This window comes from Trichomycterus rosablanca, chromosome 26 (assembly GCF_030014385.1).
Source record: "Trichomycterus rosablanca isolate fTriRos1 chromosome 26, fTriRos1.hap1, whole genome shotgun sequence".
Lineage (NCBI taxonomy): Eukaryota > Metazoa > Chordata > Actinopteri > Siluriformes > Trichomycteridae > Trichomycterus > Trichomycterus rosablanca.
The window spans coordinates 13878309-14022487 of NC_086013.1; the positions used below are offsets into that span (position 1 = coordinate 13878309).

Here is a 144179-nt window from a genome sequence, read left to right on the forward strand (position 1 = left end):
AATCAATCTGAGATGAGTGCAGACCGTAACAGATACACAGACAGGACACAAAGTAGACTCTCTGTTAATACCCATGGGTTCGGATGTGATTTTTGGGTGCACCCACACTTCCAGGCATGTAGTGTATCTCCCTGTCAGACCAGCTTGGTTAATTGATAGAAAGAGACGATCCCGGAGACCCTGTACTGACTGCTTTCTGTTCTCCTCTAACTGCTTCATGCATCATCTTGGCCACGCATCAGTTTATTTTTCCACTAATCCCTCAATGTACTGTACATCTCCTTATTTTCCACTGGCAGCCTGGTGCAAAAACATTTCCTTCAGAAAATGTTTGATCTGAATGTTCCACTTCGGATGTGATGGATTGATCACTGCATTCCTCCCGTTTATAAAGACCGGCCTTAGTCAAGCTGGAATGGTGAATATTAATGTTAATATTAATTTCTTTAGGGGTGATTAAACTGAATAAAAGGGACAGGGGGCAGACTTTCCCGTAATCCCATGTGTTGCTTTGTGATAAACTGAGGTCCTGTACTATCAGTGTTTGTTCTGCCCAGTGCCCAGTGGTTCAGACTTGATTAGGATCACATTTCTAATCAGAATACTGTCAAATTAAACAGTGTTTAGTGCTTCTGTTATTGCATATTTGTAAGAGTAGATGGTATCGGACTACACAAAGTATGTAAGTAAAAACATGCATACTGTTTAAAATAAAGAGGTCAGTAAGTTAAACAGTATTCAATAATAATTCGATAATCCCAACAACACAACACACACTACTAAATGGGGTATGAGGAGTTGCCAAAGTAATTGTACACCCTCAAAGTTAATCTGTATGGTTTTATGAGTGTAGGCACCAGATAGGTGTTCCTAATAAAGTGCTCAGTGAGTGTATGTCTCTACACATTTACACTAAAAATACTAGGATGTACAAAAACAGATAAAAAATGGTAAACACCCTCTACGTCATAACATGATTGTTCTGTTAGATATAAAAATGCACAAACCAGCATTACAGCCAGTTTATAGCTGATGTAAGCTGGTCATTACTGCTTTAATGCTTGATTAGTTGGTAGATGAGCAGTTATGCAGGATAATTATGGTCCTAAAACACTAACAATTTAGGCTAGATGGCTAATTAGGATAATTAAAACAATAATATAGCTTTACGCAGAGGCAGAATTTCTGCTGTGGAAGAAAAACAGCATAGACCAGCAGACCTGTCGTGAAAAGCATTTGTCATGTTCTAAACCTAAAAATGATGTGTTATTGGTCATCATCCAGCATTTTCTGTGTTTAAACATGTGTAAGCCTTTTTGCTGTTTTCTGTAACACAGATTAGCTTTGACCAAGAGTATTTGGCAGCAGAAACTAGCTCTACAGGTCTGTGCTGCGTTTAACACAAGGGACTGGTTTGCTAAGTGCTAATGAACTAAACTGGCTAGCACCTGCCATGAGTGCAGATTTATATAACAGTAGCCAATTCTGTCAAATACAGTTAGATTTGTTGCAAACTATTTTATCCAGAGCAAAAGAAATGCTTTAAATGAACATGTGGTCTCAAATCTCACAGTAATGCACAAAATAGTGTGTCAAATAAATGTAGCAAAGCATTAATTAGCTGGCCTGTTATTATTACATTAGGGCATTTCCAGCTGCATGTTCTTGAATAACTGTAGATCTTGGCTGCAGATGTTTTCCAAATATGATTCAGTTTAACACACCTGGGAAACTTAATTACATTTTAGCTAAAAGAGAAGCCCAAAGTACTGCACAGACCACACCTTCACGTCATATCTGCTTCTCCTAATATCTTAACATACATGTCAGGGGTTCACCAGGTGGAGGCCGTGCCCCCTACAGGTGTGTTCAAGCACAGAGAATATTGTGACATTCAGCATTACAGCCCACATTCCTCCTCCATCTTTAATGCTCGTGTTGACAGTTTGGAGAGAAAGGAATCACCTACCTACGTTCCAAAAACAAACTCCCCGCTGTACAGGACAAAAATGCCCAGGTGTGCTGCAGATATTAAGTGCGTTTCTTATAGAGAGACGTGGAGATGAGGTTCCAGTTCAGAGAACAGGGCAGTCTGATGATGTGTTGTGTTGATAGGCTGTCAAAAAGCAAACGCAGAGTCAGTATCCAAAAAGTGTGAATATTCTGTCAGAATAGCAAAACGTGATGTGGGACTTTGATTTACATCCAAGCAATATTAATTAATAAAAAAAAAACACTAAATAAGAGCAAAACACACAAGCCTTGCATGTTTCCATTTACTGAAAAAAGAAACATGGTTATCTTAACATGTACCTTTTAATGGTCTTGGTGAATTTGTAAATAAACGTAGGGAAAGGGAATGAGGTGACTAATGCACTTCAAGAAAATGTAGCTTTTCTGCACAATAAAATACATTTTATCTTACATCTGCATTTTCTAGTGTTTGCAAAAAGTATTTGTAAAATTTGTTTGGCAGGAAATAGCTGCCATATAAATTAAAATTTGCCCAATCAATTATCAAGATTTGTATTCATCCTCAATCTCTTCTGCAAGCTTCATTGCATGTACAGAGGAATTTGTTAGCTAGGATCCAAAGTTTCTGGGCTTCCACTAACGTTTTCCCAAACAAGGAGTCTTTCAAGAGCTGTGAAGTGGTAAGGGAGGAGGCGTCTCCAGTTTTACAGAGCCCTGCCTGTATTTTCATAAAATCCTTACCCATGGTGGTCCATCTACCCCATTTAAATTCAGAGAGCTTAATATTCTAATAAAAAAACATATTTGATAAACATGATGTGTAAATGTAAGTTCAGGATTAATGTTTCGTACAACGGCTCTGGATTTTCAAAATAATCTCTTTCTAATACAAGGATTTGTAGATTTTATGAAGATTCAAACATTCCATTCTTTACCACGAATGAAAGTGAAAGCAGTGGCTTTAAAGAAAAGTGTAAAATGCAGAATTTTGCATAAACAATGTTGTAAACATAGGCCTTAAAAGCAAACAGAAATTAGGACATAAACTAGAAACACACATGGGAACCTTGCAGTGACTCTTATTAAGAGTCTCATGTAAGACTGCTCACACTTGATGCCTTGATGTTTCTCTCTACAGCAGTAGCTTGTTTCACTAGTTTGCTTCATTCTCTGGTTGGGAAAAACGATGCTTTGAATTATAATACAATTAAGCTTTTAAAAAAGTGAATTAAGGCGGTGGTGTGGAAAACTGTCTGGCTTCAATTGCTAGCCTCCACACTCCTTAATAAGTAGTGTTGTGCAATAGAATTAGCTGATGGATGAAAACTGCTAACCATCAAGTTAGGAACAAGTGGGGCAAAACTCATAGTATATTATTTATTTGGTAAAATATGAGGTCTTTGTCCAATATGCTTGTGTTTTTGACCAAATCTCTGTTTTCATTCTCCACTGCTGATATTTGTAACACTGACTTCAATCCAGCAAATCTCCCACTTATAATAAAAAAATCATAACGGACTCTAGATGATTTTAGCTTTCCAGCATTTTTTTTGGAAATTTCCATAAATCTGAAACACTGTTCCAAACAATGACCTGAGCGATTAATAGGGTGGACCCAGCCCATACAGTTCCATCAGTTTTATTATAAATGTGTATACATTTTCCAGATTAAATGGATTAAACAGATGACAGGATGGGCGTTTATTGTGGAATCCTGACACATTCTCATTTAACCATGACTCGATGCTTTGATTATAAATTTCATTAAAAAGGTGGCGGCTGCGTATATGTTCACCAGTGAATTAGCTATATTGAAAGATGCATATTTGGGTGTTGAAAGATGGATTTGGACATTGGACATTCACAGTTACGAGTAATGCTTTGGTATTAACAAAAAAAGTTACACAATTTCTGCTTACTTCAAATGTAATTCATCATTGATGACATGTTTGAAGTTCAGTTTTTGCTTTAAATTTTATTGATAAAGCTAATGTTGCTAGCAAGTAATAATTTTTTTCATAGTCATTTTTAATCAGGGTTGCAGTGGGTCCAGAGTGTTATTTAAAAAGCTTCTCTGTAAATGCAGCATATTGCTGTCTTTCACTTAACTCCTATTAACACCGTTTACAGCTTCAGCTAATTAACTGCTATCAAGCTAAAAATGAGAAAACATGGATGCCTTCACTAAAGCTTGTCTTTTCACTTGCCTTTGGTCCAAGAACCATAAGCTCATGGATATAGTAATGGTCCACAAGTTATAGATGTAGCCAACTCCATGTAAGTATGCTGATTGACCAGCCAGCAAAGGCCCCAACTGCGGCAGTGATTAGGGACCCACTTGATTATTCCCTCCCTCAAACACTGCCAGTCGTGTTTTATTCTGTGCTAGATGACAAAAGTCTGAGTATTATGTACTGTGCTGGCAAAAAGATTAGTTGGCAATCATGTTTCCACTAGAAACTTTTTTAACACAGATAAACCCCAGCATTTTCATTCAAATGTGGAATTGCAGTTTTACTTATTTACTTATTAGGATTTTAATCTCATGTTTTACACACTTTGGTTCCATTCATGACAGGACAGATAGTTACTGGTTACACAAGATTCATCAGTTCAAGTCTTTTATTGTCAAACACAGTCGTGGACAATTTTGTATCTCCGATTCACCTCATTTGCATGTTTTTGGACTGTGGGAGAAGACCAGAGCTCCCGGAGAAAACCCACGTGGACACGGGGAGAACATGCAAACTCCACATGGAAAGGACCAGGAAATCGAACCCAGGACTTTCTTGCCGTAAGGGCGACAGTGCTACCCATCGAGCCAGAGTGCCATCCTGGAATTAAAGTAAAGGGCTGGAAGCTGAAATATGATAATACACTGATTGTCCAAAACACCCCAAAATATGTTTAGCAATGCCGATTCCAAAACAATAGTATGTTACAGTCGGGGATGTGTTAAATGTTGGGATAATTGCATAATCTTTTGTAAATACATGCTCATTTAAGGTACTTAACACTGCAGCTTCTTGTGTATGGCAATGTCAAGCTCAATAAACTGTGGACAGTGTCTCTAATGTTTCTGATATATAGCAAATATGTGGCAAACCCATGTTTGTAATTCGTAGCCGACCTGTTTTGGTGGTTTTTGGCTTACATCTGACCATACTGGCAAAATTCCTCCAAGCATAACTTGGCAGTTTGGGTTTTCTTCTCAAACTAGGCAAACAACCACTGTACCATGTACTTTTAAAAGGGTGAAGTCAAACCAACCTTTTTTATGAGCACAAAAATTACCAGCTACAGTCAATCATGGTACATGTCAAGGAATTATAAGAGGAAGCCACAGAGGTTGTAAAAATTATGACATAACTCAAATTCTCAATTTCTTCTGCCAAAAAAGATTATGGTCCAAATGTTTGGACATAGGACGGGAACGTCTTAATTTCCAAAACCACTGTGACATATTTATCTGAACTTCTAACCTCGACTGTATTTCAAGTAGGCCATTTATGTAGTGCACGTTGCTTATCTCTGACACCGTAACAACACCAGACCGTTTACTGCTGCACCGCTGCTGTGCAACCTGCTCTCATGACCACTTTAGTCCACTCTGAACATATGTTCTATACAGCACATTTTTATGCTCTCAATTACAGAAACATTTGGCTTTCGTCAGTTACATTAATCTCTGAAGTGTACCCATAAATTACTCCCTGTGGATCCTGTACCCTACTCCCTTCTTTATGTGCCAACTCAAACAAGCATAACCAATATTTATATATTTAATGATTTAATAGCAATAATGTGGAAATGATCTCCAAGCCTGAGTTCAGCTGACATAAACCAATCACCCGGAGGAGTCGTAATTTGTGTTGTTGGTTTGTTTATGAAGCTCTCGGTTGACGAGGCCCGTTGCTATGGAGGTCACACACTTGCTCCGCACGAAACGGGACAAAGGGAAACAAGTTGAGAAACATGAAGTAGAAATCACAAGCAGATATTATTTTTAAATCCGAGCAACTTGAGCTACATTGCCAAAAGTATCTAGATACCCTTTATAACTCTGGATATAGCATCCGGGAACAAAGGGTGACAGCAGAATGTCCTTAGTCACTTTTAACCCAGAACTGCCATACAAGGCCATGTTGTCAGTTTATGTTCAGTTCTAAGTGCTGTTATGGTGATAATAAAATGTGAAATCAGAGACCACATAAGCTCACTGGAACTGGTGGAGTGTGTAGTGCAGTTAATAGCCTGTCCTTGTTTGCTACACTAGAACAAAATGTCAGCACAAGAACCTGTAAGGAGCTTTTCAGTTGCTGATTTTTCTTTAAATCAGGATGTAGATCTAGATAGAAAATCTGCTTCTACTAGAGCTCTGTAAAGTCTATTTATTTATTTATTAGGATTTTGACGTCACGTTTAACACACTTTGGTTACATTCATGACAGGACAGGTAATTACTGATTACACAAGTTTAATGTCACACAGTCATGGACAATTTCATATCTCCAATTCACCTCACTTGCATGTCTTTGGACTGTGGGAGGAAACCGGAGCTCCCGGAGGGAACCCACACAGACACGAGGAGAACATGCAAACTTCACACAGAAAGTACCTGGACCACTCCACCTGGAAATTCAAACAGAAAGTACCCGGACCTTCTTGCTGTGAGGTAACAGTGCTAGCCACCGTGCCGCCCGTCTGTCAAGTCTATTAAATTAAGTGTGATTTTTGGACAAACCTTTATTTTAGGGACAGTAACAGAACGATTGTTTGGGATATGAAAAACGTTTAGATGTTTATTACTGTGCCTGCAGACAGTATCATTACTGACACCTGGTGTTTCCACAGTAAACGTTGCACAACTCATGTTAGCATTTACCAAAATAAAAGTAGGAATGCGTCCATTTTAGATGTACATGTCTTTTGGTAAATAAAAAGTACATATTTATAAGCATAAACCAAGATGTGTGACACTAAATTTAAGGCTCAAGTTGCTGTACGGCACCCACTCTACCAGCTTTTCCTGCTATTTTACTTATTTTTGTTTGATTTAATTATTTCAAAATGATTTATATCACATTGCATGATAACTTTTTGCCTCATGCACGGCATTAATGCTGGCCAATGAAAACTGCAGACCAGCACACGCCCCTGTCTTCTTTTCACCAACCAGCAGTGGACTCCTACATAAAACCAGACAGTAAATGTCAGTTTCGATACCCCATCCAGCCTACCCTCCCTTAGACACAGCTTATTCCATCTGTAGAGTGCCCAGGGGCTGGTGTCACTGCAGAGACGTAAAAACAAGTTTTAGCAATGATATGTTGGCATGATGAACTGCTGTGCCACCCAAGCAACTCATTTAACAATCACTCAAAAAAATTAATTCTGTTTTTCAGTCGGGTCATTTGGGTTCATGTGAACGACTCACGTTTTCTCAGTAATGCACAGTTTGTGAACCCATGATAGCAAGGAAAATGCTACACTGAGTGCAGTACTGAGTTCTCCAGCTTTCAAACTACCTAGTTATACATTTATATGGAGTTATTTTAGACATAAGGTCATTTTAATGAAAATAACAGATGAACGATGAACAATAAATTTTATTTTTGCTACATACTGAGTACAGATTTTCCTACCTCATAGCAACGCTTAAAAACCACAAAATCATAAAAGCAATTTTAAGCAATCTCATGTCTCAGATCCTGCTAACATTTAAAGGGCTGCTTTAATTTCTCAGGCTCATAAACTGCCCTTAAAAGGGTGGAAAATGTTAATTGCGCTCTGAGCTAATATATCAAACCAACCTCAACATTTAGATGATAGGAATTAAAACAAAGGGAAAATGACCCCAAAATGATTGTGGAAATTCTTTGCTGTTAGCCACAATCAAATGTGACTCAACATTACACGCCAGCTGTTTTAAAGTGTTGATGGAGCGAATGTGCCACTCCCTGCATGAGAGTTTTAGCTGATTAAACGGCCTGTGAAAAATCTAAATGTGATGTAATGTAGTCATGCGGTTTAGTGCAAGACCACACATGTAACCGAGGTTTTTATTTTAATCAAATTACGCCTCTGTGTCTTTGTGTACATAGAGATGCTCGTAAACTGACAAATAATCCTGATGATCTTACTCTATGGGTGTGTTCGAAAAGCTAGTGTGCTGTCTACATAGGCAGCATTTTACATCATCCTGTGCGCGCTCCCGAGAATGAGGCTGTTCGAAATCCTAGATGCCTTAAAATCCTCACTTCTGAGGCATTTTAATATTTCAATGTTATTTTGGCTCAAGAACGAGTGAGCATCCGACGCTGCCTTAGTGATCAAGGCAATCCCAGAATTCATTGCGGGTCGGGTGCTCTTCTCTCACAGAAAAATAAACATGGCTGACGGGGCGGAGAAACGAATGGAGTTATTTTCAAACGTAAATAAAATATTACTGATTTTTAACTTGTATAAACTTGTACCGAGTGTTTTTATTTGCAAGTTCGGGCTTGTCAGGAAATGTAACCGTTATCGGTACATGAAGGAAGATGTTATATGTTGACGTTAGCAAGCTATGCTACCTCAGTTTATTGGTTTTAATGGCAAGATGCTAAATGCTAAACGCGAAATGCGAAACCCGATGGAATCGCTGTCTAAGTAGTGCGTTCGAATAACCTGCCTTATAAGTCACTGACTTATTAGAATCCTCTCTACTAAGGCAGCTGCCTATATAGACAGTAAGACAGCAAAGCAGCTCCCTAGGTTTTCGAACACACCCTATGTGGCCAAAACTATGTGGACAGCCAACCTTCACATCTAACTATACAACGAGGGTTCTTCAAAAAGTTTCAGCACTTTTTTGTACTGTATTTATTAAGAATTTGAAAAACAAATTAATCACTTCTCTACATCGTCACCTTTCGATGCATTTTCCAGCGTCGTACCAACTTTTTAAATGCATTTTCTCCTCATTTTCCTCCCGATTTAGCGCACTCATTTTTTGTCTTTCGCTGCTGAGAGATACCAGATTGCATCCGAGGAGAGCACGTCGCTGTACACGCCTCTTCCGACACGTGTACAGCCCTCCTCTTCTCGCCCCTGCATTCTGCACAGGAGTCTCTTCCGCCAATCAGGGTCCTTACACAGCGTATGAAGTCCCACCCACCCACACATAGTCCGGTACCCACCCTGCAGATATGGTGGCCGATTAGTATCTGCTGCAGGCACTGCCAATTATGCCCACAGATGGCGCCCAGCCGACTGGTGGCAACACCGAGTTTCAAATCGAGGAGTTCAGAAACACCCTCACAGTATCCAACCAAAATATAAAAGTGCGGAAACTTTTTGAAGATCCCTCGTAGCTGTTGGTAAATTAACAAATCCCAGTAAACTCAGTATCTGCAAATCTTCCATAGTAAAATGTTCATACTCTTCTCCTGCTGGTCCACATGACCAAAGAGGGACAATTTGTCCTTCATTTTTCTTCTCATGTCAACACACACACTTATCTAGACAATACTTCCTGCAAAAAACATCTTTAGGTTTAATCCTTAATGAGCATTCCTTTAATGTTTGTTTAGCCATGAAATTGTTGGGCCCAACTGGAAATTCACATTAAAGTGTGTTGAAATGCTACGTGACTACCGTGAGCTCACCGAACAGATGTGCCAACACACAATTAAATCTATCACAGCTTTCCATGTACTACCAACAATGATAACAGCTTTAATGACATGCTTGCTATGCAGGAAACCCATTTTTAAAAGCCTTGCCCAGTTTCAGCACACAACATTTAACACAAGATTGAGATAAACACGACAAATGATTCAAAACTGGAGAAAGATCCAAAAAATACAGCTAAATGGAACTCCCAGCATTCTGCAGGTTTTATCAGCCTGTGCTATTTGTTGGTTTGTTATCTGTGATTTTTAAAAACAGAAAATGTGAACAAACAAGATCCTCGATTCTCCTAGTAATGTGTAATGTGGTCTCTTCTTTTTAGTTTACACCAAAAAGTAGGCCAGGGGAGTGGGATGGTCATGGTGTTTGTGTGTTTTTTAGACCATTTTCATGCTAGAATATTCAAACAAACCCAATTGTAACCTGCTGACAGATACAGAAAGATTTGCTTTGAAAATAACCTGGTACTTTATGGAGACCATGAAGCCATGTTTTCTAACAATCTTCTTTGGGCCTTTGGAAGAGAACAGACCCACAGATCCTTCACTATACTTAACCATTGTGATTAGGTTCCTCTGTGTTTAAATATCCTTTTATTCCATTAGTGATGGGTAAATTTCAGGGAATGCATATTTTGGGTACCGAGAACAGGTGAATTAGGTGAGAAATTTTCATTTTAGTGTAGGAAATAATTAGTAACAAAATTTGAATGTGCTAAAATGGAATGTGTTACTGTTCTGTTCACCACCAAACTACTGTTAATTATTATTGTTAGTATGATTTATGTCACTTGAACTAAAGGGGTATAACATTAATTCACACCCAATTATTTTTAGTTATAAAAGAATACGGACATTGTAACTAATGTCATTTAAATTATTCTCCAGGCCACCCAAGGAGGATGGGTCCCTGCTAAGTCTGGTTCCTCTCAAGGTTTCTTCCTGTTATTTCTGTCACCCTCTGCTTGCTCAACAGGGGTTTTTGGTCTGTCGGTTCATCAGTTCACAAGGTTATATTGAACACAGTCTTGGACAATTTAGTGTCTCCAAATAACCTGACTGCATGTTTTTGGACTGTGGGAGAAAACCGGAGGAAACCCACGCAGACACGGGGAGAACGTGCAAACTCCACACAGAAAGGACCCGGACCACCCCACCTGGGGATCGAACCCAGGACCTTCTTGCTGTGAGGTGATAGTGCTACCCACTTAGCCACCACCCACTTATCTGAAGCGAATTACAGCACTGTGACAGTATATTGTCTAAGCAATTGAGGGTTAAGGGCCTTGCTCAAGGGCCCAACAGTGACAACCAGTGACCTTTTGTTTACTAGTCCAGTACCTTAACCACTAGGCTACAACTGCCCTTTTGAGAACCATTAGTTTGAGAACCATTCATCTAAACATCACCTAAAAGAGCTTCAAGTATTACCAGTTTGACAACAACTGATCTAAAGCACCAGATAATAATAATAATAATAATAATAATAATAATAATAATAATAATAAATAATAATAATAATAATACATGATAAAAATAAATAAATAATAATAATACATGATTAATAATAATAATAACAATACATGATTATTATTAATAATAATAATAATAATAATAATAATAATACATGATTAATAATAATAATAATAATAATAATAATGATAATAATAATAATAATAATAATGATAATAATAACAATGATAATAATAATAATAACAATAACAACGGTAATAAATAATAATAATAATAATAATAATAAATAATAATAATAATAACAACAACAACATAATAACAACAATAATAATGATAATAATGATGATATAATAATAATAATAATAACAACAACAATAATAATAATGATAATAATGATGATGATAATAATAATAATAATAATAATAATAATAATAAACGTTACTCGCCGTCTATTGGCTGGTTTGAGTGACGTCATGTGTGAGGTGGAAGTGAAAGGTGAAACTCGTGGGTTTGGATGTTGAAGCTTCAAAACAAACCGGACTAGGAATTGAATTCATGTGATGTTTATTAGAACTGTATAAAATATTCATGTTTGGTTAGAAATATTGTATATGTGGGATTGTGGAACTCACCCGGTGCAGGTGTTCAGTTTACTTCCAGTTGGTGTAGTTTGCTGGTAAGCTAACGGCTAATCGGTAGCCTGTTTTCGCGGGTTGATGTAGTTGGTTGCTCACACTGACCTGCACTTTAATGTTACATCCACCGCGCTCGGTTTAATACATTTATTCACTTTTAATCACATTAACACACCGAGCAGAACTAAACTTTAAACATACAGACTCGTTAAAGCTACGTAAAGTTTCTGGTTAGTTTAGCTTTAGCTTATTTAGCTGACTCAGTTGGGTGGAGAGATGGCTGAGAGACCGGAGGATCTGAATCTACCCAACGCTGTCATCACCCGCATCATCAAAGAGGCTGTAAGTGTAAACTCCTATTTATTCGATCATGTTGTGCTTATTTTATAGTAGAATTTAATATGCAAATCACAATGCTTTATGCTTTTATTTAACGTTCGCATCCCAAATGGCTTTATATTCCCTGTGTAGGCGCACTACTTTCTCTTTACAGTAACACTACGTACACTTCTTCTAGTGCACTACTGGAACTGCATTGATTGATTTGGGATTTGAATGATTCATTGTGTCACTTTAGCCATCAAGTTCATATTTTTGTGACTTGCAATGACACATTTTCTCTGATTTTATTGTTTCAGCTACCAGATGGGGTAAACGTATCTAAAGAAGCAAGAAAGGCAATTTCTCAAGCAGCAAGTGTGTTCGTCCTGTATGCAACATCATGGTATGTCTGTGTGCTATATATATTTTTTTGAATCTCTTTTTTTATTACACAATTCTTTAACTGAATGTCCGACTAATACCATTACTCTCTAACCAGTGCCAACAGTTTTGCCATGAAAGCCAAAAGGAAGACCCTGAATGCTGGGGATGTGATGTCAGCCATGGAGGAGATGGAGTTTGAGCGTTTCCTACCACCCCTGCGTGAGGCTCTCGAGGGTAAACAATAATAATCCCGTTCTTAAAACATACAAATAATCTGTTTGCAACATTTTTGTATTATCCATGTAGATTTGAAATGTCTTTGGATGCAAATACACACTTGTGTATTTTTCTCTTTGTTCTGTTCAAGATTTTGTGTTTAGTGTGTTTCTGGTATAAATGTACAGCTTGATAAAGGTTAAAATGTTTGTTTTGCCATAAAAGACCAGGCATAAATACTCTCGCGCTAATTGCAGAACAGAAACAAATGCCACAGTGGCACTTCTTCCAATGCAGCTTGTATTTTCATTATGTTATGAAACTGCAGTCTGAAACTCAAGAATGCAACGACACAATCATTCTCATATTTGCTTTTAGTTAGTTCTCAGCCAAATGAAGTGACCAATCAAATTTGTATAGTGAGTTTGTGTCATGTGACATGTCTGTCTAGCCTCCTTACTGAAACATGAAGCCCAGTGCAGTCCAGCTTACTTTGTGTAAAAAAATAAGCATCAATCTACAGGAGATCGAAATCTCACATAAAACTCAAGACCTCTAGTGGCTATTACATTGGCCAGTACACTGTATAAACAGTGTATACAGAATAACAGCTGTGTACTTAACGACATGCCTTTAATTAGCTCTGCTATAAATACAATTATTAAACTATGCCGTTACCGAGACATTCAGAGCTAAAGAAAGCTGATAATGCTGATTTGATTTCGACCTTTTGTATCCTTCTGACGAACAGTACTGCAGGGAACTGTATTTTGAACTTGGAAACAGTTATCGCAGACTCAGCCAAGCCCAATTTCTCACAGCTGCCCCATCAAATTAAAGCTTTTAGATTTCTAACACAGTTTAAGTCCAGTTAACAAGGCACACTGAGGTAATTTAGTATTGAAATCTGCAGCTTCAGCAGTACAGTTCACATAATGACCTGCGAGTGTTTTACTCATCGTTTAAGTTGCCATCTGTTTCTTATCAGCCTACAAGAAAGGGCAGAAGGGCAAAAAGGAGGCATCGGAACAAAAACGAAAGGACAAAGAGAAGAAGAACTGCACTGAGGAGAATGACAAGAGCAGAGAAGAAGAGGAGGAGGATGAAGAACACATGGAGGAAGAGCAGGATGGAGAGAACGAAGGAGACGAGGAGGATGTTGAGAACTGAGCAGAAATAGCTGAAGTTTAGCAATATTTTTCTACCTGTCCTGGTGTGTGAAAGACTTTGAAACTTAATGGTTCAACTTTGCTGAGGGAAAAATGGGGAAAGAAAATCCCACAACCAACCAGCACTTGGTCTGTACATTATTTAAGCACAGACAAATAAAGGTACCCGATCACTAGTAACACTGAACTTGAAGCTGCCTTTGGATGTGGTCTCCATTTCTACCTTCTTTATAGCAGGGAGGTTTGATTTAACTGTTCAGTCAGAGTAACAGATTTAATACAATTCACTTCATTTGATTCACATTCATATAAAAATAACTTGAAGTGTTGGAAACCTGGCAGCACTTAGTGGGAAATAGTTCATGATTTTGAGAATAAAATCGGACAAAAATGAAATCGGATTCTTCTCAGGAGGCGATGGTTCTAACACTGGGACTTTAAATGTGTTTGTACTTTTATAGAAATGAATTTGCATGTTTTGACTTCTTTTCATATTAAAGGTGTTTGAATTTCTATGTGGCCGTGGGTTTTATTTTACCAATCAAAACAGGGAAACTTTCTCAAGTATGTAAGGCTTTAAAATAGTATCAGAAAATTACACATGTAGCATCGGTTCAATCCTAGTTTAAGAGCTCTGCTTCAGTCTCTCTCAAAACAAATGTAATAACTTTAAATTGCAACATTGGTGCTTTAATTAAATGTTTATTACAACTAGGTTCAGTATAACTACGTAGATTCATTCTGTGTGGCCAGAAGTCCAAGAAGTATCATTACATTTAAGGGACCAAGTTTTGGATGGGTAGCACTTCATAATTTACCAGAGTATTTATGCTGGCTCAAATAAATCATTTCCACTTTGATGCCAATGCACATAAACACAATTTTGATTACTAAATTCTAAGTTTGCACAGAATGAAAACAATTTTTATACACTTAGGGAAATAAAATGTAATAAAAGCTGTACAAGTCTGTTCTATTAATATTTACTAAGCTACTGTAATTAGGAACATGTTCATTTACCATCAGTCTCTAATTTTTAGTCTTTTTATTCCTACAATATATTATTAGTAAATGCATGTTGGCCAGGGTTCCAACAGCATCCAGAACATGTTCCCAAAGCACTGGTAGTTTGTAAAGTAAAACTAATCACAAAGTATTTAGTTTAAGTAGTGGTGGGCTGGGGCAGATGCAGCAACAGTAAATGTTTGCAAATAATTGACTGGCTGTTTAGAAACACTACATTTGGCAATGCAGGAAGCATGTTTGGTTTATATGAACATATAGAACTGCGCAAAATTCAGTTTGATCCCTGGATCAAACGTTACACTAACTTCACCAACAAGAAGTTATGCATTGAAATGAAGATCTGTCCTTTTGAAACATTTACTCACATCATTACATTTGATTCAGTGCATCTACTGCAACATGAAGTAACTCACTATATGGACAAAAAAATGGACAGACATCCCATTCCAAAACCATGGTCCAGTGTTCCTCCCCTCCAAACTCTTATAGTCTCCTTGCTTATGAAGACATTCCACAAGATTTTCTGAGAATGTGTTACTATTCAGATAAGTGTGTCTCTAATCTATGCAATGCTGTTGGACGAGCAGCGATGGTTCACAACCAAGGGTTGATTTTATCCCAAAGGCACATGAAAGGGTTTGACGTCAAGGCTTTTTGCAGGCCAGTAGATTTCCTCCACCCCAGACTGGTCACACCTCGTCTCTGTGGACCCCATTTCGTGCACAGGAATAATCGTACTGAAAGCAGCCAAAAGCTGTTACAAAGCCAGAATATTTTATTATTCATGATTAATTTTATACATGTTAGTAATGGGTGTGTTTGAAAACAGAAAAAGACCAAGACCAGGAATTCATTTTTCACAAGTTTATTTGCATTTCTTTGCCAATCCAATCTTAATCCTGCAAGAAAAAACACAGATGTAGTTTAATACCAAACTGTACACAACACAGACATGATTTACTGACTACATCAGTCATACTTACAGAAGGGCATTCTACTTTGCCGCTGTTGATGTCATCGATGACGTCGTGGGGTAGGCGTCCATCGATGGTGCAGCCCACAGACTGAGCTGTACCCAGAATCTCCTTGATGGTTCCTGAGAAAGAAAAACATGAAGTTCAGCCTTAACTCTTTGGGTCAGGATTTATCATGATGTACTGTGATTGATGTTCCAGGCCTTTCGGCACAGAGCTGACCACATTACTGGGCAGCCCTGCTTCCTAGAGCTGGGTCACTTTTAGCCTCCACTGGACTAGAACAAGTCACACATACAGACCAGACCAGTGGCGGGAGGCTGACCTACAGTTCTTATCATTGTTTTAAATGCATACGTACCAGAGAGCTCTCTGGCGATGGATCGTGGCCTCATGACACGAGCGATGTTGACAATGTCATCGAAGGGAACGCTGCCAGAGTGCTTAACTGCAGGGAGAGACAGTTAGGAGTAGTAAACACCTCCAGTCCTAATCATTTTGCCCATTCGCACAGGCAAATCATAAAGCATGTTTGGTTTTTAACTCCTTGTTTAATGAGCTACTTTCAAAGCAGAAAGGGTCATAAACAGGACTGTGTAAAGTATTAAGTCTTCCTGATACATTGATGGCACTTAGAACCATTTAAAAGCAAGAGCTTGGAAAAATCTGAGCTCCAAATTCAAGACTTGAGATTCTACACAGAACGCTACAATCTCAACCGCTAACAGTAAAGTTTCTATAGTATAAAGTAATTCATAACTGCCATCGGGACCAATGGTTAAAAATTGATTGACTATAGTTTATTTTTTAATACACACATGATTATTACAATAAATGCTTGGTACATCCCAACAACCCAATGTTAGTGTCAACTCCAAGCTGAAGGACAGTAAAGACTTAAGTTGGTAAAATAATTAACAAATCTGCAGCTTGTACCAGGTCTTTCGGCACAGAGTTACCCATCGGATTGGGCAGCCCTGCTTCCTAGAGCTGGGTCACTCTCAGCCTCCACTGGACTATAACAAGTCACTTTCACAGACTGGCACAGTGGCGGGAGACTAAGGTCAAGTGGACAGGTGAGGAAGATGAGTCTAAAACTGCATAGGTAGAAATTCTACTCACTGTTCTTGACCTTCTTCCTGTCACGGGGAGGCTCCTTCAGGGCCTTGATGATGAGGGCGGAGGCAGAGGGCACCACCTCGATCTAGAGGAGAAGAAAAATTGTTTAAAAACTGATGACGGTACTTTAATTTAGCCAGAGAAAATCAGTGGTCAGCACAGACCCTGGTCATCTTTAAAAGGTTAGAAGATAATTCTATTTAGTGTACTGCACTACTGATGTCAGAGGACTTACCGCAGCCTGCCTGTTCTGGATGGTCAACTTGACTGTGATCCTCAGGCCCTTCCAGTCACCGGTAGCCTTGGCAATGTCATCACCCACTTTTTTGGGAGACTATAACAAAAACACTAAATGAGCAGCTGGCATTATAATGATTATCCTGAACAGACTACCGAAATTTACGTAAGCCAACAGATGTTCATCATCTGATAAAGAGATACGTTTGTTCCAGACCTTTCGGCACAGAGTTACCCATTATGTTGGGCAGCCCTGCTTCCTAGAGCTGGGTCACTCTCAGCCTCCACTGGACTATAACAAGTCACACACAGACCAGAACAGTGGCGGGAGGCTGCTCAATGAAATAGACAAATCCTACTTACCAGACCCAGAGGTCCGATTTTGGGGGCCAAAGAGGAAGTAGCACCAACCTCTCCACCTGTGCACCTCATGTACACTGAAAAACAGAACAGCGTTGTAAGTAGGCAGTCTGAACCTACATTAAATATAACGAATACGCTCACATTTGCGACTTGTTCCAGACCTTTCGGCACAGAGTTACCCATTAGATTGGGCAGCCCTGCTTCCTAGAGCTGGGTCTCTCTCAGCCTCCACTGGACTATAACAAGTCACTTTCACAGACTAGCACAGTGGCGGGAAGCTGATCTCAAACTTGCATTTAACAGTACACAATTTAACTGACAGGGTTATTCACATAAATTTGCAATACTGTTTTATTTGAAACTTTATTTTAGCCATTGCACCCCTTTATATATTGTACTTTTAGCAAACATATCTGGCTACATCACACATTCACCGAATTACCCACTTTTATAAAGTGCTTGAACACAGTTTATGACAGCAAATATCCATCATGTATCAAATACAAGTAATTTATACAATTTCCAAAAGAAATTTAGGAATTCCAATTTAAGTAATTAGAAAATTAGTTTCACAGCTACCTGTAAGAGTAAGTTCTCATGAACCTTTAGTCACCCAAAATCGATTTCTGGCTGGCCAGCCCCCAACCTAAAAACTTTTAGGTCATTTTTATGGTTTAATTATAAGGTCTGTATAATAATAACAACACTTATTGGTAGATGTAAATGCAGAATTTGTGTCAGTTCTGCACCCAAAACATCTTACAAAGCAAGTCTAATCTACTTTTGTCATTTTTAAAAGCATGTAAATGATGATTCACTAAACTAACTTTGTTTTGGCACTTTAATGCAACAATTAATTTCGCATTCACTTACTTTGTGTTAATCAATAAATTCTGTCTGAAATACCCGTCAAGCAATTGAGCTGTGATTTAGATATTACACAGAAATGGCAAAACCTGAACCACTAGGAAAACTGATGCCATTTGTTACTAATACAGCAACGTCTTCTAGTCATGTCCAGCAGTTATGTTTTGGATGCAAGTGTAACAGTTTACATCATTAATTATGTACAATTACACTAAGAAGGTAGAAGTTAACTTGTAATGCTAGGTTTTTGTGACCATTCAAAATACTTCTAATAATTAGTGAAACCAGAATATGAGTTTGTCAAGTAACACAGATGTTACTGATGCAGAGGTTTTTGCCACAAAACATCACAACAGATATAAATCAACAAACTGCACAGTGCACACCTGACTTGTTAAAGTCTTTCCCTGTGGGAGGAACCCGGAGCTCCCAGAGGAAACCCCGGCAGACACGGGGAGAACATGCAAACTCCACACAGTAAGGACCCAGACCGCACCACCTGGGGATCGAACCCAGGACCTTTCTGCTGTGAGGTGACCGTGTTACCAATTGAGCCACCCTGTCAAATATGAAACCCCTACTTTATACACATCGCCATGGTGCCACCAATTACATGAAGTTACTTTGCCAATCCACCCCTTGCCAAATCAAACTTTAAACCCAGTGCAGGTGCCACCCTGCCAAGTGTTCTCTTATTTGAAAACCAAAATATGGCCACCCTGTTAAAGTTAAACCGTAATTATTGCAAGATTATCTCATGGAAAATTTTAGTTTTCCAGTTTAATTTAATTGTACAACAATATAAAGAACTTACTATTAGCAACATCAGTTAAGATTTTTTTTTTATAAATCATGTCTCATATCGAGCCATATAAATTCACCTGCTTAATAAAACTGAAGAGACACTTCACTTCTGTCCTGTGACAATACTGTAATATTTAGTTCAGAATTTTTATATCTATTTTAATTTCAGAGCCTTGGCTAAGACAGAAAGTCGCTTGGTGCTTTCATGCATAGCGACTCTACAAACCACGTGGTCTACCTTATCGTCGAAACTCGCAAAATTATTAACTTTTAAAAAAGTAGAAAGCACCAAAACAATTATATATACATATATATGGTTGCAGTTAAACCAGATGTCCTGCATCAAACTGCAGTTACGCTAAATTATTGTAGCAAGCATGCTAATTATGCTAACTACTAGCACGCTCGGCCCTCAATTACCCTATTTTTAAATAAACTAAATGTTTTCTACAATAAGCTTATGACCGGTTAACCACTTACCTTCTAAAAAAAAACACACTTATTACATACCCACACGTAAAATAACCAGATCATAAAGAGGCCCGCTAACAAAACAAACCTCACAGGGAAGCTGGGACAAAAGCCCACCTCAACCGTTTTGTAAACATACCGACTTTAATCTCGGTGGGGTCGAATTTAGGAGGCATTGTGTCGCTGGTGAAGCTGAGCTCAGGTCGGCTTGATTTGGTGAGGGTGTCGGATGAACCCGAATTCGGGACGACCGATTACTGTTGCACCTTCACCACCCAAAGTGAGAAAGGAAAAGGACCGAGCGGCTGGTGGAGTCAGTTTATATATAAACACAAACTCTCGCGATACTTCAAAACACCGCGACACTTTACATGGGCAGAGAAACGACCTGTGTTGCCAGGTCTGCCGCTTTCAAACTAGTGAGGTCATCACCTGTATTTGGACTCATTATACTGTAGAAGCCTTTCTGCTGTAGGAATCTGACAGGTTCATTACACGCCATAAAATTCATCCTCTAAACATTTGCAAGTAAAACTTAGAAGAAAAGAATAAGAAAAATTTAGTAGACGCTTTAATACATTATTTTATCAATATTATAAATATTATCCCTCTAATGCACAGTGGTCACTACAGTGGACAGCTTTTCAATAGCTGTTTTTTCTTACAAGCACAGGTTTTCATGCTTTAAATGCATGCATATCAACCCCCACAGTGGCCACTGCATCACTCTATAGGATTCTACCCAGTGGTCAGGACTGGTTATCATAATTCATGCACCACAGGGTTAATACGTATTAAGTTAAAAACGTATTACATATTAAGAAATATATATTAAGGCTTGTTTTAATGATCACTGTAAAAGTAAGGTTATAAGATTACATATTGTTTTGAATATACAGTGCAGTACTGTCTTAACTAAGGATGTCAGGACTTCGAGTGGTTAGAGAATGAGTTTACAGGATCTGGCAACCCTCGGAACGCCAGTCAAAACATTGTATTGATGTTGAGATAATGTGCTTAGCCTTTTAGCTCGATGGTTTGGCAGCTTTCTTTTAAACTGGAGCTACTTGGATAAACTGACAGTCTGAAAAGAAAACATCCTACAAGGTATTCTGTATTAGAAACACTATATTTTACTTTAATTATTTTTCTTATGTTGGTTCTAAAGTAGTGGGGCGTAGCTAGCCTGCTAACGGTAGGTAACCTGCTGGTTATTCGTTCAGCATATCTAGCTATAAGCTATTATCAAATTACCTTGTCATTAAGGGGAACGTTGACTACTTGTAATATCAGAAAAGTCTGTATAATACCATAACAAATGGCATTATTTTGTCTTAAAACCATCAATAGAGAAAAAGCCAAAGATAACTGGGTCATAAAGTACACTGTGATCAACAGTGTGGAAGTATTGTAATAAATCAGAAAGCTTTGCCAGGAGAAATGGGCTAACACTAATATATCATATAGATTTTCATGACAGAGCACCACAATTGTATTACAGGTAAACCAAACAACATAAAATATTAGACAGATGAATTAAATGTAGGCTGGGAAGTGTTTTGTGCAATAATAGATGCTGTAACTGTAACTGGATTAAGGATGTTATCTTCTGAACTGTGTCCCTCTTGTTCTGTTCCACAGTAAACTCTGATTCATATGGAATAGGTCATTTAATACTGAGTGACCTAACCATGCCTCTGTTCTTCAAGAAGAAAAAGCCGAGCGAGGAGTCGAAAAAACGTCTGGAGTATCAGCTTACCCTGGTGAGTATGAGTGTTTATTTTAATGTACTTTATACTGTTAGTGGAGAGCAAGGACAAATAAATTGCATTTTACTGTGTATTTGCTACATACATCCCCAAAGGTATAGACACAAATAATCACCATAGAACTAAGTAGGTACTATTTTAAGCAACTTCTAGCCAGAACGAGAATCAGTAACAAAATATTCAGAAATCTGTTACAGTAAAGCCCAGTGTACAAAGACATAAATTGGCAAATAAGACGTCTACTGCTTACTGTCATGTTTGTTTGTTTGTTTATTAGGATTTTAACATCATGTTTTCACTTTGGTTACATTCATGACAGACACGGTTATTCAGTACACAAGGTTCATCACTTGACAAGGTTATATCAAACTTAGTCATGGACAATTTAGTGTCTCCAATTCACCTTACTTGCGTCTTTGGACTGGGAGGAAACCGGCGCACCCGGGGGAAACCCACGTGGACATAGGGAGAACATGCAAACTCCACACAGAAAGGATTCGGACCACCCCACCTGGGGATCGAACCCAGGACCTTCTTGCTGTGAGGAGACAGTGCTACCCACTTAGCCTCAGTGCCGCCCGCTTACTGTGTGGGAATTTAAAATGGTATGCACAACCATCTAGTGGTAATCCTTGGATTTAGTGATAGCTTTGAATGGTCTAATAACATGCAACAGATATGACACAATTTAACAGGACTATGTTCACCCCGTGGTGCACACACCTTTTCCTGATGATGCTCTTATATTCCAGAATGAGAATACAAAAGGCTTTGATGAGCAATAATGTGAATTCAGGCTTCTCTCACGACTCCCTAGTTAACCTTTATGGAAAGTTCAGAAGCACAGGATGCAAAGTGGATCTCCACTTCCTGTATAATTCAGAAAACTGGATTTTTATGCAGCAGATTAACTAAGAAAGACAGAGATCATGACAATAATAACACAACATTTTGCAACTATAGTTTACTGGAATGTAAATGGAGAAAATACAATATACCTGTTTGCTTCTGTTTTTGTTTGTTTCAGTCTAAAGAAGCTGGTGCAGATGACATATTGGACATTTCAAACTGTGAGCTTTCTGAGGTAAGTGACTAGGAACATGCTGAATTACGAATCACTATATTTTAGGACTGATCCTTTTATCCTGGCTATGGACATTCAGATACAAGTTTAGTTGTGGCAGAGAGAAAGGTCATTTCACAGTTGCAATCACTGTCTGTCATTTATAGGTTCCATCAAATGCTTTCTCTATCTGCAAGGTGCTCCAAAAGAAGGTGAGAATATCATCTGCCGCCACACGTCCTAATCTGAGCTAAAACAAAACAAAAGGCTTCTCTTACATTTTCACTCGTTTCTTACTTTTACTGCAGGTGTTCATTCTACATGGAAATGAACTGAGGTCACTGCTGCCCAAAGGCTGCTCCATCAGCTCTTTAGAAACTATAAAGGTGAACATCCGGACAGAACAGATTTCATTATTATAATTTTACAACCATGCCTTATGTAAAATCCTTTTAACTATTCTATTTTCACAGGTTCTGGACCTGCATGAAAACAAGCTCACCTCACTGCCAGACGATATTGGACAGCTATCCTCTCTACAGGTAACGTGGTTCTTTATGGTTTTAACTGTATTTGCATTGTCAGTACAGTTTATTGCTGTTTAAAGCAAATAATGAATATAACGATTCTACCTAGGTTTTAAATGCAGAAAATAATCAGATCAAGGCACTTCCTGAGTCTATAGGGGATCTTCGAAATCTACAGACTCTTAATGTAAAAGGTATGTGCTTGTATTTTGCATTAGAAATGTCTATGAGTCCACAACATATAGCTTGATTAACCATCTTATGGCTGATTTCTTTTGCATGATCAGTCTATAGATAATTTCCAGTTAGGGTTGGCTTAGGGGTGGTGGTTTGTAAGATTGTTTTGTAAGATGTAATACATCCAGCGAAGCATGAGAATCTGCTGCTAGTTGCAATGTCTGTAAGCTGTCCATTATTTTAAATAGACATGTATTGCCTGTGTAGTGTATCTCGTGCTCCAAAACAGTAATATTGCAGATCTTGAAGTTGAATCAACCTTTTTCATTAGCACATCACACCACGGTTGATATTAGTACATGCTATTAGTTGTGGCACAAATGAATGTGGATGGTTAAATAATTTAAATATGTACATATATATTGGGACAAAATCATGTTCTGTGAAGGAAACTGTCTCAGTGAGCTGCCCTCATCAGTGACACGTATGTGCAGTCTGCGCACACTGGACCTGAGTGAGAACAACATCAGAGAGCTGCCCAAGGAACTGGCCAATGCCCGCACCCTGGAGGTCAGAGTCTTTATTAAGAGATTATGCGCTTTCATAAGATGTTTTCCGTCTACATTTTAAGTAAAACACGAGTGGAATGTTGTTGTTCTGTTGTGTGTGCACATGTAGAGTTTAACTCTGGATTCATGTGTTATGAACTACCCACCTGCTTCAGTCTGTACTGCAGGCACAGAGGAAATTCAACGCTTCCTCTGCTCAGGTAAATGATCTAGTTCTTTATATGCTGCAGACAGACTCGACAGACTTACAAAACATTCTTAATAAGCATTTATTTTATTAAAAGGTAAACTTTAGCCATATTCTCTTTTGGTGGAGTATGTCTGTTATATGACTAACTAAATAATGGTGTTCTTTGCAGAGCTGGGGCTGGAATACTGTCCTCCTTCTCAGTACCTGCTGCCTGTTTTGGAGAACAACAGCTGCAAGCAGAGCACAGATGTTGTGGATGGCGAGGCTTTAGCCTGGCAGGTAAGGGATCTATCAAAAAAGTATCTGTAGCTTTGGGTAATTGTTTTAAAAAGACCACTGGCCATAGATACTTACATTGTTGTCTTGTATTTGAGTTAATACTCGATCTCTCACGTTCCAGAGCAAATTCATGGACTATGAGAAGAAAAAGGTACAATAGATTGTTTTCCTTGGTTTATCTTGATACATTAAAGTGCTGTTAACATTAAAGTGCTCTCTTTTTTTGGCTGTATCAGGAGCAGAAGCAGCTTGAAAAGCTGAACTTTGAGAAAGAGCTTGAGGAGAAACAGCGAGAGCAGGCACAGTTCCTCCTCTTTAATAACTCACGCAAAAAGGACATGCTGCTCTCCGTCAAACTGGTACTTTTAGGGTTTTACACATTTAGTTTTACTAAGCCCTGTATTTAAAATGTAAATAGCTGTGAATCTGTTTCCTAGAAAGCAGTACCAGCTCCTAGTGTTTTATAGTCTTTTTTTTAACGAACCTCAGCTGTGCAAGCAGAAGGTTTTCATATGTATGTGGGTTCTGTGGTTTTAGGAGCAGGAGCGATTGGAACAGGGTGTCTGCCAGCAGCAGAGGATCCAGGAAGCTGAAAGGCAGAAGCTGCTGGAGAAAGTTCGGCTTGCTGAAGCTAGCATTTCCACACGTATCACTAACCTGCTGCTGGACAACAAACGGTATGAGGACAAACTAGTCAAATTTTAAAAATCCACAATAAAAGTCTTTTTGTATAAATAACTGAAAGTAAACCTGTTTGCAACTTTTAATAGAGAAATTGTACAGTTCAGGCTACAATTCAGTTGTAGCCTAGCGGTTAAGGTGTTGGATTAGTAAAGGTCGCTGGTTCAAGCCCCACCACTGACAGGTTGTCACTGCTGGGCCCTTGAGCAAGGCCCTAACCCTCAATTGCTTAGACAATATACTGTCGCAGTACTGTAAGCTGCTTTGGATAAAAGCGTCTGCTAAATGCCTAAAATGTAAATGTTTAAATCCTTTTGTTTTGTTCTAATTTCTGCAAATTTCTGAACCTGCAGACAAGCGAAGAGTGCAGAGATTCTTCAGGCACTGGAGGAGGACCGGTAAGTGTCTGCAGCTCATTGATCCAGCTGATAAAGCATAGACCTTCAAACAGACGCTCTTACTGTGGTTATGAAAAACCTTAAGAGTGCATTAAGCCATTACAGCTAATCCAGTCATAGAGCCCAGAGTTCTCAGATCTATTTTTAGGTCTATTGATTATGGCTGACAGGGTTTATATTTTTTTATAACTGAGGTAACCACAGAGACTGTTGTGTCATGCTATTTTGTTTGTAGATCTGAGATAGTGCCGTCACTTTTTCTTAAACAAATTTTAAACTAAATTCTGTATCCTGTGCATAAATAAGTCATTTATTTCTGAAGTTTGCTGGATTAAGTATAATTTCTTTGTCATTACCTATACCTTTGTTCTGACACAACATGTTCTACTGCATAGATGATAAATGGGACCGGACCTGCTATGACTCCGATAAATGAAAATAAAAATGACTTTCCCAGCATTATACTTACTTGATTTACTTTAGATTCTAGATCCTGAATTCATAGGAAACTACTGATTGAAATGTAAGATAGAGTTATGTAGAGCATCACCTTCTTCAGTATGTTTAGTTGCTATTTTGTCACGTTTTTGTTTATCCGAAGGATCCGTATGGAGCAGCTTACCGCCATTACACAGGAAGAAGCCAACTCTCTAAGGAAGAGAGAAGTAGCAGGTGAGTATGCACCATCAAAGCTCTCAAAAATAATTCCAAAATAAAGTTACTTTCAAATCTTTAAACACTTTTTTTTTCAATTTCAGCTTTGTAGCCCTCTTTATCCTGGTTAGGGTTGTGGCACCACCTAGATACACTGGGCTGAGCACCAGTCTAGTGCTTTGAAACACACATTTAGGAAATGTTATCCAGAGATAGGGAAAAACCAGAGAAGACAAATACATACATGGGGAGAACATACACAACTCCGTACAGTGACCAGAGACTATTATCAAATACAGGTCCTTGTAGATCAGTTAACATTACACATATGTGCTCAAGGTATGTAAACATCAGAACATTCAGGTGTTTCAGCCACATCCATTATTAACAGGTGAATAAAATCAATTATATAAAATAAGTAATATGCTTTGAACATTGTGGCAACAGTTTGGGGAAAGCCCTTTGCTTCTATAAAATTTGGCGATGCATCCCCCCTTAGACCTAGCCAGTCAAGTCTGTGTAGATGCCCAACTGGTCAATAGAATCTCTGAGATTTGATCCCTGGTTCTTGGCAGCAGTGGGGTAGCGCGTTTTACTTCTGCTTCACCTGAGCAAGTTTGTGTTCACTGTAAAAATACTGCTGGATGGACTTTAAAACATCTGTCACTAAACCATGTGTGGCATTTCTCTCAACTCCCAACGTCCCTCTTTGTGTGTAGTTGCTATGCAGACCATGTTATCAGAGAGCTACTCGCTGAGGCTATTGCAGGAGGCCAGTGAGACCAGGAGACAGAACATGGTGTCTGAAGCCTGCAAGAGGTACTATGATTTCTACAGTTAGATTTTCACACCTTCTCTTAACTCATCAAAATCAAATATTTCTCATTTCTCTTTCTCCTCAGTATGGAGAGCTTGGATAAGAAGTTCGAGCAGGTGTTGGCTTTGCAGCAGCTAGACAAAAGCAAAGCCATTTGTCAGATTCTTCAGGAGGTAAACCTCCGTCCTGTTCTTGCAGTAGATGTGCTGCTCCAGGATCAGATTTCCTGTCTGCTAAAGTGATTGTTAAAGTACTTGGTGAGAATATAAGTGTTGACTCGATGTTGCTATGTGCTGCAGGAGGAGATGCAAAAGGCGGCTTTTGAGGCCCTGCAGCTCCAAAAGGACAGTGTACACGGCTACATCCGCAGTCAGGTACATCATATCTTAAGGGTTAGATTAGGGATGGGCATGATTGTGAGAATAATGGCTGTCAGTTATAGGTTTTAAGAAAGGCCCTACCTCATTCACAGATGTGAAAATCACATCACGGACTGTGAAATGTGCCTTTTTCCCATGAAATATGCAATTTGCTCACGTTTGCTGGTTAATTTGCACTATGAGGCAGTCCTCAACCAATTCTGTCAATTGTGGGGGGGTTCCTATTTGGCTCTGTGTTTAAGGTTTATCATTTAACTTGTGATTGTAATTTACTGACTGCTGTAAAATGTGGCACTTTTCTTTAAAAATCAGAGAAATCTATGATTTTTGAAAAACAAATATCAGTGAAATTAAACAAATTTTCCTGTAAATTTAGTAGGGCTCTAATGATAAGAATTTAAAATGTTCTCATATTTAAAATATTTGCATCCCTATAATAAATAATTGTTCATTTTATATTATAGAATGGTTCATGTGAACTTTTGTCTAACCAGCATCTATATAATAATATCTATATCATTCCTGATCACAGGGCAGAGGTTATTCAGGTGCAGCCCTCCATCGCAAAATTTTATTTTTCTCCTCTTTTTTGTTGCTGTTTCTTACTTTTTTAAATCGACACTTTTGCTCACATATCACCAGCAACGTCACCAAATACAGTGCTCATTTTGCTAACACATTAATTGCTTTTATGAGTCATTTTCTCATTGTTTTAGTTTTTGGTTCCACCCTCACCTTATCTCTATGTCTCTAGATAAAGCTAATTGAGGCAGAGTTAATGCAGCTGACAAAGCTGGAGATTAAAAGAAGGAATCTGGATGCAGAGAACTTGCAGGTATGTGAGGACGGCTGATACTCAAAATACAGGGGAAGACAAAGTGATGGAAACCTGTAATGAGATATTACATGACGGTGGTAATAATACATAGCCCCTTGATTTAACTGGCTTATTTTTTTATTACTATAAAAAACTGACATTTTTTGTTTGCTTGGGTTTCATGATTTCCTTCTTTTGTTTAATCATTCACTTCTCAGCTTCAGATGTCACCCCATCCCACTCAGTGTAGCTACAGGATCCACTACAAAAGTGTTTTTGGTTGCTTAGTAACTTTCATTTCTTTATATGGTCACTTGTGAGTGTGTGCTGTGTTTGGTTTTGGTAGGAGGCTCTGGCTGAACACAGAACAGCTCTGACTGACATGCTGCAACAGTTACTGAAGCAGAAGGACCAGAGAGAGAAGGAACTCAAGCAGGTCTTGGTAAGGTCCACTTCACCACAGCCCCAGCCTCTGTAAGATTTACAGTTAGAAATTTACTCTACAGAGTTGTCAGATCAGCAGTTGTCCAAGTACTGGCCCCAAGCCAAAATAAAAAATAATGGTGTACAAAACTGTGGATCAGAATAATCCACTCTAATTTTTTGACCAGACTTTTTTTTTATTAAAGTGAGACTTCATTGCAGAATGAATTTATATCTGATTATTTTTTAGATGGAATTGGAGTTGAAGAGTGACTCCACTCAGCAAAACTACTGGATGATTCAGTATCAGAGGCTGCTGGATGCCAAGCCGCTGTCGCTACGCATGCAGGTTAGTTTAGGTTCATGTTTACTTGCGTTTACCATCAAACCTGTTCATCAGAGTTCAGTCTGAGTCACAACGTTACATCGACACCCCTGTATTATCTTAAAGGAAACTGGTGTGGATAAAGACTTGGTGAATTTGCTGTATAAGCTTTCAGCTCAACACTACCTGCCAATCATAGCGCATCATCGAATCACACCTGAGGCTCTGCGTCACATGACCAACAAAGAACTCAGCAAGGTCTGCTTTTGTTTTTTATATTGTTTACAAATTTTGACAGATTATTTTCTGATTAATTCTGCTTAAAATTTTGTATACATAATGAATGTATTATTTTAAAAGTCGGTGAGAATAACTTAAAGAAGATACATTTCACATTTATGGCTTTTAGCAAGCACTTTTATCCAAAGCGATTTAAAAATTGTGACCAGATACAATACAGGCTATTAAGGGTTATATGCCTTACTCAGGGGTCCAACAGTGGCAACCTGGCAGTGGTGCAACTTAAACCAGTGACCTTCCAATTACTAGTCCAGTACCTTAACCTCCTGAGACATTTTGGCTTCGTTATGCCTTATACCTTGTTGTGCTTAACTTTGACCTGTTGTCCCCATCTAGTGGTAGCAAAAGTACTAGCCAATAAATAAGGTAAAAACAATATGAAGAAGGCATAAAAAAAATCAAAGCTCTAAATTTGAGTAATTCTTTATGACTTACATTTAAGTGTGCACTCCACTGTGCCTAATCACATTTTCATTTACTTCTAATGTCTTCTGTTTGGCTTCAGCTGGGAATCAGCGAGGTGGGAATACGGAAATCTCTCCTGCTCTGGGCCAGAGAGCAACCCGGTAAGAACACTTTACAAAACTACATGTGTAAGAGAGGAAGTGACATCTAAAAATCATTTGCATGAAAAATCACGTGTGGTTTAAATGTTTTACAACTCAGGTACTCCTAAAAAGCTGAAAGAGGAACAGGAAGCTGGCCTGTCTTTACCACACCAGCTGACCCCCCCACTGACCCCTAGGACTCCACGTACACCAGTGACCCCTAGCACCCCTTTAACTCCGACAGCCTGTAGCCCAGGAGACACACCCTCTACATATGAGTGTGTAGTGTGCATGGAGGCAGAGGTAAGACTGAAAGCAAAAAATATTTAGATCTGAGCCACTGACCGTGAAAACCTAGTAAGCTCTCTACATAGATGCATTTTACGTTTTTAGGCTGTCCGAATACTTAGATTCCTTAAAATGCTGCCTACTAAGATGCCTTAATTTGAAGCAATAAACTGGCTAAATATAGAGGGAGAATCCATGCTTTCCTAGCGGTGAAGGCAATCAACTCACTAGGTTTTCAGACAGACCCACTGTCTACAATTCTCTCATTTTCTGTACTTGTTCTCATATCTTTTTCAGTCCCAGATGGTTTTCTTGCCGTGTGGTCATGTGTGCTGTTGCCATGTCTGCAGCGAGGCCCTGCATTCTTGCCCACTGTGCCGTGGTGCCATCTCTCAGCGCGTCCGCCTTTACCACGGATAAATCTGGAAACCCTCTCTTCTTCACTGCCTGGTCTGCGCCGATACCCGAAACCCTGTGACATATCCATTTACTACTCATGCTTAGAATTTTGGGCTATCAGTCGTCACACATTTGGAATTGAATGCCTTTGCTGCTTTATCAGTCAACAGAACAGGAGTGTTTGTAGAGAAAAGGACGTTACTAGGATAGACGAGAGTAATTTTATCTGTTTATCTGTATATTTAATGTATGTTAGTGTCCTGAACTTAATATCATTGTTTAAAATATTTTTGGTTACTTAATGCTGGCTGCATTGGTGTATATTTGCACTACTTTAGTACTTGTGCCTTTTTGTATCTGATGTCTTTCCCCGTATTTAATATATTAGCATAACAATCTATACATCTATACATCTATACATGAACTTAAAGCCAAAGCTAGATTATTACTTAATCCTCTTACTTTTGGTTATGTTTGGGTGTGATTTAAAGGGATACAGTGTAAATGCAGTTATAATTCATAGTTTCACACATTTTATCCAAAACATAATTGTGGTTTCTTGAAGGGTCTACATCACTACTATGCACTAGGCATTAACACCATACACGATTTTACAGATCTTTTCCAAATAGTCCCGTCCTGGTTTAGTCTTCTCTACTGCATGATAGATACCGACCTGGGGACTATGGGCTCTTGCTTTCTCTTAGACACATCAAGCAGCCATTGCATGTTTTAATACTGCAACCATACAGGATCACGGGAATGAACTGCACAAAATGTCGTTGTACACAAGTATAATGACAATAAAGGTTCTTCTTCCTATCATCCCTCTCTCCCCGGGTAAGGCTAATTATGGTCTATTTGTAATTCTGACCATGGCATGGGCAAGGTTCAAACTCACCAAGTTCTAAAACTCTTTTGTGTTAGTTATGTTTGATTTGATTTTCAAGCAAACTACATCTTCAGTAATCGCTTTATCCTTATCAGGGTTTGCATGTACACACACACACACACACGGGCAATTTAGAGCAGCCACTATGTCCTCTGCATCTTATGATGAGTACTTTGAGTACCCAGAGGAAATAATTTCGGCCGTTGGGAAATCATGCCAGTTTCGTCACTGGCTGTGACTGCAGGCAGGGATCAAACTAAGGTTCCCAGCACCCAGACTACATACTGTACCACTTTGCTGCCCTAACAAAATCAAATGTTTGATTTAATTGTTTTTGTCCATTATGTCCATTATCTTGTGCGGCCCTTGTGATGCATAACATTTTATTTCTGTATTAAAGATGGCACATCTGAGAGCAATGCTAGGTGTGTGCTTTCCAGTTATCTAGGTATTTATTTAAACTGGTTATCTAAGGGATTATTAAAATACTATATTATACTGTGTTAAAGACAGTTAAAGCGTGCTTAGTTACAAATCATAGAGTAAATGACATCTAGCATGACTGTGTATAAAATATTGGAAAATTAAACAAATATTAAAAATTTAATTATCAGTGCCCAGTGCAAAAGTCTTAGACCATCTCATGATTGATTAATAATCTGACCACTAGTATATCAGAATTGATCTAGGGCCACATACCTTTAGCACACTTGGTGTTTGTCTTGGACTTGTGTAAATTTCAACCAATTATATATGGGAACAGATCAAATATTATAATTTTATGAATTTGGATGGCTAATGAATGTGAACGTTTTAACTCATTAACTGTTGACTTGCAAGACCTCAGATTCAGTCGCAACCTAAACACACCAACCTGTTGTTAGGTCTTTAACAGTGGCATCTAAATGTTTCTGTGAGGCATTTTCAGAGTGCAAAAAGCTTGTGGTGCAGGAACAGTATGAAGGATTGGGGGTGTTGCTATCCAGATAAACATGGTTTTAATTAGAAGACTTGCACTGTGTATTTGCTCTTCCTATAAACATATTTGTCCATTGCTTAGTGTTGCTTAGTCTGATGTGTTTACCCTTATGCCTACATCTCTTTACACCATTTACATTATTGTGAATGTTACTACTGTATTCAATATAAACGTTTACCTAGAGCAGTGTAATTATACTATAGACTAGTATGAAAGACAATGACTTGTGAAGCAAAACCAAAAACTTGTTATACACCATTCTTCTAATTTATCTAAACTGAAGTCGAATAGTTATTCATTAGCATGTAATATTTATATGAAAGCCTTCCCACCTACATAACACACAAACCTGGTGCACATTAAACGTAAAGCCTTAAATGTGAAGCAGTTATTATGTCTGTGTGTTTTGCATTAATACTGTACTAATCCCTCAAATGTATACCTCCTTCTCCAGTGCAAGAAAATCCCACTGTAGGTTTTATGCAGTATAAATTGTGCTTATATATAATATTTGTTTGGATTCTGTACATTAGTGACATGATGTTTCTACATTTACAAATAAATGTAGCAACAATACTTGGTTGGAGCCTCAGTTTATCACTGTTCTTCTCTTTCACACTCATAAAATGATCTGTTATTCATCATTTTGTTTAAAATATTGGAATATGCATGGATTGCTATAGAGGACCGTGAAGATGTGCAGCATCAAGACAAGGATTTACAACTTAATGAACATACAATATTGCAAATTTGAGCAGAGCAAATTCCATAAACCTTTTATCAGTCGTCTCTCTCTCTCTTACACACACACATAAATGTACACTGTTGGCCATATACTATATGTGGCAATTTAATGCAGTTTTTATTGATGAAAATAATAAATCTCAAAATTGTTCTAAATATAATTAAGAAACTATATTAATGTTTGCAGGAATTTTGGAAGACAGTTTAATCACACAATTTAACAATCAAAAATGAGCAGCCATACTATTACAGTACAAATCAGAACATAAGTGCGTATGTTAAACTACAAGCGTTAAATACTATTTACAGTAAACATCTGTACAAATCGCTGCGTGTAACTCAAGAGTATTAGTTGTCTTGCCTTAATTGTACTATTACTTTATTAAACACACAGAGAGTAAAGCAGCACTATGAGAACAGATTACATAACGTACTACTCTGAGTCATTTGTTCTTGTATTCTGCACCAATTCGATGGGTACCAATATTAGAGTTAAATTAGTCTAAAATAGGGCTGTAAATGAAGGGAACTGTCAGTTGTGAAACATTATATTTATATTTTTTTTACATTAAATTTCCTGATTTTATTTTTCAGCATTTAATAATAATTCTAACAATAATACACTTGTTTACAGCAGTAAATGTGATCAGCTACAACTAAATTAAGAACATGGTAATATCAACCTAAGATCTAGTACTAGATCTAGTAAAAGTACTAAATATCTAGTACAGTGTTTTTTTGTCTGAATAGAGGTTATTCAGGATGCTTCTTATCTGGAACCATCTTATCTGTTGCTGTGGTGACGTTACTTTTAATGAAAGGAGGTGGGTGACAGGATTTGTAACATGCTAAACACAGTGATGCAACAATTTTTTATGTGGTTACCATGAATAAAAGGAAAACATCCAAACTATTACAGCCCTAGTTTTATACTCTTAAACCTACATCCATATTTGATCTGATGTGTTTCAGTTCAATCCACTTGTACGTTTTATGCCAGAAGTAAGTTTAATGTTGACTGACACAATAAACACTCGACATAAAGTGCCTGAATGCATGCAGTCATTAAAGGCTGGATTATACAAGCAAATGTTTATGCACGTTCGCTGCTGTGTTTTTTATTCACATTCAATATTTAAAGACAGTTATTTCATCAGCACCAGGCTCTCTAAGGTCAACTCTCCCAAATCCATACTTATTCAATAATATAAGTATCATTGATTATTGATTGTATCATGCACTATAAAACTGAAATTTGATTTCTGTGTACAAGTGTCCTGAATCTTTTATACAGTATTAGAGTGTAATAAATCATTTAAGGTGAAAACTACTGTATGTAAGACACAACTCTTTGCAAAGATTAATGGACAGAAGTGTAAAAGATACGATTCTGTATGTTTGTATGAATCCACATGTGTGAAAACCTGAACCACACAGTGTGTACTAAAATGGTTCATCCCAAATGGAAATGACACTATTGCTCAGGCACTATCTGTATTTAAGATGTTTTAGGATCATGGAGACTGTTTGTCCTTGCAGATAATAGAGAGATTTTAGAGCTGTTTTGCTACTTAGTGAATACATCTGTAAATTCTTCCAGCAGACAGAAGAAACACATGCTGGTACTGCTCACATTTAAGCTGTAAACGCCACAAGTATAGTCACACAGCAAAAGTAATCATAACATTAACTGGCATTAAAGGCTTACCATACCTACGAGAATGTCAGTAATGTTTTTTTTCAGTATTGTCTAATGCCCAGAGAGAAAACAGAACTAGTGCATCCATATGTTGTAATAAAATTACAAGTTACAGCTTTTAGATAAGTGCTATTAAAATAGATAATTACATGAATTTACAGAAAGACATAAAGGCATAAACGGGTCTTACTGAATTTGAACACAATTTGACTTGACTTCATAAATATAACTGAACACAGTTTGAACAATTAAGGGGTTAGGTGCCTTTCTCTGGAGTCTAACAGTAGCAATCTAGCTGTGATGGGGCTTTACAACCTTCTGATTAGTAATTCACTACCTTAACCACCTTAAACTGACTGTACTGGCCAAAAAGGACTTCTCATTTTAATGGATCTTAATTAGCAGTTCTGTAAAGCAGAATCAAAAGTCTCATGATTTTGGTGTGAAGACCAAAGAACAGCATTTAGCAAAGTGATTTACATTCATAACCAATCTAACACCAGGTTACTGGATCCAAACCTCACATTGGACCTAATATCATCTAAAGCACTTCAGGGCAGGATCAGCTGCATACAGTGATGAGAAGAGTCCTCACAGCTTGGCTTTGGGTGTCTGCTCGAGCAGGTTCTTCATATCCAGCAGAGCGTCCTCCAGAGCATGGGCCAACTGGCTGGTGTTGGTATCCGCACAGCTGTTAAAAGCAGAAACAGCGAAGTTGATGTGCCCCTCCATGGGATTATAGCAGACACCATAGCCGTCTGGCACAACAGGGCCGAAACACATAACGCAGTCTGTCTTAGCAGGGACCTGGAATGTGAAAGATGAAGAAAAGAAGGAGGTGGGATGAGAAAGTTAGTAAATAGGGCGAAATTGACTAGGGAGTTCAGCACAGCAGGTATGAAGAGTGGTTGCTTGTACCTGGCTAGTTGAGAGGTTGTAATGGTTGGCTTTAGAGTATGACTTGTCCATGAAGATGTCTGGCACTGCTGGCAAGTCTTCAACAGCTTGCAGCTTCAAGCCGAGCAAATGCCTGTCTAAAGCTTGCCCTCGGATCGCCTACACAAAAAGAAAAAAGCACAGTTGGTGCTTCTTATGATAATGTTTGGTGTTCTGTGAACACAGTGACTGATTAGATGTGTTCACACAAAAAACACAAATCGTTACTAAAACAATACAGCAAATTCAAAAAAAATGACACCGATTGATTTTGCTGTGGAACTGTAAACTTTGTAAAAGTGCCTAATGAGTGTTTTATGGGTAAAGATTTAATCTGTGTCTAATTAAACCAACAAGCATTTAATTAATTTGAATGACACAGTAGCAGAAATGGAACAAAGAGATGCCACTTACCATGTCTGTGTACGCTCTATGTGCCTTTACTGCTTTCTGCAGTAAGGTCACCTTCTCCAAATTCTGTAAATCAAAACATCACAGTCACTATATGTCTATATAGACAAAAAGTATTTATGAGTTTGTTGGGTGTCCCATTTCAAAAACTAATGGTATTAAAATAGAGAGACCTCTGTGTGATCTTTTTAGCTATAACTTGTACGTGAATGCCCCCTTGTGGAGGCTTTATGTTAAATCTTATAGAGACAGTAAGATGCATTGTGTTACCTGGGTCACAGAAAAAAAATCATGGACAAAATGTGGGTCGCTGCACTATAGGACAATCCAAACATAAGAAGCTTGAAGGACCCACTGTGAATGCCCTGGTACCAAATGCCTCCAGATATCACATGGGGTCCATGGCTCGGCAGGTTGGAGCTGGTTTTGGCTCATCGTTGGAAAAGACTGTTTTGAATAATCTGACTTTTCTCAGATCTATCCTGGTACAAGGAGGGTTAAGAGCCTTGCTCAAGGGCCCAACAGCAGCAACCTGGCAGTGGTGGGGCTTGAACCAGCAACCTTCTGGTTACTAGTCCAGTAGCTTAACCACTAGGCTACGGCTTGATCATATATAAACACACCTGTTTGGCGGGGTCATCCATGGCTCGAACAAAGTTGGCTGAGTCGATAGATGCTGAGCGAATGGTGTCGGTTCTACCCAGTTTGAACATGCGCAGAGAGGCGCTCTCATAGGTGGAACAACAACGCTTGTACATTCTGAGTAGTTCACAAGGACACAAAGGGAAAAAAAACATGACATTTTTTATATGCGTAGTTACTGACCCGTTGTACACACACTATATGGACACACTATATGGACAAAAGTATTAGGACACCCCTTTTGTAAATAATGTGTTTCAATCACAACAATTGCTAACAAGTAATAAATCAGTTATAAATAGGAAATTATATGCTTACTTGTAATAAGCTAACTGTAGAGCAACCTGAATAAAAGCATCCGGGCTCATCTTAAAAGACTTCGGCACATTTTTACCAAAATGGGAAAACACAATGACCTTCACATCCAAGTCGTGAACCATTCTGTAAAAAAATAATCCCATCAGGTGATTTAAAATGCACATTTGTATTATTTAAACATCAGTAGTTTCACTAAGATGCCTCTACAGATCGACTGGATTGACTCAATGGGACTTTACACAGACAGTAAACAGAGTCGAGAAATGAGGCAGTGAGCTGTGCAGCACCAGCACTACCAACTGCACAATCTTACCACCCTGTAAACTTTACATGCAGTTTTCACTTTATCTACTTATTACACATGTCAGGGGGGAACATGTTAATCTGCGTCTTATATCGGCCAGCGGAACTGTGGTGCATGTGGCAAAGGAATAGGAAATAAATGAAATCTACAATTTTGCCAGACCACCACATAAAGCGAAGTTGAATATAATCCTTCAGGTTCTCACGTGTTTATGTTCTGCTTGGCCTCCTCGATGTCACTCTTAATCTCCGGTGTGATGTTAAAACTCAGTTTCTGAGGCGTGGGCAGTGGGACCATGGGAGTACGACCCGTCTCGGTCTTCTTCCTAATGCAGGTGTTAAATGAGAAGACGTCTCAATCATCAGCAGCGCTAATAATCCGATCAATTTTAAACCCGGCATCTTTAAAAATACACGTCCATAAAATATTGTGAACTATATTCATACTTACGTGTACTCCACCACATGGTCAATTAGTGCTACGATTGGTGGACCTTCTGCAGGGGCGTGTTCATAGATCACACCGCATGTCCCGTCCTCACCGATAATAAACTACAGAAAAAAACAGCTATCAGAATTAGAAGCTCAGGCTCATACATGGATTTAAAGTTTAAAAGCATTAGATGACTTTCAACACAAACACATTTTCCACAATGGTTCTTTATAGGTGGAACACAGGTGGTGCAGGGGTAAACTGCCCTAACCCACTAAAACTGGGATTCAGGGTTTGAATCCCAGTGGTCCTATCGACTGGTCAGGAGTCTTCATACTGACATGAGTGGCTACATCTGAAATGGGGGGATGGCCATAACCATGCAACCTATCAGAGGTGTGTCACTACATTGCACCTAGTGATTTCAGGGGAAACTGGACCCACCTCAACATTGGCCAGGATAAAGCAGTGATAAAACATAGAAATGATGATTTTGAGGGTTCTTTATATGACAATAAAAAATAAGAATTAAACCCACGTTTTTTGTTACATTAAATAAAAAGGGAATCCCATTTCAAACACTGTTGATTCAATATTTTTCGTTTAGTTTTTAAAATAATCAAAATTTCTACATGTGTTTACCATGTTTAATACTTCACACTAACCTGAAGTGTTTTGTCGAACCAGCGGTTTCCGCTATTCCATCGGCTGCCTCCTCCATGCAACATCTGCACAGCTGCTTGAGAACGGTACATCTCGTCTGAGACTTGAGGCATTGGAGCGTCCAGACACACAGCGAAAATGCTCTTTTGAATGGCCTGTACTGACTCCTTGTTTGTTTTGTCTGAAAGAGGGAAACATATAGTCAGGTTCAAACTCACAACATGGCCAAAGTGCAAATAAAAAGAGACAGCTGTGATTTGTAAACTCTTGTAATGTAATACATTTAAACACTTTTATAGTTAGGTATAAATATAATATAGAAGTTATTGCATAAAAATCTTAACATGCCTGCCTGTTACACTCTTCTCTGACCTTTAATAAGGTTGGTGTAAGCTTTGGCCCAGCTGTTTCGGTGGTTGGAAGTAAGAATGCCGATCGGCTCCTCGCTGTTTTGCAGGGAGGAGTTCAAGATTTTCTCCAGCTGAACACAGAGCTGATCCACGGTCAGTGGTGAGCCATCACTGTTGTACACGTCCAGCATGAAGAACTAGAAGAAGCGGGGAAAACTGTTATTTAAACAGACTTCCAAACAGAATGGGACAGAAAAGCTAAAAATATATATGCTGGCTTTTAGGGTTTTTCCACTTTCACCTAGGAATCACTTTTTTCTACCCAAAACAATTTTTCTGTCCAGTTGTGCTTCCATTTTCCAACCTCTGGTCCGTCTAAAAACAGAGTTTTGTGTTTCAAGTTGAATTGAGTGCAGGTTGCACTAGGTGTGAAATCCATCTGCTCTCATTACAAGAAAGAGATAAATGTCATTTTAAACGTCCAGTTACTTTTCTTTCCAGTTTTACAATAGCAGGGAACAGGATGCTGTGACCATTAGATCAAACACAGACTACATTTACCATACAAACTTTCTAACCTATTAATACTGAATAATTTCTGATACATAAAAAACAACAAAGAAATGAACACTTCAACTTACAATTTTGTATTTAACCCAGCAGCAGGCATTACCCAAATAGATCATCACAAAGGTAGAACATATATTAATAAAATATTGCAATAATAAAATGGTTTTCTTTCTGTCTCCCCTTGTGCAATAATTATATGCACAATTATAGGCACAACAACAACCTGTTAAAGAGATGCAGAACTGTGTTTATGTGAGCAAAATCCTGCAAAAATAACGTCATTTTCCAAATAAGCACAAAATCAATCCAGAGTAAAGACTCAAACAAAGGCACACACAGGCTAGCGTGCAAAATGACAGTATCTGGTTTCTTATAAAAGTATACACAGTATGAATGTGCTGTGCCCTGTGAGCCTGCACTCTCTTAATAGCTCAGCACAACACCCCAGGTTACTGTGTACAAAGGTCACCACTGCTGCCCTACTGCTTACCTGGAAGTTGTGCACCACAGTGATGTGAGTAGGAGGCGTCTTGCTCAAAGCGTGATTAACCACAGAGTCTCTCGGGGCTCCTGGTATGCGACATGAAGACAGGACCCGGTAATACTGGTTCATACACAGTGCTTTTCCACCCAGGTACTCCACTGGCAATGTCTCACTGCAGGACAGAATGTGATGGGTTATGTTTATGCATTGGGAATGTATTACATCAGCAGATGTAAAAGGCAACGTAATTACTCACTGGTCAATCATGGTCTTAAAATCCAGAACTCCAGCTATCAATTTAGCAGCATGCCTATGAGAAACAAATACCAAGTCAGGTAACACTGTAGCCATAAATGTGGTCACAAGACCAAACTCATGATTGTACAAACCTGTATCATGTAAAGTTTTTAAATGCTGCCACTACAACAATGCCACATCAAACAAGAAATAGGACTTACATATAAGCAATAGCAACAAATAGCATAAACCTAATTCAATTAAATGCAGTCATCTTCAATAACCGCTTTATTCTGATCAGGGTCAGGGTGGGACCTTTGCAACTTAGAAACACTGGAGACAAAGCAGAACACCTTAAATAGGACACTATTGCAGTGCATCGCACACTTGGCTATTCACTCATACCTCAAGGCAATTTGGAATGGTCAATCCAAGCTTTGCAGGTCAGTGTGAGGTGGGAAGAAATTGGACTACCCAAAAGACACAGGTATCATAGAAACCTTACAAACAGTAACCAGGGGTGAGGTTCAATCCTAGGTTACCAGTTTCTGCTTTATCTTGCCACCCAGGTTCATAACAACAAAGAATAATATTTTCAACTTATGCATTTTTGTACAATTTAATTTTCTCCAAATGCTTTATCTTGATCAGGGTCTCGGCGGGTCCAGTTCGACTGGGAAACACTGGCCGCAAGGCAGGAAAACCCTGAACAGGGTGTTAATTTTAGGAAGATTTTAGGAAGTAAATCTTGTTCTTATTTTCACTTCCTGTTTAAGCACATGCAGTGAGGGGTAAATAACAAAGTTCACCACACTGGGTTACTGTGTACAAAGGTCATCACTGCTGTCTCACTTATTATTAGAACTGGAACCATGGAACTGATCCTAAATACTGACATAACAACTCATTTATTATATAATGTATTAACATTTGATTTAAGTTTGATATAATACAGCTGAAGTCAAAAGTAAAGGACATGTATGACATTTTGTTTAGTAGTCGCTTTTACCCAAAGCAATAAGGACAACCTTCTGGTCAAATACCTTTACCACTTTACTACCTTTATATTCAACCCTTTGATTTGCACAATACTCAGTGATCTGACCTTATTTGACCCTGGCGGTCACTGAATTCTAAGCGAGGAAGGACGACTCCGGGACTCGAGTGTACAACCACAGGCATTCGATAATCCAGATAGGCCACTTTCAACCACCAGTCCGAGAGCTATGGACAGAATTTGGTAAGAAAGAAAAGAAAACCATTATGAGTAGTAATTAAGGGTATTATTTTTAGGTTTATGAAACACCTTTATATTATTTTATCATCTAACAAGTCCATTAAAAGTCAACATCCCCACACGTAGTATTTTCCATTAAACATGACAAAAGAAAAGCAACCCGCTTCATGCCTGTTCTCTAACTTAGACACAAGTGCACAGACTAAGGTATACTTTAGAAGACCTGTCAAATTAACATAACCAAATATATCATTATTCATTTATTTCATTTACAAGATTTTCACCGTTTTCTCCTGGTCAACACTGTGGTGCATATGGCCACCTCACCTCATTACTTATTCCAATATACATTTTTTAATAAGACACTGATCCTAATCAGTGGTAAACAATCCTGCACAAGACTTTACAACATCTGCCTTAGTACATTACCCAGTTCTCCAGCTTGCTTGCCCGGTGTTCCAGACTCTTCTGCAGTCTCTCGCCCACTCCTCCAGGCAGCTGGAACTCCTCCACAAGCTGTCGTGTATGGTTTAAGTCTTCAGCACCCACAATGGGCTCTAGTGCAGCCAAATATCGATCGCATGTCTGATTCAGTGGTGGCACTGGAAGCTTCGGCAGAGACTCCTGATGGGCGAGGTAACGGCCGGGGATCCAATTCAAGGAAACCGGCTTCACCAGACAGGACGGCTTCACCATACCTGCCTTAGTCTGCAAAATTACAGATGTCGCATCATGTCACGTGAACCTTATAGAGTCTTAGTGTCTGTGTTAATGTCAGTGAGAGAGAGGGTACAGCCACAAAACTGTATGCAAGCAGATATTTGGAACATCATTGTGTACAGCATTGTAGCGGGTAGATTTCCCGTTTACAGGAACTAAGAGGTTACACAAAACAGTGGAGAACCATCAAAATAAAATGGCCATCAAATAGACCTCGAGAATGCATGATTCAGAGTCCAACAGCAGTATTCTTTTTTTCCCCCCCCTTTTTCTCCCCCTTTAGCGCATCCAATTGTTCAATTTGCATCGTGCTTCCTCTCCGTCTATGCCGAACCCCGCCCTGACAGAGGAGATCGAAGCTAACCCGTATCCCCTCCGAAACATGAGCAGCAGCCGGATGCATTTTTGCCACCCTCACATTGATGAGTTTGGCGCCACCTAGCGTTGCATGCGGAGAGACACACCCTAAGGGCACTCTTCCTCATCTCTTGTGCAGGCGCCTCTAATCAGCCGGCAGAGGTCGTAATCGCATTCTGACAGAGAGAGACCCACATCCGGTTCTTTGTCCCGCCCCCCCAACTGAGCAACCGGCCAATCGTTGCTCATACAGCCGCCCAGCCTCGAACCGGGGAGGCAGAGCTGGATTCGATACGAGGTACTCAGAATCCAGCTCTGGTTGCAGCGTGTCTTTTTACCGCTGCGCCACCTGAGCGGCCCTAACAGCAGTATTCTTTACATCACTTTAGCAAGAAGGTCCTGGGTTCGATCCCCAGGTGGGGCGGTCCAGGTCCTTTCTGTGTGGAGTTTGCATGTTCTCCCTGTATCTGCGTGGGTTTCCTCCGGGTGCTCCGGTTTCCTCCCACAGTCCAAAGACATGCAAGTGAGTGTTCGATATAACCTTGAGAAGTGATTAATCTTGTGTAACGAGTAACTACCGTTCCTGTCAGGAATATAACCAAAGTGTAAAACATGACATTAAAATCCTAATAAACAAACAAACATCACTTTAGCCAATGCACCTGTTCCAACTTTTTGGAACGTGTTTAGGCATTAAATTTGAAATTATATGAAACTTTAAATAAATAAAAAACCAGGTTAAACATCATCTGCTGTATTTGTAGTGTTAATTAAATAACAATGAAAGTGTCGATTATGATCATTCTGAGAATTATAATAGTACTGCGTTTTTGAGGATCAGAATCAAAGATCTGAAATATCTAACATATAAAATAATAAGACTAAAACAGTGTGTAATCACAGTTGAATATTTTATTTCTATAAATACTAGGTTGATAGCTATTTTTAAAACTCTTACCTGGCTATATCCTGTGTAGATAGCTCGAAGTAAACCCGGTTGTTGGTTAACCTACTTGGTTTTAACCACTATAATGACTATATTGTAGTTAATAAATGGTAGTCTAGACTCTATGGCAGGTTAGGTATGATATGTTATAAGTGGACTTGTATAGGCAGGTATTTAGACTGTGTAGTAAATGCAGCTTTATCATTTTCACTGCAGTTCCAAAGGTTATCTTATTAACCGGATTACTTCATCTTGACCGTTAACCATTCAGCCCCAGTCACTGGATTGCTACTGTTAGCTGCTAAGATGCTAAGCTACAGAACTTACTGATCATAATCAGACTGCTAACAGTTGTCCGTACTGTTTGCTAACAAACTGCCGTTGCTCACATTAGCGCGTACGTGGCTGTTTACAGGAATACCTGTTATACTGTGGTAATTAACATTCTTCCTACTTACCACAGTCCGGGTCAGAAAACCCAGCATAGTCATAGTGGAAGTAATTTAACTGAAACGCCCCCTAGAAAACAGCACCAGCCGTCCTGAAGAACCAGGAGTTTCTCCCCAACTAGCACCAGCACGGGCGACTCTACTACACTGCTGCCCGTAACGGCTACAGGCTGGGTTGCCAGGTCTGCCTAAAATCAAACATTTACATTTACAAACGTCGGCATTCAGCAGACGCTGTTATCCAGAGCGACGTACAGAAGAGCTTCCATAGTGAACATTACCTTACTCTAGTTTAAGTTTGTTTGTTTTGTTTGTTTATTAGGATTTTAACGTCATGTTTTACACTTTGGTTACATTCATGACAGGAACGGTAGTTACTCATTACACAAGATTCATCAGCACATCGAACACAGTCTTGGACAATTTAGTGTCTCCAATTCACCTCACTTCAGAATCAGAACCAGGCTTTATTGGCCAAGTATGCTCACACATACAAGGAATTTGTTTTTGGTTACACAGATGCTTGCAGTGCACGAAAAATACAATACAGACAATCTTATTCACACAGCTCACTCTCTCCTTAAACACACACATTCATATCTGTAAACATAGAAAACATTGTAAACATCAGCATGTGCAATTCACATTGTGGGTTTAAGAAGGTGCAGTTTTGTGCAATATAAAAACTATAGAAAATAGAAAAATATATAAATGAGAAATGAAAGTGAATGTGAAAAATCCTGTGTATGCCATTACATAAATGAAATAGGTAGTTTTTGATGTGCAAGTGTCCCGAGCATTAACAGTACAGTAGTGTTCAATTGTTCATGAGCATAATGGAGTTTGGAAAAAAGCTTCTTTGTTGCCTGGTCGTTCGGGTCTTCATGTGGCTGAAGCGTCGGCCTGATGGAAGGCGCCGAAACAGGTGGTGGCCAGGGTGAGACGGGTCAGTGATGATTTTCTCTGCACGCTTCCTGGTTCTGGAGGCATGCAGATCCAGCAGTGCATGTCTCACTTGCATGTCTTTGTACTGTGGGAGGAAACCGGAGCACCCGGAGGGAACCCACGCGGACACAGGGAGGACATGCAAACCGGACCGCCCCATCTGGGGATCGAACCCAGGACCTTCTTGCTGTGAGGCGACAGTGCTTCCCACTTAGCCACCGTGCCGCCCACTCTAGTTTAAGTAAACAACAGTCCAAGAACACAAATCTGCTAAAACCCTGTTAGAACCCCCCTTTTGTTTTTTGCAAGAAATGAATTAGTATTAGTGAGTGTTAGTAAGTAAGTACAAGTCAGCTTAAGTGTTTAGTAAAGAGGTGATGAAGGTTTTTAATCATTTTTAAAGACAGCAAGAGACTCGTTCGGACAGACAGAGGAAGTTTGTTCCACCACTTGGGTGCCAATACAGAGAAGAGCCTTGATGCTTGTCTTCTTTGAGTTCTGGGAGGAGGATCAAGTCGAGCGAGACTAGTGGCTTGGAGCTTGCGAGGTACAGAGCGGGGTTTGATTAAATGGCTGGTCCATTTTTGGCTTTGTAGGCGAGCATCAGTGTTCAAACCTGTCAACGAATAAGCCACCAATAAATGATATGTATCAGTCATTTATCGATTTATTGAAATATTAGTGTTTAGTTACAGCTTCATTATAAAACAAGGATAGCAAGCCAGAAATATAATCTGGACGCCAGAATCTATTGCACACGTACTAACAAATTTACACCTTCTATACACTTAGTATTTGGACCCCTGACCATAAGCTTGGGCACGTCACTTCAAAAACAAATGATATTAACATAGAGTGACCTCTATGTGATCATTTTAGCTATAACAACATCCACTGTTCTAAAACTTCTCACAAGGCTATGAGGTATGTCTGTGAGAATTTGCGCCTATTCAGTCTAAAGAGCATTTGTTTGGCTAAGCACTGATGTTAGTCAAGAAAGTCTTGAATTGATTTATTACACCTGTTAGCAATTGCTGTGGCTGAAACACATAAAATACGTACTTAGGATGCACAATTAATAGAAAAAGTTACTAACAATTAAGTACACTCTTAAAGGTACGTTAAAATCTCGGTCTTGTGGAGGAACGTCCACCGGCTAAACACAGGTGACAGATGAATGTTTTACATCTAATAAGAGCAAACATTAAGTATTAAAAAGTGTCACAAACAAACAAGTGCCAGTGATAGCTCAGTGGTTAAGGTACTGGACTAGTAAACAGAAGGTTGCCGGTTCAAGCCCCGCCACCACAAAGTTACCACTGTTGGGTCCCTGAGCAAGGCCCTTAACCCTCAATTGCTCATCGTGTTCCGCTCATTGTGTGAGTCGCTTTGGATAAAAGCGTCTGCTAAATGCTGAAAATGTAAATGTAAATGAAATCAACCTGTGGTACATTATTGTACACTAATTTCAAGAATGAATTGGATGTTTTGCATTGACCCCTCAAAGATGACATGAAATTACAACAATAACTGAGTCAGCGGTTCTCAGACTTTTTACAGCCAAGGGTCCCTCCCATTTGTGTGCATAAATTAATTACAGTATTGAAAAATGAAATAAATTAATCAAATAAGTAATATATTTATTTAATAAAAATATGCATATATTAGGGACATTGCACATTGTTTCTTCTTTTTATTATTATTATTTACATTTATTAAATTTATATTTAAGGTCCACAGGGATTTCTTGAGCACAATTTTAATGCACTTTGCAGCATTAACAGTGTCCAACAATTTTTTAAATTATGTGAACTTTCAATTTAAATTCGTTTTATTTAAGTAACCATTAATTTAAATGTTTTTCAATGCACAGTTATAAGAAAACATTTTCACTGTGACAGTTTTAGATATTTCTCAAGTTTTAATAAGTGGTATGTGTACTATAGAAAGTCACAGCCTATATCATGTATACACTTGTTTATTTTATCATTTAATCTGGATTAGGAAAAAAAACCCATTTCTGTTAACAGTACATAACAAACCCCCTTGGATCCCCAGATCCCATTTACAGAATCACCTCCCTGTGTAGTGCACTATTTAGTTGGTTGGTTTTGTACGTACAGCTTTTTTTTTCCTATTACAACTCGAGAAGTTCATTCTATTTGGTTGCGTCTCAAACCGCACACTATGCACTGAATAGTTTAGAAATAACTGTCAACAAGACTGAATGTAGTGCACTATTATTAGAACTATTAAGTACAATAGTTTGCGATTTGGGACACGATCAGTGTTGCCACATTTGCCATCGTCAAACATGGCGGAAACTGAGCAGCAGGCAGGTAAATTTATTGAAATAGCATCTGCATTATGATAGACTATCTAATTAAAATATTCTAGAACAATCGTATACGCTGGATGATCAGACATATCAGATTCGTATGAAGTTGACGCGTTTTAAAGTTTTTACCGTCTCATTCAGTTTGAGCTAGCCAAACATAAATTGCGTTTACTTCTTTGTGTACCTGTATTGCGACAGGACCCGCCTTCTGCTCTGGGATTGGCTATTAACGCGCTGTGGAAAATATTCGGCCAATGAAAGTGTAGAACGTTGTGCCGCTATTGGCAGAATCATATCAGCCAATAATATTTTATGCGAACAGGCTTTTTGAAAACGGGTGGAATCAGGCTAGCTAACGTATTGTTAAGCTTGAATAATGCAGACATAAAAACAGTTATTAGGAATATTTTCAAGTATAGTTTGGACAGACTTTACAGTTTATAACTGTCACCAAGCTGCTGTATGAGCATCCTTTTGTGTAGATTGCATGCTTTTTTATTTTAAACTCTGAAGAAATGCAGCCTAGCTACACAATGAGCACAAAGTGCATCATCAAATAACTGCAATAAATCATACAATGGCAGATTAAATTTCATTAAATGGGAAGAAAGTTATGCAATATCATTTAACGTGGTAGCATGGTCTCCTGATATCCTGTTTATGATTATGATTGACCTTGGTTAATCATAATGTAAATAAGAGACTGTTGAGACTAACATTAGTGAAACCTGGAAAGCAGCATTTTAAATCTTAACTGGGGCTTTACTGTTTATTGCTGGTATTGTATTCAGTCCCAATTGTTACACGCCTTGAATAACACTGGTAGCCTAGTGGGTAAAGCCTAGGAGTATCAATTAAAAGGTTGAGCGTTCGAATCCCAGCTCTGTTCTTCAACCACAGTTGGGCCCTTGACCCTGTCTGCTCCAGGGGTGCTGTACAATGGCTGACCCTTGCGCTCTGACCCCAGCTTCTAAATAAGCTGGGATATGCGAAGGAACGGATTTAATTGTACTGTACACCTGTATATGTATATATGACAAATGAAGACATTCTATTCTATCTTTCTATAAAAGCGTCTGCAAAATGCCATGAATGAACATTACCTCCCTGCTGGAATTAGTATTGTATCACCTGTTTAGAGCTTTTCTATTAGTATTATGAATGATTTTGATTTGCTGTTTGCCCAGGTTCCTCTCCTGAAGATGACAGGCCTCCTATACCCACCAACTTTATGGTACCAAAGAAGGAGATCAGCATGGTACCTGATATGGGCAAGTGGAAGAGATCTCAGGTGGGCATCAGTGTATATACTGACATACATGTATATCAAATGTATATGTGTGACTTCTGTTGTGTTCAGGACAGTATTTATTTGCATTTATGGATGCAGCAATAAGAAAAAAATTAATATCTTAAATATCTGTTACATTCTCTGCTTCTGCTCATTACAAAAAGTTAAAAAATATAGTAATCCAATCCCTTGGATATTTCATTACTATTTTTTTGAGAGTAGACACAAAAATGCCTAATGAAAAATCAATCAGCTTTTTTGATGTATTGAGGCAAAATGATTTCAGATTAACTTAACTGTAAGCCCGTTGATCTGATTCTAAATAAAATACTTTGTACTGGCTAAGATTGTATTTCAGGTTTGTTTTTGTTTTTTTCGTATGCAGGCATATGCAGACTACATGGGATTCGTTCTGACTCTTAATGAGGGGGTGAAAGGAAAGAAACTGATGTGTGAATTTCCAGTTTCTGAGGTATGGGTGCAGTCGTTGATCACGCCTGATCTTACTTTGAATGACAAAAGACAGAGTGGCATTGGCTGAATTTGCAGACTGATGTGTTGATGGGGCTGTTAATTGGGGCTGTTGGATGAAACCAGTGTGTATTTTCTATTTTTGTTTACTGCCTCCATTCATCTGGTGTCTCTGTCCTTACTTGCTTCTATTTTTTATTCCCTTTTTCCATATCAGACAGTGAAGAAGCTGCTGTCTTTGTTAGATACTTTAGATCACTGGATAGATGAGACACCACCTGTGGACCAACCTTCACGCTTTGGCAATAAGGCTTATCGTACCTGGTATGCCAAACTAGACCAGGTATGAACACTGTGTGTGTATTAGTACAATTTTTGACTGTTCAAATAAGCTTTGTTCCTTATGATCTAATCTTACACCCCTTTTCATTAACATGGTTTTTATAAGATCCTCTTTACCTTTCCACATAAATATAGCAGTACCACATAAATCTCAAATAATCACAGACCTTTGTTGTTGAAATATTTTTTTTTTTCATTTCAACTTTGTTAAAATGTATTTATTTTTGAGTTTGTGTGTGTGTGTGTGTGTGTGTGTGTAGGAGGCTGAAGCTTTGGTCTCTGCTGTTCTACCTGCTGACCGTGCTGCTGCCGTTCCAGAGATTGCTGTGTACTTAAAAGAGGCAGTGGGCAACTCCACAAGAATCGATTATGGCACAGGTTTATTTGTGTTTTTTGAATATTTAATATTTACAACATGATTTTCTGTTGATTCCAAAAGCTTAACATCATGACCAAGAGCAAGTTTGAGTACTCAAAATTCTAAAGTCCTAACATTATGTCAGTGCCTCGAACAACTAGACAGTGGCATTAAACCAAATAAAAACATAGAGAATGTAGAAAAAAATCAAGAATTCATTGCCGCAGTACAGTTGTGGCCTCTGATTACACCAGCACTGAATAATCTAGAGAGCTTAGCATGTCTGTTGGAACATGATACTGCTCCCTGAGACTTCATTGCGGGCGGGTGAAAAGATGCAGCTAGTGAAGGGGGCATGTTTTAGACCCTTTTTTATCAGCATGAGAGATACTGTTTGTGGCATGATTTTAACAGGTGGGAATTGGAGATGACTAGATAGGGAACAAAAAGTACACGAAAAAAGAAATGTACAAAAATGTTTTTTTTTTTTATTTCGTATGTCAACTAGTTCCACTAGATGGCGCTGTTGAATCAGAAATAACACAGATTTCCTCACGCCAGTGTGGAAAATCAGCTGCTTTGCACGTAGTGTATAGACTAAAGTGTGTGTGTGTGTGTGTGTGTGTGTGTGTGTGTGTGTGTGTGTGTGTGTGTGTGTGTGTGTGTGTGTGTGTGTTTTTTTTTTCCAGGTCATGAAGCGGCCTTTGCGGCATTCCTCTGCTGCATTTGTAAAGTAGGAGCACTGCGAGTGGACGATCAGTTGGCCATCATTTTCAAAGTATTTGACAGGTCAGTTGAGATGCAATAACAGGCCTTAACATTTCTCACTGGCCGATTTATTACAAACTACTTTAATTGTGTCCTGGATCCCACAAAGTATTTGAAATTTTCCGTTTAAGATTTGGTCCATACTGACAAAATATTATTGACATAATGCGATTCATTTTCTCAAAGCTGCTCGGCTGAATTTAAATCTAGTAACTGGGGTGACCACTGTGTTGTTAACATAACTGTTCTTTTACTTACCTGTTTTGTACCATAGTTACCCAGCTTTATGTTATGTCTGTGGTACAGAATCCCAGGAATGGTTCAGCTGTGTGTGTAGTACGGAGGGAGTGTAGAAAGGCATGTGGCATGTCTGTTCAAGCATGTATGAATGAACGACTCCTGTCGGCTGCTCCCGTTAGGGGTCTCCACAGCGGATCATTCGTCTGCATGTTTGTCTTGGCACAGTTTTTACACTGAATGACCTTCCTGACACAACCCTCCTATTTATCCGGGCTTGGGACCGACAATAAGGGTGCACTGATTTTGTTCCCACTAACAGCTAGGTTTACGTACCGCCTTGCGCCTTCTGTATTTGTCAGCCTAACCTGGGATTTGAACCCCGGAACTCAAGCACTGCTGCCACACAAACTTATTCTAGCATGTATATAAATTGCATTAGATATAATACACTAAAAATCATTCTGTCTTTATTGATAGGAATAAGCACTATTCTAATACCAGATTAAGTACATGATTGCTAGAATTGGTTTGGCTACTCGAATGAATAAATAAATACATTCATCCTTAATTATAATTAGAAATATTCTATAATATATAATTCAGGCAATAAATGTGTGTCAAATATTAAAATCTAGCATTTATTTGCATAAATAGCTGAAATAACTTTTATTTAATTGGCTCTGATTGGTCCAGGTATCTGCATGTGATGCGCAAGCTGCAGAAAACGTACCGGATGGAGCCAGCGGGGAGCCAGGGTGTGTGGGGACTCGATGACTTTCAGTTTTTGCCCTTCATATGGGGAAGCTCTCAGCTCATAGGTAACTACCCATACATATACTGCCTATACTGAGTGTTGTTACCATATTGCCTAACCTGTCTCTCCCCTTTGCTAAAATAATGGAATGAGAATTTTAGTTAGGAAAGTCATGTTCATTTCAAATGTAGAAAGAGACAAAGAGAGACATCTTGTGGTGACTTGTGGAAATGCTCTGATCGTTTCTTCCCTCTTGTTGTTCCACAGATAACCCCACACTGGAGCCTCGGCATTTTGTAGAAGAGAAGGTGGTGAACGAACACCACCAGGACTACATGTTCCTAGAGTGCGTCAAGTTCATTAATGAGGTGTGTGAGTCTGTCTGATGTTGCGGTTTAGATGCGTGTGTGTGTGTGTTATGAATAAAAGACAAAACAAGCAAGACGAGCGGGAGAGGGAAGGCGGTGGTGGGAATTATGAGATTAACTCTGAGAATAGGGCAGTTTGCCTAGATTGTACACTTACAATTTAAGGACTATTTTATTTGGGTTACATTGACATACTCTGACTACACTGACTATATACAAGTACAAGGTTCCTTCAGGAGACGGGTGCAACACAAGCAATACAATATAATATACACAGTGTGGTAAATATAAAGACCTACATTAAATACGTAAATGTATTTTGTGAACGGTACATTGAGGATGTTATTCCGCTGCTTTACCAGTAGATGGCACTGGAGCACTGGCAGCATTTTTTGGTTAAGTGACATCTGCTGGTCAAGCAGTAAAATAGCAAGCATGTCCTTCACATTCTGTTCATGTGTAGTGAGTGAACCAACAGTTCTGAAAGATGCCATATTCTTTAGTAAATCCATTTGATTTAAAAATAAAAATCACAGGACAACAAAATGCCTTTATTTTGGTCAATTTGCCTTTATTTTTTTTTATGCCAATACATGCCCAAATCTCTTTATACTGACTTGAAACAACATGAGGCTACTTATTCCAATTTTCAAACGATATAGTTATTTGGAATTCGAATTGTATGTGAAAGCATTTTTATCAGCCGCATTAATTTCAGCTTTCTGGTTCAATTCAAGCCGTAAGAGTTACATTGAAGACATACAGTCAGTGTACTCAACTATGTCTGTGTCACAGTAATCAGGAACCGGATGACTTTCAGACCTAGTGAGCCTTGATTTGGGCAAGTGGAACGTTGTGTTAACTGGATTTGTTTCATCACTACCACTTTAACGCTGTGTGCATGTGTGTTTGTTTCGGTACATCAGTAAATGAGAAGAGCGTAGAGGATGCTGCAGCTGTGGCTACAGAATGACAACTTCCCAGAATGCAGAAAAGAGAGCAAAGGACGAAAGGGGGGGTAGGGAGGGGTGTAGTCCAAACTGAATTTACCACACACTACACTACAGTACACACACACACACACACACACACACAGAGTTTCTCTCTCCTTGTATATCCGCGGTGTGTTTGGGCACGTCTAGTTTTGTAGTGCCATTCTTAGGAGACGACCTGGCAAAGCTCCCTGACATACACGTGACACACACGTTACTCACACATGCTCGTTTAACACACACACACACACTTACGCACACACACACACGTTCATTATATGGGTCTTTTTCGCTCAGTCTCTCAGGGAGGTTATGTGTGGAGCATTCGGCTCACATGAGTCATTTCCTTCCCCACAAGCTGTTGTGAATCACTCGCTCCCCCATCCCTCCCTCCCTCCTTCTGCTGGGCCCCACTGGAAAGTCCAGCTTTAAGGGCAGGCTGGGAAAGTGTGTGCGTGTGTCCGTGTGTGCGTGTGTCTTTGTGTGTGCGTGAAGCCACACAGCACTTTCATTCATAAGCTCATTTTCCTTAAGGCATATACCCCCCTACACCAGTCCTCATCTACTACTGGTCCCAGTGAACAAGCCCAAAGCTACTACTAATATTACCATTAGCAATGAAACTGTCCTCCTGATACAGCAAAAAAACATCTCAACATACATTTTAGCAATACAGAATATTAATAGAATTGTATTTAGCTGCTGTTGTTATATGTAGGTCTTATTTTATTTCGAGATTGTGGCCATTTACCAAGGGAGTCTGCCATATTTTTGTTTGTGAGCATAAAGGCTCTTGGGGAAAAGACTATAACAATAATGGCAGCTTGTACAAGATCCAGTGACTCAGTTGGACATATGCCTTTATATGTTGGATCATTGTTATGCTGCATAACCTAATTACACCTCAGCTTTAGCTAATGGACAGGTCACATTCTCCCTTATTGGAGAGATATAGTCATTTTTTTATGTTATACTGGACTAACCTGTGTGATCGGGTCAGCTTAGGAACTTTAGTTAATAATTAGTTGATAACTGGCCGTCCAGAAGTAACACTTTTTTGGTGAATGTCATTTTGCAGGTTCTCTGTGAGCAGTATGTATGCCATATCGGTCACCTCTTGATTCATACTGGTCCATAGTGCTGTATTTAGAGTGTAAGGACTACATACTTAGCCTGTTTTTTTACTCAGCCCGTTCCCTAGTCAGGGCTTGAGACCTCAGAAAGCAGTTTTAACCGAGACATGATGGTGACCGTCAGCCCGTCTGTAGCATGCGCACTTATTTTGAACATAACCACTTGCAGCATCAATTTTGGGATATGATTTATTTAGCAGCACAAACCCACATTGTTTTCATAGCTTACATTAATGGCTTTTGTTGCCATGCCACTCCCATCACACTATTTTCTGCCTCTGTGTTCTGCTAGAGAAAGAAATAGAATATGTAAATGATGAATATCTATCATCAGAAGTCGTGACATCATGATTTCATGTCGTATAGTTTTTTATACGCTTTATATGCCTCAGAACAGCTTGAGAAAATGATTGTGCCAGTGTTTTGCGAATTTTTACTTTAATGGCAGTCCTGAATGTGATGCTTCATACACTGACAGGTTGTTATTAATAGCCACTACATTATGCAAGCTGGTGGATGGCGGCTTATTTTAGGTAAAGGGTAGCTAATAAAACAGCAGTTCAATCTTTTGTTTACATGTTGTGTCGGGGGAGCACGGACGCGTGGGTTTCCTCCGGGAGGTCCGGACAATCCTGTCCTGTCATGAATGTAACCAAAGTTAAAATATGATGTTAGAATCCTAGTAAATAATCGAATTAATATAAACATTGTGATCCTTTAGTTTAGTATCATCAGTTACAGGATTTTCAAGGAATTGCAAACGTTTGTTATAAAGATGAACAGTTTATTTATTTATTACTTTATTTATTTAAAGGTGTAATATGTATTAAGGATATTTATTAATTATTCATTCATTGTGAATCCCGCTTGCACAACCACCGACCTGATCAAGGCCACTACTTATCACCTGCCAGTGTTGGCTTCTATACAGAACCAGTTTCAGAGATAGCATATCGCAGCGGCAGCCAGGAAGAAACCCTATCCAACCCTCCCTCCCTCAAACACAGACAGTTGTTCAAACTCGCTACCTGTGCGCCCCGGTCCTGATTTTTACTGTCCTTATTTTACTCGTTTTTATACCATTACAGCAAAGTTAATAGTTGTTTGACATTATTCTGTTATTTCCTTACTTTTTTTCCTTTATTCATTTTTCCAGATGAAAACGGGTCCATTTGCCGAGCACTCGAATCAGCTTTGGAACATCAGCGCTGTCCCGTCCTGGTCCAAAGTCAATCAAGGCCTTATCAGAATGTACAAGGCTGAAGTGAGTACTGAATCACATTACACTCCTGACTCCCTGATTTGTTTGCACACTTTATTATAATGTGGATTTAATTATTCCAAAATGAAAAACTAAAACCTCTAATTTACGAGAGTGTTTAGACTCGTTATTCAATATTTTACTGAAATTCTCTTAAATCTTGTTGGATATGTCTTCACAAGCTTTGCACTCCTGGATTTGGGCAATTTATCCCATTCTGTATGGCAGATTCTCTCATGCTGTGTCACATTAAATTGAGAGACCTCCAGATTTCTCCACAGATGTTTGATGGGGTTTAAGTCTGGGTCACTAAAGGACATTGTGAGATTTGCTCCCAAAGCCACTCCAGTGTTGTGTTGGCTGTTGAAACTTTTGCTCCAGTCTGAGTCACTTAAGTCTTTTTGCTGATCATGTCAGCTACATTCAACACGTGATCTACAAGAAATCCATCGACCCAATATTTAAATACATCCCTGAATGTAAATATAGCCCTGAACGTGCACATTTTTTTGGTGATTTATCATTTTAATGTATTTTTATGTTGTTAAAAACTATATCAGACGCTCAGAATTATAACAATACTGCAAAACATCGCCTTATTTTCTCTAGAACAGTGTACCTTAGTGTTGATGCCATGACGTAAGTCTACGTTTGCTGTAGAATGACCTTAATAAACATTTAATTCATACTAGTGATTTCATATTTAGTTGTGGATTGCGTAACTGCGCTGTAGCCCCATCCTATTACTGTTATCTGAGGAAAAAACAAACCTTTTGTGTATTATTTCATTCAGAAATAGTTTCCGAAGTAGTTTAGAGAAACAGTACGTATGTATCTGCTCTGCCCTCTCAACACCAGAATCCCATCGAGTCTAAAATGATGTCCAGTTTTGGCTTTACATGGAGTGGGAGACGGCATGGTGGCTAAGTGGGTAGCACTGTCACCTCACAGCAAGAAGGTCCTGGGTTAAATCCCGGTGGGGTGGTCCGGGTCCTTTCTATGTAGAGTTTGCATGTTCTCCCCGCGTCTGCGTGGGTTTACTCCGGGTGCGCCGGTTTCCTCCCACAGTCCAAAGACGTGCAAGTGAGGTGAATTGGAGATACAAAATTGTCCATGACTGTGTTCAATATAACCTTGTGATCTGATGAACCTTGTGTAATGAGTAACTACCGTTCCTGTCATGAATGTAACCAAAGTGTAAAACATGACGTTAAAATCCTAATAAACAAACAAACATGGAGTGGGAATGCTACGTGGATCACATTTCTGTTTGATTAGCTGGAAAAAAAGGTTTGTACAGTGGTGCTATCAGCCGGTGTGGCATATACACAGACATGACTGGCAATGTCTAAGGACTAGTGCATAAAAAGCCCAGCCAGTGGGAGGTGCACTTCTCAATGCGCTTTCAGTGCCGGTCCTAAGCCCAGATAAAAATAACAAGGGTTGGGTCATATGGGTAAATCTGGCTTAAAACTGTGCCAAATCAGGTATGCGGACCAGAATGATGCACTGTGGCGACTCCTAAAAAATATACAGGATCAGCTGAAAGAAAAAAATTACACACAATTACGTACAAACAGAGAAGTCATTAGCTTTAGACAATCGTAATTACTAACAAGGGGTTAGATGATCATGCCACGGAATACTGACTTATATTGTTTGTATTATATGAGTGAACATACAATAAACGCATTAAAGAACTGAATTTTATCAGTCAGTTTCTCTGACACGTACACTTAACTTCAGCTGTAACCATGAACTGAGCACAAAATAGTAACCAGAAGTTAAAGACCTAAAGTTCTACTTTCCTGGGAAATCCCAGCGTTGCTTCTGGGAAGTGGTTATTTGTGGACTAGTGAAAAATGTTCTGCTCTCAATCTGCTTCCTTCTTTTCTTTATTTTGTTTTTGATTTTTAAATAATTCTTATTCTTCATAATTTCATAACGAATGTCAGATACAATGCGGAGTATTCTGTCAAGTCTTAGTGCTGCTAGTCTGACAGGGAAGGGTTAACTAGTGTGTGTGTGTGTGTGTGCGCGCGGGCAGGCGTATACGTGCCTGCCTGTAAGTGTGTGTGTGTGTGTGCGTCTGTGTGTGTGCGTCTGTGTGTGTGTGTGTGTGTGTGTGTGTGTGTAAGGAAAGCCCCACCCCCTCCTCCAGAGCCACATCCTGTGTTGTTCGGAGAGCAGCTTGTTCCCCTCCCCTCAGCAGAGCTCTGGGCTGTGGGGCCAGTATGTCTGCGAATGTCCCAACCCCCACCAACACACACACACACACACACACACACACACACACACACACATAGGCGTGCATTCTCTACAGCTGCCCGAGCTCTGCAGTCCTCACTGCCTTGTGTAACTCTGCTTAGAATTACATTTAAAGCACTGAAGAGGCTCACGGTTGTCTTTTTTGTTGTAATCATAATAATAAAATAATAATAATAATTTGTGTCTGATTAAAAGTTAATAAAGACAGAACTCGGCCTTTAGAAAGGTTATAATACGTATTCTAATAACATTTTATTTTATAATAGCCTATAATCTGTACTGTTCTAGTGGTCTCTGTGGTATTATACAATTCTCTAATAACATTAACACTGTCTAGAAAATGGATAAAGTGTAACTACTGGGCTAAGGATAGCTGTTATTTCCTGCTATAACAGGAAGTAAACACATTCCATGCGTTATATTCACAGATGATGGTCAAGGCCACATAGCTACAGCTCAGGCTGTATGAACAGGACATGCATGTGAGCGCCAGGTTCAATGTAATAAAGTGTGTGTGTGTGTGTGTGTGTGACACTGCATCTTTTCTGTCTGACTTGATTAAACACACACACACTGGGTTTACAACTCCAATGAAACCTAAATTCAGTGTCTGATGTTGGGTTCGATTATGATTCCAACACTGTCCGTAGTTCAGCGAGCTTTACACTGTCATGTGCTTACAAACCTGCTGCCAAGCAGTTTAGCTAAAGTTTGTAGCTGATCGCATGGACAAGGAACAAGCAATTCAAGTATGTAATCCAAGCAATTAAAGGTTAAGGGTCTTGTTCAAGGGCCCAACATTGCAGTGGTGGGGCTTGAACTGGCAACCTTCGGATTATTGATCCAGTACCTTATCCACTCAGCTACAACTGCCCAAGGTTAGATGCTTCGCTCTTGCACAGCAGCTCCAAGCCCAGTGCTGATGCAAAGCTTGCTCGACTGTGGACAGTGTCGCCCATGTTCCATGTTGCCTTGACCAGACATCAGAGGTAGCATTTTTAGTGGCAGCGTGGAGAACAATGGGACGCGCCCAGGCCGGTAGCTCCTCTGAAGTTCTAACTCAAAAACCCCAAATGCCAAAAATGAATGCCCCTGGATTTTGAGGCAAGGATTTGATTTTGATCTGCTGTTTGTTTGATACTCAACTAAAAGATATTGGACTTTGTTAGGCTTATTGTAAAACTAAATAAATGAATAAGTGAATTGCATCTCGGCTGAACTGTATCTAACGAGCTGCTAACATCTCTGATGGTCACGGCTGTTTGGAGAAACAGAGGAGTGACGCCCTTTTCTCTTTCTTTCTTCCACTTCTACTTTTCAGTGTCTAGAGAAGTTTCCAGTCATCCAGCATTTCAAGTTTGGCAGCCTGCTCTCCATCGAACCAGTAAAACCATGATCGACACCCGGAAGAACCGACGAAAGAACACAAACAAAACCTTAAATACAAGAATAAACCATGTGTATTACTCACCCCAACCCTGAAGTTTAAAGAACAAAGTTTAAAGTGCTCAGACTAATAAATGTGCCTGCAACCAATATCCTCCTTCTACATCTAACACCCAGTCAGCACAGCTGGAATTATACAGAGCAACATTGGAAATTGAGTTGCCTATAAGTCAGGCAGACACAGTAAAATTTAAACCCTCATTTAAATGAATTGAATTTCCGCTGCATCGCAGGTTATTAAATGTGCAGCGCGAGGTGATGCAGCAAAGTACCACGTATCGTCTCACTGACCTGTTTCATTGTGAGCTTTTTCTCTTTTTCTGTAATAATTTTAGTAACCCATAGAAAAACCAGTCACAGCAAGCTGATACACACACACTTTTAATTAACGTTTTTGTCAAGTACTTAGATTGGGGTTATATTGTTAATATAAGTTCAGCAAAAAATTACTTTGATCAGCTCCCGTTAAGGGTCGCCACAGCGGATTATTCATCCACGTATTTGATTTGGTGCATTTTTATGCCGGATGCCCTTCCTAACACAACCCTCCTATTTTCCGGTCATGGAACCTGCATTAAGAGTGCACTGATATGTCTCCCCATTTGCTAGGTTCACGTAACTCCATGCGCCTACTGGGATTCAAACCCCCAGAACTCCAGGCTATATTATTTTACATACACATATTTGAACTTCTTAATAAGCATGACTAACCTAACTGGTTGTGTTTATGTACAGTGTTAGCTGGACTGTACAGTGTGAACATAGAAATTACAAAATCACATTTCCAAAATCGCATCATGTCCATTTGGCTTAATACGACTAAATTCTGTTTGAATATTTTTATTTGATGTCCATGGTGCAATTTGCAAGAATGTATTTGCAAATTTACAGTTTCAACAATTATATATGAATAATAAGGCAAAAACATGTTTTTTTTTGTTTAAAGTGGGCAGGTTTGTATTATTTTTTTTTTTATTAAGACTGCAGTGATCTTTGAAAAATGGATGATTTTGTGGATGTGTGTGTGTACATCTGCCTCAAAAAGGCCATTTGTTGTTGTATTGATTTTTGCCAGTTCTCAGAATTTGCTTCCTCCTGTATTTGCTGTAAATGTACTTTGTCATTTTGTAACTGTCTGGCATTAATAGCTCGTTTCACATTTTAGATGAACACTCGTAACGTTCACTGCTTTGTTAGGGTAGGTAAGAACAGACAGTTGCTGTCCAACCAAACATCCCTGTAAAAAAGACATTAAAAATTGATCGCTGTATTCTTGCATTTACAATCATAATGCACAGTGCAGAATGTTTAGTCCATGTGAGCTGGTAAACCAGAGAAAACACAGAACAACCACATCATATGTAAATAAATGTTTGATTGAATTGAACTATTTTATAACAAAATATTCTGCTTCATCACTACACTACAGTTTTACTAATGTCACTGCATTTTCCTTCCCGCTGCATGTCATAGTGGTGCAGCAGGTAGTATTGTCACCTCACAGTAAGAAAGGTATAGGTTTGATTCACCAGCCTGGCATCCAGGGTCTTTTTTGTGTTCCCTGTGTACATGAGGGTTTCCTTCGGGTGCTCCGCTTTGCTCCCGCAGATTTAAAGACATGGAGTCAGGTTAATTTGACCTACTGAATGTTGCCCAAAGTGGGTGTGATTTTATCACCATGGGCTCAGAGATTGCCAAACCAGAAGGGATCTTCAGTTTTTGCTTTGCCTATGTGATCAGCAACAAACTTCAGTCAAGCTTTAAGTTGGTCAGTTTGGAGCGGGGGTCAACTTTTTATCTGCAGTTTTTAATTTAGGCCAGTGGAGATCACTGTGACGAAGCTTGCTTGACTATGAACAATCCCAAGATAGCCATGAAACCCATGTTTTTTAGAGGTGTATGTAAAGTTACTTTACTAAATGTTACTACAATGTACACACTTATTAATGACAACGTGGTGTAATATTTACTAATTGCTGGCTGAATTGGGTTTTATCTGGGTTCTGCTGTTTCCTTTCGCCTCTAAAAACCGAGAGTATTTAATCCAATGGGTCACCAGTGTGTTCTTGTCCAAGATGTGTATAATAAAAATAATAATTTATCAGAAGGTCCCAATAGGATGAAAAGCATTTTACTATAACCACATTTTTATAAAGGAATACTTACAAATTTGTATTAATATTGAAACGTAGTATCACTTACTGATGTTTGTTGGTAATAATCAGGAGTTTATATCTTTTATTTGTAGTGGTAATAAAACTGTAGTTACTGACTCACATTTTATCATTAGTCATAATTAGACATTCACATGATGGGCAAAACTGACCAGATTTCACAATAAGACAGAACTAACGTTTCATTATTTAACAATACATAAACAAGTATGTTGATTCTTTTATTTCGAGATTAAGTCATGAGAATCGGATTTAATTACTGTCCATAAGGTCTCATTAGTGTTTCTATAGACATTAAACTAAATGACATTAAAATCTATAGGGATGTTTTTAATGTTCTGAACACAACCAAACAAATTACTTTGCTTATAATTAATTCACTTTATCGTTTGTTCTTTAATATCATTTTCATTGATTTATTTTTTTATATGTATATTTGGTTGCGGCAACATCAACAGCATGAACCGATTCGTGAATCGGCGCTCTTTATCAACCGATTCATTAAAGCGCATATTTACCATGTGCGCAGTTGGTGAACTATCCGGCTCTCTGTTCCCACCTCCCCACTGAGAAACTTTTGCTCGGCTTGCTGAGTAATTTAGATGGAGTCAAACGCTTTGAATTTCGCCGATTCATCTTTACCCCCCTCTTACCACCCTCTACCCCCCTCTCACCTCCCCCATGAGCTATTGTATTCAGAGATGAGCGCTCACAGCTGTGATAAGATAACGTGAACGCGCATCTCTCGGTCTCGCTCGCTTTGTGCGCATGTGTGTGCGGCAGAAGGGCCTAGTGAGCGCATTCTGCTTTTGCTTTAGAAATGTAAATATTACTAGAACCTGAGTTAGAAAATCACAACTAGTAGAGAATAATTATTAATTCATCATATTGTTCTGGTTAAAATGTATGTGGAAAATGTAAACACTAAAAAGCCACTTATTTTACTTAAGGGAATCTATTCAGCAAGTCTTTAACAACCTTTACATCTTCCTACTCATGTAATTGGGGGTGGCACTCTCGCCTCACAGCAAGAAGGTCCTGGGTTCGATCCCAGGTTCTTTCTGTGTGGAGTTTGCATGTTCTCCCCTTGTCCGCGTGGGTTTCCTCCGGGTGCTCCGGTTTCCTCCCACAGTCCAAAGACATGCAAGTGAGGTGAATTGGAATTGAATCTTGTGTAATGAGTAACTACCGTTCCTGTCATGAATGTAACCAAAGTGTAAAACATGACGTTAAAATCCTAATAAACAAACAAAACAAACTCATGTAATTAACCAATCAGCCAGTCATGTGGTAGCAGTGTGATTCCTAAAACCACACAAAGCATTTAAGACTTCCAGAAATGCACACAGAGCATTTAAAACACTTAAATGTTTTAACACAAACTTTAACACATTAAAATTGAACCCAAAGTGACTTGGGACTTGGGCATAAATGTTGGTGTCTGGTGTCACTGATCAGAAACTGCTGATCTCTGGGGATTATAAAAAAGATCAGAAGGGTCAAAGGACAATAGCCAAACATGGTTCAAGCTACTATAACTCAACTAAGAACTATTTACAATTTTGGTGATCAGAGAAGTATCTTTATACTCACAACATGTTAAACCTTGAGGTCAATGAGCTACAACAGCAAATAACCAAAAGAGATGCCACTCCTGTCAGCCATGGCCAGTAATCTTGGACTACAGTGGACACAGGCTCAATGAAAGTGAACAGTTGAATGTTGGAAAAAATGTTCCTTAGTTTCCTTAGTTCCTAAGGAGACTTAGTTTTGTTGAGACATTTCATCAGCAATGGTGTGGGGAATGTTTTTGACATACATTTGGTTTCCAAATACCAATCAAACTTTGTTTAAATGCTACAGCCAATCTGAATACTGCTGTTGACCATGTTCATCATTTTAAGGCCACAATTTACCATCTTACTCTGGAAAGGGTTTTAGTTCATTGCAGATCAGCACACACTCTCACATTTACTTTTAAATTTACACCGATGGTCAATTTAGAACAGTCTATCTACTGCCTATCTACCGTCTGCATGTTTAAGCAAGGTGGGAGGAAACTGGAGTACTCACAGGAAATCTATGCCAACATGGGGATAACACTGGAAGTTTTTACAGACAGTAACTGGCAGCATGGATCAAACCAAGGACCCCAGAAGCTGTTCAGGAACCCCTAAAGAATAATCACTAGCATAAATGTATACATCAGTTTTTCCAAAAGGGAAGATATTTGACACAAAAACAGACATAAAGGTTTTTATGGAAACATTTATTGAACCCTTTATTTGTAGAAGCATATGGAGCTAAATAGCCTATAGTATTAATTAATCAGTGACTATATTCTAAACACTTAGTTTCTGTTGATGTATATGTTATCACATTTAGGTGCGTGTGGTTTTATTATAGCCTATAATAAAGAAAATATATTTACATATATTAAACAGGAGTGGAATCTGTTTTGGTTGTTTGCTGTTGTAGTTTACTGACCTCAAGGTTTAACGTGTTGAGTTCAAATATACTTTCTGATCACAAAAATTGTAAATAGTTGTTGGTTGAGATGCAGTAGCTTCTGCTATACTTTGAACCATGTTTGGCTATTCTCCTTTTGACCATTCTGGGTAAACCTATTTAATAATCTCCAGAGATCAAACTGTTCAATATTTTCCCTTAGGATTAATAAAGTATCTATCTATCTATCTATCTATCTATCTATCTATCTATCTATCTATCTATCTATCTATCTATCTATCTATCTATCTATCTATCTATCTATCTATAGGCGACCTATATAGATTTCGGGCGCAGTTCCAGATTTGGCCGCGAGGAGGAGCTCGCAATACACCGCTGAACGGCACTCGGTCTGCAAGATATTTATCAGAAATAAAAAAAAAAGAACATTCTGTACAAAATCTTTCCACGAATCCTGTAGAAACGCACCGTTACGCATTTTTATTAAACGATATTATATAGATTCTCATTACCAGTTTCAAATTGCGCAAATACGAGTGTAAATATTATATATTAAGTATAGGCTATATCATTAATCCTGCTTTACTATCATTTTATTCCAAAGGCATAAATTAAATCCGAAATGTTACATTCATATACGGTTAGATTAACATCACGAATTACCTGCGGATCTAAATTACAGGGCGCGCAATCGGATAATGGAGGAGCGCCGCGGCCGCGCGGGTGTCGGACAGGTCGCGGATGATGTGATGTGTCGGACCTGCTGCAGTGTCTCAAATTGAAAGCAGCTAGTGGAGAAGCTTTGGGTTGATGACCGAGGGAGGAGGTAGAGAGGAATTAAGGAATGAAGGGAGAGGGGGGAGGGATTGGGGGTAGAGGGAGAAGGAGGGGGAGGGATGGCGGATCCGAGGTCAGCCCGAGGTGCCGCTCCATAGGCGCTCTAATGCCTCCATTCATCGATTTTGAAGAACACCACCGTGTGGCACAGGACAGAGATAACACAGTTTTTTTTTTGTGAGAGGTTTTTTTTTTGTGCACAGCAGCGCCCAGCAGAGCACTGGTTTGGGAGTACAGCGTGCAATAATGTGTAGAGAACTCCGTATGCAAGTAACAACATTGTGGGATGCACTGGGTTTGCATTGCATATTGGCTCCTACCCATCTTAACCAAATGCTTAAATCATAGATGGAAGAACACTAACTAATATAATGTAGGATTCACACTGCATCTGCCTTCAGTACAATGCTTTAGTCAGTTTTTCTGTATTTCTTTCAGTTTTTGCATACACGGCCTATGAAAGTTTATCAGCCTTCTAATTAAAAACGGACCTTAAAAGCCAGTGTTTCCTGGGGACTTCAGACCTACATTAGTCTCTAAAACCTAATGAAACAGGCCTGTGGATTATCATCTTGCACACGATGTGTTTCCAGGCATTGAGCAATATTCTACTGAATGTCATGGTGTGCTAGAGTCTAGACAAAGTGTGCTAGAGCCTTGGTAGGGTGCTTTATAGTGTTATTTATCTGTTTACCCGGGTTCCTCCATTTCTTGGTACACACCCACCACATGTGGCACATGTGAGTTGTATGTGAAGCTCACTACTCTATAATGTGTAGGCAAAATAATTCTGTAACATTGCTGCACGATGCAGTGTGTTTAATGTGTCTGCATTACATGTTCACTTACTGACTGAAGTCTTACATCAATCTGTTTTAAAACATCAACCACATTAATGCTGTTCCAAAATATTAAATCAGACAGACACCAGAACAATAACTTAAGGGCTATAAAGTGTAACCCTAACCTAACATATCTAAGGTCTAACTTAAAACTAGCCAAAACAGGTCTGCTACAAGAGTACGCCACTGAGACCTAATAATGTTAGTTTAAATGTAAAGTATCGTTCACAAAAGTGTGTTAGAGCTTTGTATGAGTAACAGCTCTGTGAGATTGTTATGTATCTAAAGTTCATTCATTACAGAGTACACACCCACACCATGTGGTACATGTGAGCTGTACACAAACACGAACCCACTTCACAGCCCTGGAGTATCAGATGGAAAAAGAATCTATAAGATGCATCATATTCCTGAACCTGAAGTAAATTAGAGATATGTAATAAAACAACAACATGTAAAGCAGTAAGTGTAAGAAAAACAGACAAGTAGAGAAATTATTTTGATTTTTTATTAAGGTTATAAATCTTAAACAAATACTTTCTAAAACAGTTTTACCCGGTGATATACAATTTCATATGCACAAAAATACAAGAATACCAACAAAATATGGAGGGTATGTCCGCAAAACGTCTTCAATTTAGTACACATAGTGCTTATATAATGTGAGGACTTATGGCTAACTCATGAGATTTGCCTTTTTAGAACAAAAGGTCTAACACTGTAGAAAAGAAAAAGAAAACTTAAACCCACAAAACCAAGCAAATGCTGCATGGCATCATGAATTACTGTAAAGGCTTTGACAACTTCAACAAAGTGACTGGTCAACAAAAGATGCCAGGCTGGTACAGTGACCATGTGCATTCTGGGAGTTGTGGTGCTAATTTATGGCCCCTAAATGCAGACTGGGATGAGGTGACTGGCATAGATGAACTACAAATGACTACACTTGGACTACACGCTGGTCCTTGGGTAAACAAAAACACACCAGGTTCTGCCAGGAAAGTATTGCACCTTTTTAAGTCTGTATGATTGCCATAGATATGTGATCTGCGTTTCTCAGTCCTGCTCATGGAGCCAGAAAACCCTTAAATTGTGCAGGGTATAAGTACTAAAGGACCAGGACTGTAAAACACTGCTGTTAAATTGAAAAGTAGTCAGATATATATGCCAGTCCCGCACCCTTACAGCAAGTCCCAATGTAGGATGAAACTAAAGTAGCCATGCATGTTGCAGTGTTAGGCTGATCTGTTTGTGTTTGCTATATTACATTTTGTGAAAGTGAATCAAAGCATAGAAACAATCCACAATTGAAACATTCATTTTTGTGGGATAGCTAGCAATTTCTTGTTAAGGCAACCCAATTCGGAACAAACGTTGGTATAGAAGGGCGCATACGCACGCAAAAACGCACTGGCAATCTGGCCACTGACCACTTTCCAAAAACGCAAACAAACAAGTTCTTAAATAACGTTCTGCTGCAAAAATAAAGTCAATTCTGTGTACAATTCATTTGTTAAAATAACTGGAGTCCGATTTACCACAGGATCAAAACGCCACAATGGCTCTAGTCCATGCGCCTAAGCTCGCGAGTGCTTGCTTGCTACAAAACTGTCCGTTTAACGCCTGTTCCAAGTCCGACTGCCGGCTCACAAGTCCGGAAAACCCCGATCCGAATATAGAAATCAGATTGGATATGTTGCACGGCTCGAAGGACTCCTGGCTGGATGCGTACAAGCACTCGTCAAACTTCTGGCGCTTCTGGCACGGTGAGAACTCAGGCGCGTACTCCTCAAGCTCGGGCGCGTAGCCATAGCTATAGTCCAGTTTGCGCTTTTTACCCGGGCTGTATGGACTCGGGCAGCAGTCCTGGTGCAAGCACCCGTTCTCTACTGTGGTCACGACGTGCGTGTCCAGGTCCAGGACCGTGGTCTTGCTGCAGTGCACGCCGCCCGCTGTCGAGAAGTCGCAGCTCGGAGCCAGGGCGCACGCCTCGACGCAGCAGCTGCGATAAAACAACGAGTCCGACTGCTTACACGAGGCGTCCTCTTCCTCCTCCAGGTCGGGATGGAGAGTTAAATGTGTGGAGCACACGCTTGCCGGAGAGACGCGAGGGTTGAGCGGCGTGAGCGCGGCGCACAGGCTGGGCGCCTCGGCACAGCAGCTCGGCTCGTCGTCGGCATCCTCGACCGCGTCGAGCGGGTTCAGCTCCTGGATCTCGTTGCATACGGTCATCACCTCCTCGTACTGTTGCATCCGGTAGATCTCAGCATACTTCTCGTTCATGTAGACCTGGCGCGCGTTGCGCAGCACGTACGACACCAGCAGGTTCTTGTGCAGCTTGATGCCTCCGCGCTGCGTCCGCGAGTTGTGGATCTTGCGCAGAGACATGGAGATCAGACTTTGCGCGTCCACCGCGCACTCCCCCGTGTTGATCATGGTGCTCCTGGCGACGCCGGTCTCTTCGGCACCCTCTCTGTCCAGTGCTCACTTTATTCTGTTGAGTCCAAAACTCGGTATCTGGTTCTGGGACGCAGAGTCAGCTTGGCTCCGTGCTGAAACATCGAACACCAGCGGCCCGGCGCTGCCTCTCGAGCAAGAGCGAGCATTAGCCTGGAAGCCGTGCTTTCACAATATATACCGCGTACACGTTCCCTCCCACCCTGCCATTCATCAACCAGAGGACGAGAATACATGTGAGTGACATGCAAGTCCCGCCTACACCTTTCTATTCCATCCAATCAGAGCGAGGCGGTTCTTCTGTGCTATTCAAATTCCAAACTGACTTTACTAAACTGGAATGTTCTCAGTAAGCGCACAGCAGTGCACAACACGCTGAAGCTCATCCAGCACTGAAATACGTCTAAAAGAACTCATGATAAAGTTAAATAAAAAAATAAAAATAAAATGAATGAATAAATAAATACATTTAAAAAAGAACCTTTATGCACAACTCAGTTTGAGTATTTTGTGCTTAACCCTAGTCTACAGGTTTCCTAATTCCATTATTTTGTTTTAAAAGTTTATATATTTCCCACTAAAGCAATTTATTTTATACACTAAAACATGATGCCATGTATATAAATAATACAAATGTTTTGAACTATTAGAAAAACTTACTTATCAAAACACTGTAAAAGATTTACTGCAGAATTCACATTAAATAACTGGCAACAAGCTGCAAATTCATTATATTATAATAAAAAATATATTAATTACTTTAGATATCAGTTTACATTTTCCTGTAACGAATTCACAGCTATTTAAGAACTTATTTATTTATTTATTTACTTATTTTACAGTATTAATATTTTTGATACTTACATTCCTAATTGAACAGACCGTTCTATCATTTACATTTTCATTTTCGGCATTTAGCAGACGCTTTTATTCAAAGTGACTTACAATTATGACTGAACGTGATTTTTTTTAAGCAATTGAGAGTTAAGGGCCTTGCTCAGGGGCCCAACAGTGGCAACTTGGCGGTGGTGGGGTTTGAACCAGCAACCTTCTGATTACTGGTCCAGTACCTTAATCTCTCAGTTATCACTGCAGCTCTGTAATCTGCTCTTTTGTATGTTTGATACATCTACACATTTTCCACATATTTATTTACTCAGTCCCAATTAAAGTTAAACTGAAGTAGCCATTCCAACTACTGGCATGTTTTGTGAGGTATAAGAAAAGAAACGCAGAACCCAGAGGAACCCAGGAACTCAGGAACACAGAACCCTGGTGCTCTGCATCACTCACATCACCTGCTGCATCACATCATATCTTGATAATACAGCAAATCTTATCTGTTTTAAGTTTCAGATGTTAGTTGAAGATTTATTCTGTATTAAATTATTTGCTTGTATTTTATTAGAACTACTTTGTCAAGTACAAATATTGTCTTTTACATGGTTTACTTTCCTGTTTTCTTTTTTGTGTTTATTAATAAGGGATGCCCCAATTCCATTTTACCCTAATACTAACACGAAACCAGTATCAAAGTTCCCAGTTTCGGACGATACTTTCCGATAAGCCACCCGAATCTCTGCAACCAAGTTATTCAAAACTCACATTAGTTCACAAAATAAAATACATCAGTGATTTTATAAAAATAAAAAACATATTAAATCATATCTGACAATAATTTAGCATTGTAGACAATTTATTGCAACGCTGTTTAGTATCAAGATCAAAGAGGAAGGTCATTTAATAGAAGTAAAATAATAGCATGATATGTATAGATCTGTATATTTTGTCAAACATTTGGCTTTATTGTTCTGGTTTCCTATACTTTATTAGGCTTATTGATTCTGTTAAACCAACTCTCATCAGAACCACCTGATTCTAATACAGAGCACATTTTAGATGTGGGGAGCACATGAATGCAGCAGGTAGTGGAGGTATCTCTGGGTGCTCCCACCTGCCAGAAACATAGCTGGGACTGGCTAGTCTAAATTTCATTTAATTTTCTTTAACCGAATGCTGAGAAGCAGTTCCATATCATGATGCTCCCACTTCCATAATTTACTGTAGGTCTGGTGGTTCTGGGATCATAAGCATAACCCTTTTTTCAAACGTGACATCTAGGCTTTTCTCAAAGATAAAACCTTATGTTGTGTGGTGCATCTGTCTACGGTCAATGTGCTGTTCCATGTTATGTTCCTTCCACTCGTAAACCTATTAAATTAATTGTACTGACAGTATAGTGTTTAAGGTGTTCACTATGGTTCTGGACATTTCACCATTTAAAAAAAGCTTTTACTATTTAGAAAAAGTTACAGAGCTTTGTCCATTTAGGAACTGTATTAATTTGTAGCACTGATTTATTATGTGTAACTTTTACAATTTAAATACATTTTCATCAACTCTGTTATATATTTTTGTTATTAGTACAAAGTCAAAAGGCATTGTGTGTATATGTAAAGTGGATTTATAGTGGAGTTATAATAAATAAACAGAAAAGTTGAGTATTTAAACCTTAAACCTAGGGGCAGATTAGAGCAGCCACACCACCTTTTGCATGTTTACAGAAGAACATTTAGGACACACAGAGAACATACCAAACTCATTGATCAAAGGTGGGTCCCCAGGACCCTGGTGTTTTGTGGCCCCCACTATTATGAACTAAAAAAACTGGTAAAGTACATGTCAGTCAGATCCATGATCACCAAACCACCAGTTTTATAATCATAATGTGTCAGTATAAAAATATTAATCGTATTTTTACATTTTTCAAATAAAATAAAGGGAAACAAGTTAAAAATAAAAACAAAAGAAAGTGTCTTAGTGAGATATTGGGCCACCACAAGCCACTGCAAATCCCGGAAAACTATATTGGGGGAAAGAAATCTCCTGAAGTGCTTATTTAATGATGGTGCTGATGAGCACTGTCTTACATTTTGGTCCACAATCAATCACAGGCTTCAAGTTAGGTTGTCCACAGAACGTAGTGGGATGTCAAAACATCTGCACTTATACAAGGCAGATATACACTGGACACAGTGCCACTCCATGGCAGGGCGTTATACACTCACCTGTTTACTCACTTTGTTACACAGTAGTAGTTCAGAGCAAGTCTACCTTCTGCATCTTGTACCTGAAGGAGAACATTTTACATTGACTGGCAGTGACCAGAAACAAATTTTTAGGTCATTGGGACTCTAAAGCTGTGTGGCATCAATGCTACTTTGTCAATGTGCTGCCTATGTCCCTCATTTACATCATAAAATTACTGTAACCAAGGCATTCCCACAGGCATACTTAAAATTCTTGTCAGTAGAGAGGCTGTTGTTATAGCTGAAAAGATCACACAGAGGTCACTTAATATACAGTAATAGCATATGTTTTTGAATTGGGATGTCCAACAAGCTCATGATCAGGTGTCCAAATACTTTTGGCCACAAAGTGTAGCTTAGTAGTTACTGGTACTGGGCTGAGAATCAGAAGGTTTCTGGTTCAAGTCCTGAATAAGGCCCTTAACCCTCAATTGCTTAAATTGGATTCAGTTATGGAAGTGTCTGCCTAAATGTACATAACTGATAGCTTAGTATCAGTCCTGATAGTGTTCTTTACGTTGCCTCTGTATGTACGCAAGTAAATGTGTGTGTCACCTTGACAAGGATTAGTGCTCTGTCCAGGGTGTATTGGGACCCTGACCAGGATGCGCAAAATGAATAAATGAATGAAAGTATAAGATCATTAAATCCATAGTGGTAGCATAAATAGTGTAAGGCACAGTAAATAATAGGACACTGTGGTGAGTTTTTGTCATACTGGTTTGCTGCATTTTTCCTAATTAAACCCCACTGGTATTTCTGGGTGAATCATACTGTTTCAGATTATGTGAATCTCTCTCTCTTACTCTCTTTCGCTCCGCTCTTCAGTGGCAGAGTACTGGTGCTACCAGCTCTGAATCTTAACAATGCCTGGGATCAGGAGCACCCATCTTTTAGCTATGCATTGCAACCAAAGAAATCAATAAGCACGAGAAGAGAACCATTGCTCACCAAACTGGAATGAGGAGAAAACCATAGAGGATGTGTGTATAAATATGCATACACAAAAAAATACTGCTTTTAATCTTTCTGGTTTGCTTTTTTTTAGAGAGGGTCAAGACAAGGGTATGGCAGCAAATGTAATGTTGGTTATTAGGGGTTGGCAAAATAGTATTTTTTGTAATTAATATAGACATAATAATTTTCCCTGATGTTAAGAGAGAAATATGTGCAGTATATACAATACTTTCTACTTTCTTCTGATTATTCTATCTTTCTTGATAGCAGCTTTTTTGTTAAATAAACTTACAACTCTGGCTAAGAGCAAGGACGGATTAAGGATAGTCTGGGCCCCTGGGCAAAGAGTTGCCCAGGGCCCCACCCCCCAGGGCCCCACCCCCCCACCCCCCAAAAAAAGTCAAGGAGGCATGGTAAACGACATCCTAGAAAGTCAAGGAGCCATGGTAAACGACTTCTATGGAAGTCAAGGGCCCCATAGCAGGGGCCCTCGTGATCAAGGGCCCTCTAATGGTATGCCCTGCTCTTCTCTAGGGCCCCCTGGTAGGGGCTCTCATAACCAGGGCCCTCTAAAAATATGCCCCCCTCTTTCCTAGGACCCCTAATAGCCAGAAGTCGAAGTCAGAGCAGTGCCACAACGCCTCATCCATTTTCATAAGGGGCCCAAAAGCATGGCTAGGGCCCCCAAAAGCATGGCTAGGGCCCCCAAGAGGCCCTGGGGTCAAAGTCCCCAATAGTCAGAGGATCCTTAAAATGGAGGGCCCTCGGAAATAAAAATATATTGTATCATAAATGTTGATAGGCATCGCAAAATGTTTTGGGCCAGGGCACCCCCGGGGCCCCCTGACCTCAAGGGTCCCTGGGCGCTGGCCCCACTGGCCCGGTCAGTAATCCAGCCATGGCTAAGAGGTGTAAAAAATCAAATACACAAATGATTTTTGACAGTAGTATTGGAAAGGTCCTTTCCTGTTGCAACATGACTGTGCCTCTCTATACAAAGCAAAGCCCATAAGGAGATGGTTTGATAAATTTGATGTAAAGGAACTCCAGTTGCTTGCACACAGCCCAGGCCCTAACCCCACTATCGCTTTTGAGATGAACTGGAACGTAAACTGTGAGCCATTACTTTTGGTCCAAAGCAAGTGCCTGACCTCACTATGATCTTTTGACTTAATGGGCATAAATCACCATAGGCACACTTCAAAATTGTGTGGAAAGTACTACCACTACCACTGTACACTATTGTGGCTCTACGTCAAGCATCAAATTTAGGTGCATAAGATGTTTTGGAAGAGCAGCCTGACACCCCATACTGGCTCTGTGACTGATTCATAGGGAGGACACACATTATATGAGTAAAAGTATGTAGACATCCTTACCATAAGATTCCAAAACTGTTAATAAAAATGCATTAATATAAATATCTACAATAATATTTCAGTTATTTGCATTAAGGTAATAGTCAATTTTTACACTGTGCAATTAGGCAAAACACTCCCCATGTCTACCAACAACCTTCGAGAAACAGAATTAACTTTGACTAACTTCTTCTTACTGTTCCAGTCTATGTTTGCAGCTCACCCATCTGGCCTCTATTACATTCACTTCCCTTTGGTTTCAACCATCAGTTCTGAGGAATCAGCAAAAGAGAACGTGCTTCATCATACTGCATCATTAGATCTGAAACTATGTTCAGTTGCTACTATTTGTTTGCCAGCCCAGCGGCACCTAACCTCACTCCAACCTATACTGGACTTACTGAAAAAAATCACACAAAAATCACCATCAAAGTGATAAGAATAGTACAGCATAAATTATATTTATTATATATAAGGATATATTTTCCTTATTATATATGAGGAAAATAGTATGAATAGTGCGATGACAGTAGTGATTCCCTGGTGGCTAATTGATAAAGATAGTGATCTTTTGATCAGAAGGTTAGGGGTTCAAGTCTTTGCCAGTGCTGGGGCCTTGAGCAAGATCCTGAAGCGCCCAGTTGTTTGGATTGTGTGCTGTTTCATTTTCAAATAGTCCATTTCAAGTCAAATTAATAAATGTCAGTGTAAGTAAATAAATAAGTCTACAAACATTAACAAATAACAGCCACATCATCACAGTAAACCTTTACACTATACACACATGTAAAAGTAGCAGATGATAGAAATGTTCACCTCCAAATATGGTTTAGAATAAATCAGTACTGCAACTAAGAATTAAGCTTTAAAATCCACAATAAATTAACAAAGCAAACAGTGTAAGACAAAGATTTCTCATTTTCTGCCAGCCATGTGACTGAACACAACACCAGATGAGTCATGGACTGACTTTTCCCAGCGCTCAGAATGACGCCATACAGTTTCATTGCTGCTAGCAACATTTGTATCTTGAATATAAACTGATTAGCTTGGAAAATAAGTTACTACAGACTACAGACAGATATAGGTCACCGTATTTCCCTTTTTAACATGATGGTATATGTGTTCAACTTTGGAGCTCTGCAGTAAATAAGATCAAAAATATGCTCAAAACCTGACCCCGAACTGTTCGAACATCCCATTCCAAAACCACGGCCATTAATATGGAGTTTCCCTGCAACCCCACTCTTCTGAAAAGACTTTTCATAAAATATTGTGAAAGTGTCTGTGGGGATTTGTTCCCATTCAGTCAAAGAATAATTTTTAAAGTAAGGCTTGCAATCAAAGTTCCAATTCATCCCAAAGACGTTTATTGGGGTCCCCAATCTTAATCCTTCTTTACCTTTCACCATTCTGTACAGGGTCACACTGGGTCTGACGCCACCTGAAAACAGTAGGTGTGCAGTAGGGCAATTTACTTCAGCAAATCCACCTTCTGCATGTTTTTGAGAGCTGAAAAAGGAACTGGGGTAGCTTGAAAAAACACTGCATGCAGAGACAGAACAAAAATAGACCCCCCATCACACACACATACACTCACAATTATTAAGTTTAAGTGTTTTCGCTTTAATAATAATAATAATAATAATAATAAATACTATAAAATATACCATATATTCAACAATATACAATTTAAAGCTTTTTCGCCAATAGTTTGGGGAAGGCTGAAGAAAACTAAAGGCTGAAGAATAAATAGCACAGCATTTTAGCACAGTATTTTATTTATAAACAACACCATGCCAATCATCAACAAAATATAGGTTTCAGTAATTTACAATACATTGTGTAGAGACTTGGGTAGCAGGCTTTCTTACTTCAGAGGGCAGCGCAGTGGCTCAGTGGGTAGCACTGTCGCCTCACAGCAAGAAGGTCCTGGGTTCAATCCCCAGGTGGGACGGTCTGGGTCCTTTCTGTGTGGTTTGCATGTTCTCTCCATGTCCGTGTGGGTTACCCCCAGGAGCTGCAGTTTCCTCCCACAATCCAAAGATGTGCAGTCAGGTGAATTGGAGATACAAAATTGATATTAAACTTGTGAACTGATGAATCTTGTGTAATGAGTTACTATCGTTTCTGTCATGAATGTAACCAAAGTGTAAAACATGACGTGGGGCAAGCCATAGCCTAGTGGTTAGGGTACTGGACTAGTAATCAAAAGGTTGCTGGTTCAAGCCTCGCCACTGCCAGGTTGCTGCTGTTGGGCCCATGAGCAAGGCCCTTAACCCTCAATTGCTCACACTGTATACTGTAACTGTACTGTAAGTTGATTTGGATAAAGGCGTCAGCTAAATGCCGAAAATGTAAATGACGTTAAAATCCTAATATATAAATAAATAAATAAATAAATAAATAAGCTCACTTGACTGCAGACAGTGTTCCGTTTTTTGTGCAACAGATTTTATGAAACCCCACAGCTAACACAGGAACCTCATTAAATTTGTGAAAGAGTTTTTGGACAAAGAATTATGTGTACCAGTCCTTTTATTACAGAAAATGTAATGTGTGCTTGAACCATTATCCCAAGTGTACTGTATATAAACTGTGGACTCCAGGTGTATACACATTACATTTACATTTTCAGCATTTAGCTGACGCTTTTATCCAAAGCGACTTACAGTACAGTTACAGTATACAGTGTGAGCAATTGAGGGTTAAGGGCCTTGCTCAAGGGCCCAACAGCAGTAACCTGGCAGTGGTGGGGCTTGAACCAGCGACCTTCTGGTTACTAGTCCAGTACCTTAACCACTAGGCTTCTGCTTAAAAGTAAAAAAAAAGTCAAAGTGTAAACCGACGTTAAGAAGTTGTAAAAACTTTATTCATGCATTTTTAGCCTCGAATTAGCATGCGGCGGGTTACTTTAATCAGAGTGTTGCATTGTGGGATTTGTAGTGTAACAGCAGAGTGAGTAACCAGGGCACCGCGGTGGCAGCATAAGCGCTGGTGAAACATCCGGGAGCTTTTGTACACATGAGCGCTTCTCAAGTTAAAGGTGAAGTGAGTGAGATGAACATGAATCTCTGTACAGAAGTGATTCTTATTAAATCCCACAGCAAATACTGTAATTCACTCTGCTTCTCTCATATATAGACACTGAGTGATCTGATAGAGGGTCGGTATTCAGCATGGATGCTTTTCCAAAAAGATAGTAAATATATAATATAATATATAAATATTTTAATATATAAATAATAATTAATAAATAATATATAAATAAATATAGCATCATTTTTTTTTATATTCAGTGTGGGGTTAAATAAACAAACAACAAAATATTAGAGCACATTTAATATTGTAGACTTTATTTTAACCTATATAAGAAATTCAGCAAGTGTCGTAACATTTAAAGGCTTTTTTTATTTAAAGATTTGGAATTTATTCTGTAGTTCTTCTTTTAATTAATTAATTAATTAATTCACTCTGCTTCTCTCATATATAGACACTGAGTGATCTAATAGATGGTCAGTATTCAGCATGGATGCTTTCCAACTATAGCACATCATCTTATTTATTTTTATATTTTGTATTTTGTGTGGGGTTAAATAAATAAACAACAAAATATTAGAGCACATTTAATATTGTAGACTTTATTTCAACCTATATAACAAATTCAGTAAGTGTTGTAACATCTGAACTCATTTGAAAAAGATCTGGAATTTATTCTGTAGTTCTACTTATAATTAATGAATTAATTCTCTCATTCACTTATTATCACTTACCCGTCTGGTAAAGGTCGCGGTAGAAACATGACCATATGTAGTGTGTCAGTGCATTGCAGGGCTTCTCACTCACACCCAGGGACAATTGACACTGGCCAATCCTCCTTCTGCATGTAGGAATTTGGGTTGATGAAAGGTAACCGGAATACCACTCTTCTCCAGAAAAAAAACAACCCATAAACAAAACAGAGACACAGGGAGAACATGCAAAACTTCTCACATACTGATTGCTGAACTGAAAATAATAACAATATTTTGCATTACCTTTTTCTTTAGCGTATTTAATGTGTTGACATATTTACAAAAATAAATAAATACACAAATACATACGAACATGTGTGCATATTCTAATTACATCATTTTAATAAACAAACTATAATGTGTATAGTAAAATAAGTTTATGATTCTTACACATAGGATTATTCTTGTAAAAAATAAAACTATATTATGAAGGGCGGAAGGATAAATACTTTTCACATTGAATCTTTGTTTTTCCCTTTATGTCTGTATTACATATTACAAAGCTTTATTTCTTTTTACATTAATATAAAAGTGTTTTTGTGTGTTATAATGATTTAAAACTGAGTAATAAAGTAAATCAGAGTGATTTTGAAGCGCGTCTCCGCTCAGCTCATTTCTCCTTTAAGAATGTAGGCGAGTCTGCGGAGCAGCGAATCAGCCAATCAGGTCACAGTCCGATTACCGAAGGGGGAGGGGTCGTGGTGCATGGGAGACGTGCGCGCGGTTTCCGAGGCAACCGCTCGTCCTGACCTCCACGTCCCCGTCAGGCGAGGCTGGTTACCGTGGAAACGATCGTATCAGAAAGCGGCCCGTTTCCTTACACAGTCTGTCGAAAGTGTCGGAAATAATGGCCTGTGTGTCCGACTGCACATTTGATTCACTCTCTAGTGCACTAGGTAGGGGACTGGGAAATGTTTCAATCATATCTGAGAGTATAGTAGTAAATATTCAGCTCACACTACATATACTTACATATATATATATATATGTACTTTATTTAGCACAAAGGATATATATATATTTATATACGCACATACAGCCATAACATTAATTAACATATTAACATAACAAAACCACCTCCTTGTTTCTACACTCACTGTCCATTTTATAAGCTCCAACTACCATATAGAAGCACTTTGTAGTTCTACAATTACTGACTGTAGTCCATCTGTTTCTCTACATACCTTTTTAGCCTGCTTTCACCCTGTTCTTCAATGGTCAGGACCCCCATAGGACCACTACAGAGCAGGTATTATTTAGGTGGTGGATCATTCTCAGCACTGCAGTGACACTGACATGGTGGTGGTGTGTTAGTGTGTGTTGTGCTGGTATGAGTGGATCAAACACAGCAGCGCTGCTGGAGTTTTCAAACACCGTGTCCACTCACTGTCCACTCTATTAGACACTCCTACCTAGTTGGTCCACCTTGTAGAAGTAAAGTCAGAGACGATTGCTCATCTACTGCTGCTGTTTGAGTCGGTCATCTTCTAGACCTTCATCAGTGGTCACAGGACTGGTTGGTGGACTATTCTCAGTCCAGCAGTGACAGTGAGGTGTTTAAAAACTCCATCAGCATTGCTGTGTCTGATCCACTCATACCAGCACAACACACACATCCTGTTGTAGTCTATCTGTTCCTCTGATTTCTCTCAACAACAATCAAATTTCACATGCATAACTGCTGCTTACTGGATGTTTTTTCAAACATGAATTTTGTGATGAAGGAACTAAATACTGCAAGTCTTTCTGAATATCTGCTAGGAAACTAGTGGAGACAGTGATCCTGGGCACATAGTGGCCAGCCAGGATGTGATGTTACATTTCTAAGGCTTATTATAGTTGAGTTTTACATTAATGTATGTCTTAATTTTTTTTTGGTATAAAAACATGTTGAATGTTCCATCCAATGTCACAATTTTGCTTTAAAAGAGATTCCCACTTAAACACTGAATGTAGGATAAGCATTCTTATTGGAAATGGATTTGGAATTGTTTTGTTTTATGATCTATTGATCATACACTGATGTTCTCTCTCTCTCTCTCTCTCTCTCTCTCTCTCTCTCTCTCTCTCTCTCCAGTTTCCTTTTTAGGGCATTATTTAGTATCTAGACTTCCTGTGACCTGTCCAGACTCATCTGCATACCACGGTCTCTCTCTCTCTCTCTCTCTCTCTCTCTCTCTCTCTCTCTCTCTGTGTGTGCGTGTGTGTGTGTGTGTGTGTGTGTGTATGCGTGCGTGCGTGAGCACGAATGGGGGGTATGAGGTGGGTGGTGGGTTGGGGGAATAATTAGGAGAGATATGGAGAATGGAAGAAAGAGGGAGCTGTATCTCTCTCTCTCACTCTCACAAAGCTTCACCCGGCGAATACAACATGTAGCTGAATACAAAGTGTAGCTGATGTCACATGTTTGTAAAATATATATTAAAGTCGTTTTTAGATGAACGTTGACATCATGCTGTATATTAAACAGACTTTTATTACAATATGTCAATTAAGTTTCTACTCTTTTGTAGTTATTTATTTTGTAGTTATTTATTATAGGTTTTTTTGGATTAGGATTTGGATATAGGATTTATTATAGGATTTTTTGTATTATTGTTGTATTTGCACTGTTTTGTATTGTCTTGCACTTTTTGTACCGTGTTACACCGTGATCCTAGAGGAACGCTGTTTCGTTTCAATATGTACTTGTATGTAGCTGAAATGACAATAAAACCTCTCTGACTCTGACTCTGACTCTGACTCTAGACACAAAGACTTCTCACATTTTAGAGACTAAAGCAATATAAACAAACAAGCTGCTCCAGCACAAAACTGACATTCAATTAAACCTGCTAGGATTAAATGATTGTTCATAAATTCGGGTTCTTTTAAGTTTACTGTGGGGTTTTAAAAGATTTTTTTTGTCTATATAAATGTCTATATAAATGGGTCTAGTTTGAATGTACCCATTAAAATAAACAGTGGTCTCCTGCCGAGGAGAGAGGGAAAACCCAAACTGTTACAAGAACTTTGTCTAAGTGTTCAGATGTATTCCAAAAAATCTGCAAAAACTCCCAGAATTTTCCTCTTAACATAGGGAGACAGTCTGGGTTTTCCCTGCGATGACAGAGGTCACTGTTTCATGTACTTTTTAATACGTATAGTCAAACTAATATTATTTATGTGGAATCTACAACTGTAATCAATCAGTAAACAGTAAAACAAGTAACTAGAAGGTCATGATACTACACCACTAAAATAGGTTGCTATATGTACAAACCCCATTTGGAGTTGGACCATTTTGTCATTTTTTAATTCTCTTGACCATTTATGTATTTAACAATGGATAAAGGAAAGACTTTTAATGTTTTAGCTGAACAACTTGATTTTGTTTGTTAATATAATGCATTTTAACACTGATGCCTGCAACACACTCAAAAAGGTGGGACAGGGGCCAAATAAGAATAAAAAGTTTGGACACATTTCACAACAAGCAAGTGAATTGGTAAAGAGAAATCACGATCGGCTGTAAATGGAAGATCCACCAATGGCTCAGTTTTTGCAGGTTTGTTTATTAGGATTTTGTCAAACACAGTCATGGACAATTTAGTATTACTAATTAACTTCACTTGTATGTCTTTGGACTGTAGTAGCTACCAGAGGAAACCGGAGCTCCCGGAGGAAACCCACACAGACACTGGGAGAACATGCGAAGGGGAGAACATGCGAAAGGACCCAGACTGCTCCACCTGGGAATCGAACCTAGGACCTTCTTGCTGTGAGGCGACCGTGCTACCCACCGAGCCACCCGATATTTGTAGGTAAAGATTGGTCATGGATCATTACTTTGTGCTTTAAGTTATTAAATGAACTAAAAAAATCAGTTTAAAATGTACATCACTCAATGTAAGATTGCAGATAAATTAGCTCTTCTACCAGCTACCATATACAGTTTTGTGACTGATTAATGAGATCTGGTGAAATCTCCAGAAGGCCAGAAACCACTGTTAAATCCACATGACCTTCAAGCCCTCAGCCAGTACTGCAAAAGTAACCATTGTGCTACTGTGATAAATATAGCCACATGGGCTGTATTACTTCTGTGATGTAACGCAGTGGTAAACATGCCTCTGTCCCATCTTTTTTGAGTGTATTACAGGCATCAAAATGCAGAAAATAGTTTGTATGTCTCGAACCCAGCATCATTTAAAAACACGCAATAAGCATATAAAAAACCTTATACTAGGAAAGGGTGACCATGGAAGATCTTAAAAATATAAATGCTTTAATATTAATATCTCAGTATTTAAACGTAATGCAAACCTAATACATCATACAGCTCAATGTTAAGAGAATAAACCATACAAGCTTCTTGTTCTTTAATTCGCGCCTCCTCTCCCCCACGTGCTCAACACAGAGCGCAAGCTCAAGCTCGCCCACACTCGCAACGCTTAACCCAATTTGATGTCGACCAGAGAAAACAACCCCTGAAACACAAATTGAGAAGTAAAAACATGCTGGATACACATTCGTTTGCATATTTTGGCTGTTTTCATGGTACAAGGCAGTCTTGAAATCATAAAATAAATGATGTGTGTGATATCTTCTATCATATTGTAACGTAAGTTAATAAATGGATCTGTACAAAACAGAATTCAGAATTCTATGACACTGGGTGAAAGGCAGGAAACACCCCAGACAGGTCACCAGTCCATTACAGGTCAAACACACATTCACACTGACATTCATATCTGGCTGACTTTACTATCTCCATTTTGCCTGACTGCATGTCTTTGGACTGTGGGAGGAAACCGGAGCTCCAGTAGGAAACCCACACAACCTCCACACAGCAAGGACCCAGGTTGCTCCACCTGGAAATCAAACCCAGAACCTTCTTGCTGTGAGGTGACAGTCCATATGACTTAGTCCATAGTAAGATACCTTACTGCTACATGCATAATCATATACTGCTATGCTAAATTGTATGCCCAAATATTAAGGTGCTAGTCGGATGTTCTACAGAAACAAGTTGCCATGTTTGAGATAAAGGAGCTGAATTGACAGGCAACACCTACAGTGCTTAATATCATAAACGTAGGTGCATGAGTGCTGGCAAAGCAGTCTGTTATAGAATAGAATGCCAGTATTTGTCATATATACATATACACGTTAACAGTACAACAAATTCTTTCTTCACGTATGCCACCTTGTTAGGAACTGGGGTCAGAGCACAGCGTCAGCCATTGTATGGCGCCCCTGGATCTGAGAGGGTTAAGAGCCTTGCTCAAGGGCCCAACAGTTGCTGCATGGCAGAGCTGGGATTCAAAGTCTCAACTTTGTAGTTGATAGCCCAAAGCTCTACCCACTAGGCTATTACTGTCCCTATTATGCTAGTACCCTTAGTCTCGAGTCTCTACTGACACAACTGGCAGAGTCTGAGGGAGAAAAGGCTGGACGGGATATAAGAAATGCCTTTTTTGTTATATATACATATTAATTGGTACAGTTTCCCACAGACACACTCCAAAATCTTAGGAAAATCAATCCCAGATGAGTGGAGGCTGGAAAAGAGGTAAATGTAGTATATATTAATATATATTAATATCAGTGCTCATGGTTTTGAAAAGGATGTCCAAACAAGCTTATGATTAGGTTTGAACCTACTTTTAGCAAAATACAGTATGTGTTACACTGTAGCCCACAGTTCTCCCCTCTTTCTTTTTGGTTTTGGCTTTGGAGTATTATAAAGAGTATCAGAAAACTACAGCTCTCTTAATGACACATTCAAATCAACACGGACGAGAAGAAAAACCCTCGTTTTCAAAAAAGATCCTTTTCATTACCCGTCTTCGTCATTCTCTGTCTGACATTTACAAAATGAATGGCCAGTGCGCAGACTGCTAAGAATAACGCCAACACGTGCCAGTGCAGCGTTAAAGAGAAGCTAAAAAATGAAGACGGTTTTCACTTTAGCCAGACTCAGAAGGATTGTGTACGTGTGCTGTAAAGCAGAGAGGCGTAATTATTTGTAAGAGCTAATATACTTCAGGTTATCGAGGAGAAATGTATGAAACTGTGCTGTGCTTGTGAGTTGCTGGCGTACTTTAAAGCTTTAAGCTTTAGGAAGGGTCTGTGCTCTGAGGAAATGCTCTGGATCTTTAGTGCACTCCCTCTGCTGGTGTCCACTCTGTCACCCTCACAGGAAAAATAAGAAAAGAGGAAGGACGAGAGAGGAATGAAGAGGGATAAAGAGAGATGGAGGACGACCAAAGCAAGATAAACAGATTACTTCACATACACAATATGCATCGTACCCCACCCTCCTTAAGCTACTATTAAATGCACAGATCACTTTACACTCTGTACATAAAATCAATGCAATTTGTGCAATAATTATTATTATATTATTTTTTTCTCCACTGTGATACTGGTTCATAATCACCATGTACACACTCTATATTTCATATAATTTTAGCTTATTTTGCATTGTAGTGAGTGATATACAGGTCCTTCTCAAAAAATTAGCATATTGTGATAAAGTTCATTATTTTCCATAATGTAATGATAAAAATTTAACTTTCATATATTTTAGATTCATTGCACACCAACTGAAATATTTCAGGTCTTTTATTGTTTTAATACTGATGATTTTGGCATACAGCTCATGAAAACCCAAAATTCCTATCTCAAAAAATTAGCATATCATGAAAAGGTTCTCTAAACGAGCTATTAACCTAATCATCTGAATCAACGAATTAACTCTAAACACCTGCAAAAGATTCCTGAGGCTTTTAAAAACTCCCAGCCTGGTTCATTACTCAAAACTGCAATCATGGGTAAGACTGCCGACCTGACTGCTGTCCAGAAGGCCATCATTGACACCCTCAAGCAAGAGGGTAAGACACAGAAAGAAATTTCTGAACGAATAGGCTGTTCCCAGAGTGCTGTATCAAGGCACCTCAGTGGGAAGTCTGTGGGAAGGAAAAAGTGTGGCAGAAAACGCTGCACAACGAGAAGAGGTGACCGGACCCTGAGGAAGATTGTGGAGAAGGGCCGATTCCAGACCTTGGGGGACCTGCGGAAGCAGTGGACTGAGTCTGGAGTAGAAACATCCAGAGCCACCGTGCACAGGCGTGTGCAGGAAATGGGCTACAGGTGCCGCATTCCCCAGGTCAAGCCCCTTTTGAACCAGAAACAGCAGCAGAAGCGCCTGACCTGGGCTACAGAGAAGCAGCACTGGACTGTTGCTCAGTGGTCCAAAGTACTGTTTTCGGAAATCAAGGTGCCAGAGTCTGGAGGAAGACTGGGGAGAAGGAAATGCCAAAATGCCTGAAGTCCAGTGTCAAGTACCCACAGTCAGTGATGGTCTGGGGTGCCATGTCAGCTGCTGGTGTTGGTCCACTGTGTTTTATCAAGGGCAGGGTCAATGCAGCTAGCTATCAGGAGATTTTGGAGCACTTCATGCTTCCATCTGCTGAAAAGCTTTATGGAGATGAAGATTTCATTTTTCAGCACGACCTGGCACCTGCTCACAGTGCCAAAACCACTGGTGAATGGTTTACTGACCATGGTATTACTGTGCTCAATTGGCCTGCCAACTCTCCTGACCTGAACCCCATAGAGAATCTGTGGGATATTGTGAAGAGAAAGTTGAGAGACACAAGACCCAACACTCTGGATGAGCTTAAGGCCGCTATCGAAGCATCCTGGGCCTCCATAACACCTCAGCAGTGCCACAGGCTGATTGCCTCCATGCCACGCCGCATTGAAGCAGTCATTTCTGCAAAAGGATTCCCGACCAAGTATTGAGTGCATAACTGAACATAATTATTTGAAGGTTGACTTTTTTTGTATTAAAAACACTTTTCTTTTATTGGTCGGATGAAATATGCTAATTTTTTGAGATAGGAATTTTGGGTTTTCATGAGCTGTATGCCAAAATCATCAGTATTAAAACAATAAAAGACCTGAAATATTTCAGTTGGTGTGCAATGAATCTAAAATATATGAAAGTTTAATTTTTATCATTACATTATGGAAAATAATGAACTTTATCACAATATGCTAATTTTTTTAGAAGGACCTGTATATATTTTGTATCTTTTTTTTATTTTTATTATTGCTGCTTTGAGTTGCTCACTGAGAGCTACCAAACAAAGTTTCGTTGTACAATGACAAAAAAGTCTATCTTATATGGGGGCCAGTGATAGCTCAGTGGTTAAGGCACTGGACTAGTAAACAGAAGGTTGCTGGTTCAAGCCCCGCCACTACCAAGTTGCCACTGTTGGGTCCCTGAGCAAGGCTCTTAACCCTCAATTGCTCATTGTGTTCCGCTCACTGTGTAAGTCGCTTTGGATAAAAGCGTCTGCTAAATGCTGAAAATGTAAATCTTATCTTATTAGATTAGATTAGATTAAACTTTATTGTCATTGTGCAGAGTAAACAAGTACAGAGCCAACGAAATGCAGTAGCATACATATTATAACATGAATGTAACAGTGACAAGAGTTTCTTAGGGGTTTAAAAATACTCATTTAAATTATACAAAAACCTAATAAAACGTATTTGCTTCATAGATTTTACAATTGTAAAATTGATCATTAATCACCACAAACATGCTGTTCTCCCTGTGTCTGCGTGGTTTTCCTCCGAGTGCTCTGGTTTCCTCCCACGGTTCAAAGATGAGTGAGGTGAGGTGAATTGGAGACACTAAATTGCTTGAGATTGTGTTTGATATAACCTCGTGAACTGATAAATCTTGTGTAATGAGTAACTACCGTTTCTGTCATGAATGTAACCAAAGTGTAAAACTTGACGTTAAAATCCTAATAAACAAACAAAGAAACAAACACCACAAACATGCCAATTTGTCCAACATTAATAATAATAATATTCCAGGGCAGATAAATTGCCTTTATTTGTCATATATACACGTAAACATTTAACATACAATGAAATGTGTTTTTTTTTTCACAAATCCCAGCTTGTTTAAAAGCTGGAGTCTGAGTGCAGGGTCAACCATTATATGGCGCCCCTGAAGCCGAGAGGGTTAAGGGTCTTGCTCATGGCAGAACCGGGATTCAAACCTACAATTTTCCTATTGATAGCCCAAAACTCTATGCACTAGGCTACCACTGTTAAAATATAAAAGCATTTCTTAAAAATTAGGTGCTGTTTTAATGCTCAGACATCAGCCAACACATATATTAACAATAGAATATCATGGTAAAAATGGTGTGTTTATTAATAATAAAACAAACTAGTAATACACATAGGTACATATTTTGTCAAATAAATCTTTATTCCCTAGTGTTAACTTTATATATATGAAATGAGCCGAGCCTTTACGCTTGCCTTAATTCTCTGAACATGAATGAACAATCAATAAAACATTTACATTTACAAAAAATCTATATACTGCAGCTTAAACCCATTCAGATTTAACTATTTATGTTTATCCAGTTAGTTCTAGGGTCATTGGAATCTGACCATTGTTAAAATTACATTTAAAAAATGTTCTCTTAAGTAATAATGTCATTTATTTAAAAATTGCTCCAGAATACAAGTTCCAACAGCTTAAAGTGAAGATATCAGTTAACAGATACAAAAATGTATTACAGTCATTTCATTAACTGCTTCATCCTAGTTTCACTGGGAAACACTGGGTGCAAGGCAGGAATACCCTGGACAGGGTGCCAATCCATCGCTGGGCTTGGTCAGACATAGCCACTTGTGTCTGTGTAGACGCTTGGCCGGTGGATAGCAATGCTGAGATTTGAACCCGGATCTCAGCGTTGGTGTGGTAGCATGATCGACTGCTGTACCACACCTCAGGTACTTCTTCATCTCAGGTATTTCCTCACCTCAGTCTTCAAACATTGTATATTAGTTTTATAATCCTGTTTTGTAATTTAACAAAGTGTCCTATAACAGTTCATTATGAAATTATATTAGAATTTAAGGGGTTAAATAGGATAATCACCTTTAATACCCAGATAATGTTTATGCGGTTTAATGTGTATTTAAAAGTTAATTACCACCAGTAACAAAACGTTAATTACCATTTCAGTGATCGGCCAGTTGTGGAGCTAACATGTTTTAAAGATGTACTTTTTCTTTCCCTCTAAAAACCATGACCAATCTAGAAACAAAGATGGAATCAGATTGCAGAATTCCAGCTCTAAAACAGACGGAATTCCAGAGAAGGGGCCTGCATGGGAGCGAGGGTGAGAGAGAGAGAGAGAGACAGAGAGAGAGAGAGAGAGGGAGAGAGAGAGAGAGAACTCCATAAACAAACACTGTAGCGAGTGTTAATAAAACCCACATGCTCGCACTCATGCAGAGGGGGTTGGACGTTGGGAGGGAGCAGGTACTTTCCAAATCCTGTCCTACAGAAAGTTTTCCAAAGTTCACAAAGATCTGGCCTGCAGTGGAGATCAGGACTGCACTCATTCCTACATCAAATCCTCAGTTATTCACTTCTGAGTGACTCTTTGCTCAGGAAAACAGTTCTAGGAAAAACCTTGAAATGTTATTAAACCGTCTTATTACGTAAAAGGTTATTTTGTGGAAGAAAATGTACTTTTTTCAAACTGACATTTTCTCACAATTGCTGACTTTGAATGTCTTTCTTGTAACTGGGGTAAATTAGAAGCTAATCAGCTTTCGTAAAGCGAAAGTACTTACTAGTTTTTCTCTGAACCTAACGTCCAGGGTTCTGAAATCACAAATAAGTTGATGCAATGTCAGGAATAACCTTTAGTTTCACTGGACCAGAGTTTGAAGATTTTAAAATAGCTCTGTTTGCTGGTATTGCCTTTTTAAACATTTATTTACCTGACTTATAACCCACAAACCCTATTTCCAAAAAATGGGACATATTGTCAAATGCAATAAAAAGAAGAATTGGTAATGTTTTAATTCTCTTGAACCTTTATTTAAATAAAAAAAGTACAAAGAAACTTTTGGATGCAGACCAACTTGATTGTATTGAATTTGATGCCTGCAACACACTCATAAAAGTTGGGGTGGGGCAAAATAAATGAATTGGTAAAAGATAAGGGTATCATGTTTGGGTATAAATGAGGATCCACCAAAGGATTTGTCTTTTCAAGTGAAAATTGATCATTCCTTAGCAGTTTGTACTAAACTTTGCAAAATAATCAATCAGTTTAAAAAGGACACTTGTCAACACAAAATTGCAAATAATTTAGGTCTGCTGTCTACCATGCATAATATTGTAAAAATCTCAGTCTGGCTGGTCCTTAATCAAAAAAGACCGCCCAGCCTGTTATCAGTGATAGGTTCAAAAGCATGGTCATGGGTGACTTAGATTTATTTGACCTGCATACAGTGCCTTGCAAAAGTATTCAGCCCCCTTGAACTTTTCAACCTTTTGCCACATTTCAGGCTTCAAACATAACGATATGAAATTGTAATTTTTTGTGAAGAATCAACAACAAGTGGGACACAATCGTGAAGTAGAACGAAATTTATTGGATATTTTAAACTTTTTTTAGAAATAAAAAACTAAAAAGTGGGGCGTGCAATATTATTCAGCCCCTTTACTTTCAGTGCAGCAAACTCACTCCAGAAGTTCAGTGAGGATCTCTGAATGATCCAAAGTTGACCTAAATGACTGATGGTGATAAATAGAATCCACCTGTGTGTAATCAAGTCTCCGTATAAATGCACCTGCTCTGTGACAGTCTCAGAGTTCTGTTTAAAGCGCAGAGAGCATCATGAAGACCAAGGAACACACCAGGCAGGTCCGAGATACTGTTGTGGAGAAGTTTAAAGCCGGATTTGGATACAAAAAGATTTCCCAAGCTTTAAACATCTCAAGGAGCACTGTGCAAGCGATCATATTGAAATGGAAGGAGTATCAGACCACTGCAAATCTACCAAGACCCGGCCGTGCCTCTAAACTTTCAGCTCAAACAAGGAGAAGACTGATCAGGGATGCAGCCAAGAGGCCCATGATCACTCTGAATGAACTGCAGAGATCTACAGCTGAGGTGGGAGACTCTGTCCATAGGACACAATCAGTCGTACACTGCACAAATCTGGCCTTTATGGAAGAGTGGCAAGAAGAAAGCCATTTCTCAAAGATATTCATAAAAAGTCACCTGGGAGACACACCAAACATGTGGAAGAAGGTGCTCTGGTCAGATGAAACCAAAATCGAACTTTTTGGCCACAATGCAAAACGTTATTGCGTAAAAGCAACACAGCTCATCACCCTGAACACACCATCCCCACTGTCAAACATGGTGGTGGCAGCATCATGGTTTGGGCCTGCTTTTCTTCAGCAGGGACAGGGAAGATGGTTCAAATTGATGGGAAGATGGATGGAGCCAAATACAGGACCATTCTGGAAGAAAACCTGTTGCAGTCTGCAAAAGACCTGAGACTGGAACGGAGATTTATCTTCCAACAAGACAATGATCCAAAACATAAAGCAAAATCTACAATGGAATGGTTCACAAATAAACGTATCCAGGTGTTAGAATGGCCAAGTCAAAGTCCAGACCTGAATCCCATCGAGAATCTGTGGAAAGAGCTGAAAACTGCTGTTCACAAACGCTCTCCATCCAACCTCACTGAGCTCGAGCTGTTTTGCAAGGAAGAATGGGCAAAAATTTCAGTATCTCGATGTGCAAAACTGATAGAGACATACCCCAAGCGACTTGCAGCTGTAATCGCAGCAAAAGGTGGCGCTACAAAGTATTAACGCAAGGGGGCTGAATAATATTGCACGCCCCACTTTTCAGTTTTTTATTTCTAAAAAAAGTTTAAAATATCCAATAAATTTCGTTCCACTTCACGATTGTGTCCCACTTGTTGTTTATTCTTCACAAAAAATTACAATTTCATATCGTTATGTTTGAAGCCTGAAATGTGGCAAAAGGTTGAAAAGTTCAAGGGGGCTGAATACTTTTGCAAGGCACTGTATATGTGAAGGCACCACTGACCTGGAGTCATATTTTGGGATTTTAGAGGAATACACGCATCAACAAAAGTGACATACTTTCCCAGGAAGTACATGGCTATATCAGCATGGCAATTCCAGCCCTTATTCTGCACATACTGCAACATAGTAGCTTTGTAGATACAGAGTGCATGTGTCTGACTGGCCTGTCTGTGGTTCAGATCCATCCCTTATTGAAATTGTATGGCAAATCATGAAGAGGAGAATTGAACAACCAGAAACTGCTGAGCAGCTAAAGTTTCAGAGTTTGTATTTGGCTACAGTTGATTTTACCCAACCACGCAAAGGTTAGGGTTAGGGTTAGTGAAACATAGAGGAGACTCATCAATGTTTTGGGGTTGCTTTATTTTCTCCAACACTGAATACCTTAAATCTCTGCTGGTCACAATGAAAACCTGTGCTACACAATATTAAGTAAAAAAAATGTAAGCCATTTTGTTTGATTTGTTCAGTCATAATTTAAAACATCCAATTCTAATTAATGTGAACTAAAGAAAAATGAATTATATACACCTCTGTCAGCTTAATTTAGAGAAAAATGTAACCATTTTTTCTGAAGGTGGAAGGGTAACTATATAGGGCAGTTGTAGTCTAGTGGTTAGGGCCAGTTAGGGCTAGTATCTTAGGGCCAGTGATAGCTCAGTGGTTAAGGTACTGGACTAGTAAACAGAAGGTTGCCGGTTCAAGCCTCGCCACCACCAAGTTGCCACTGTTGGGTCCCTGAGCAAGGCCCTTAACCCTCAATTGCTCATTGTGTAAGTCGCTTTGGATAAAAGCATCTGCTAAATGCTGAAAATGTCAAATGTCAAATGGTTAAGGTACTGGACTAGTAACCGAAAGGTTAATGGTTCAAGCCCCACCACTGCCAGGTTGTCACTGGTGAGCCCTTGAGCAAGGCCCTTAACCCTAAATTGCTTTTACAGTATACTGTCACAGTACTGTAAGTCGCTTTGAATAAAAGCATCAGCTATATGCTGAAAATGTAAATGATTTTGTCCACATCTGTATGAGTATACAATGTGAAACAGACAAGGGCACACAGTGGTTCTAAACCTGTGGCCTGTGACACATGTAGGTGGGGTCCGGACTACTATACGATAGGTCTATCATTTCTATTCCTTAACAAATTGGTGCGGCTCACAGAAACAGGTTTTGGCCACATTGGCTGTCCATTGTGACCCAGTCAATAAAAAAAAAGTTGAGAACCACTGGTATGGATAATTTATTCAGATTAGTACTGCACCATGTCATACTGCACCGTGAGGTGGAGGATCAGCATTTTATTTTAGAATGAACGACAGAATACAGTAACGTTTGCCTGTTGCGCTACACCTATTATACCTCATTGGCCTCGCAATCCAATTAACAATTTATCAGATTAATTGTTCATGCCAGCAGCACTTGAGTGCTTTCACACACATACACAAACCCAGGCATGCTCTTATTTATCTGAAGACGTGTGTTACAGTCGTGTGCTGTGACAGAAATAGCTCAGACCACACAAACAGCGGTACAGAATGATTTAATAAAGCACTTGTTTATAGTAATGTTGCATTAATTAATAGCCTCTCTTACACAAATAATACAAAACTATGTATACTAGACGAAAGAGGCGCCAAGAGCCTTTTCATTACATTTTTTAATTCATTCGTCACTGCATTATGTCCAGGATTAATGTGTGTGTGTGTGTGTGTGTGTGTGTGAATTTGCAGGCATGACGAAAAAGGCAATCATTGAGAAATATTGGCATCCAAGCTCAAAACAGCCCAAACTATGCTAACATTACCAGAAACTAGTTCTGCCGGCAGAAACGCTGACCCCATCACACCGTTTTTACTCGGGTTTACACCTCCCATATTGTATACTGCTAACGAGGCTAACGCTGGCCTGAACACTGGACCAGTAATAGATTGAATGTGACATAGGGAATGGAAGGAATATTGGAACTTGTTACAGTTTATTAATCTAATAGATCTAATAAAGAGTCGGGCCAGCTTTCGCCTACATGGTTTGTGGTCCTGAATGGTTTGTGGTGTGATTTTGGATCATTCTTCATTTTTTTGAGGCATGAAGGAGGTAAAGACCTTCTTTACATTCTGCACCTCTAAACTACATACAGTATAAAAGTTAAATGATTTAAATCTTGTTACTTACTATTTCCAAAAGTTGCACTTTAGCCTCAGTACACCACATATCACCAACCCAAATGGTTTAGGGGTTATCAAATTATTTTGGCAAATGCAAGAAATTTTTTAGAATCTGTGATAAGTCTTGTTTAATTGATTAAACTAAAAGTACAAAGAAATGACTTGTTTTTGAAGACTAATAGGACCATCCAAACTGTTATCAGCGACAGATGCACAGGCCAACATCGACTGTGGTATGGTGGTGCATCAGTGCCCACAGCATGGGTGACTTGCATATGTGTGAAGTTACAATTGACATATTTTGATTTTTTATTGACACATGCTGCCATGAAGGTTTTTCAGGGGGTCCAAGGTTATTTTAGCATAAAAATGCCAGGATTCATTCTTCATGCGATCTTTATGTGCAAGCTGTAGCCTAGTGGTTAAGGAACTGGACTAATAATCAGACGGTCGCAGGTTCAAGCCTCACCATTGCCCTTGAGCAAGGCCTTTAACCCTCAATTGCTCAGACAGTTTACTGTAACTGTAATGTAAGTCACTTTGGATAAAAGTTTCTGCTAAATGCCGAAAATGTAAATGTAATTTAAATGTAATAGTGTGGATTTGTAGACACAGAGTTCATATGCTTGAGTGGCCTGCCTGTAGTCCAGATCTGCCTCCTATTGAAAATGTATGGTGCAGCATGAATCGAACACCGTGAATCAGACCATGAACAGTTTAGCAGCTGTATCAAGCAAGAATGGAAAATACTGCAACAACTTGTACCCTCAGTTTCCAAATAATAAAAAAATGTAATTTGGAGGAAAGGTAAAGTAACACCATGGTAAACATACATTTTACATAGTGTCCCAACTTTCCTAGAAATGTGCACTAATGTGTTAAACAATTGATAGGGGTAAAAGTATTTGGACACCACAAGTTAGTTCCATTTAAATGTAGAGGGATCAATGATAGAAAACGAGATGAAAATTGTCTTCAGTTCCACAAAGTCATGAAGGTCTCTGCGTCACACACACTTTTAAAAACATTTTCTATATTTTAAAAAAAAGATGATTTGGGAAATGAGAGTCCCTTTTTAAGAAAACCATCTAAAATTAGGTTTGGGGTTTCAGGTTCAGTATTGTTTATGTTCTTGCATGTATATATGTGTGCGTTTATACATGTATGTGAGAAAGTTGTCGCTTAGCAGTCAGGGTTCTAGACTAGAAATCATTTGCTGGTTCTAACCCCACCACAGTAAGGTTGCCATGTTGGGCCCTTGAGCACGACCCATAACCATTAATTGCTTGGAATTTGCTAAATGCTGTAAACATGTTGTTTATTCATGTGTGTTTGTTTATGCGTAAATAAATATATGCATAAGAGAATGAGATTTGTGTACATGTGCATGTTGTGAATGTATTGTGAGATGTGTGGGTGTGTATGTGCATGGTGTTGTGAGTGCATTGAGTATGTGCACATGTGCATGATATGAATGTATTATGAAGTGCGTGTGTGTACATGTGCATGATGTGAATGCACTATAAAGTGTGTGTGTGTTTGTGTATATTTACATAATGTGAATGTATTATGACGTGCATGTGTGTGTATGTGCCTGTTGTAAATGTATTGTGGAGTGTGTGTTTGTGTGTACATATACATAATGTAAATGTATTATGAAGTTTATGTGTGATTACGTGAATTATGTTGTGACTGTATTATGAAATGCATGTGTGTGTATGTGCATGATGTGAATGTAAGGTGTGTGTGTGCACATGTGCACGATGTGAATGAACAGTGAAGTGTGTGTGTGTGTGTGTTTGCATATATGTATATATTGTGATTTCTTACATTTCTGTACATTAACGTATGTGGCTGTATAAGTGTATACACACGTGTGTGTGTGTGTGTGTAAGTGCATGATGTGAATGTATTGTGAGGTGTGTGTAGGTGCATAATGTGAATGCACTGTGAAGTGTGTGTATGTGAATATGTATATATTGTGATTTCTTACATTTCTGTACATTGACGTATGTGCCTGTATAAGTGTTTACGCATGTGTGTGTGTGTGTGTGTGTACGTGTGTAATCACTCCTCCACCGCTCGGCTCTGTGGGTGTGGGTGCGCCGTTTGAACTGGGTGGTTGAGCTGTTAGCCTCAGATGAATGCAGGGGGAGCTCAGTCTCCTCTTTGAAGTCTGACACGGGGAAGGGGGGTGGTGGATGATGTTACCCCTCCCACCAGGAGGGGCCTTGAGAGAGGGAGAGGGAAAGTTTCTTTATGTTTTTGTGAGGAACACTAGAGGTCCAGCTTGAGTCTCAGATGCTGTATTAATTTGAAGCTAATTACTGAAGGAGCCTGCGGTAGTGACAGAGCTTCTCCTGTAGCAGGTTAATCATGTGATGTGGTGAAGGGGGTCTGCAGTGGTTTATGGGAAACATCACTGTTGTATGTGGCTCAGTGGGATGACAAACATATTTTTCATAATATATTTCAATCAATTAAAAAAGCATAAATTAATACATTTACAGCATGAAGTGCTGATGGCAAACTACAAACAAAAACAATCAAGATTCTACATTTACATTTTTAGCATTTAGCAGACTGCCAGGTTGCCACTGTTGGGCCCTTGAGCAAGGCCCTTAACCCTCGATTGCTTAGACAGTATACTGTCACAGTGCTGTAGGTCGCTTTGGATAAACGTGTCTGCTAAATGCTGAAAATGTAAAAATGTACATCGCAAGCAATTGATGGTTGAGGGCCTTGCTCAAGGGCCCAACAGTGGCAAGCTGGGAGATGTAAGGCTTGAACCAGCAACCTTCTGATTACTAGTCCTGTACCTTAACTGCTGAGCTACTACTGCCCTAGAAGTGTGTGTTTTATTGTCATGTGCACAGTAGAAACAGCAGTTACACTGTACAATGATATTCTCACTTTGCTTGACCTCCGAACATCAATAGTAATTATTATATATACATTATAAAAAACAGGATTAATTTAACATAATATAGAAAAAAAAAATAAACTAAGGCAGCAATAAAAATAAAAGAAGACAAACTAAACTAAATGACTAAAACTCAAAAAGCTACAACTAATTACTGTACAAGACGAAAAGAATAAATAACTTGTGCAAACAGGTAAGTAGCAGCAGTCGTTATAAAGGTGCAATTGTGCAGTGTATTATTCTGCTAGTAAAATATGAAAATATATAAAAAATGTCAGGTCTGTTTATTTTAAGTAATTCTTTTATGTATTTATGACATTTATGCTATAAAACAGCTTCTGCTCTGTCCATGTGATCAGCAACAAATTGTAGCAAACTTTTGGATCAGGATCTGCTTTCTTGCACAGCAATGTAAAGCTTGCTTGACTGTGGACAGTTTCACCAATGTTCCAGGTGCTTGTAATCGATGGCAGGCCAGTTTTTTGTTGTTGTCGTTTGAGAATAGCAACTAACCATTTGGATAAATGTTCTTTGCTGTGCAGTCAAATTAGCATTTCCGATCGGAGGGCCGAGGCTGTCCCTTAGAGGAGCGGGGTCTCACAGAGCGCAGTATCACGTGCAGAGAGCCACGCCCTGCTGTCCATGATCAGTCGAACTGTATCTATTAAATAGAGGTAACACTGATGTGACAGCTAAACTTAACAGTAGTGAATAAATTTTTTATCAACATTTTAGAAAATTTGTAAATAATTAAAACCAGTTAAATCACCTACCAGAGGTACCATGACTTAATAAAAAAGAAGGAAAACAACTGGGTGGGGGGATAATTGTGCAAGACTTATTAAAAGTAAAATCCCACAATGCATAGGAAATAAAACCATTGAGTCAGTTTATGTTCAAACAAACTTCAGTATTTTATAGTGTTAGGTGATTCCTGTATATTGTGTATGCAGTGTTTGAAATGGTTTCCTTATCCTAAATGCAGCATCGATGAGGAACCCTGCATCCCGACACACAGCCAATCTTGTGTCTGTGTAGGTGCCCAGCTGGACGATAGCACAGATGGAATTTGAACTTGCCACCAGTATCGCTGCAATACCTGAGCATATTTTTCGCTTGATGTCTATAGATTTAGCCCTTTTTTATTCCTAATGACTTTGCTAGCTAGCCAGCTATGTGAAGCTTTCAGGACTGAGACTATTAAAAAAGTGGACAGGGTCACTGATCAGCCCTGTTTGTTGCAGCAATGTTGTGAATTCATGGGTTTTCTCTGTGGGATTGTGGGTAATGCAGTACTTCACAGGCTCTTTGACAAACCCCAAACTTTCTTTTGAATGCAAAGTGTCTCAATGACCTGCCTTGTACCTCGCTTACCATAATCACTCATGGTTAGTAGGCAGAAGTTTATGCACAAGGGGGAGCTGTTTTCACTGTAGCAGTTTATATGCCAATATTTGTATCACTGATGTTTTTGTGACATTATTTTAAATTGAACATTTTTCAGAGTAGATCCCATTGTTAAACAATCTGGTAGCTCATGGTATATCAGCCTGTGTCTGTTTTTACCATTTATCTCTAACAAAGTGGCCACACGGTCATTCTTATGGTTCAGTTAATCATCTCATATATGAAATAATCTGAGAATTTGTTACTCAATTTAGACACTACAGCTGTTATTTTAAACAGAACTGATCTACTAACTATAAATAATAAAAACTGTATATGTGTGGTTGCACCAAGAAATGTAACTAATGGATGAGGTACAGGATTATTTTTTGAGATTGTGTTTGTTGACTCGTTCTTAATTACGTCCTCTATAAGTCAGTAAACGTATGAATGAAATCATGTCAGTACATTTCTGCTGATTGTGCTTCATCTTCGTGTCAGTCAGGTCTGAATGGGGAACTCCCTTTGCACTCAGACCTCACACACACACACACACACACACACACACACACACACACACTCAGACGCACACACACAGAACGAGGCGTGCTGGTTCGTGTTTGGGACCCACCTCAAAGGGAAATGGAGGCCCAGGTGTGCGAAAAAGGTTTGGGAGGTTGGGACGGGTACAGACAGGCCTCGTCCTGATCCACTGACAGGAAGAAACACTGCCTCTCTCTTTTCTCTCCTCACAGACCAAAGTAAAAGCTTTTCTGTCCTTCTTTTTATTTCTCTTATTTATTTATTGTTATTTCCTTTTTCCTCCAGAGAACATCATTTTTTTCTGTATTTTTTGTATCTTTATTCATTTTTTTATGTCCGTTTTGTCTTTTTTTCTTCTTTTTCTTTCTTTCTTTCTTTCTTTCTTATTTACCCCATTTCTCTCTCCCTCTCTCACTCCCTCTCTCTCTATACCCACCTACCTATCGTACAGAAGCTATTCGGTACAATCCTACTACTTAAAAACATGATATTTTTATTATACGTCCCAGAGTAACATGATAGCAAAATTATAAAATTCATCTGTGCAAAAATCAAAAGAAACAAAATGTTCTCAACTGTACATTTGTACAACTTCTCACCTTACTTCATATTAACATGAACACAACCCAACCACCATGCCTTTGCTCACTTAAAACATGTTCAGCCTTTCATAAGATCAGGTTCTTCCAGCTCTGAATGTGTGTGTGTGTGTGTGGGTGTGTGTGTGTGTGTGTGTGTGTGTGTGTGTGCGTGTGTGAATGTGTTTTGGGTGCTTTGTCAGAACGGCTCCTCCAGTGTAAGCACAGTCTGAACATATTTGAACTAGCCGCCAGACAGCATTGTTGAGTGTCTCAACACTGTTTCTTCATCCTGCCTGGAGGGAAACTGTTTACCTGAAAAGGGTTTTATGTTTAAACGGTTCCAGCCAGAACCCCATAAAGATCCAGAAAAGAGAACAGGAACCTTTATAACTCCACTGTGTCCTTCCCTGGTGCACCATGTACTATACTGCAAGACGAGTCTTTCTGTACTTTTTATGTGAATGTGAATGAAGTGACAATAGTGCGTATACTCTGTGTGATTAAAACTATGTGGACACCTCTCCATATGTGGTTCAGAGGTTTCAGACACACCCATGCTAAAAGGTGTTTAAAATAAATTGTGTGGCAACCAGATGTAGAAGACCCTTCCTGTTTCAGCATCTTTTCTTGGTCCAAATGACCAAATGTAATACAAATAGTGCTTTCCCACTAAAAGAGTGCTGGTTCTTGTGCTAGAGACTGTACTGGTTAGACAGAACACACCAACTCATTTAGTGTCTATACCATAAAGTCGGGATGTGTTTTAATATTGGAGATGTTTTACCCCCAAGCACAGTGAGAATGAATGTTTCTGAGGAGAACAATTCAGTATAGAAAAGCATGTCCTTTTGTCATCTCCCTGGATTAAACTATACTATTAGATGCCACATCTATTCAAACTCATTGTAGTTCAAGCAAGATAAATAATTTCCTGTTACCTAATCATCAATGGAAGCAATTGACGTTTACTAGAGACTGCCAGAACTTTGACTGGAATTTGATAATATGGTCAGATGAGACATAATTTTTGGCAACAAATAAGCTGGCACAGTGGCTCAATGACAGTAGCACTGTCGCCTCACAGTAAGAAGGTCCTGGGTTCCCAAGTGAGGTGAGGTGAGGTGATTTGGAGATACAAAATTGTCAATGACTGTGTTTGATATTAAACTTGAACTGATGAATCTTGTGTAACCAGTAAGTACCATTCCTGTCATGAATGTAACCAAAGTGTGAAAAAACATGACAGTAAAATCCTAATACATAAATAAATTTGGCAACAAACACCTTTTCTTTGATCCGATATATATATATATAATACATATATGTATATACACACACTTTACTATTTAATTTCTACCTTATACCTTGTACTTGATATATGCACCGCCCTGCACATTTTATCTATCTATCTATCTATCTATCTATCTATCTATCTATCTATCTATCTATCTATCTATCTATCTATCTATCTATCTATCTATCTATCTATCTATCTATCTATCTTTCTGTCTGTCTGTCTGTCTATACACACACTCACACACATGCTCACATAATGTGTGTATGTGTGCGTGTGTGTGCTGTTTGTCCATATGGGGGAAGCTGTGATTTTGGTGCCTCCAGTGGCAGATTTATGATGCTGTCTTTTGCTGACCATTACACACACACACACACACACACACACACACACACACAAGCTCAGAGACAAACAGGAGAGGAAACAAGATTTTTTCCCAACTGTGAAAACATCACTGTTACTGTCAAATGGGTCTAAGTATACAGAGGAGCCAAAACATTAGAACCACCGGTATAAAATATGTAGGGTGGTGAGGAGCGCTCAGCCTTAAACATGAATAAGCGCTGGCATGATCACTGAGGACAATAAGTTAAATGATCATTTACTCCTGGACTGCTAACGACTGAAGAATGAAACCTAACAACCTAACATGATACCCAATACCATCATGTGTAGTTGTCACTATGGGCATGTTAGACACATTGGAACACAATATCATCACATGTTGAATGTTTATCAGTGGTGAGTTTGATATGCTGAAATCCCAGTGCTGTCAGAGAGTCACTTCGGGGACCTTGAGCAAAGCTTTTAGTGGCTGAGCGTGCCTGCTTGCTTTGGATTGAAGTATCTGTAATAAATGGAAATTATTATCACGTTGTCTCTTAGAAATTCAGTAAATATATTATCCATGATACTACTGCTTATGCACTGAAACTCAACAAGCGGAGGTGAAAAAGTGTAGTGCGTGTTGGGGAAGGTCACGAATGGTCAGTGTCCTTTCCTCAATCTTGTATTGGGACAAAGTAAATTGATAAAATTTGAAGGATTTCATGCCTACAAATGTCCATATTTAATTACTGTCAGCTTGTACAATAATTAAATATGGACAGTGGAAGCTCAGAGGTTAAGGTACTTGACTAATCATTCAAAAGTTGCTGGTTCAAGCCACATCCAAGTAGAAAAAGTAGAAAAGTCTATTAGATCAGCAAAGGGAGACACTCTGTAATAATGTCTGTGGTTATGAGATGTGATATTTAACACACATTTATAAATGTGATGCTCAGGTATCTAAGTGTTTTAAAAATGCATTTAGCATATCCTGTGTGTCCACACTGGATGCTACACATATTTACACTGATCTGCCATAACATTAAAACCACCTCCTTGTTTCTACACTCACTGTCCATTTTATTAGCTCCACTTACCATATAGAAGCATTTTGTAGTTCTACAATTACTGACTGTAGTCCATCTGTTTCTCTACATGCTTTTTAGCCCTCTTTCATGCTGTTCTTCAATGGTCAGGACCACCACAGGACCACCACAGAGTAGTTATTATTAGTAGTGAGTTTTTAAACACCTCACTGTCCCAGCTGGACTGAGAATAGTCCACCAACCAAAAATATATCCAGCCAACAGCGCCCCGTGGGCAGTGTCCTGTGACTACTAATGAAGGTCTAGAAGATGACCAACTCAAACAGCAGCAATAGATGAGCGATCGTCTCTGACTTTACATCTACAAGGTGGACCAACTAGGTAGGAGTGTCTAATAGAGTGGACAATGAGTGGACACAGTATTTAAAAACTCCAGCTGCGCTGCTGTGTCTTATCTACTCATACCAGCACAACACACACTAACACACCACCACCATGTCATTGACACTGCAGTGCTGAGAATGATCCACCACCTAAATAATACCTGCTCTTCCTGTGAGGGTCCTGACCATTGAAGAACAGGATGAAAGCAGGCTAAAAAAGTACGCAGAGAAACAGATGGACTACAGTCAGTAATTGTAGAACTATATGGTAAGTGGAGCTGATACAATGGACAGTGAGTGTAGAAACAAAGAGGTAGTTTTAATGTTATGGCTGATCGGTGTATATGGTAATATTATCGCTCACAAAGGAAATACTGAAGCCTCGGATCTGAGATCCATTTATGTGGACATACGACAGATAAATATATATGTGTCAGCATCTTTCTGACAGGTGTGGGAGGATACGTGTGGATGGTATGTGCGGATGTACCATCAGCATCGCGATTGAATTACAAAGGCTTGTTTTTTATATAGAGATCTGAGGAGAACAAACTCATAGCAGAGGCGCATTCAAAACAGCACATACAAAAATACATCACCAAATCTAAAAGGTGCAGAATAACCTCAAAAAACTGAGCTTTTACAACCAGTGTACTCTCACACATGCTGATTTGAGTCATTGTTTGAATATGAAAAATTGTACTTGTGAAATCACAGGAACGTTTTCTGTTATGAGCAATGCAATTGAATTTGATGCTAATAAAAGTCCTTTTATTTTTAGTTGGGAGTACACTGTGAACTGCTTCTTACTAGACTTAGTTTTTTAGCTAATACACTACAGTATATAAGGTCATGTGAACATCTGACTAACAGCTATTACCAGTTTGGACAATCAGTTCCAAAACCGTGGTGATAAGTGAAAATGGAATTAGCACCTTATGGAAATACTTTCACAACATTTTGGAGCATCAAAAAAGCATTTATTCTCTCAGGCACTGGTTTTGAAATGAAATACCTGACTTGCATGAATTGGAATCTTTTTGCATTTGTTCCAATTTATCCTGAAGGTGTTCAGCAAGGTTGAGGTTAGGGATCTGTGCAGGCCCCTGAAGTCCCATCACACCAAATTTGTCAAAATTGTATTTATTTACATCGGTCACCAGAGTATTTTGCTAAGGGCTTTAACGAGTACTAAGGATCATGCTGTTAGCCATTTATTCCTTCCTACACTGTTCCTACTGGCACCTCAACCAGACGGTCAAAGTTGCTATTGCAGAAGAAGGTGAGGCTTGCTGAGACAGTTCTAGCTTTGTGGTTAAGGTACTGGACTAGTAATCAAAAGTTCGATGGGTCAAGCCCCACCACTGCCAGTTTGCCACTGTTGGGCCCTTGAGCAAGGCCCTTAATCTTCAATTCTTAGACAAAATATACTATCACAGTACTATAAGTCACTTTGGAAAAAAGCGTCTGCTGAATGCCGAAAATGTAAATGTAAATGAGACATAGCCAGTTAGCAAGTAGCACTGGTGAGACTCAAACTTGAGTATTGTCTGTTTTGGTGTTGTCCTGGATAACCAACTGTCCTTCTCTCCTCATGTAGCCAACATGACAAGATCATGCTGGTTCCTCCTCTACAACGTCTTCAAAAGATGATTAAAAACCCACCTCTTTACTAAGCACTTAGGCTGAGAACTAACATGCACTTACTAATGTATTCTTATTTATTTCTTTAAAAAAAAACTTCTAAAAGGTTTCAGCACATTTAAATCCTTGGACTGTTGTTTACTTAAACTAGAGTAGGAAAACGTTCACTGTGGAGGCTCTTCTGTAAGTCGCTCTGGATAAAAGCGTCTGATAAAGCAACCTTGAATGTGAGAAAGATACCATATGGTGCACATGACACTTTAGTATTAATATGTAGTAATGTTTTACATTATTAGAAATGCATTTTAAAAATGTGACCACTGTGCTTGTTTTGCATGTTGTTGAACATTGCAGTGATCTTATGACATCACAAAGCTTAGATATAGTTAAAGCTGGTGTTTAATCACCACACGGGGGCTACTCTTACACAGACCTGAACACCATACATTTAAACAGGTGCGCTTCACATGTCCCCTCCCTATTTCCTCACTTTTTTGAGACAGACAGACCCTGGTGCACGAATCAGCGTGGAGCCTGAACAGGCGAGGCGCTCGACAATAGGATGGAAGCTGCTAAAGCGATAAGGCTGCCGCCGCAGAGCGGGAACGTTCAGCGTCTTGCTCCTGTTTGTTCTTCTCGTCTCGTTTCTTTTCTGTGTACCAGGTTGCTGTAGGCGCTTACATAAGCCAGTTTACAGCCCGAGTTCTCGCCTCAGCACAGATGCTGCCGAGCTGAGAAAAACGTGTTAAATATTTTATTCTGCATTCTCCTTGCACCGTCTACTTGTGACGAATTGGGGTGGTAAATGACGTTCGTTTGTTCTTTGTGTTTTTCTGTGGCTTCATTATGGTCTCATAAACTGTCATAACACTGTGCAATGCTCCTGCAACTACAGTCTTTACATGGAAGTGGGAAAATGTAGAAAAGGGAGAGGAAAAGAAATTGTTTTGGCAAATGCATCCATCTATGTCTCGCATCAGAGATGCACTGAGCTGCCTGTTTTATTTTTGATACCAGGTTGATAGACATCTAGACAGACTGTCTTAAAACTATTTTCTTCATTGAGATTTTCTGTTATCAAACTGAACCGTACAGTAACTTCCAAAGAATAAAAGACAGATTAACAATAAGTTAAATCTTTAAAAGTTAAAAGTTAAACCAATTATTATGTTGTGTAGTATGTTGTATGCAGTTTGGGACGCAGCTTTTGATAAAATCTGCCAGATTAATAACCGATCAGACTAGAAAACATTGGAAAACTTGGTCAGATTTTGTTACAAAGTGCAGACTAGCTTCCAGTAGCAGGTAGTTTTACTTTGCACAGACTTCATATACAGCCACACACATGAAAATGAAAATGTAGTAGATTTTAGTTTACTAACCTGGGATTCAATTCACAGTAAAACTTGGTAACTATTTTAATGTCAGTACTTTAATCACAGGACTAATTATGGCCAATAATTAATGAATAAGCTTGCATGCTTGGATAGTATAGTATAGTAATCTATAGACATCTATAGAGACATAATGAAAACAGTCAATAAATCAATTCTTTATGAATTATTTAGCCTACAGTTTGTCTTAGTCAGTCACATTTCTCCTAGTAATCAGAGTCTGATTACTAAACCTAGGAGTGCTACTTTTAAAACTCAAAGCAAACACCATATACCAGGGTTCTTTAAAAACTAATGACATCACTTTTCTTTTTTTAATGCCATAAAAAAAATGTTTTTGGTTGAGCTTGTAGCCACTGATGCAGCGCTGCTTTCACATCATCATCACATGAAAATCTTCTTCCCCTTAAAGCTTCTTTGAGCGGTCCAAAAAGGTGGAGGTCAGATGGTGCTAAATCCAGACTATAAGCGTCTCTCAGACACGACCGATTACTCCTCCTCCCACCCTCACAGCTTCCAATCAAAATATTAAAGTGTGGAAACTTTTTGAAGATCCCTTGTATAGCCAGTTAGTATTCACCTTATATACATGTCTGCCATAAAAGCACAGTGACTAAAAGCAGTTAAGTATAAATAAATTGTATAATTGTATATAATTGTATGTATAATTTAGACAAAAAATACAACACAAATAAAAAATAGGTCTTTAAAATCCCAGTACAGAAATATCAATGCTATTCTTGATCCCATTATAAACCTATTAGAGGGAAACACAAACACACCAAACATTTAGACTGGGGTTATAATGAGTAAAAATTCATAAATTCATAATGTTACTTGCTTACCTAAGTCAATTAGCATCTACTGTCCACCCTCTTGTTTAATAGAAAACTACAAATCTCAGACTGTTTTAATGATCAGTAAAAGCTGCAGGTCTTCTGAAGCCCACTTCAGCCCTGAGCTTTCAGACACACCTTAGAGGACAAATTATACAACTGTTACCTGGTGTGTCATCAGTCAGGGTTCAATTATTGAACATTCACCTGGATTAGCAACTGAATGTAAAGCTGTAACATACTGTATCTCACAGCAGTTAAAACGCTAACCCATCAATGAAATCCAAATGGGATTACTTTTAATTCCCACTACCAACTCACATGCCACGTTTTATACTGATCATCACACAAAAGATTGGCTAATTAGCTGCATGAGTAGTCTATAATATGTTAATTGATGGTAATGTGTGGTAGGAAATTAGCTGCTAATTGAGGGAAAGAGACAGAATACAAAGATTTAGATCGGATTAAGAAGTTGTTCGTCCATTAACATACCATTACTTCCTTTTTTATTTTTATTTTAATTTTGGAAAGCGTTCAGGTATCAAAATTTGTAAGTGTGTCCTGGTTGGATTAGACGTTTTTCTGGAGTGTATTGCAGTCCATGCATGATTGACTAATAACTAAACACAGTTACTGTAGTGAGTTACACAATAAAACGGCTAGGGAAAGATTAGATTTTAATTTAAATGCTACTTAATTTCAGACCCCACAAAAGTAAAATCTTAAACATATCAAACATATAATAGTTTTCAAAACAACAAAGGAAAGTTTTGGAAGATGATATACAGCGGTACATTGTAACTCGACGTCCCCTAAACTTGAAATCTTAGAAACTTGATGCCCCTTGTTGAGAGATTTGTAGCCTTAAACTCGACGTTTCCCTTAAACTCGACGTTTCTCTTAAACTCTACGTGTGTATGACTGGCATTTTGTTCAGCGCTAGCAAGTGAGGAAATCACTAAGGTGTACGGTATTCCAAGATCCAGCATCTCCATGATTAAGAAGCATATAGAAACAATAAAGAAGTAAAGCTAAAGTGCAGGTTTGTTTTATTTCAGTGTTTTTATATTTGTGTTATTTTCAGTGTATAAGTGTCAGAAACAACCTCATTATTTTACATTAACCTACAATATATGCAGTTCCACAGGAACATGAAACGCAGGTTTTCCATACATCCATATGGGAAAAAATATCTTAAAACTCAACACCTTTAAAACTCAACACCACTCCCAGAACCAACTGATGTCGAGTTTCAAGGTACCACTGTAAAATATATTAGCAAAATAGACACTTAACTCACAAGCAAATCCTACACGTTCTCCCTGAAAGCATTACAGTAGGTTTTGAAACAAGACTGTGGGAATTTACTTTCCTATAAACTACAGAACAGTTATTGAGGTTAGGTAGTGTTGTTATAAGGCCACTGACACAGTGAATTTCAGTTAAGTTGTAGCTGTTGTTCTTGCTGTCAGATCTTCCTGTAGCTTTCCGTGAGTGACCTCTGGTAGTGGGTGCTGAATGATAAGTACTGGGGACCCGGGTTTATTATTCATCACTGTTCTCACTCTGTTTGTATGGTTTTGTCTAGGCAGCAGGTGGATTGGCTACACTAAATTACTCATAGGTTTGAGTGAGTGAATGTGGGAGTGTGTTGCTCTCCAATTGTCTGCAACCCTGACCAGGCTACAGAGCTTTCTAAAAATAAATTACTGAATTGTTTTGGTGGTTGTAATCCTGTCTTGATTTTTTTATATGACACAATTAAGACTTTAATTGAGAAAAAGTCTAGACACCACTACCTAACCATCTGGTTGAGCTTAGTTTGAGTCTAAATACTTGGGTAAGAACAAGCTGTATTTATATAATCTTGTTAGGGTTGACATGTGTTAAAGTCAAAAATATTGGTAGATGGTTTTAAGAAAACAAGTCTTTCTAACCTTTATGTCAACTTAAAGCTAGCACCTGATGTGGTCATCTCAACTGTCTCATTACAAAAATACTGTGTGCACTAGTAAAAAATAATAATTGTTTGTTGTTGGTTTAGTCCCAATAAACTAAGAACATTATTTTTTGGTGAGGCCATTAAAGGGTTAATAACCATGTAATGCTTAGCCATACAAAAAAACTATACCCACCTTTAAAACATCTATTTAAATGATCATGTATCAGATATTATAGGATCTAAATGAAACCCTTTTAAACTATTAATGAGCTTTATCTCCTTGTGGAAGAGTGGAACTGCACGATGAATATCTCAAACAACACGACTAACACATTAATCTCGTTCGTACCCGAGCCTTTCTTTTGCCTCATGTGCATTTCACACATCTTGCCTGTCTGCTTCCTCGCATCCCTTTGCAGTTTTCATATGCTTCGAGGAGAGATAGTTCACACTACGGGCCATGCAATTAGGTCGCCTTCTCTTCTACGCTCTCTTTCTTTCTCATTTTTTGGTATCTAGCTCTCTTTTTCTGCACCCTCCACCCTCTCCTGCTATATTTTCTTGGATCGGTTTACAATAAAGGCAAACGGCGGAAAAGAAAGCAGATTAGACGCTCCCTTTCCGAGACAGCTAAGGGGGAGGATGAGCGCCGGGGAGAAGGGAAGCTGGAAATAGGCGGCTATATTTGGTGGCATACAACATCTCAGGGAGAAGAGCGAGTGAGAAAGACGGAGTCAGAGAGATTCGACTTTGTTTACCAGACACTGGGACTGGTTACCGATGTTTGGCTTCAGGATCCCAGAGCTGCCTAAAGCCCCTGTGATGCTTTATTCCTTTACAAATATGTCACTTCATGTTTTGCTCAATTAAGCCTGATAAAACAGCCAAACAGAATCAGAAAACTAGACACAATGTCATGAAGCCTACTCTAAGTAATTATACTTTGAGATTGGTACTTAGCTGATTTACGATAATGTTAAATTTACAAACAATATAAGATTTAAATGTAAGCTTGGTAAGATTGAAGAGAAAAGTACTATGAGAATAGGGAATGAATTAACTAATTACCTGTTTAAAATGCACTGCATTCGTAAGTAAACTCACTTCATTGGAAGATAAAAGTATATGGCTCCACTGAGATTGAATGCTAAAAATATGGGTAATTTGCGCTGCCACAGATTGAAGTCCTCTTTGAGATGTTTAACAGTTTATTTTCATTAGAGAGAACCTTTTGTAAAGTTTGAACAATAAAAAAACAACTACAAAGAGTTACAGCAGACAGCTTAAGTAGCTGATTTGCCTCCTCACACGGGGCACCAATAAGTAGGGTCTTCACAATAAATATCATTCATTCATTGTCTGTTTTACCACCGCTTTATCCTATTCAGGGTCTACTAAATTCTACAGGTCTACTAGATTTTACAGATTTTTAAAGAAAGGAGCCACATTTCATAGCAGTCATTAAATTATACTCATAAATCAAGTAAAAGAATAAACAGAAGCTACAATACACAGCACAGCTACCTTAACGGTTGAATGTAAACCTAGAACATCCAATGACGGTGCGAGGCTTCATGTTCTGTCTCAAATACGAAAATTCTCGTCCATCTTTTGACACGGCCCCCCCCACGCCCACAGAATTGGTTGGGAGTTTTCTAAACTTAAATACCTGAGTAGTGTTTAGGGCAGTGGTAGCTCAGTGGTTAAGGTACTGGATTGTAAATGTAGTAATCAAAAGGTTGTTGGTTCAAGCCCCCCCACCACCACGCTACTACTGTTGGGCCCCTGAGCAAGGCCCTCAACCCTCAGTTGGTTAAATCATGTTCAGTCATAATTGTAAGCTAAATGCCATAAATGTAGCTGTTTTACATTTCAACATCTTGGACATTTTGACTAAGCGGTGCTAACTGAAGTGCCGTAGGATTGCTAGGATGCCTCATAGTGCAAAATAACCTGTAAATGTGAGGCACTTGAATGGTACGCGAATGAAAAATACTAAATCACTAAACACAAACACAAAGCTCATTTCACGGTCTGTGACACGCTTTTCATGGTCATGAATTAGGTAACGTACATGATTTTATGGTGTAGGTGCTGCTTCTCACACGGGGCACAAGTATGTAAGTTCTGTAGTGATGTGTAACTACTCTGAAGCAGTAGGTAATGCAGTTACAATATGGCTAACTCTACACTATAAGGCACCTAAGGCTCAGGTGATTAATCTGAGGATTGACAGTTTATGTAACCCCATGGTTTGAACTCATAGTTGTGTATTTCTATCCAGCCTCAATAGTGAATAAATGTAAACAGATGTACACCAATATATACAATACAATCTTTGGGAGCCACATAAAGTGGGGAGCAATAGCAATAGCAATAGCAATGAATGTTAAAAAGTTAATAGTGGCTAAAGTTGCAGATAATATTCCAGGTGATCATACAGCTTGTTCTAATCAACATCATTGTTGCAAACATCCTGCCCGTCAAAGCTTGGTTGCTCTATACTGTTGTATTTGGTGAGACAAAAAAAAAAAAGAAAACATTGTAGACAAGCAAGCAATGTACTTTGGGAAAAATACAGTAATAATAATAAAAAAATTCTGTTGTGGGGATTATCATGGCTGAGGAAAATGTCCTAGATCTACGAGGGAAATGAGAGGGAATGATCAAGATTAATGGGCCTCCAAACCACTCGGCTGTAGAATGAAGAAAGGCGGACAGGAGAGGATGGGGACAGGCTCCGGGTTTGGGCTGTCTCTCTTGTTTTACTGGAAGCTTCTGGAACACAGAGCACATTTTTCTTCTCCTCTAGACTAACCTTAAAATATCGGTCCCTCCGATCTGACGATATACAATCTGTGATCTGTACCAAACTTTCTAGAATGATGTGTGTGTGCTGTATGTTGTGCAGTGTGTGTTATGGTGCAGTGTGTGTTGGTGTGTGGTGTGTGTGTGGTGTGTGTGTGTTATGGGACCTGGAGGAGATGTACAGAGGTGCAGGGCAGATGTGTATTTTAGTTACTGTGTATTTATGTGAGTTTGTCTCTGCGTGTGTGAGAGGGAGATCTGGCTAGGCATGCGTGTGAATATCTGCTTGTGTGTGTGTGTGTTTGTGGGTGTGAAGTGTTAGAGGGTTCGAAGAAGTCCCCGCCTCCTCCCTGCATTCCCGAGGCCCCGATTGGATGGCGTTGCTATGGCGACAACAGGCCTAGCGAGGAGGGGCCGGGTTGTTGGCGTTAGTGAGGCAGCTGTGTGTGACTCTGTTGCCTTTCCTATGCTTCACGTCTCACAGTATCATGCTAAAGCGAGAGAGAGAGAGAGAGAGAGAGAGAGTGTGTGAATACACTCAAAGTCAAGGAGTTTGGAATAAAATCAGAAAGACACCAAAACTGAGAATATTGTGTTGAAAAATGTTCTAATAGAATTAAGAAGCAGGAGGGAATCTGCTGTTGGAGCTACACAACATTGCACATAGACACAATTTAGCCAAAAGTATGTAGACGTTCATCCTACTGATTGAGTGTAGGTGTTTAAGACACACACACACACACACACCCGTTGCATACCCCGTGTATGAAAGAATTAAATAAAAAAATCTATATTTAGCTGCCCAGTTGATGCAGCCGTATATTCCTCTAGCACACCAGCACTGGGATTCTGAACTCCCAGAGTTTGAATCTCAGCTCTGCTACCAGTCGGCTGGTGGGCAGACAAAATTGGCCACCCATCTGCTGGGTGAAAAAGACTAGACTAATAAGTGGGTATCCTGTGTAAAGACCCTGGTTAACAGCCCGAGGCGTCTGTACAGTGGTGGAGGAGAATCTGGATCGGTGCGTGACTCCCCATTTGCGATATCCTGCCTCACGCGAGAAGCTGGATTCAGACTATGCAGCAAATATAAGTGGCAAGTATGAGAGAGAGAAACAGTGATATATAGAAAACACTTTCACTTAAATTAATTTACCTCTGAAACTGACACGTCAATCATCTGTGCCTCCGTGCCCCATCTGCTGGCCAAAATGGCAACGGTCCGGTCCTTTCTGTGTGCAGTTCTTCCCGTGTCTGTGTGGGTTTCCTCCGGGTGCTCCGGTTTCCTCCCACAGTCCAAAGACATGCAGTCAGGTTAATTGGAGATACTAAAATTGCCCTGAATGTGTTTGTGTGTCTGCCTGGCGATGGACTGGTGCCCTGCAGGGTGTTTCTGTGTGCCTTGGTACATTGAGAGCTGGAATAGGCTCCAGCACCCTCCGAGACCCTGATTACGATAAGTGGCTTAGAAAGTGAGTGAAGGAGTACCTGTAAAAATGCTAAATGATTTTTTTTAACTGTTTTAATTATTATTGTTACTGTTTTAGTGTTTACATAGTCCACCACCCAAACCTCATGTGACCAGTGAGGGTACTATTGGGGTTCAATTAGATTTATAAATAAGAAATGGGGTAGAAAGGTGACAAAATGAGTGAGTGAAACCTGAAAACATGCTAAATGTTTTACATTTACTTCAAAACATTGTTGAACATAAAGCTGTTAATCCTTAAACTGAACTTCTTATGGTGCTTAACTTCTTCTGTGTATGTGTTTTGTTTTCCCACACTGATGTGGAAGTGCGGTGATGAGATGATGTTCTTCAGGACGTCTGGTTGATGTAAATAACCGAAATCTCACGCCGGGCTGAGCCGTGCTGACTCGTCATGTTCCTCAAGCTTTATGAAAGAGGTGCAGGAACCAGGTAGCTTCAGTAAATACACATGAGCCTGTGTAAACCAGAGGGAGGAACAGGTCTCTACAGGTGAATAGAATATGTTTACACACACACACACACACACACACACACACACACACTGCTGACGAATCAAGTTTCAACATGTTGATAGAACAAGTTTACCGGTCTCACCACTGTAGCAATAATTCCGTTTTTTTATGTTGCCATGACCTGTAGGAACCAGTCTTATTATGTCTGTTTCTCGGTACACTCCACCACCCTTCTGTACCACATTTATTAATTCAAAGGAACTCCAATCAGACCCCTGCTGACCAGATGATGTTTGGGTGGTGGACCATTCTCACCACTGCCAAGTACACTGTCATGGCTCTGACATGGTAGTGTGTGTTGTTCTGGCATGTATCGAGTGTGTATCAGGTGCAGCAGTGTTGTTGGGTTTTTAAATACTGTTTAAAATGACTGACCTCTTTATTAGGAACACGTACCATGCTAGCTCTTGTTGTGGGTGTACAAGGCGCATTCGCATGAGAAGCGCCAAAACCGTTTTTGCGCCGTCTGTGCCGTTGTTTCCTATGGAGTATGGCGCACTTTTGCCATGTTGGGCTCACGATTTTTGCGCTTACCATGGTGCTCAAGTTCACCAGATTGAACTTTGACCCAGTTTGCCACTGACATTTTTTAAGTGCCTCCAATGAGGCAGTAAAAAGTGACTCAGGCAGAAGGAACATGTCTTAACAGGAACAAAGCCTAACATGACTTCTTTTAATACATTGTTAAGCAAACCATGTTAAGCTTTTTTTTTTTATTGTGAAGGCTGGCCCGTGTGGTCCGATCCAACAGACGAGCTACTGTAGCTTAAACTGCTGAAGAAGTTCATGCTGGTTCTGATAGAAAGGTGTTAGAATACACAGAGCATCACAGTCGCAGCAAAAGGGGTACCAACATAATATTAGGAAGGTGGTCATAATGTTATGCCTAATTGGTGTATAAAACGTTGGATGGAATTTCTCTTTATCACCTTACAAACTTCTGAATGAGTATTGTGGTATCTAGTACAAGTACTTCAGCAGTATTTCTAGTCTGATGTTTAATTTTAAGATTTAAACTTTTAAGATCCAAGACCTCAAAGATGATTTTTCTTCCTGACATTTGCCTAAAAATACAAGAAAGCAAACACGATTTTATTTTTGCTCTTCTGTACTTCTGTACTTTTGTTCTCCTGGAGATATGAGAGCATCGTCTGTATCTTTATGCTACAGTTCAGTGATTCATTCCAGTTTTGTCAGTAACTAGTACATGATAAACTGCTGCTGTAGATTGATATTCAGTCAGCCAGACGTATTGTTGATTTCTAGACGAGAGCGTATAATAGTCGATTACATCACTGGCCAATAATAATAGATGTTTATGTAAAAAGCTCAAAGAATAATGCACTTACAAGATACAGCCAAAAGTAACTAAACACCCCTCCTAATTAATGAGTTCAGGTCTCCCAGCCACACTCATGAAATAAATACTATGCTTCTAACTTTGTGCATTATGGCTGTGTTCCTGTGCACAACACAATATTCATATAGACCCAGTTTGACGAGTTAGATGTTGAAAAACTCTAGTCACTTGCAATAAGCCCTGAGTTCAACCCTTTCCCTCCAAAAATCTTCTCCAGAAGAAGGGAGGCTGTTATTACTGCAAAATTTAACATCTAGAGTTTTGTAAAAGAATATCAAACAAGCTAATGGTTGAATGTCCACATGATTTGTCCATATTGTATAAATACGAGGGGTCTTCCACACTTTAAGGTGGGAGTAGTAGTAATTGGTCGTGTCTGAGAGACTGTGAGACGCTTATAGTCCGGATTTAGCACCATCTGATTTCCACCTTTTTGGACGCTCAAAGAAGCTTTAAGGGGAAGAAGATTTTCATGTGATGATGATGCTTGTCAATGGACTTATGATGCTGATGTTGCTTCCAGATGTGGTTTGTAACTCGTTAATGCTTGTGTTGTGACCGAGGACAGATTTATTTTATGTACCTATTTTAGTGATTGTTCTGTGAGCTTATGTGGTTTTATGGCTGAGCTGTTGTTTCTCCTAGACATTTCCGTTCACCAATTGAATCATTTTTTTTAATTGGTGGAGGTAGCAGACTATGACTATTTAATATCACTAATTCATATTAGCAATGTGTGAGGCTTAAAAAAACAAATGTGCTCATTAAAACGTGTGTCCATATAAATAGTTTTTTTTATAATAGAAACAAGAATAAAAAGTTACACATGTTTTTGCCAAATATCTTTTTAAATACTTAAATATGTAACTGACAAATGATTTACTTCAAACTTCTCTATGGCTACTTAATAAAAATCCCACAAACCCGCTGCCATGCTGCTAGCTTGTCACCACTTCATAGCCGAGCCTTCCACCGTACTTCACAGTGAAGCGGTAGAAAATGTATGAATCGAACCCGCTGTTCCTGTAGGTACTGACTGACAGCTCTGATATACTTCGGAGGTTTGGGTTTTTGGTCACTGCTTTCCTGGAGATGGTTCTGCCGCTTGTCACATTTCTCTCCCGGCTTGATGTTGCCTTTGATTTCCTGACAGTGGAGGATATGCTGAGATGTCGCGCGAGTTCTAACATCAGAACGTTCTAGAGGTTTTAAAAGTGAAAAAAGAGAAGATTCCAGACCCTGTTGTGACGATTGTCCTCGGAGAGAATGTAAATATCAGCCTGATTTTTAGGAAAACTCTGAAAGAGTCATGAAGTTGGTCCATTTGAGACTATTGGAACTGGGTTCAATATTGTTTAATCATGGTATTATGGTATTTACCCATGGTGATATTTATAGGGTGTGTTCGAAAACCTAGTGAGCTCTCTACATAGATGCATCTTACGTCATCCTGTGTGCGCTCCCGAGAAGGAGGCTGTTCGAAATCCTAAATGCCTTAATATCCTCACTAGTAAGGTATCTTAAAATTTCAACAGTATTTTGACTCAAGAATGAGTGAGAATCCAACGCTGCCTTAGCGGTGAAGGCAGTCCCAGCATTCAGTGTGGCACAACTTTTCTCACAGAAAAATAAAAAATAGGGTGTTCTGGAGTTCTTTTCAGCTAATTTAACCGTTTTCGGTACACAAAGGGAGATGTTAGTTGACATGCTAGCGCTTTGTGCCAGCCCATCCCATTGGTTTAAATGGCATGAGGCTACCTGTGTTAGCTTAGTTAGCAAAAACAAATGGAATCACTGTCTAAATAGCGCATTTGAATAACCTGACTTATAAGTCAATGACTTATTAGAATCCTCTCTACTTAGGCAGCTGCCTATTTAGGCAGTAAGACAGCAAGGCAGCTCACTAGGTTTTTGAACACACCAATAGAGTTTAACAATTAAAAAGTTCAATGAAATCACAACCCCGGGGAAGGGGGGGCGGGGGGGGGGGGGGGGGGGGGGGGGTACACGCACTTAGTCTTAAGGAACACGCACTTCATTCCGGTGTTAGAATTTCAATTACTGAATTTCCAGAACTGTTATTTCTTTGACTAAATTATTAATAAACCTGGCTTGTTGGAGCTGTGCTGCACCAACACCACCTGTCTTCTCATCATCTCACAAACTTTGCAAACGGTTCTTTGATTTTTAAGAAAATAAGGCCAGCTTCATGTTTTTAAGCCTCTTACCCCAACACACACACACACACACACACACACACACATCTGCACACACTGCTGATGACCCAGTTTACAGAAGACGTTGGCATTGTAGACACAAGTACTGGTTTCCAGTTTAACAAAGGAGCAACAAATTGGGATGCCTGACTCAAGAGTGGACAAGCTTTCAGCCTTAGAGAAACAGACTAAAGAAAAGTGTGTGTGTGTGTGTGTGTGTGTGTGTACAATGATAAAAGGGGAGGGCATAACGAATGACAAACAAATCTAGACATGCTGTACAACCCCCAACCCCCCCCCCCCCCCAAACCCTGCTAAACTGATTTGCATAAACGGCTGAGCAGCGTTTGATTGACAGCAGTGGTGCGCTGCTGCTTCCTCTTTAAACCGGCTGCTGTAGGGCAGTTAGGGGGCGGGGCGACTCAACATATGTCCCCTCCTCCTCCCTTGTTCACCCCCCTGCAACCTAATTGAGATATATACCAACTCTGTCCTATATGGCGCGCTGGAGAGGGTGAAAGACCGAGAGGGAGAGGCGAAGGTTGGCGTGGGGGTGCAGGGGGGGTAGGGGATTTGGTAGTGTGGAGGTGGAGGTGGAGAAAAGCACTCAGGCAAGTGATTTGTGGTGGTGGTGATGACACCTTGTGTGTCTTTGGTGCCTGTACATTGCTGGTGTGTGGAAAGGATGCAGAGATACAGGAAATGCAGAGTATACAATGAGTATCCATACCCCCAGAACTGTAACACACACTGTATTACCCTGCACACATACACAGTTTGGTTGGTGGATTGGCTGTTTTAAATGTCTCAAGTTTTGATCTGTGTTCATATTCAGAACAAAAGAAAACAAGTCAAACAATTGAAACAAGTCCGAGATCTAATCAAGACGCATCTTATAGACACCATAGAAATCTCAAAGCTCAGTTTATCCAGATAAAAGATCTATAACTGACAATATTAAACTACAGCCACACTGCCTAGGTCAGGACTTGGCACTAAACTTAATCAATTAACAAGAAAGGCACACACCAGACACACATCATGAAAAAAAAAACATTTGAAAGTTGTTGGCAATGTGTCACGTTATGGAAAAATTAGATATAATATTTGATATCACCTGAATATTAGTATTTTGCTGCTTGTTCTTAAATACTTATAGTTGTTAAGTCCTTATGTGGCTGCTTGAGATGTGGCTGGGAGTCTGAAGTACAGAGACAAGCAACATGCCTGTTGTAAGCAGATAGGACACACCAGTTAGCACAGAATGGAGACTCCAAAGTCCAACACCCAATGTGATGTGACTAGAGCAGTATAAAGGGAGGCCCACAGTTGTGTTCCTTGTTCTTTAGCTATTACACTGCTGTAAGAACCCACGGTCTTTCCAATGAATTCTTCAATCCAGTCAATTGTATATATATATATATTTTAATTATCTGACCCTATTTTTCCCCAACATACATTTGGAAGTAGTTTGTGTGGTACATTTAACAAGTCACATCAACCAATTAAAACTATCTCTGTGAAATATGGTGGTGGAAGTAGGGCTGGGTGGTATATCGCGAATATTGATATGTTCTATATTACTTTTTACACAATGTAAAAAATGGCCATATTGGATATATCGAGTATGTTTAGGATACACAGGTTACCTTTTGAGAACATTTAAAACAATGCACAAGCACTGCGCATAAACGCTTTCTCTAGCGCATGAGCGGGTGGGTGTGTGCACGCACACACACATGCAAACTGAATCACTGAGTAAAGAGTCAGAAACGACTGATTTCAAATGAATTATTAATTGGAATTGAATCAGGGAGCTGTGCTCTTATCTAGGGTAAAGATTCATTCGTTTTGCTCACACAAATGAATCAGTTCATTTGTGAAAGAGATTCATTCGTGGTTCAAGCCTTGAAAAACAGCTGTATAAACCAATCAGAGCTCCCGAATTCAGATTCTGGGCGGAATTTAAATCTCTCTCTTGATTGGCTGTTAAGGCGTAAGTGACAGTTTAGTGAACGAATGATCAGTTTCAGCTTTTTACCTTATAGGAGGATAAACACAGTTGGAAATGGATTTATATATTCTGGAAATATTCTGGAAACATATAAGGTGGCCTTCAAGAAGAAAAACAAGGTGATTATATCCCTAATGGAACAACACGCAGGTACGCAGCGGTTATGATTTTATGCTGCTGTGTGGCTGATCTGGGTCACGGTGCTGTTGTTTAATGTGCACTTTCATTTTGCAATGATGGCAAAGCATGATCAAATATTGAACTTTTTCAGAATTTTTTTGATGCTCATTTATTTGAAGTAAAACGGAGCATAAATGTGATTGTGAGATTCTGCTGGTTTGTTTGATATAAATATTATCAATATGAATACAAATACAGCCTGTAATAATACAACATATAAACACTGTAATTCTGTCAGAATTTATCAGAACTACAATGTTTTGTGTTTTTAAGATAACTTATAAACAATATAAGCTAAAATACGAGCAGTGGTCTGCCACTGTACTTTAAGTTCACATTATGTCGTATCGTATAGCGTATCGTATATCGCCACTTCTCAGTTTTTTAGTCATATCGCACAGCCCTAGGTGGAAGCATCATGCTATAAACATGCTTATTAGTTGATGTTAATTGTAAATCTGGTCAGGATTGGTGGAACAATTAATGTTGTACAAAATAGGTCTGAAATAAAACAATGAATGGATGGATTTAAAATGATAAAGGAGGTTTATCTTCAAGAAATGTATGCATATATGATTCAAAGCATACTGCTGATTCCCTTAAGAACACATTCACACAGTTCTGATCCCAACTCAGTAAAACGTGTACGTGTAGAGAAATCGATCATAATTGCTTCCTCATGTTGCATCGTGTGCAAAATGATTTTTTTTAAAATGACTCCCAGCTGTAATAGCTGCCGAAGGTGGATCAACCAAGTTCTAAGTGTGTGTGTGTGTGTGTGTGTGAACTAGTTTGTGCACTGCAGGTAAAGTAGGTGGTGTGCTCCATGGTTCTGGTTTGCAAGGTTCACACCTAACCTCTGTGAACAGCAGTGGTGGCCTAGTGGGTAGAGCTTTGGGCTATCAATTGAAAGGTTGAGAGTTCGGATCCCAGCTCTGCCATGCAGCCACTGTTGGGGCCTGGAGCAAGGCCCTTAACCCTTTTGGCTCCAGGAGTGTGGTAGGATGGCTGACTGAGGTCTGACCCCAGCTTCCAGACAAGCTGGAGGATGTGGAAAAAGAAGTCTGTTGTACTGTACACGTGTATATGTACGTATATATGACAGATAAAGGCAATCAATTCTTATGTTTCTTTCTACCTCCTCGTAACATGCCAGTCGGTGGATTGGATACTGTGTGAGTAAGGGAGTGAGTTCTTGTGAGATTTGTGACGTCCTGAGATGGACCGACTTAAGAGATGAGGCAGTTTAATAAAGATGAATGAAGAGAAGTGCAATGAAACAGCGCGTGGTAATCCGTATTTTAAATTTTCAATCGCTCCATTGAAGACCTGCACTAAATAATAATTCCTGTGCATCTGGAGGGGGAGGCACAGAGCTAAAAATAAAAGAGCGTATATATGTATGTGTTAGTTGGGAGGGGGTAAAGAGTACAGAGAGTGGAGAGAGAGCGGAGAGAGCGCAGAGAGAGAAAGGACAATCTCTGCCTATCTGTCAGTCGATTGGCCAGTTAAAAATGCATACAATTACTTGCGCCGGCTCAAAGGCAGAGGCATTTACATAAGCATACGTGAGGGTACTGCCAGGGTGTCAGAACAAGGGAGGGAGGGAGGAATGGAGGGCACAGGGAGAGCGACTGAGAAACAGAAAGGCATTAATCTTTAAACACTCAACATGCAGATTTATTGCAGACAGCAGGGGGACGGAATTAAAACTCTCCTGTAAGAAAGAGGAGAGACAGAGGAAACGCTAAATCGTTTCGCCATTCTTTAATTAGAAATTTGGTGATGCTACACATCTGGGCATTGTCAGTCGCATGGCATCCTTCGAGAACTTGTTGATGCTTCGTGCAATGCTTGTGCACAGGTAAACGTAACCTACTACGCAGACCATACATGGGCATCATGTATATCCCTTTAAATCATAAAAAATATGGATGTTTTTATACGTTTGCTTCTATATTATGTACAGAATCCAGCTTCTGCCGTGGACAGACAGCTCCGTCTTTCAACTGAAAGCTGGCACGTCATAATATTTCAGCATTCAGCGCAGCTCACAAACACGTTTTTACAAACGGATGAGCTAATTATTGTTTAATTCCAATACAAAACCAGCTCCCCGGCGATAACGCATCCTTTCATTACAATTCGTCAAACCCTCGACGTTGTCAGGGATCGCTCTGTGTTCTGGGAGGGCGTGTTCACCCAAACGCATGATTTGCGCCCGACGCGAAGACTTTGCAGAGCTGTATTGTACAACAGACATAAAGAACACCAAAATAGACACAGCGATGGTGAAGGTGCCTTTATGTGTAGCATGGAAGAGCATGGAGAGGTGTGTTCCGCCCTTCTGAATGCGTTTCAGACTCAAATGCACAACCGCTATAAATAACAAGTAAACAAGGACGTGACGTAGAAGTCTAGTGGTTTATGCCTTAAATAGGTGTAATAAATAAATAATCGTGATGTTTTCACTCTACACTGATCTGAGAACTGTTTCAGTTTAAATGTTCAAAAGTGTCTAATGTGTTTCAGCCACATTCATTGCAAGCATGTATAAGATCAATGAAATGAAATGCTTTTAATCTCAGGGCAACAGCTTAGGAAAAGCCCTTTCCTGAAGGTTACGATCAAACCAATCTTTCCAGGACCTAACACTACTTGCTAATTACTAATCATCTATCTCAAAATATAATGACATCGCTAAACAAAATCACTAAACAATAACCTTAAATTTAGAATTTCACAGAAGTTTGCATGTTATACGGGAAAAGGCTTGTTTCACGGTCTGTGATGCGATTTTTACTGTTGTGAATTAGGTAGGGCCGTGGGTCCAAAGCCTGTCCTGTAGACACTGAGTGCAGGGCATTAGTCACCTATGCACAGCTAGGGGCGATTTATACTCACCATCTATTGGCATGTTTTGGGGAGGTACATGGAGACTAAAACATCTAGAGATAATTCTCACTTACCTGTAAACAACACTGAAAACTCCACACAGAAAAAAAATGCAGGGTCAGCCACTGAGCGCAGGGTCAGCCATTGTACGACGCTGCTGGAGCCGAGAGGGTTAAGGGCCTTGCTCAAGGGCCCAACAGTGGCTGCATGGCAGAGCTGAGATTCGAACTCTCAACCTTTCAATTAATAGCCCAAAGCTCTACCCACTAGGCACTCACACTGTTTGCTGCACCAACATGCTTCCATAAACTGTAATATTTTATATAGGGGCGGCATGGTGGCTCAGTGGGTAGCACTGTCGCCTCACAGCAAGAAGGTCCTGTGTTTGATTCCCAGGTAATGCAGTTCGGGTCCTTTCTGTGTGGAGTTTGCATGTTCTTTCCATGTCTGCGTGGGTTTTCTTCCAGGAGCTCCGGTTTCCTCCCACAGTTCATACAGACATACAAGTGAGGTGACTTGGAGATACAAAATTGTCCATGACTGTGTTTGACATGAACACTTGAACTGATGAATTTTGTATAACCAGTAACTATCTATCTATCCAGATGGGTGCTGGTTCATGCCCCACCACTGCCAGGTTGCTGCTGTTGGGCCCTTAAGCAGGGTCCTTAACCCTCAATTATGTACACTGTATACTGTCACAGTAATGTAAATCGCTTTGGATAAAGGCTTCTAAATGTAAATGTAGATCTGAGCAGAACTTCTCCACAGTTCCTAATAAGCCACCGCGGAGGCACGGGACACGATCATGTGCCCAGCAGATGTATGTGGGAATAAAGCCGCTCTTCCCCCGACACACACCGAACGCATGTGTTTAACAGGGCGCATGTTGAGGTTTTTCATGGAAAGCAGAGCTTGATTCTCAGTGCTGCATTTTCAACGTTCAGTGTTCATGAAGCATTTCCTCTCCAGGATCCTGATGATTAAAAAAACAACAAACCATGATTATAATAAACCAAGAAAAATGATTTAGCTGTACATCTGTACTTCCCCGAGGAGATTTAGTTTAAATGGATTCTTTGGTTGACATGGTGCTGAACTCCCGGTGCAAGTCTCAGCATTCATATTTACAGAGATTTCTGTACATCGTTCTAAATACTTCACTCTCAGGTGCCCCTCTATAGTCTAGTTTCTTTCTTAATTAAAATGAAACACTGTACAGGCAGTCTGACTGATATAAAGGTGCACTAAATGGACAAAAGTATAGAATAGAATGCCTTTATTTATCAAATATACATTTATCATATATACATTTTTTTTTTTATCCCAGCTTATTTGGAAGCTGGGGTCTGAGCGCAGGGTCAGCCAACATACAGCGCCCCTGGAGCCAAGAGGGTTAAGGGCCTTGCTCAAGGGCTATAGCTACATGGCAGAGCTGAGATTCTAAAGCCCAAGTTTCTACCCACTAGGCTACCACTGTCCCATAAGTATTAAGATAAAAGTATTAGGATACTCCTTCTAATTTTAGAATTCATATATTTCAGCCCCAACAATTGTTAACAGGTTCTATCATTTATTCATAGTCTGTGTTACCTCCACTGGTCAGGGTCGTGGTGGGTGTAATTCATTGGGTGGAAGGTAGTAAACATTCATCCATACATGGTTTCTTCTACTCTTTGGACTAATTTAAGTCCATCCATCCATCTATCTATTTATCCATGCATCCATCCATCTGTTTATCCATCCATCCATCCATCCATCCATCCATCCATCTATTTATCCATCCATCCATCTATTTATCCATCCATCCATCCATCTATCCATCTATTTATCCATTCATCCATTCATCCATCCATCCATGGTTTCTTCTACTCTTTGGACTAATTTAAGTCCATCCATCCATCTATCTATTTATCCATACATCCATCCATCTGTTTATCCATCCATCCATCCATCCATCTGTTTATCCATCCATCCATCCATCTGTTTATCCATCCATCCATCCATCCATCTATCCATCTATTTATTTATCCATCCATCCATCCATGGTTTCTTCTACTCTTTGGACTAATTTAAGTCCATCCATCCATCTATTTATCCATCCATCCATCCATCCATCCATGGTTTCTTCTACTCTTTGGACTAATTTAAGTCCATCCATCCATCTATTTATCCATCCATCCATCCATCCATCCATGGTTTCTTCTACTCTTTGGACTAATTTAAGTCCATCCATCCATCTATTTATCCATCCATTCATCCATCCATCCATGGTTTCTTCTACTCTTTGGACTAATTTAAGTCCATCCATCCATCTATTTATCCATCCATCCATCCATCCATCCATGGTTTCTTCTACTCTTTGGACTAATTTAAGTCCATCCATCCATCCATCACAGACAGTGATCAGTATTGGAGTTCAAACTAGTTTAATAGTTACTTTTTGGGGTTCAAATTAGTTTAAGGATGGACATTGGCTATATCAAACATCTCTCCATTTCCACCGTCTATACCATGACCTCTCTCCTCATTCACGTCACCCTCTCCATATGCTTTTCGTTCCTCCCCGTCTTATTCCCCCCAAATCTAGTGTTTCCTTCCCACACATGGCTCCTCCATTTCTGTCAAATTTTTTTTCTTTCCGTCTGTTTCTGGTTTTCTTGTGTTTTTTAACAACTGGCTGGGGAGAGAACCGAGGGGCCCCAATTCTTCAGATTCAGACCTGGTTAGTAAGATTAAACCCCCTGACTTGGGGGAACTATTAGGATCGAGATCCCGGTTGGTCTGGACCAGTGTTTGAGGGGTAAGACAGTTGGTAATATATAAACTGGACCACATGGAGTTGTGGAGAGGTTTCTTCTACTTTTTGGACTCATTTAAGTGCTAAATTACTAATATATATTTATATATATATATACAGTGTATCACAAAAGTGAGTACACCCCTCACATTTCTGCAAATATTTTATTATATCTTTTCATGGGACAACACTATAGAAATAAAACTTGGATATAACTTACAGTAGTCAGTGTACAACTTGTATAGCAGTGTAGATTTACTGTCTTCTGAAAATAACTCAACACACAGCCATTAATGTCTAAATGGCTGGCAACATAAGTGAGTACACCCCACAGTGAACATGTCCAAATTGTGCCCAAAGTGTCAATATTTTGTGTGACCACCATTATTATCCAGCACTGCCTTAACCCTCCTGGGCATGGAATTCACCAGAGCTGCACAGGTTGCTACTGGAATCCTCTTCCACTCCTCCATGATGACATTATGGAGCTGGTGGATGTTAGACACCTTGAACTCCTCCACCTTCCACTTGAGGATGTGCCACAGGTGCTCATTTGGGTTTAGTCCATCACCTTTACCTTCAGCTTCCTCAGCAAGGCAGTTGTCATCTTGGAGGTTGTGTTTGGGGTCGTTATCCAGTTTTCGAAGGGAGGGGATCATGCTCTGTTTCAGAATGTCACAGTACATGTTGGAATTCATGTTTCCCTCAATGAACCGCAGCTCCCCAGTGCCAGCAACACTCATGCAGCCCAAGACCATGATGCTACCACCACCATGCTTGACTGTAGGCAAGATACAGTTGTCTTGGTACTTCTCACCAGGGCGCCGCCACACATGCTGGACACCATCTGAGCCAAACAAGTTTATCTTGGTCTCGTCAGACCACAGGGCATTCCAGTAATCCATGTTCTTGGACTGCTTGTTTTCAGCAAACTGTTTGCTGGCTTTCTTGTGCGTCAGCTTCCTTCTGGGATGACGACCATGCAGACCGAGTTGATGCAGTGTGCGGCGTATGGTCTGAGCACTGACAGGCTGACCTCCCACGTCTTCAACCTCTGCAGCAATGCTGGCAGCACTCATGTGTCTATTTTTTAAAGCCAACCTCTGGATATGACGCCGAACACGTGGACTCAACTTCTTTGGTCGACCCTGGCGAAGCCTGTTCCGAGTGGAACCTGTCCTGGAAAACCGCTGTATGACCTTGGCCACCATGCTGTAGCTCAGTTTCAGGGTGTTAGCAATCTTCTTATAGCCCAGGCCATCTTTGTGGAGAGCAACAATTCTATTTCTCACATCCTCAGAGAGTTCTTTGCCATGAGGTGCCATGTTGAATATCCAGTGGCCAGTATGAGAGAATTGTACCCAAAACACCAAATTTAACAGCCCTGCTCCCTATTTACACCTGGAACCTTGACACATGACACCAGGGAGGGACAACGACACATTTGGGCACAATTTGGACATGTTCACTGTGGGGTGTACTCACTTATGTTGCCAGCTATTTAGACATTAATGGCTGTGTGTTGAGTTATTTTCAGAGGACAGTAAATCTACACTGCTATACACGCTTTACACTGACTACTCTAAGTTATATCCAAGTTTCATGTCTATAGTGTTGTCCCATGAAAAGATATAATGAAATATTTGCAGAAATGTGAGGGGTGTACTCACTTTTGTGATACACTGTATATATATAAACTAGTTCTCCAGGACCCTTTAGCAGTAGGGCACAAACAATAAATTAATAAATTTAATTGTGAAACCTTCGACTGCCCTATTACATGTAGGATGTCCTGTAGTGTTTTTAACTGGAACTCACCCCTGCCCTTTCCGAACACACTGAAAGTTTCGGCTGTTCCTCTTTCCTGTTGTGACGCAGATCTTACAAAGCCCTGCTGTGTCTGACCACGCTGAAACACCACCACTGGTTTCGGCTGAGTCTTGATTGGATTTTCCTTTTGACTCTCGGTGTTTAGTCAGTTTATCTTCTTGTGCTTTTCTTAAGGATGCGCTTTGTTCAGAGCATAGAAACATCGGCGTGGCCATTCGGTGCAGGAGCCCGAGGTCGTTGAGTCACATGCTGGTTATACTGAACAGGAACTCGTGGTTTACGTGGCTCTTTTAAATAAGGGTGGAATTTTACAGACGTTCCAGAAACATGAGCGTGTTCTTTACGTACTGTAAAGTCAGAAGTTTACATACATCTGTAAGCTTGTCATGGCAATTCCACATTATGTCTTAAGATTTCAGCAATAAGTTGATTCTCAAGATGATGATTAAGCAATGAGATGGGACAGTGGTAACCTAGTGGGTAGAGCTTTAGGCTATCAATTGAAAGGTTGAGAGTTTAAATCCCAGCTCTGCCATGCAGCCCTTGTTGGGACCTTGAGCAAGGCCCTTAACCCTGTCTGCTCCAGGGGTGTAGTACAATGACTGACCCTGTGCTCTGACCCCTGCTTCCAAAAAACAAGCTGGGATATGCTAAGAAAGAATTTCCTTGTACAGACACAGCAGCACTGCTGGAGTTTTTAAATACCGTGTCCACTCACTGTCCACTCTATTAGACACTTTTACCTAGTTGGTCCACCTTTTAGATATAAAGTCAGAGGCGATCGCTCATCCATTGCTAGACCTTCTAGAGTTTAGACCTTCATAGTGGTCACAGGGCGCTGTTGGCTGGATATCTTTGGTTGGTGGACTAATCTTAGTGCAGCAGTGACAGTGAGGTGTTTAAAAACTCCATCAGCGCTGCTGTGTCTGATCCAGTCATACCAGCACAACACACACTAACACACCACCACCATGTCAGTGTCACTGCAGTCCTGAGAATGATCCACCACCTAAATAATACCTGCTCTGTAGTGGTCCTGACCATTGAAGAACAGCATGAAAGGGGGCTAACAAAGCATGCAGAGAAACAGATGGACTACAGTCAGTAATTGTAGAACTACAAAGTGCTCCTATACGGTAGTTGGAGCTGATAAAATGGACAGTGAGTGTAGAAACAAGGAGGTGGTTTTAATGTTATGGCTGATCAGTGTACAATTATATAACCAAAAGTATGTAGCCACCATTTCCAAAGATTGAGTTTAAATGTAAATTAATTACAAGCCTCTTAGTTTGTTGATAATTCTTTTTGTTCCAGCATGACTGCGCCCCTCTGCACAAAAGAAGGTCCATAAAGACTCACTAAAGTTTGGTAAGGAAGAACTCCAGACTCCAGAGTCCTGACCTCAATTCCACTGAACACATGTGAATGAATTAGAATGTTGATTGTGGGTCCAGGCTTCTCTTCCAACATCTATATCTGACCTCACAAACACTAATTTGACTGAATGGGCACCAAAATTCTTATGGCTCAAGATTGACACCTCAAGTTTAAAAATACAATATATAGCCAGAAGTATGTGGACGCCCTTCCTAATGATTGAGTTTAGGTGTTTCAGCCATACTCCTTGTTGATTGATATATAAAAATTATTAACGGGCCTGTATGACCCTGGAGCTGTGTGGTGCCAACACAACCTTGCAATTTAGAGCAGCCAATCCATCTTCTGCATGTTGTGGATTTCCATGGCACCCTGTTTTTTTTGGCTGGTACTGCCCTGCCTCCCCTTCCCGCAACCGCAATTCACCTGAGGAAACCCAAGCAAAACTCCTCGAAGACCAAACCCAGTGTGTGGCACCCACTCTAGCAGCTGAACTCTCAGGGTGCCCACAGACTTTGTATGAATTTTGTCAATGCTTAGGTGCACACACACACACACACACACACACACACACAAACACACAGGGAGAAAACAGGAGACCACAGCTGAGAAAGCTCCAGTTTCAAATCCTGTGGCAGGAAGCACTGCCGGAGATGCACCACTCCCACTCAGTGTGTGTGTGTGTGTGTGTGTGTGTGTGTGTGTGTGTGTGTGTGTGTGTTTTTAAGTCAGCAAGTACAAAACTTCATGTTACCATTTTCTTGCTTTATTCTGACTCATGTTATGCTCACTGACCAGCAGTATTGGGATTTGTGTGTGTGTTTGTGTGTGTGTGTGTGTGTGTGTGTGTGTGTGTTTAGAGACAGTAACCTCCAGAATTATTTGCACCCCTGCAGAGACAAAGGGGCATGCCCCCCACCTCATACCCCCAATAATAATAAAAAAAAACTGACATAAGCATCCAAAACACCTTCTGCATGGGTCTGTCTGAAAACCTGGTGAGCTGCCTTGCTGCCTACCTAAGCAGCTCTCACCTCTAAGGAAGCATCGGATGCTCCCTCATTATTCAGTCAGATTATAGCTTCACAATAAGGCACCTTAGTAGGAGCATTTTAATGTATTCAAGAATTTAGACATGGCCTCTTCTCAGGAGTGTAGGATGATGTAAAATGTGTCTATGTAGAGAGATCACCAGGTTTTCAGACAGATCCTACTTGTCTCGCTCTTACTCTCTCATATGTCACAAGCCTTCTCCTTTAATTTTGGTGGAAACGTCTCTCCCTCTAGTTGAGGTTAGGAAAGAATGTGTATGATGTGAGCGGTTTAGTTTGCTAGTTCAGGGCCTCTCGCTCTCTCACATACTCTCTCTCTCTCTCTCACTCTCTCTTCCTTTTGATCACTAGAATCTAAACCATTTGTCGTCTGCACTCTCTTCTCTCATTTTGTTTTCTCGAACATATTCAATATTAATTAACTCTATAATAAAACAAACCCGATACCAAATCTATTGGTCTGTCTTAAAACCTAGTGATCTCTGTACATAGATGCATTTTACGTCATCCTACACTCTCGAAAAGAAGGCATGTCTAAATTATTCTACTTCCTCGGCTGCTCCCGTTAGGGGTCGCCGACAGATCGTGATCCGCATTACTGATTTGGCGCAGTTTTTACGCCGGATGCCCTTCCTGACACAACCCTCCCTATTTATCCGGGCTTGGGACCGGCACTACAATGCACTGGTTTATGCATCCCAGCGGTGAGGTACCTATAGGACAATTCAGTGTTTTCAAATAGCCTGGCTGCTGGGGCTCACCCACCTGGGGCTCGAACCCAGAACCTTCTTGCTGTGAGGCGACAGTGCTACCCACTTAGCCACCGTGCCGCCCGCATGTCTAAATTATTATCCACCTTAAAATGCTGCCTACTGAGGTGCGATAATCTGACTGAATAATGAGTGAGCATCCGATGCTTCCTTAGCGATGAAGGCAATCCCAGCATTCAGTGCGGCACAACATTTCTCACAAAGAAATCCAATACGGTGGACGAGTTCTTTCAAATGCAAATAAATTCTCATTGACTTTTAATTTGTATAAAGATGTAAAAGTGTGATTTATTTGCAAATTCAGACTCGTCAGTGACAATTTAACTGTTTTGGTATACGGAGGAAGATGTTAGCTGGCATGCTAGCGGGTTGTGCCGCCTCAGCCCTGGTTTGAACAGCCTGAGGCTAACTGTGTTCACTTAGTAAGTCGTACTCTCTGTATAAGTAGTGCGTCTAAATAATTCACTTTTTAAGTTTAATGTCTTCTTAGAATCCTCTCTACTGAGGCAGCTGCCCAGGTAGGCAGTAGGCAGCAAGGCAGCTCACTAGGTTTTCCTCTGTGACTTTTCCTCTGTGACTGAATGATTAGAAGACGTCCTTCTTTGCCCCAAAACAACCTTCACAAACATGTCCACCTTAAAGCTGAACTAAAGCCTGTTGCTGATCATCTAGACAAAAAAACAGCAGGTGATGGGGCTTCTTGCCTGCATGGCAGGCTCTAAGCTTATGGTGATAATAAGCTTGCTCGACCATGGACAGTCCATCACTCATGTCACAGCAGCTTCTAAATCACCTGTTTGCTGTTTGGATTACATCAGGCCATTCAGACACAGTTTTAGCATAAAAACTGCTTTTGACCAGGGCAAAAGACCACTGTTCCATGTACTATTAAATGTGTGCAGTCAAACTAGCCCTATTTATATGAACCTGTTTCTCACAGAGTTTCGAGAACTACATTTCAAGCTAGCCTGCTTCTCTCTTTCTCATCTGTATTACATTCTCTCTGCCCATCTCTCCCGTCTCCCTCTCTCATTGCCCTCTCCTCACCCCCCCCCCCCCTCCCCCCCTTCCTCTATTTCTCAGAGCTTTCAGGCTACAAAGTGCATTGCAGCGACAGCTGCTGTTATACCCATCAACTGCATCCTCCACGGCAACCGTTACTGAGGAGGAGAGCTGCGGCAACGGGGGAGAAGGATGCTAGCAGATTATAGAGGCCACCTAAAAAAAAAACATATAAATGAGCAGTGTTTTATTTTATTTTATCAACATAATGGCTGCAACAACAACAACAATAATTATAATAATAATATTAATTAAATTTTATATTAATTTCATAAAAATAAATTGTCTTAGTATTTAAATTTGCCAAACGTAATATTAAAGACTAACCCAAACACACACACACACAAACCAAACCCTCCCTAAAAAACATCTTAATTGTTTTTCCGTCTCTTTAAAGCATGTAGAACTGGTCAGAGCTGGTGGAATGCTGGTCAGAGCTGGTAACTGGTCCAGCTAATTCTGGTAGCTGGTCAGACCACCTAATGATGAGCTGGTCACAATTTTCTAGCAGGATGGTCAGTGTTGTGATGGGTTTGAATCCGATCTCAGAAACAATACGGGGTACAATGCAAAGATATCCCTTGCTATAAGATGTGTCTTAAGAATTATTTGTATTAGATTAGTTCTTATGATGTGTGACGTGCAAGAGAAAATAATTAATTTCTTATGTCAAGGACCCTAGTGAGAACAACATGGTTCACAATCAGTCTGAGAACTACATTTAATCACTTAAACTGTAGATATCTATATTATAATTGTGTTTTTTTATTATTTACACTCAAGTAAACCTACCTTACTAAACAGCAAACTCAGACAGGCAATGCAAACAAAAACTTTGTGTACATGTGGGACATCATTTAATCCACAAATTGTATTTAAAAGTTTGCATAACAAGTGAAAAGTAAAGCACAGCTACGTCATAGTTAATCTGGAAATATTTCCACCACAAAAAGGCTAAAACCAACCGGTGCCTACTGAGCATGCTCAGACTCTCTCTGGCACTATTTAAGGGCAACTAAAAGGTCGTTCTGGTCCTTTGACCAACCAAAACCAAAAACATTTATGTGTTTTTGAGAGGGAGTAAAAGTTCATCGAAGTACATCAACTGAACCATTTAAACTATATTTGCAGTGAGCTAGAATGGGAATGGATCAATAAACCTGATCAGACTATTTTATGTCACCATGGTAAAACAAATGTTGAAGATATGGAACATTAGCTCAGCACAACAGTGTAAGAGTTTTCAAAGTTGATCATTGTTAATAGAGGTCAATTTGATTAGCAAGTTTTGTACTAAGCTACATGGCTAATGTTGCTTACATTTAACTTATAGCTACCAGTTTAGCATTGAGAACTGCCTAAATCATCAGACATGCTAACCTTTAAAGTTCAGTTTAGTAAACCACTTGCACTTGAAGGGAAATCAGTTTGTGGCACAGTGTCTGTCTCACACAGGAAATGATCCCGATGGAAATTGTTGGCCTCCAGTAGTTGAACAAGAAGAAAAGAAGAACCATTACAAATATAAATAAAGGAAATAAAGTGTGCATATATACAATCAACTGTATGCAGTATAAAAATGTGTGTGTATATATAGGTATAAACCTATAATTAATGCAATAATTTGAGTCTTCTTTGAGTACATGAGTTGAGTAACACAGAGTTGTGTCTGTGTGGGTTTCCTCCAGGAGCTCCGGTTTCCTCCCACAGTCCAAAGACATGCAAGTGAGGTGAATTGGAGATACAAAATTTTCCATGACTGTGTTTGACATTAAAGACTTGAACTGATGAATCTTGTGTAACCAGTAACTACTGTTCCTGTCATGAATGTAACCAAAGTGTGTAACACATGCCATTAAAATCCTAATAAATAAATTAAGCTTACTTGAACGTGATTCAGCCATGTTTTAAAAGATTAAGTCAGGACATTATCTGATCGTCTAGGCGAACGTCCTCTCACGGTCAGAAGGACAGTTAGATTTTTTTTTACCTTGGAACTATACCACTGTTGTTTTACCATTTTTTGGCTGCTTATCGATAATGCAGGATACAAACCCAACTCCCCAGGATCCCCAAACTGTGCAAAATCCACACACCTATATGCAAACATACAAAAATATACAAGATTTATTGACTACATCGATTTCTTTTAATAGACAGTCAGCCTAGGCCTATTTATAAAGACACAAAGCAGTATCAGTACACAAAGCTTTATAAGTGTTTATTAATTTATAGGTGCTTATTAATTTTATTTTAAAGTATCTGTCTGTCTGTCCATCCATCCATCCATCCATAACAAGGCTTTTTTTTCCAGTATAGGAAAACATTGAAATTGTCTTTGCTAGTAGCACATCCAATCCAGATGTGGCAGGTATAAAAATGCTGGAGCTGTTACAGACAGGGTTGGCGATACAAAATCTGGTTTTATTTTAATTCCTGCAAATTTCTGTCAGGTTGGCGCTGTGGTGGCTAAGCTGTGCTGCAACGTGTTGTGATTTTAAACACAGCTCTTGAGGGAAGTGTTAGTGTGTATTTGTTAGTGTGTGTAGGTTTGGTTACTGACTCACATTAATTCTAAAACTAGACTCATTTTTCCCCTCAACAGAACCCCCCTACCCCAAATCTCTGTGCCAAATCTGTACTGACTCATAAAATTAACATCATTGAGCTACCTCAGCGCACACCTACACGCCGAACAAGTAACCAGAGAGCTAGAAGTGAACGTGACCCTGCTGTGCCACCTCTGTCCTGTCCAGTGCTGATGCGGCGTTCGCCCGCTAGTTTCCCTCTACCACCCCGAGTGAGCCGGCCAGCTAAACACATGCAGATTTATGCGCGGGCGAAGGCGGGGCTCGGCGTGTTTTGATGGAAAAGATCTATGAGAACGGCGCGCTCATATGCTGCTAGTCACTCCCTCCCTCTCGCTCTCGCTTGCTTCCATCTCTTTTTGCCTTTCTTTCCATCTCGCCCCCCTCGCCCGCTCCCTCTTTTCTCTTCTCTAACAGCCTCACTTTAATATGTATGCAAATGTGCCTGTCCTCCATCGCCTTAATTGTCTGGCTTCCAGCAGTGTGTGTGTGTGTGTGTGTGCGTGTGTGAGTGCGCACTGTGGGAGAAAAAAAGGAGTGTGCTGTTTGTATTTTGCAGTGCCTAGTTTTCTTCCCAGTCTTCACCAGCTAGAGCCTGTGGCACAGACTAGCTATGAAAAGCGTTGCCAGTCAGACCCTAAAACAACCTCTATTGTTTACTGAGGCTTAATTAACCCTCCCCAACTTATTGTCATTAACCGCTCTATCTGCCGCTATGTAACAAAAACGTAGCATACATTTGGAAACTGTCCTAACATATAGTTGGGGTCAATTGTTTACATAAAAGTATGTGGACATTTGTTTTTTTGTTTATTAGGATTTAAATATCATGTTTTAGACACATTGGTTACACAAGTTACTGGCAACCAGTTTAAGTCTTTAATATCAAACACAGTCATGGACAATTTTGTATCTTCAATTCATGTCTTTGGACTGTGGGAGGAAACTGGAGCTCCCAGAGGAAACCCACACAGACACGGGGAGAACATGCAAACTTTACACAGAAAGGACCCAGACCGCTCCACCTGGGAATCAAACTCAGGACCATCTTACTGTGAGGCGACAGTGCTACCCACAAGCCACTGTGCCGCCCATGTGGACGTTTGAATGCTGACTTAAAAAAACTTTGGTATTATAGTAGAACCCCCACGAACCGCTTTTACTCTCCTGGAAAGCCTTTCCATGAGATTTTGGAGTACGTCTGTAGACACGTGTGCCCATTTAGTCAAAAGAGCCTTTGTGAGTTCAGGGACTGATGTTTAATGAGAAGGCTTTACTCACCATCAACATTCTAATTCATCCTAAAGGTGTTCATTGGGGTATGGTTTTTGGGCACGAACTGCTCATTGAAGGTCACAGCATCTCTACTGGCTTCAAGTCAAGACTAAGTAACTTCAGGAACCTAAATTGTGTTTTTCAGTTATTTAGTTGATCAAAATTTTGGATCATTTGTTACACCTCAGCTTGAACTTAACACCGTAACATCTGCACTGCTCGTGTTCTCATGCTGCAAAGCACCCCCACACTAACAGCATCTTCACTGCAGTCCAGTCTACTACAGATGTGTGTGTATAGTGGTATGATGTTAAGCACTTGGTACGATGGATAGAGGTTCCACTAACCCAACTTTTCTTTATTTGGAGATGATACCTCTAATTATAGTTATAGTATATCATTATAATTGTGTGATATCTTATAACCCTTTTCAGGCAGATACTTCCGCATCTCTCCATTCAATTAAGACTGGATAATATATAATCTGCTTGTTTTTAATTATTCTTTGTGTGTTTTGGCTCAAACATATACATACAACTTAATAAAATAATAATTTCTACACTACCAAATTCATAAGTTGAACTTGTCTTGGTCCTGGCCTCTTAATTCCTTGTTAATCCGAGGCTATGGAACACTCTACCTCCTAATATTCGACAAGCACCTTCGGCCGCTGTTTTTAAATCACTCCTGAAAACATACCTTTATAAGCTGGCATTTGAACAGTGAGGAGCCATGGTAATTTTAATTGTCTAGTCTATTTTTATCTGTTTTATTTTTATCTCTTACTCTGTATTTTTGTTTGGTTTTTTACTTTTTTAACATAATGTTGTCTTATGTATGCTTGTTCGATGTACAGCACTTTGGTCAACGTAAGTTGTTTTAAGAGTGCTTTATAAATAAAATGTACTTACTTACTTACTAATGATTGGTGGCTGGTGACTGAAACCCTTACATTTCAGAAAATCAGGAATGCCACTTAAAGCTTTAGGTCCCAAGATTATCCATACAAACAACTGTTCATAATACATAGAACAGACGTCCTAAATCAATAGACGTCTCTGCCAAAATTAGGTTGGGCCTAAATTCACCTTTTACTGAAAGAACAAACGTCTTAAATCAAGTGTACTTCAAGAACCACCAAAAACGGGCCATAAATGAGAAGAAGTTTATTTACTTTTAAAATTGCCAAGCAAGAAAGATGCCTCTGATCCAAACTCAACACGTTTTTAAAGTAGTGTTTTTTTGTGTGTTTTTTTTAAGAAAACCCTTGAAATACTCTATTTATTAAGAATTTCAAAAAGAAATGAAATCACTGTCCTACATAATCACCTTCTGGTGAATTTTCCAGCATTGTACCAACTTTTTAATGCAATCAGCAAAAACATGTTTTTGGTTGAGCGAGTCGCCACTGATGCAGCGCTGCTCTCACATCATCATCACATGAAAATCTTCTTCCTCTTAAAGCTTCTTTGAGCGTCCAAAAAGGTGGAAATCAGATGGCGCTAAATCCGGACTATAAGCGTCTCTCAGTCTCTCAGACACGACCAGTTACTCCTCCTCCTCCCACCCTCACTGTTTCCAACCAAAATATAAAAGTGCGGAAACTTTTTTAAGATCCTTCATAATTATTGTCACAGAGAGATTTGAAATCCCAAAACTTCTATAAAATAAATGTTCCTTACAAGTGAACTTAAACTTATGAACTTAATGTATAAACTTTTAATACACTTTTAAAAAAGTATTAATAGTGTATTAGTACATACCTGTGAGTTACCATGTACCTGACATTACCTTTCACATCTGTGCTTTAGGAAAATGAATAAACTACAAACAACAAAATGAATACATATTGTTATTATATATATATACAGTATATATATATATATAATTTAGAGCATTTAAAACCATTTCTTTCTAGCTTTCATGTATATCCACTGTCATTTGTCATTTTAACGAACAGCTTGGCTGAGCTGCTGAAAAGCTTTAAAAAAAGACCTTTGACTTGTCATGCAGCTATTTCTCTATACATCTGTTAGTCAGAGTATTAATAATTTATTGTCTATTTTATAAAATGTATCCAGTGTAAAATTTGGCTGTTTCGTTCTGTCTGTGTGTTTCAGTCTCTAGGTTCTGTCTTCACTTTTTCCTGTGCTGTGTTCCAGCAATGAGAGGGAACATCAAGAAAGAGAAATCTATAAAAGTCTCCCAAGGGTAGAGGTTGTCTCCTAGGCAACGCAGCTCTGATTGGCTGCTCTGGACGATGAGCATTCAGGTTCGGTGTGTCTGTGTGTTAGAGCGAAAGAGAAAGCAGTGTTCAACACGCAAAGAAAAACGCTGTTGAACACACAGCTGTTGCAGATGCAACTGGTTTCTGTGTTATTTTTAACCGGTACTTTAGTGCTCGGTGATTCTCAATGACATGTGGAGGTGAAACTGGCGCTAATGTGCCATTCAGTGACAGTTCAGCCACATCTGGATTTATGTTACGTTATGTGAAAATATGGTGTTTCAAATAGAGCTAATCTAACCAGGTCAAGTCAAATGTATTTGTATAGCGCTGTTTACAATAGACATTGTCTCAAAGCAACTTTACAGAATCCAGGACCAACAGACCAAACACCCCATGTTGAGCAAGCCAAGGGCAACAGTGGCAAGAAAAAACTCCTTATAATTACAGAAACAAACCTTGAGAGGAACCAGACTCAACAGGGACCTGCATCCTTAATTAAGTTATAACTAGCAAAAAAAAAAAAAAAAAATAATAATAATGTAAACAATTGGAGTTCTTCATTATTCAGTCTAGTCTGTGATAAAGTCCGTAGTGAGTTCTTGACATTTTTGCTGCAAACATGCCAGGCGTCCATCATATCTAGCAGGAGCAGCATTGTTGGCACGATATATTTTAGATACATGGTATATAGAAAATGTTGCTTTTTTGTTAGTACTGCTGTGGTAACATGACATATTTAAATATCAGTGTCTACTATTATACATGTATATGAACATTGGAAATGCCCACATACTGTATTCTTCTGCCAACCCATAAAAACAGGTGGATCTGAAATCTTCTAATCTAATAAACTCACATTTATTAGTCTCACATTTGTGAGTCACAAATGAGCAGATTTAAGTATCAGCGTCTGTTTTCAGTTGTTAATTAAACAGTTTATTTCCAGGCTGACTTACTAAAGTGCTTGAAATCTACTACAACAACCACTATTTGGCAGCAGTCCAAACTGCACACCACTTTACCCCACCGATGGTGTTAGAATAATGACTTACGTAGCACGCAGTAAACTATCAGACACAGCTTTTTTAGCACTAGCAACTTACCATGCTAATTAACTGTATACTCCCTGTTCGGCGCTGACTCTGCCACCTTTGTATGTATTTTGTACATTTGTAAATTTGAGGCAGGCTCTTTGCTCTGCTTGCTGGTGGTTTGCGTAACTCTCTCAGACATATCTCGCTCGTCCAGTGCAGGTTTTTCAAGCTGTGTTGCAAAACGCCACAGCACAGGAATGCAGTCACACCAAAACACTCGAATGCTTCCACTGAGAACGTCAGTTGCTGATTCACCCAAACCAGTTTTTGGGTGATGTGAAACAAAAAGAACAGGACTGGATCTTGCAGAGAGAGATAGTTATAGGGAAACTGATGTTACATGGGTAATACAACTTTATATCTGCTCATTAAAGTACAGCATGTTTAAACTTAGTGCCGTTGTAAGAAGGTGGAACATCTGATCTCTGATCAGTTACAGTTACAAGTTCAGTAACCACAAACACTAATGTTTAATGAAGTTCAGTTCAGGTTTCAAAGCTGTTTTTATTAGCTGTGTTTTATTAATAGAACTATTTAATTGTATTACAGTCAGTAAAATTTAAGTGAAACTATAAACTGTATCCTAAAAAACCCTTAAATGTTGTCTAATTATAACAGAGGTGGGAAGTTTAATGCATTTGAAAAGCATGTGTCTAAAAGACATGCAAACAAATTGTCTTAAATTTTTGCTCCTTGGCAATGTCTAGGAGCAACGACAGCTCAGCTATGAAACCACACAAGCTTAAAGGATTGGACCAATGAAAAGCAAGGACAGACATTTACTGTATACAGAGTTTCTCAAGCATTCTCAGTACACAAAACTATTTAGCCACGAAACAAGTTGTAGCCTAGAGCTTAAGGTACAGGACTAGTAATGGAAAGGTTGCTGGATCAAGCCCCACCACTACCAGGTTACCACTGTTGAGCCCTTGAGCAAGGCCCTTGACCCTCAATTGCTTAGACTGTATACTGTCACAATATATATTGTATGCTGTAGATATACTGTTATATATACTGTAAGTCGCTTTGGATAAAAGTGTCTGCTAAATGCTGAAAATGTAAATGAAACCAAACTTATCAACACACTGATAATTAGCTGCACAACGTAAATGATAACTGAACAACATACGTTTAACTTCATTTGCTATCCTTATTTTTGTCCTTCTTTTGAAGTAAAGATAATGGTTTAAAATTTATGTAGTGACAGATTTTGGGTAGTTAGCAATTACACATTTACTGCAAATGCACTAAACAGAAAAGAAAGAAAAATCCAATATTTAGAATCTGCTAAAATATGGTTAACACTGTCCAACATCAAGCAAACTGTTAATTGCTGTTTGCTTAGATGCTGCCATGCCCTGATTTTTATTTATCTGTGTGATCGTAAACAAGTTCTTTTTAATGCATGCAGTCCATAAAGATGCAAGACTTGCTTACTGACTGTGGACGGTGTCACTCATGTTCCTGCATCATCTACTTTATGGCAGAGCTAATTTTTGGTGGTTCTTGGACAGTTAATGTTTTTAAGTGCCCGTATAAATAGGTCTGACACCACTTTTCTGTTGCCAGGGTTGGGAAGAAGCCACTGAGTTAAATGTAAATTTTTTCTGCTATTAAAATTTGACCCATCTGTGTGTATATTTATATACTGTATATCTTGCATAATGTATTTTATTTGTTTTTTATTAGTATACCTTTGTTGTACACTCAACTTATGTGGTACAGATGTTTTTGTTCTGGCTTGCCTTCGTTTCTTGATTCAAACCCAGCTAGAGAAGATTAAACTCTTACCAAACCAACTTAATCTTTAATGTGGAGTAGCTGTGGGCTTAATTATCAACCCTCCCTTCTGATAACATTCAGGAGCAGAAATTCGCCTCAGTCTCCCGAGCATTGGTATCACTACAGAGCCGTCACTCATCTCCTGAGTTGAAAACAAAAGCTCCAGCTCCTCTAAAGCCCTTCCTCACAGCCCAATATCCCTCTAAGACCTTTAATTGCTGGAGCATTCGTCAAGTCCAATCGGCAACCTGTCATCACGTGACCGGAGAGAAAACGTGCGGGTTCTCATTGATGAGCGAAGGTTCACCAATCACGTGAAGCTATACCTCTTAGCTGCTGCAGTTCTGGTTGTCTTGGTCTCCTTGGTGATTGGCCAGCGCAGAAAAAATGATGCTAAATATTGATCCATCCGGTTGCGTCTCCCAGGAGACGGAGATCTGGTAGCGGCCTGGAAGAGGAACTGACGTGATGAGAGCTGCTGCACCAGTGCCGGGTGGGGGAAAGGGTTTCTGGTTGTGTAAGGGGTTGGTGAAGTGTGGCAGGTGCCCATCACATGAGCCTGCAGCTCGTGGGTAGTTGTGTTTGAGCAGGTATGCGTAACCTAGTGTGAGCAGAGCAAAGATCTGGGTCTGCATGACTGCAGAGCCGTGTCATTACACACGTAAAACTGATCTGCAACACTAGCTGCACGTTCAAGTAGAAAACTGGAAAAAAACATCGTGATTTAAACATCAAATAGAGAAGTTGATATTGAGTGCTGTTATTTTAGATAATGATCAGGTGTTTAATTCATGGCTGCATGACTTAGGCTCTAAATACAATATACTGTTGATGTCCTAGTGGTCAAATGGAGTCTCTGTCATTTCTTGTCTTCACTTCTTGGTGTTTCACTAGACTGGGCACTGATGGGCAATAAGTCAAGGCTATGAGCATTTCATTTAATCAAGGAGCTGTTGGATGGGATTGAAGTGAAGGCTCTGTGATGGTCAGTCTAGCTGTTCCTTAGTAAACTTGCCAGTTTATTTTTTAATTAGCTTATTTAAGGTACTGGGATGCGATCATGATGAAACATTAATGGACATTTACTAACCTGTTGCCACAGGAAAGTCACTCTATTGTGGCATTAAAATTTCCCTTCCAATCGGACTTTGTTTTTAAAGCATAATTCGTCACACCAGATAGTTTCACAGTCGGTGTGCATTGCATCTTAAATCTGCATTTTACAAGCTGCTTGTACAAGCTTTAGTATCTCATGGTTCCACTGTAGTTCTACATTTTGATAAGACCACTCTTTGATTTGTATTTCTTATTGATTAAATATTAGTCAGCAGCACAGTGGCTTAGTGGGTAGCACTGTCGCCTCACAGCAAGAAGGTCCAGGGTTCGATCCTGAGGCGGGGCGGTCTGGGTCCTTTCTGTGGGGAGTTTGCATGTTCTCCTCGTGTCTGCGTGGGTTTCCTCTGGGAGCTCCGGTTTCCTCTCACAGTCCAAAAACATTCAGTCAGGTTAATTGGAGACATTGAATTGCCCTATAAGTGTGTGTGTGTGTGTGTGTGTGTGTGTGTGTGTGTGTGTGTGTGTGTGTGTGTCTGCCCTGCGATGGACTAGCTTCCCGTTCAGGGTGTTACTGTGCACCCATTGAAAAGCTGGGATAGGCTCCAGCAATGCGACCCTAATTGGAAAAGCAGATAAGAAAATGAATGAATGAATAAATAAATATTAGTTGAGACAATGTGTTATTTAAACAGTAGGTTGGCATATTGAAAAAGTCCAAAGTGATGATGCAATAAATAAAACAATAGATGATCAGGACATGTAGGGAGCAGCATATACAGGCTGCTTAATACAACCCATCATCAAGGCTGCATTGTCAATTGATGAGTTTTTTTTTCATCTTTAAAAAGTAAAACTAATTGACATGGTGCGTTAAAAAAACACTAAACATGAAATATTTGGTTAAAATAAATGAAACTTGCTGTATCAGACTGCAGATGGAACAGAGATGGCGCTGTTTCAACTCTCAAGCTGGAGGGCTGTGTCTCAATATGCACACAATATCCTATAGAGTAGGGTTTTTTAAACGAACCAAAGAAATGGGTTCAAAGAAGTGTACTTCAATAGCCTTCCCAGTCAGCAGATATGAATATAATAGATGATAAATCAGCAACTATGTTATGCAATCAGTTCAACATGAACCGAAATCATAAAGAAGTGTTTTCAACCTGAGTACACAGAAGTAATGCTGTTCATAAGTAAATGTTCCTTTGTTTTCTCTGGAAATTGTTAATTACTACTAAGCAAAAGAAAACAATAACATAAATTGTATATGAAGTCTGTAAGTAAACAGAAGTAATCAAAAGGCCAGATTCTTCTGGAAGGAAACTATCCAGCACAGTGGTGAAAATGTTTCAGTAAATTCTATTTACTGTGTTTATAGTGAAATAAAGATATAAAAAGTGATGTACAAACATAAAATGTTAACATAAACTTGTAAAGAAACATTCCTTCTCATTTAAATTACAGTGAGAGTGCGGCCAGGTTCCTTTCTGTGTGGAGTTTGCATGTTCTCCCCATGTCCATTATGGTTTCCTCAGGAAAGTGTTTGTTGTGAATGTGTGTGTGTTCACCCTGTGATGTGTTCCTGCTGTTTGTTGGACAATGACTGAAGGAAATTACACAAAAGAAATTTCTTATAATAAATGAGATTTTTTAAAATTACATTAGAAGCTTCTGAAAGACAGATATCATTATATCCAAAAGGAACAGTACAGCCTGTGAGAACCTGCTCTCTGTATGGAAGGGAAATCCAGTTCTAGAAACTCTGGGTGGAGTCACTGAAATCTGTCTGAAGCTTTAATGTGACTAAAGTCAGTGCAACGTTTTAAAAGCTGGAGACACGCCTGTGTGGACGCCAGCACGCTATATAAGGGACATCAGTTCTAGACACTAAAACACAGTTACAGATACAAGATACAATGTATGACCAAAAGTATTTGGACACCAGACCACTTGCTTGTTGGACGTCCCATTTCAAAAACAAATGGTATTAAAATAGAGTGATCTCTGTGATCTTTCCATCTATAAAATGAAAAAGTATGTCTGTGGGAATTTGTGGCAGTTCAATTAGAAGAGAATTTGTATGGCTGGGCACTGATGTTGGTCAATAAAGCCTTAATTGATGTTCCAGTTCATTCCAAAGCTGTTCAGTGGTGTTGAGGTCAGGGCTCTGTGCAGGACACTGGAGCTTGCTTTGTGCTTAAGAGAACAGTAATACTGGAACAGGAAAGGACCTTCCTTAAACTGTTGCTGCACAAGTGTAAGCGCATAATTATTAAATGTATAATTGATTTATTACATCTGTTTGCAAATTCAAGAATTAGAACAAAACACTTTTGTCTGTACAGTGACTCTGTATCCATCTGGTGTCAGTGCCTGATTGTAACATGCAGAAGGTGGATTGGCTACTCTAAATTAGCTTGTATGTGTGTGCATTTCCCCACAATTAATTAATCCCTGTACGTTCTAGTGCCTGATTTTCAGCCTTGATTATGAAGTAAAAAATAGCAATTGTAGCCTAGTGGTTAAGGTACTGGACTAGTAATCAAAACGTGGCTGGTCCAAGCCCTACCACTGCCAGGTTGTGACTGCTGGGCCCTTGTGCAAGGCCCGTAACCTTCAGTTGCTCAGACAGTATACTATTACAGTACTGTGGTGTCACTTTAAATAAAAGCGTCTCCTGAATCCTGATGTAACAAATAATTGTATAAAAAACACAGTTGTAGCCTAGTGGATAAGCTGCTGGACTAGTAATCAGGTAGCTGGTTTAAGCCCTACCACTGCCAGGTTGTCACTGTTGGGCCCTTGAGCAAGGCCCTAAACCCTCAATAGCTTAGACAGTACACTGTCAGCGTACTGTGGTGTCACTTTAAATAAAAGCGTCTCCTAAATCCTGATGTAATGAATAGATGTAAAAAAAAAAAACACAATTGTAACCTAGCAGAGAAGCTGCTGGACTAGTAATCAGGTAGCTGGTTCAAGCCCCACCACTGCCAGGTTGTCACTGTTGGGCCCCTGAGCAAGGCCCTCAGCCCTTAGTTGCTTAGACAGTATGCTGTTGGTTGGTTTATTAGGATTTTAACGTCATGTTTTACACTTTGGTTACATTCATGACAGGAACGGTAGTCACTCATTACACAAGATTCATCAGTTCACAAGGTTATATCAAACACAGTCTTGGACAATTTAGTGTCTCCAGTTCACCTCACTTGCATGTCTTTGGACTGTGGGAGGAAACCGGAGCACCCGGAGGAAACCCACGCAGACACAGGGAGAACATGCAAACTCCACACAGAAAGGACCCGGACCGCCCCACCTGGGGATCAAACCCAGGACCTTCTTGATGTGAGGTGACAGTGCTACCCACTGAGCAACAGTATGCTGTCCCAGTACCGTATTACTTTAGATACAAGCGTTCGCTAAATGCCAAATATATATTATTCAGCTTTAAAACTCAACACGGTCTCACCTAAATGGTGCTACGTACAGAATACTTTACATGTTATAGTGCCATTTTTTGTGGGTGCTAGTTTTACTTATGTTTTTGTGACACTTGGATGTAAACAGACAGAAGAACTGAGAGTGGAACAAAGTATTCGGTGCGATGGCAAGAGACCGAAAAGTTTCTCAACTCCTCCGTAGCTGGGTGTATTAGTCAGAGCAGAGAACATGAGCAAAAATACGGGAGCGGGAACAGGAGGGGTGTGTGTGTGTGTGTGTCTGTGTGTGTGTGTGTGTGTGTGTGTGTGTGTGTGTGTGTGTGTGTGTGAAAGGCATTTTGCAGCGTCTGCTTTTGTCCGCTTCTCTCACTAGATGCTGCTAGCTTGCCCTTTTTGCTCCCGCGCTTCTCCTCGACCACAGACACATAACGAACAAGATGGCACAACATCCAGCATCGTTCCTGCTCATGGACTGTGACCCAGACTGGTTTCTGAAATCATTCCATTCTGAACATATTTTCTCTGCTTATCTGTTTCCCAGCCTGGCTGAGCGAGGGAGAGGGAATGTGAGGCAGAACCTCATGAATTCTCGAGCCGCGCTTGTAATTCTGGCTCCGTAATGTTCTGACAAGCAATCTGCAGGGGGTAGAAAAGGAAAATGCATGAGAGCGCCACAGAATCTATTTATATCGGCTGGAGTATGAAGTGTCAGTATAGCATGCCCCTAATGGCCTGGAAGAGTAGCAGCGGGTGCGGTGAAATATTGCAGAGGGGGGAGAGAGGAGGAGGCGAGAGGAGAGAGAGAGAGAGAGAGAGGGGGTGAGAGGAGGAGGCAAGAGGAGAAAGAGAGAGGTGAGAGGAGAAAACATTCTCTTTCTCTAGTCTTTTTCTCCACCTTATGGCGTGAAGAAGAAACAGAACTGCACACTCCTTCATTCGTTCATCTTTGTGCTTTCGTCCTGGTCAGGGTCGTTGTGGGTCTGGAGCATGGCAGAAACAATCCTAATCCATCACAGCAATTTCAACATTCACTTACTTTTACCTAGAGGAATTGAATGTAGTCAATCCACCTACTGCATGTTTATTAAAGATATCAGTGCTTTCATTAAGTCATTCATCCTCCACACACTATTTATTCATCTTTATAAGCCACTTCGTCCTGGTCAGGGTTGTTGTGGGTCTGGAGTGCTTAGAAACAACAAGTACAAGGCAGGAACACAATCCTAGTCCATCACTGCAATTTCCAAATTAAATATAGGAATTAAATATAGCCAATCCACCTACTGCATGTTTATAAAAGATATCCGTAATTTAATTTATTCATTCATTCTTCACACACTCCATTTATTCATCTTCATTAACCATTTCGTCCTGATCAGGATCGTTGTGGGTCCAGAGTCCGCTTAGAAACAACAAGCAGAAGCAGAAACACAATCCTAATCCATTCTATCTAGAGAAAATGAATATAGCCAATCCACCTACTGCATGTTTATTAAAGGTATCAGCTCTTTTATTCATTTATTCACTCTCCCACTCTCATGAGCCACATCGTCCTGGTCAGGGTCGTTGTGAGTCTGGAGCATGGCAGAAACACGATCCTAATCCATCACAGCAATTTCCATATTCAAATAGAGGAACTGAATATAGCCAATCCACCTACTGCATGTAGCTGGATTATGAAAGGTTTTAATACTTTATTCACTCTCCACACACTCTATTTATTCACCTTCATTAGCCACTTGATCCTGGTCAGGGTCGTTGTGGGTCTGGAGTCTGCTTAAAAACAACAAGCAGAAGCGGGTTACACAATCCTAATCCATTCCATCTAGAGAAAATGAATATAGCCAATCCACCTACTGCATGTTTATTAATACTTTATTCACTCTCCACACACTCCATTTATTCATCTTCATCAGCCACTTCATCCTGGTCAGGGTTGTTGTGGGTCTGGAGCATGGCAGAAACACAAACCTAATCCATCACAGCAATTTCCACATTCACTTACTTTCATCTAGAGAAAATGAATATAGCCAATCCACCTACTGCATGTTTATGAAAGGTATCAGTACTTTTATTCATTAATTCTCTACTCGCGCCATTTATTCACCTTCATTAGCCACTTGATCCTGATCAGAGTTGCTGTGGGTTTGAAGTCTGCTTAGAAGCAATAAGCACAAGGCAGGAACACAATCCAATCCATTCCATTTAGAAAAAATAAAAATAGCCAATCCACCTACTGCATGTTTATTAAAGGGTTTAATATTTTATTCATTCATTTGTTCTCCACACACT

The 144179-nt window shown here is 39.5% G+C and overlaps 6 protein-coding genes and 4 non-coding genes across 13 annotated transcripts; 3 read left to right on the forward strand and 7 right to left on the reverse strand.

Moving 5' to 3' along the window:
• The first annotated feature begins 11609 nt into the window (after positions 1–11609).
• pole3 (polymerase (DNA directed), epsilon 3 (p17 subunit)) lies at positions 11610–14358 on the forward strand. Its single transcript, XM_062988786.1, has 4 exons — positions 11610–12097; positions 12394–12479; positions 12576–12694; positions 13665–14358. The coding sequence occupies exons 1-4, from the start codon at positions 12032–12034 to the stop codon at positions 13844–13846; spliced, it is 453 nt and encodes a 150-aa protein (XP_062844856.1). The 5' UTR covers positions 11610–12031; the 3' UTR covers positions 13847–14358.
• Positions 14359–15720: 1362 nt separating this feature from the next.
• rpl12 (ribosomal protein L12) lies at positions 15721–20001 on the reverse strand. The gene is made up of 7 exons (XM_062988214.1): positions 19846–20001; positions 17565–17638; positions 17200–17298; positions 16968–17049; positions 16207–16293; positions 15855–15967; positions 15721–15770 (listed from the first exon to the last, which is right to left on the reverse strand). Exons 1-7 carry the CDS (start codon positions 19880–19882, stop codon positions 15765–15767), a joined length of 498 nt encoding a protein of 165 aa, XP_062844284.1. The 5' UTR covers positions 19883–20001; the 3' UTR covers positions 15721–15764.
• On the reverse strand, positions 16036–16162 carry LOC134303771 (small nucleolar RNA SNORA65). Its single transcript, XR_010007700.1, has one exon. It is a non-coding gene; the product is annotated as a small nucleolar RNA SNORA65 (small nucleolar RNA).
• LOC134303772 (small nucleolar RNA SNORA65) lies at positions 16774–16900 on the reverse strand. The gene has a single exon (XR_010007701.1). It is a non-coding gene; the product is annotated as a small nucleolar RNA SNORA65 (small nucleolar RNA).
• On the reverse strand, positions 17406–17530 carry LOC134303770 (small nucleolar RNA SNORA65). Its single transcript, XR_010007699.1, has one exon. It is a non-coding gene; the product is annotated as a small nucleolar RNA SNORA65 (small nucleolar RNA).
• LOC134303767 (small nucleolar RNA SNORA65) lies at positions 17713–17839 on the reverse strand. Its single transcript, XR_010007698.1, has one exon. It is a non-coding gene; the product is annotated as a small nucleolar RNA SNORA65 (small nucleolar RNA).
• Positions 20002–20715: 714 nt separating the features above from the next.
• Positions 20716–31621, forward strand: lrsam1 (leucine rich repeat and sterile alpha motif containing 1). Of its 2 annotated transcripts, XM_062988212.1 has the most exons (25): positions 20716–20813; positions 21348–21469; positions 22503–22559; positions 22706–22750; positions 22847–22924; positions 23012–23080; positions 23175–23259; positions 23691–23812; positions 23921–24011; positions 24171–24280; positions 24402–24431; positions 24517–24639; positions 24818–24957; positions 25315–25359; positions 25961–26031; positions 26733–26832; positions 26916–27003; positions 27130–27204; positions 27965–28045; positions 28374–28469; positions 28701–28799; positions 28902–29033; positions 29581–29641; positions 29742–29926; positions 30209–31621. In XM_062988212.1, the coding sequence occupies exons 2-25, from the start codon at positions 21398–21400 to the stop codon at positions 30329–30331; spliced, it is 2178 nt and encodes a 725-aa protein (XP_062844282.1). In that variant the 5' UTR covers positions 20716–20813; positions 21348–21397; the 3' UTR covers positions 30332–31621. The 2 variants fall into 2 exon arrangements, with proteins under 2 accessions (XP_062844282.1, XP_062844283.1); XM_062988213.1 differs by lacking the exon at positions 22503–22559 and having other exon boundaries at positions 22736–22750.
• A 3079-nt stretch (positions 31622–34700) lies between these two features.
• Positions 34701–43722, reverse strand: crata (carnitine O-acetyltransferase a). Of its 3 annotated transcripts, none has more exons than XM_062988760.1 (14): positions 43690–43722; positions 41638–41916; positions 41077–41195; positions 39991–40044; positions 39741–39906; positions 38703–38877; positions 38333–38511; positions 37686–37786; positions 37441–37560; positions 36932–37054; positions 36595–36730; positions 35975–36037; positions 35543–35680; positions 34701–35431 (listed from the first exon to the last, which is right to left on the reverse strand). In XM_062988760.1, exons 1-14 carry the CDS (start codon positions 43720–43722, stop codon positions 35216–35218), a joined length of 1902 nt encoding a protein of 633 aa, XP_062844830.1. In that variant the 3' UTR covers positions 34701–35215. The 3 variants fall into 3 exon arrangements, with proteins under 3 accessions (XP_062844830.1, XP_062844831.1, XP_062844832.1); XM_062988761.1 differs by lacking the exon at positions 43690–43722 and adding an exon at positions 43244–43351; XM_062988762.1 differs by lacking the exons at positions 36932–37054; positions 43690–43722 and adding an exon at positions 43244–43351.
• A 3200-nt stretch (positions 43723–46922) lies between these two features.
• Positions 46923–60042, forward strand: ptpa (protein phosphatase 2 phosphatase activator). Its single transcript, XM_062988901.1, has 10 exons — positions 46923–46964; positions 48151–48254; positions 48640–48726; positions 48943–49068; positions 49328–49445; positions 50115–50214; positions 51127–51251; positions 51455–51555; positions 54837–54944; positions 58531–60042. Exons 1-10 carry the CDS (start codon positions 46940–46942, stop codon positions 58603–58605), a joined length of 969 nt encoding a protein of 322 aa, XP_062844971.1. The 5' UTR covers positions 46923–46939; the 3' UTR covers positions 58606–60042.
• A 5476-nt stretch (positions 60043–65518) lies between these two features.
• On the reverse strand, positions 65519–67564 carry ier5l (immediate early response 5-like). Its single transcript, XM_062988801.1, has one exon. It carries the CDS (start codon positions 67411–67413, stop codon positions 66523–66525), a length of 891 nt encoding a protein of 296 aa, XP_062844871.1. The 5' UTR covers positions 67414–67564; the 3' UTR covers positions 65519–66522.
• Between the last annotated feature and the right edge of the window lie 76615 nt (positions 67565–144179).

Coding starts and splice junctions, on each gene's coding strand:
- pole3 (XM_062988786.1), top strand. CDS start 12,032: ATGGCTGAGAGACCGGAGGATCTGAATCTACCCAACGCTGTCATCACC. Junction 12,098..12,393: donor CCCGCATCATCAAAGAGGCT/GTAAGTGTAAAC, acceptor TTATTGTTTCAG/CTACCAGATGGGGTAAACGT. Junction 12,480..12,575: donor GTCCTGTATGCAACATCATG/GTATGTCTGTGT, acceptor CTCTCTAACCAG/TGCCAACAGTTTTGCCATGA.
- rpl12 (XM_062988214.1), bottom strand. CDS start 19,882: ATGCCTCCTAAATTCGACCCCACCGAGATTAAAGTCG. Junction 17,050..17,199: donor TCCAGAACAGGCAGGCTGCG/GTAAGTCCTCTG, acceptor CTTCTCCTCTAG/ATCGAGGTGGTGCCCTCTGC. Junction 15,968..16,206: donor CATCGCCAGAGAGCTCTCTG/GTACGTATGCAT, acceptor TTTCTTTCTCAG/GAACCATCAAGGAGATTCTG.
- lrsam1 (XM_062988212.1), top strand. CDS start 21,398: ATGCCTCTGTTCTTCAAGAAGAAAAAGCCGAGCGAGGAGTCGAAAAAA. Junction 24,012..24,170: donor TCAACGCTTCCTCTGCTCAG/GTAAATGATCTA, acceptor TGTTCTTTGCAG/AGCTGGGGCTGGAATACTGT. Junction 29,927..30,208: donor TAGTGTGCATGGAGGCAGAG/GTAAGACTGAAA, acceptor TATCTTTTTCAG/TCCCAGATGGTTTTCTTGCC.
- crata (XM_062988760.1), bottom strand. CDS start 43,722: ATGACTATGCTGGGTTTTCTGACCCGGACTGTG. Junction 37,561..37,685: donor GACCATGTGGTGGAGTACAC/GTAAGTATGAAT, acceptor CACCTGCATTAG/GAAGAAGACCGAGACGGGTC. Junction 37,055..37,440: donor GCCAAGCAGAACATAAACAC/GTGAGAACCTGA, acceptor ATTTTTTTACAG/AATGGTTCACGACTTGGATG.
- ptpa (XM_062988901.1), top strand. CDS start 46,940: ATGGCGGAAACTGAGCAGCAGGCAG. Junction 49,446..50,114: donor AAGAATCGATTATGGCACAG/GTTTATTTGTGT, acceptor TTTTTTTTCCAG/GTCATGAAGCGGCCTTTGCG. Junction 54,945..58,530: donor TCAGAATGTACAAGGCTGAA/GTGAGTACTGAA, acceptor TCTACTTTTCAG/TGTCTAGAGAAGTTTCCAGT.
- ier5l (XM_062988801.1), bottom strand. CDS start 67,413: ATGATCAACACGGGGGAGTGCGCGGTGGACGCGCAAAGTCTGATCTCC.